The 108,500-nt window shown below is 37.9% G+C and overlaps 19 protein-coding genes, 2 long non-coding RNA genes and 2 other non-coding genes across 27 annotated transcripts; 16 read left to right on the top strand and 7 right to left on the bottom strand.

Annotated features, from left to right (window-relative positions):
- Positions 1-2,952: 2,952 nt before the first annotated feature.
- On the top strand, positions 2,953-8,636 carry LOC103960897 (triacylglycerol lipase 2). Its single transcript, XM_009373388.3, has 9 exons — positions 2,953-3,209; positions 3,298-3,423; positions 6,141-6,281; positions 6,375-6,485; positions 6,913-7,056; positions 7,168-7,208; positions 7,692-7,771; positions 7,885-7,980; positions 8,210-8,636. Exons 1-9 carry the CDS (start codon positions 3,021-3,023, stop codon positions 8,530-8,532), a joined length of 1,251 nt encoding a protein of 416 aa, XP_009371663.1. The 5' UTR covers positions 2,953-3,020; the 3' UTR covers positions 8,533-8,636.
- A 2,367-nt stretch (positions 8,637-11,003) lies between these two features.
- Positions 11,004-12,333, top strand: LOC103960896 (mavicyanin). Its single transcript, XM_009373387.2, has 2 exons — positions 11,004-11,232; positions 11,770-12,333. Exons 1-2 carry the CDS (start codon positions 11,067-11,069, stop codon positions 12,135-12,137), a joined length of 534 nt encoding a protein of 177 aa, XP_009371662.1. The 5' UTR covers positions 11,004-11,066; the 3' UTR covers positions 12,138-12,333.
- A 2,229-nt stretch (positions 12,334-14,562) lies between these two features.
- On the top strand, positions 14,563-29,504 carry LOC103960895 (uridine/cytidine kinase UKL1, chloroplastic). 2 transcript variants are annotated; one of them, XM_009373386.3, is made up of 14 exons: positions 14,563-14,810; positions 14,928-15,019; positions 15,145-15,214; positions 15,413-15,531; positions 15,773-15,869; positions 16,175-16,254; positions 16,421-16,615; positions 17,047-17,130; positions 17,217-17,277; positions 17,548-17,608; positions 17,702-17,795; positions 17,895-17,967; positions 28,976-29,058; positions 29,154-29,504. In XM_009373386.3, the coding sequence occupies exons 1-14, from the start codon at positions 14,639-14,641 to the stop codon at positions 29,208-29,210; spliced, it is 1,338 nt and encodes a 445-aa protein (XP_009371661.2). In that variant the 5' UTR covers positions 14,563-14,638; the 3' UTR covers positions 29,211-29,504. The 2 variants fall into 2 exon arrangements, with proteins under 2 accessions (XP_009371661.2, XP_009371659.2); XM_009373384.3 differs by lacking the exons at positions 28,976-29,058; positions 29,154-29,504 and adding exons at positions 18,644-18,726; positions 18,816-19,162.
- LOC103960983 (receptor-like protein EIX2) lies at positions 21,789-24,829 on the top strand. The gene has a single exon (XM_018650806.2). It carries the CDS (start codon positions 21,803-21,805, stop codon positions 24,776-24,778), a length of 2,976 nt encoding a protein of 991 aa, XP_018506322.2. The 5' UTR covers positions 21,789-21,802; the 3' UTR covers positions 24,779-24,829.
- A 1,871-nt stretch (positions 29,505-31,375) lies between the features above and the next one.
- On the top strand, positions 31,376-34,530 carry LOC103960992 (receptor-like protein EIX2). The gene has a single exon (XM_048578648.1). The coding sequence runs from the start codon at positions 31,389-31,391 to the stop codon at positions 34,359-34,361; it is 2,973 nt and encodes a 990-aa protein (XP_048434605.1). The 5' UTR covers positions 31,376-31,388; the 3' UTR covers positions 34,362-34,530.
- Positions 34,531-36,947: 2,417 nt separating this feature from the next.
- LOC103960990 (receptor-like protein EIX2) lies at positions 36,948-39,299 on the top strand. Its single transcript, XM_009373495.3, has one exon. The coding sequence runs from the start codon at positions 36,972-36,974 to the stop codon at positions 39,297-39,299; it is 2,328 nt and encodes a 775-aa protein (XP_009371770.3). The 5' UTR covers positions 36,948-36,971.
- A 479-nt stretch (positions 39,300-39,778) lies between these two features.
- LOC103960889 lies at positions 39,779-41,762 on the top strand. 2 transcript variants are annotated; one of them, XR_007256195.1, is made up of 6 exons: positions 39,779-40,112; positions 40,204-40,319; positions 40,568-40,583; positions 40,719-40,798; positions 41,454-41,558; positions 41,624-41,762. It is a non-coding gene; the product is annotated as an uncharacterized LOC103960889 (long non-coding RNA). The 2 variants fall into 2 exon arrangements; XR_001954316.2 differs by lacking the exon at positions 41,624-41,762 and having other exon boundaries at positions 39,786-40,112; positions 41,454-41,590.
- LOC103960894 (chloride channel protein CLC-b) lies at positions 41,175-44,617 on the bottom strand. 2 transcript variants are annotated; one of them, XM_018650816.2, is made up of 6 exons: positions 44,204-44,616; positions 43,900-44,100; positions 43,593-43,770; positions 42,950-43,482; positions 41,711-42,863; positions 41,175-41,535 (listed from the first exon to the last, which is right to left on the bottom strand). In XM_018650816.2, the coding sequence occupies exons 1-6, from the start codon at positions 44,392-44,394 to the stop codon at positions 41,428-41,430; spliced, it is 2,364 nt and encodes a 787-aa protein (XP_018506332.2). In that variant the 5' UTR covers positions 44,395-44,616; the 3' UTR covers positions 41,175-41,427. The 2 variants fall into 2 exon arrangements, with proteins under 2 accessions (XP_018506332.2, XP_048434773.1); XM_048578816.1 differs by having other exon boundaries at positions 41,175-42,863; positions 44,204-44,617.
- A 1,348-nt stretch (positions 44,618-45,965) lies between these two features.
- TRNAH-GUG lies at positions 45,966-46,037 on the top strand. The gene has a single exon. It is a non-coding gene; the product is annotated as a tRNA-His (tRNA).
- Positions 46,038-46,316: 279 nt separating this feature from the next.
- On the bottom strand, positions 46,317-48,562 carry LOC125475010. Its single transcript, XM_048579331.1, has 4 exons — positions 48,430-48,562; positions 47,160-47,218; positions 46,957-47,032; positions 46,317-46,824 (listed from the first exon to the last, which is right to left on the bottom strand). Exons 1-4 carry the CDS (start codon positions 48,560-48,562, stop codon positions 46,427-46,429), a joined length of 666 nt encoding a protein of 221 aa, XP_048435288.1. The 3' UTR covers positions 46,317-46,426.
- Positions 48,563-49,687: 1,125 nt separating this feature from the next.
- LOC103960892 (uncharacterized protein At4g15970) lies at positions 49,688-51,267 on the top strand. The gene is made up of 2 exons (XM_048578815.1): positions 49,688-49,804; positions 50,079-51,267. Exons 1-2 carry the CDS (start codon positions 49,691-49,693, stop codon positions 50,463-50,465), a joined length of 501 nt encoding a protein of 166 aa, XP_048434772.1. The 5' UTR covers positions 49,688-49,690; the 3' UTR covers positions 50,466-51,267.
- LOC125475009 (uncharacterized protein At4g15970-like) lies at positions 50,526-50,993 on the top strand. Its single transcript, XM_048579330.1, has one exon. The coding sequence runs from the start codon at positions 50,526-50,528 to the stop codon at positions 50,991-50,993; it is 468 nt and encodes a 155-aa protein (XP_048435287.1).
- Positions 51,268-51,415: 148 nt separating the features above from the next.
- LOC103960893 (30S ribosomal protein S21, chloroplastic) lies at positions 51,416-52,927 on the bottom strand. The gene is made up of 2 exons (XM_009373381.2): positions 52,470-52,927; positions 51,416-51,744 (listed from the first exon to the last, which is right to left on the bottom strand). The coding sequence occupies exons 1-2, from the start codon at positions 52,877-52,879 to the stop codon at positions 51,633-51,635; spliced, it is 522 nt and encodes a 173-aa protein (XP_009371656.2). The 5' UTR covers positions 52,880-52,927; the 3' UTR covers positions 51,416-51,632.
- A 4,532-nt stretch (positions 52,928-57,459) lies between these two features.
- Positions 57,460-59,986, top strand: LOC103960888 (F-box/kelch-repeat protein At3g27150). Its single transcript, XM_009373379.3, has 2 exons — positions 57,460-57,668; positions 58,303-59,986. The coding sequence occupies exon 2, from the start codon at positions 58,354-58,356 to the stop codon at positions 59,644-59,646; it is 1,293 nt and encodes a 430-aa protein (XP_009371654.2). The 5' UTR covers positions 57,460-57,668; positions 58,303-58,353; the 3' UTR covers positions 59,647-59,986.
- Positions 59,987-60,584: 598 nt separating this feature from the next.
- On the bottom strand, positions 60,585-62,783 carry LOC125474802 (60S ribosomal protein L17-2-like). Its single transcript, XM_048578814.1, has 7 exons — positions 62,666-62,783; positions 62,539-62,575; positions 62,388-62,428; positions 61,945-62,175; positions 61,744-61,846; positions 61,550-61,617; positions 60,585-60,877 (listed from the first exon to the last, which is right to left on the bottom strand). The coding sequence occupies exons 1-7, from the start codon at positions 62,666-62,668 to the stop codon at positions 60,809-60,811; spliced, it is 552 nt and encodes a 183-aa protein (XP_048434771.1). The 5' UTR covers positions 62,669-62,783; the 3' UTR covers positions 60,585-60,808.
- Positions 62,784-62,871: 88 nt separating this feature from the next.
- Positions 62,872-65,820, top strand: LOC103960886 (SWI/SNF complex component SNF12 homolog). Its single transcript, XM_009373376.3, has 3 exons — positions 62,872-63,021; positions 63,245-65,089; positions 65,394-65,820. The coding sequence occupies exons 2-3, from the start codon at positions 63,534-63,536 to the stop codon at positions 65,467-65,469; spliced, it is 1,632 nt and encodes a 543-aa protein (XP_009371651.2). The 5' UTR covers positions 62,872-63,021; positions 63,245-63,533; the 3' UTR covers positions 65,470-65,820.
- Positions 65,821-66,890: 1,070 nt separating this feature from the next.
- LOC103960988 (ATPase family AAA domain-containing protein FIGL1) lies at positions 66,891-71,054 on the top strand. The gene is made up of 13 exons (XM_048578647.1): positions 66,891-67,229; positions 67,573-67,714; positions 67,810-68,196; positions 68,394-68,638; positions 68,715-68,842; positions 68,939-69,057; positions 69,172-69,264; positions 69,500-69,601; positions 69,795-69,897; positions 70,053-70,136; positions 70,217-70,312; positions 70,399-70,526; positions 70,813-71,054. The coding sequence occupies exons 1-13, from the start codon at positions 66,934-66,936 to the stop codon at positions 70,912-70,914; spliced, it is 2,025 nt and encodes a 674-aa protein (XP_048434604.1). The 5' UTR covers positions 66,891-66,933; the 3' UTR covers positions 70,915-71,054.
- A 1,941-nt stretch (positions 71,055-72,995) lies between these two features.
- Positions 72,996-74,844, bottom strand: LOC125467873 (cytochrome P450 94B3-like). The gene has a single exon (XM_048578646.1). It carries the CDS (start codon positions 74,642-74,644, stop codon positions 73,115-73,117), a length of 1,530 nt encoding a protein of 509 aa, XP_048434603.1. The 5' UTR covers positions 74,645-74,844; the 3' UTR covers positions 72,996-73,114.
- A 10,762-nt stretch (positions 74,845-85,606) lies between these two features.
- On the top strand, positions 85,607-88,402 carry LOC103941835 (transcription and mRNA export factor ENY2-like). Its single transcript, XM_009352032.2, has 5 exons — positions 85,607-85,770; positions 85,997-86,084; positions 86,218-86,312; positions 87,018-87,094; positions 87,898-88,402. Exons 1-5 carry the CDS (start codon positions 85,616-85,618, stop codon positions 87,969-87,971), a joined length of 489 nt encoding a protein of 162 aa, XP_009350307.2. The 5' UTR covers positions 85,607-85,615; the 3' UTR covers positions 87,972-88,402.
- Positions 88,403-88,831: 429 nt separating this feature from the next.
- Positions 88,832-92,075, bottom strand: LOC103941834 (B2 protein-like). Of its 2 annotated transcripts, none has more exons than XM_009352029.3 (6): positions 91,950-92,075; positions 90,237-90,803; positions 89,721-89,821; positions 89,491-89,574; positions 89,279-89,389; positions 88,832-89,176 (listed from the first exon to the last, which is right to left on the bottom strand). In XM_009352029.3, the coding sequence occupies exons 2-6, from the start codon at positions 90,772-90,774 to the stop codon at positions 89,129-89,131; spliced, it is 882 nt and encodes a 293-aa protein (XP_009350304.2). In that variant the 5' UTR covers positions 90,775-90,803; positions 91,950-92,075; the 3' UTR covers positions 88,832-89,128. The 2 variants fall into 2 exon arrangements, with proteins under 2 accessions (XP_009350304.2, XP_009350306.2); XM_009352031.2 differs by lacking the exon at positions 91,950-92,075 and adding an exon at positions 91,803-91,943.
- A 2,299-nt stretch (positions 92,076-94,374) lies between these two features.
- Positions 94,375-96,402, top strand: LOC103941830. The gene is made up of 5 exons (XR_007256125.1): positions 94,375-94,899; positions 95,058-95,136; positions 95,223-95,430; positions 95,515-95,888; positions 96,076-96,402. It is a non-coding gene; the product is annotated as an uncharacterized LOC103941830 (long non-coding RNA).
- A 5,222-nt stretch (positions 96,403-101,624) lies between these two features.
- LOC103936774 (ribonucleoside-diphosphate reductase small chain) lies at positions 101,625-102,846 on the top strand. Its single transcript, XM_009346641.3, has one exon. It carries the CDS (start codon positions 101,722-101,724, stop codon positions 102,709-102,711), a length of 990 nt encoding a protein of 329 aa, XP_009344916.2. The 5' UTR covers positions 101,625-101,721; the 3' UTR covers positions 102,712-102,846.
- A 2,458-nt stretch (positions 102,847-105,304) lies between these two features.
- TRNAQ-CUG lies at positions 105,305-105,376 on the bottom strand. The gene has a single exon. It is a non-coding gene; the product is annotated as a tRNA-Gln (tRNA).
- Between the last annotated feature and the right edge of the window lie 3,124 nt (positions 105,377-108,500).

The raw sequence follows: 108,500 nt of genomic DNA, 5'->3' as shown, positions 1-108,500 counted from the left end.
CTTCACCAATATTGTCAATGTGAAAGCAAGAATTGTGTACCAAAAAAAGCCAACACTCCACAATGATGAAGGCACTAGCTCATTCCTTTTTGCTCATAATTCGCAACTGTTTGCAATTATTCAATTCTTTTTTCAGATAATAGGTTTGTGTTGCTGTTGGAGTTTTGCTGAGGCAATGAGGCATGGGCTCATCGAGGGTGGGGTGTTGGAATGCTCACTGCTCAACATGGTGCATTCAATTCTTTTTTTCAGATGATAGGTTTGTGTTGCTGTTGGAGTTTTGCTGAGGCAATGAGGCATGGGCTCATCGAGGGTGGGGTGTTGGAATGCTCACTGCTCAACATGGTACATTCAACGATGAAAAATATTTATATGACACGTTACACGAATATACTGTTATTATCACTTGACGTCTTATTGGGCAATGTAAGTTACTATTTTCAATTAAAGAGAAAGTCTTGGATTAGACTGCCTCATGCAGCAACTCACTCACAAAGATGTGGGATCTATGGGGTAGCTACTAGTATCAAAATTTGTTATTAAGATGCATGTGAGATTTATATTCATTAGCAACTACTAGATCCTCAACAATAAAAATGAGTTCACAAACGACATAATTGTGAGTTAAACAAGATAATATTTGAGCTTGAGATATTAGTCCGCAGTCAAGTTGGGTGCTACTCTCTCTCTCTCTTGCCCAAAGCAAAAAAAAATAAAAAAATAAAAAAACCTAACACCCCCTTGTCGCGGACTCCTACTTTTGAGTGGGGTCGGTGGCAACTCCTCTTACTTGCCAAACCCAGCTACTTCTTTCTCATCTCCTTTGCCTCCCTGCATTTCTATTTCATTTTGGCCCTTAATTTCTAGTATTCTCTGAGCTTTTGTCTCCACCTTCCTGAGTTTGTCTCAAATCTAACTTTTATGCCTCTCTCTTCCTTAGATGTTTCTTCCCGTTGGCAGTCTCCACCACCAACCTCTGCTACATGGTCCATCAGGTGTCTCTCTTCGGTTGCGTACTTTGGTGTTGGGTGGTTGTTAAATGCTATTAGTTTTATTTGGTAGAATTATGGCAACACTTTTGCATTGGTGGATTGCTCACCCTCATTTTATTAATCTAGTTTGTTCATGGGTTCTTCTTTTTGGTGGTGGTGGCGGACTTGGAATGGTGGCACATCTGATGTGATAGAGCATGGAGGCAATAGTCTTCTAAATCTAGTGTTTTATTGTTGTGGGTTTACTCTTATTTTTTTTTAGCTATGCTTGTATTCAAATTGTTTTTGAGTTAATCTTATACTAATTTTTTTAATTAATAAAAGTTATCTAGTTAAAAAAAAAAAATAGAACGAAGATAATATTTGATTGCAATTATTGTGATCAAATTATCTTGTTCTATTTTTTTTTTTTTTTAAAGAAATCCATGCTAATAAGATATAGTATAGAGAATGTATAGCCAACAGCCTTACCCCATGGAATGTGCTGAAAACATATAAAATGTTACACAACCTAGACAGCAACAAACAGCTTGGTGCTTCGGGGAATCTCCCATTTCTTTGACATACGATAACCTAATTAACCTAAGTTGGTCAACTCCAATGCGAACTCGTACTTGTTCTTGGATTGCAGTCGATTCTAAAGTTGCCCAAGCCACATGCACTCACATGAATTCCACGATGAAAACTTTGGTTTGAGTTGCATAACGACAACTCAAATGTATAAATTAGACAATACGTTGGTACTTATCATGTTTCAAGACGCACGATTTGATTGGACCTCCTTGAGATTACAGACAAATTAATCTTCCGGACAATTGCTTGCAGTGTCGGCTTCGTCTTGGGAAAATTTTAATAGGATAGGCTGGCCTCGTATGACAACTCTCACAAATAAATAAGACTATTTACATGGTGAGAGATTTTTTATACAAATAGAATAATAACTCCATTTGATCTAACGTTTGTCCTATACTTTTGAGATATGGCGGTTATATATGATGTAGTTATTAGACTTCACTTGATTTTAACCAAAAGACCGAGAAACATAAATGTAATTCTTAGACTTCCCTAACATGATCAACCGACATATTGTGAAATTGTGAAGGTAAGTATAATCAGTATTACCTCTTTTATCCATTTATGTTGGAGAAAATTATAAGTAGAGCAGCCTAATTATGTCATATGTACGTCAGCTTTACTTAACTCTATAGTTTCATGCAACTCTATTTCATCTTGCATTTTACGACTTAAGAAAACGACGATACAGATGACGTGACCAAGTTGTCCCACCAAAGACTTTCCTTTAGTCTTAAAATTTGCAGTTTTGGATGGGTCTAGTTAGGTACTCACATGGTCGTAAAGTGGAGCCCACATACTCTGTTTCCCAAAGAAAAAAAAAAGGAAACTAATGAAAATAACTTGAAAACTTTGAGTTTTAACGATAATGGCAAAATAAATAGTATCAGGATTGATTTTTTAGTGTAAAAATGTGATTTTTCGTTAAAATGAACAATATCAAGATCTTTTCGCTAAAGTTCCCAAGAAAAAAAATCATCCATCCTAATCTCCAGTTCAGAGCTCTCAGGTCTTGAAATAGCAACTGCAACATTCCAGCTAAAAATTCTTTATTTGCTTGCAGGGGTGGCTAATCTCAAATGCTATCTCTAAAGCTCAAGAATCAAGTTATCTGAGCTTTTGAAATTTAATTCAATGGCTAAAAACAGAGAAATTAGTAAAATTTTTTAAAAATTATAATAATATTTTACCGTTAAATTAAATTTCAAAGGTCTGAATCACTTGATCTATAGGTTTTGGAGAGAGATTCGGGGAGATGATCTATTTTCCGAAAAAGTCAGGTCCAGAAGGGATCCACAATGCCACATCACTGAAAAGATCGTGAAAAGCCCCTCACTTCACGCCAACAAAATATCTCACTCGTTTTCCCACTCGGTTCTGCGTCCCTTTTTCTTCAGCTATATAATGCCCTGAAAGCAGGCAACCAGGTTAAACGAAAGCTGTTTTATTTGAATTATGGCAGCAGTCTGGGCGAGCTTTTGCCTCCCAATATTGCTTTCAGCACTTGCACTGTCACCTCATCGAGCGTACGGCTCCGCTTGGGATTCACTATTTGGCCGCAAACAAGATGCTGCGGCCGCCCCGACCGTTGGTATATGCGCGTCGTCGGTGGTTGTGTACGGCTACCCATGCCAGGAGTTTAAAGTAAGACTTGAACGAATTAATTAAGCCAATATTGCAGATAATTAGTGACTTAACTTTAGTTAAATAAAATGGCTGCATTTTTGTTCAGGTGACAACTCAAGATGGCTACATACTGAGTCTGCAAAGGATTCCGGAAGGTCGTGGGAATGGCAGCGGCGGCGGCCGCGGCGGGATTAAGAAGCCACCGGTCTTAATTCAGCATGGTGTCCTTGTGGTAAGTTTTCTCAATACATCCTCATTAATTACACATGATTTTGTCCGGTTTACCGGGGTTTTATTTGCTTTAGTTTATGTCAAGAAAGTTTTATTTCAGCATCAAACGTTTTATTATTTTTATTCTGCTCATTTCAAGTTAAGCCAGCCTCGTTTAATAAACTAGTCAAGTCAAAAATAATTTAATACAACAAACATATTCTTACGGTACAATCTCTGGCTAATATCTTTGGTCATCACGTATTTACGACCCAAAGTTTGCTCCTGTTTACGTTTGATTATGCTGTCTGCGTCTTTGATAAAGAATCATTATGGCTTAAAGTTGACCTTTTCGTTCCACCTTCACAATTTCACATTATGAGAAATGGAATTGGATCCCATCCGGATCTTAGGATTCTCACTCTTAATCATTTATCGTGTATCGTGCAATTAGAAATTATTTGATTTTTTTTATTTACAATTAAACATAAATAATATTCAATGAAAATTAACCGTACGATATACGATGAATGATTATAATATGAGATCTCTAGGCTTCCTACAAAATGGATCCGAAAAGGATTCCTTTCCATGCGAAATGTACCAAAAGTTACTTTAGATCGCTTACGGCCAAAAGTCAAAAAGGGCAATTAAGGGAAAATGTAAGAGTGGTTAAGGTGTCATGTTATACAGGTAGACTTGGGGAAATTTTTTTATTGTGATGGAAACTCGGATGGTACATCATGTGTTTTAATATAAGTAGTAAAAAATTTTACCTTTTTAATTGTTAATGTTTTAACACACAAATTTCATCATTTATATAGTAATATGTGGTGTACCACTTCGTATGATGATCACAATGAAAATTTTTTCGTAGACTTGACTTAAGTCAGATGGTTAGAAATTTCTGCCAGTCCTTTACGTACGTTTCCGATAGTTCTTTTTGTCAAACATTTTTGATAATTTAAAGTCGTTTAAAATATTGCTTTATCATAAGAAAAAAACATGTGCGATGTATTGGCACGGTCTGTACATGTCGCTTATTAACTAGGACGTTTTGGTTGAATGAAGCCCTAAGTTATGCTAAATCTCCGGCTAAAAAAAAAAGCCAACAAGGCAATCTCATAAAGGTAGATAGTAGCAGAATGCTAGATTTACGCTCCTGGAAATGGCTCTGTCGTAACCAGTCTTAATTACTATCTTTAAGTACGTTTTTAATTAAAAAATAACAATTAACAATAATATAAATATATTAATCTTTCAACAAACACTAAGATAATTAATCACTTGCTAATATGTTCTTTAAAGGAGTGGATGAGATTATTTTCAGTTCTCTGCTTCCGAAGCAGATGAACCTGAAAATTCGGACCATTTAATTCAAAATTTTCTATTCTCGTTAACTTATTTTACTAGTCGCTTTAAACGCAAACTCACGCCTCTTCTCTTTCAGTTAAATGGTCTAGATAATCGGATCGCTCTGCTCTGAAAGCAGAGATCGATCTCATTCCAAAACAGTGAAAGCAGAGCAGACTAGAGTGGGTTGAAAGGAAAAGGATCCTTGCCGGATCCTTTTACTGAGGATCCTAGGGATCTTGTGACTGTGACCGTTTGTCGTACATCGTGTGATCAGTTTTCGTTAAGTATTATTTATATTTAATTTTATTTTATTGTACATCGTGCGGTTAGTTTTCGTTGAAACTAGACATCATGAATTTATTAAGATATTTGCACAAAACTTCCATGTAAGTAATAAGAGAACATGCCACGTAATAAGATTAATGTTTGGCGATACACTCATCGTCAATGGAGTGAGTCAATGACCATAAAATCAAATTTAAACTTAAGAAGGCTCTGAATTCTGATTATCAGATTCTTAACGAGAGAAGAGGATCCTCTTTGGATTCATTTTGTGGAGATTTTAAGGATTTCCACATATTAGTTGTTTATCATACATCATGCAGCCAATTTTCACATTTTAGTCGTTATCATACATCATGCAGTCAGTTTTCATCCGATATTATTTGTGTTTAATTTTAAATAAAAAAATTAAATTATTTTTAACCATACAATACATAATGAATGGTTAAGATATGAAAATTTTTAAAATCCTCACAAAATAAATCTAGATGGGATCCTTTTCCCTTATCAAGAGGCACAAGGGACCATCATCAGAAGAGAAGCTGTACAAAAAATCATGCACCGCCTCACGCATAATTCCAATGGTGCATATTTCAAGATTTCAATCATTGTTTCTCTCAATATTGACCCTCAACGTCGAGGTTAGGGTGTATCGTATGCACACTTAAAGTTAGACCGATTTTTATTAAACAGTTGACTAAGAAAAATTATGCGAGTTTTAGTACTATAAAAATGTTGTTCTTTCAACGGATACAAGTTGAAAAAACAGCTTATTTGCAAAACAAAGATAAAGCCGTGTACAATGGTCTTTTTTTTTCTTTTTTTTTTTTTCGACACTCGCAAAACGGGAAACCTTATTGATTTAGAGTCATCTATTTGAATTAACTCAAAAACTGTTTGGTATTATACTAAGATCTTTTGAGATAAAATATCAATATTTATTATCCTAAGTTGGTAAGAATTTGTCGTCTGTTTGAAGTCTTAGCACTCTCGAGTTCGAATCTCTCAACCTAAAACCTAAGATAGTTTACAATAGAATATCGTCTTTATAAAATATAGATTTCTTATTGGTAGGTTTCTATATTGTGTATGTGAATGTAGGATGGAGTCACCTGGCTCCTGAATTCTCCGGACAGGAATCTGCCATTGATTCTGGCAGACAACGGTTTCGACGTGTGGATTGCTAACACAAGAGGGACCAGGTTCAGCCGGCGACATACTTCCATGGATCCCGGCGATCCGGTTCGATCTTATATGCACTTTCTTTTTGAATTCAGGATGAAATATCAAGTTTTTTCTGGATTTTAATGAATTTGTGATTTGTGACAATGGCAGAAATTTTGGAATTGGTCTTGGGATGAATTGGTGGCTTTTGACCTACCAGCAGTGTTTGATTTCGTGTATGGCAAGGCAGGACAGAAGATCAATTATGTTGGCCATTCCCAGGTGAGAATCAATATATTTGTTCTGTATATGCACTTTTGGAGGGCGAACCTTAGAACAGCAAAAATGTTGCTCTTTTATGATCGAAAGATCATGAGTTCGAGTCCTAAAAATAACCTCTTTACTATGTAGATCATCCCCCAACCCTCACAAAATGAGAAGCCTTGTTAGCTTAAGGTCGCCCATATATATGCACCTTTGAGCCAAAAAAAAAAACTTTTGTAAAGACTACTATAACAGTATTTCAAGTTGATCACTCATCATCTTCTACCGGTGCACGTTTCTGCTTATTTTTTTATATTGAATAGTTTAATACAAAATTGAATGTGCAAAAATCACTTTCTTTCCATAAATTTACTCATCTTTTTATTTTCAAGACATTCCAACATTTTTTTATAAGAAGAAAAGCTTATGTTCATTTATTTGGCAGGGAACTTTAATTGTATTGGCATCGCTATCAGAAGGGAAACTGGTGGACCAGATGAAATCAGCAGCCTTGCTAAGCCCCATTGCTTATTTGAGCCACATGAACACTGCACTTGGTGTGGCTGCTGCCAAATCCTTTGTTGGTGAGGTACTTCAGTCGTTAATAATTGAGTCAATGATTTCCCATATTAATTCGCTAATACAATGTTTATGTCTAAATACATGTCACTAATTACTTAACTCTTGATTTCCCCAACAGATCACTACGCTTTTCGGTCTTGCGGAGTTCAATCCGAAAGGGTAAGAATGAGAAATTAACCATTCATTTGCGTGTTACATTATGAGCGTATGTATTATACTATACCTTAAGTGCATGGCCGTCGTTCATTTATATTAAGCTTTTTAGCCTAAAAGATTCATGAGATTATCATAACTTCTCACTTTAGTCTCTGACATTAAAAATTGATAAAAATTCACGTTCAATTGTCACGTGAATGACTATTTGACAAACTTTTAAGAGTAATTTTTGTTAAACCAACCCCTTCACTTAACGAGGATATTGACATGTTTTTTTACGGAATGACCAAAGTGATTTATGATGGACAAATTCAAGGATCACTTTTATCGATTTTCATTATTAGGGGCCAAAGTGAGAAATAAGGCTAATCTTAAGAATCATTTTAGCTAAAAGACCTTTATATTATACTCGTTAACTGATTGTATCAGGTAACGGTATTCGGGTACTATTGATTTGATATAATTTGAGGTTTGTCCTAATTGCAGGGACCCAGTGGCTCAATTTCTGCAAGTTCTGTGTGCTGATCCAGGGGTTGACTGCTATGACTTATTGCAAGCAGTTACTGGTATAATTAGTCTTTTCTCATTATCTCTGTAATTATTATTATTCCAACCTTTGCAGCTAGCAGAACTATAACACAATTATGCTAATCACCATCCTAAATTGATCTGATTTAAGGCAAAAACTGCTGTCTCAATTCTTCCACCGTCGATCTCTTCTTGGAGAATGAGCCTCAGTCAACATCCACCAAGAACATGGTGCACTTGGCTCAAAGTAAGTTGTTTTATCCATCAAAAACTCCTGTCTCAATTCTCGAACGTCATAAGTTGTGTAGATACATGATTGTATACAATCTATGATAAGACATTCTAAATAGTTAAGATTTGTGACATAAATTAAACGAGATTCTCGAACGTCATAAGTTATGTAGATATGTAATCGTATCCAATTGACAATAAGATATTTTAAGTAGTTATGACTTGTGACGTAAATTAACTTGCAGCTGTACGAGATGGGAAGTTGGCGAAGTACAACTACGGGATACCAGACTACAACTTGATGCATTATGGCGAATTTAACCCTCCAGTTTACAACCTCTCCAACATCCCCCATGACCTTCCTCTGTTCCTCAGCTACGGCGGCCAAGACGCGCTCTCTGATCCTCGCGACGTGGCGCGCTTGCTGGATAGTCTGAAACTTCATGATGTGGGGAAGCTCACTGTACAGTACATAGAGAATTATGCACATGCAGATTTCATCATGGGGTTGAATGCCAAGGACATTGTGTATAATCAAGTCACTGCGTTTTTCAATCAGCAACATTGATATTTCCACTAAGATTGAGGCCCAAAGGTTACCCAATGTACGTGGGTCATGAGCTTAAGTAAAACGTATCCAGAAATTTTGAATTAATTTAGTGCATATTTAGCAGAATTTCCCTTAATAACTGTTAATCAAACTAAAGAAAAGTCCTCGCCAAACAATTGTTAATGCCAAAGGCAAAAATAATTAGGAAAACTAATGAAAATGACTTGAAAACTTTGAGTTTTAACGATAATGACAAAATAAAGGGTAAAGTGAGTAGTATCAGGATTGGAAAAAAACTTGTGCGGGGCTTGTCTTGTCACTGGATTTTGCTGAGTGACACTACAATTCGATCAAAACTCACCGCATGACAATTCTACAATATAAAACTTTTATTACTTTTTTGTATTTAAAGCTCTCATAATTATTTTTTCTATTAATTAATACACACCATGAGATTAATCTAATGTTTTTTTTTCCTACTCGTGCCTTCCTTTCCTTTCTTCGTAAGAATATGATAAAAAAAAAATTGAGCCATTAAAATTTTCTTCCCAAGTCCTTTCAATTGCTGGGAAAAAGGAAAATGGAGATGGAAGTTTGTTCCTTTTTCCTTTGTTGTGTAATATTTTTCAAAATCTATTTTTCCTTTTTTACTTTTCACCTTCCTCAATGTATATATAAAAATATAGTTTTCTTCAGGTAAGTGATTCTAACTCACCTTGTATCAATAGTCGGTTTTGGTCACTGGGTTTCCAACATTTACAATCTTAATCACTTTAGTAAGTTTTGTGTTTAAAATATCAAATTGTTCATTATTATTTATAATATTGTTAAAAATATATAATTAAATTTTAAATGCACGAACAACTCTTGTAAAAATACAGATTTTGTAAAATATGAAATATGTGTTGGATTTTTTATTTTTTCCATTTCATGATAGTGGGAGAAGATGACTTAATTGTTTTTTTTCCCATATTCATATGAAGAAAGGAAAGACAGAGTGGGGAAGAAGACAGTAGAGAAAATTTGGGAAGAAAAGAGAGAGAGGGAGAGAGGGGAAAAGGAAAAAAAAACCATTAAATTATTCTCATGGTGTATATTAATTAGTAAGAAAAAAATTTATAAGGACTTTAAATTTAAAAATAAAAGATTATATTTAGACTTACCATGTGGTGAATTTTGATTGGATTGTAATGCCACTCAGTAAAATTCAATGGCATGCCAAGCCTTACACAAGTTTTTATCCCAAGATTGACTTTTTAGTGTAAAAATGTGATTTTTTGTTAAAGTGAACAGTACCATGGATTTTTCGTTAAAACTTTCAAAATAATTAGGTGAGATAGCAGTTGAGTTCATGAGTTTTGTTTCTTCCGAACGGTGCCGCAAGTGAGTTTGAATATTTGTCCGATATTGCTTCTACAGAGGCTAAAATTGTTTTCTGATGGATGCATTTGGTGTCATAGAAATGTTCTATAGATAGATCCTGTCAATTAACTTGATCCAGCAACTATTCAGGGTCCAGCACCGACATCAGTAGCATTACCATGACTTGACTAAGCGAACGTTGTATCAGTAAACCAGATTGCCGCTCCTTACAGAAAAAAAAGGTGAATTAATTATGGTTGGCAAGGAATCCAGGATGAGAGATTAAAAGCGGATAGACAGTATAGAAATCACATGTTATTTGGTCTTCTTGAAGCACTTCCAAATATTTCCTGAAGAAACGATTGGATTTTCAATAAAAAATTTGACGCATTTCAAATAAAAACGCTTATAACCGAAAGTGGTTTTAGTAGAAATCATTTCAAATGAGCCAGGTCATTACTCATGATGACCGTCACAAGCTAGGGAATAGACTTTCTTTCATTTTGTATCTGTCAGCTTCTGACATTTGCGTATAAAAATTTGAGTTCTGACGGTCATGCCTTCTAGTGAATATGATCAACAACATATCTTTGTTTCAACTCCAAGCTTCCTTTATATCCACCGACTAGTTTTGCTTTGCGGACAAACCAAACTCTCTGAACTCTCAACATAATCTCACTTCACAAACCCAGCCCTGTTATGTCTGCAGAATTACACGAATACCTTATCTAGATTGCAGCACTACCGCCTGATTCCTGAGGCAATTTGGTAAATTGCTCTGCCCTCAATCAAATGTCCATCTTATGAAACTCATTAAACGTTACAAATAAACCACCATAGAGAGGTCAAGTGGTTAGGGAAAAATTCCAGACTCATATTTTACATGACACGTCTTAGGTTTGATTCATGACGTTTGTGAATCACACGATGGTGGTCAGAGAAGGCTAAAATGCCTTTGTGAGTAGTTCAAAATTCCGAAAGGGTGAACGTGACGAAACCCCCAGGTGATCCTCTTTTTTAAGAGAAAAAAAAATCAAACGTTACAAATAAATATTGGTTTATAACATATATTAAATAATTAATAATAAACAAATTTTTTCATTGAGTGTATATATAGTTCCTGAGGCATCGGAAAGCTCAGATGTGGAAGGAGCTAAGAGCAAATTAAGACTACAAAACATTGGAAGAGGATGGGGCGTACGAACACGGTTTTGTTGGTGTTGGTTTTTGCAGCTTTGCTCACAAAGGAAACCTTGGCATCACAACATCATGTTGGGGGCAGCCAAGGCTGGGAGCAATCCACAGAATTGAACTCATGGGCGTCCGCCCAGAAATTCAAGGTTGGTGACCAACTTGGTAAGTTACTTGTTACTTCGTCTCTAGACAAGACATCTGTATATGGTAATTAATGGATTCTCAATAAAGTATGGTCAAATCATCGATATTATTCGTAGATTAATAATGTTGTCAACCGTACGTATCGACGTGTTATCGATACAAAATCCGCTCTTTAACAACGGACAAACGTCATGCACAAAGTGTTAATATGTTTCTTATAGTACCTCTTCGTCTAAAACTGCTTCTATTACAAATAATTTTGCTCATAAACATTTTTATTATAGAAGTACTTTTTTTTATAAAAAAAATCACGTTGAAATATCATGAGAACTCCAAGTGCTTTTTTAACAAGAGATATTTGGAAGTGCTAACGCATACATGGAAAGTGTTTCTCGAAAAAAACACTTATATAACCCAAAAGCACTTTCACCTAAGCATAGAAAAACTCTTTTGGTCGTTAGAAAATGCTTTTTTAATCCTTCCAACATGAAATTCTAATTACATTATGCTCAGTGTTATACTGTGATAACCAATATAATTGATCTTTCCTGGCAGTTTTTAAGTACACCTCGGGGCTGCACAGTGTGGTGGAGCTACCAAACGAGAGCGCCTACAAGAGCTGCGACGCCGGCAGTGCCCTGGACACCAAGTCTAGCGGCAATGATGTGGTGAAACTGACCAAGGCCGGCACACGATATTTTGCTTGCGGCACTTCAGGCCACTGCGACCAAGGCATGAAGATGAAGATCACTACTGTCGACGGAAACGCACCTTCTTCACCGTCATCACCATCATCATCGTCTTCCGACGCTTCTCCTCCTGCTTCGACTTCTGCGGCAGCTTCTTCTTCTTTCCCGCATTCTGCCCCTTCATTGTTTGTGATTGCTGCATTATCTGCCACCCTTCTGCTTTCCGCGTTTTAAAACTTTGTTTCGGAGTATCTTGGGCCTATTGGGCCTGCTTATTACTACGATGGACGTGTGATTTCATCTTGGATTTTGGAGATAAATTACGGTCAGTGACGGATTTGTTTGTAATTACAGCAAATATTTTATGGTTTTATTTTTCGGTTGATTGAAATTTTAAAGAAGAGCATAATAAAGTGGCTGCGATGGGTTTTATTTTTGGAATCCATATGTACGTAGACATATTTAACCTTCAACTCTACTACAATTTACAACAAGGTTAGTCACAATTAGATATCGAACTTGTCGTTCATGCAAGTTAAATTCAAGTCAATCTCTAATAAATAAAAATAAATACCACTCAACAAAAGACTAATTGCTAGTTTTAAGTTTTCACTTTCAAGTTTTCGTCATGTTTTAGTTTTTAAAAATGATACGCATTCAATTATATCTAACAAAATAAACTAAAAAAAAAAAAAAAATTTATAACAGATTTCAAACGTGCCCTTAATCTATAGTTTTTGACAAAAAATACAAAAAGAAATGAAAAACCAATACCTCCCTTCACCTATATTGGTTATATAAAGAATGTAGCTCTTACCAATATTAGTTAAAGAAATCCTAGCAACCTTTGCATTTAAATTTTCATGATACGTGTCATTTTAATATATAAAAAATAAGACCTTTTAAGTCCTTTTAAATTATCAACGTCTAATAGGTCTTCAGGTTAATTTAAAAATGCTTGGAGTGTAAGTAAGGTTAGAGTTCAATAATTGCTTTTGTCGAACCCTAAGTCTAATATTCGGGTACTTAGGGAGTAAGGGCTCTTTATATATATATATATATATTTTTTTTTTTGCCAAATGATAAATTTTATTAGATTAGTCACCGATATAATTTAAATATATACAATCATGCGCGAGTTTAACTATTTTTCACCACTGTAGTGAAATGTCACTTGCAACTCTTTATATTTTTTTTAGGTGTGAGATTTGGTGGATCAAAATTAATGGCTGACAAAAACTCTAAGGGGGCGTTTGTTGCGCCGGACTATCTCGGATTGGATTAGCTTCAAGGACTAAGCTGGACTGGCTTAGACTAGACTAAACTGGACTAACTTAGTGAAGTGTTTGGTGCAGTATTGGACTAAGAAGCTGGATAATAACAAATTATAATATTATATTATTTAATATATAAATTATTAATATTTTATTATGATCTTATCTTTTTCTTCATTTTTTCCTACCATTTCCTCGTTAAATCAGATGAAGTTAGCACCGCCAAAAAATTCATCACCATCCCTGGACCGAGATCTTAGCTTTGAATACTCGAATCTGTCATGGATTTGAAGAAGCCCAAACAGGCCGAGACTTCCAGGCCATTTTCCGATCACATTCGACCACATTTTGGCCTCGATTCAGTTAAAATCGTAATCTTGTCACTCCCAGCTTCAATTTGGTATATTTTGTATGAAAGTTGGTTGTGAAATGGATCTGAAAGAGAGTCGGAAAGTTAATGATTGATCTAGGTGACCGGAGATGACGAGGAGTTTGTCAAGAGTGGTCGTTGAGCATGACGAGGACGAGAAAGAGAGGATAGTCTTAGCTAGTCCCATAGTTATTGGGGGGTCTCGCTAAGACCTCTTAGTGAAGGGTTTTGTCCATGCTAGTCCCCTTTAGTCTCATTAATGTTAGTCCCAGCATGGAACAAACACAGTATTGGACTAATAGCTAGTCCAGTGCAGTCCAGTCCAACTTAGTGAGGGCAAACAAACGCCCCCTAACGACGTCACGGTGGAAAGATTCACTAGGGTCAAGACTATATAAATAAACGGCCAGGATCCCCGGTCACACAACGCAAAACTTCAGATGAACGCTTCAAACGAGGGGCCAGTGCGCATAAGACTTTTGACTACTTAAGAGATGTCTACAAGAGCTTGATAATTTAAACTTGATACCTACTTTGTCGGAGAAAAGGAATTTTATCCCCAATAAAAGGGCAACCACGTGCCTATCCAAGACCAGAAAAATAAAAATAATAATTTTCGCAAAATCAGAAAAATTAAATAATATTTTCCAATAAACAAAAATATGAGAGATCTCGTGAGCTGGTGCGGCTCTCCAATAAACAAAAAATGTGAGAGAGATCCCATGAGTTGGTGAGTCTTCTTAACTGTAGCCATAGATATGGTGAAATTTCCCCATAGATTTTTCGGGCTTGAAAGAGTTTCATAAATGTGACTTGCCATCGGTTGTTTATTTATTTATTTTTTATTTATTATTATTAATATGAAAAACAATATTTTCATTTATAAAAAATAATCATAAAAATGAAAATGAAAGCGCGAATCTTGTGCGCCCGGACAAATCGTGACGAAACGGCAGAGTCTCCTCTATCCAGCTGAAACTCTAAACATAATTTTTCACTTAAACTGCAGTGTCGTGTCGTGTCGTTCTTTACCAAAATTCACTCCGAAACCCGAAACCAGAGATCGAGAGCGAGAGAGGGAGTGGAAAACCATGCCGGAGGACGCGACGGCGATTGACTATGTGATGGAGAAAGCCTCTGGTCCCCACTTCTCGGGGCTCCGGCTCGACGGCATCCTCTCCTCTCCGTCGCCTTCCTCGTCTCCGGCCGCCGCCTCCAACCTCGCAGCCGACCCCAACGCCCCCAAGCAGCCATTCGTCATCGGTACTCTCACCCCCTCGCTCTTCGTTTTAATTTCAATTTGCATTTCGTTGATCCGCTGCGATTCAGTCTCCGCTGCAACTGCATTTCAATTTCGTTGGCGTTACGGTGATTGATTAGGTGTTTCGGGAGGTACGGCTTCCGGTAAGACGACGGTGTGCGACATGATCATCCAGCAGCTTCACGATCATCGTGTCGTACTTGTCAATCAGGTTAGGGCTTGGTGAAGCTCCTTCTCTTTGCTTACTTTCTCTGCATACACGATTTTCTGTTCTTAGTTGATTAAGCTATATAATTAGTATAATTCTTTGATTAGTTTGATTTGGACATTTTGTAGGATTCATTTTATCGAGGTTTGACACCCGAGGAATCGGAACGAGTGCATGAGTATAATTTTGATCACCCTGGTAATCAATTTACTGTTGAAATTCAAATTCACTTTCGTGTTGTTGATTTTAGCTAAGGAACTAGGTTGTGTGCTATGCTATACTGTGCATATCTGACAGTTACGTAGTGGCAGATCATGTTTTGTTTGGGTTCTTTTCTATGTCTATAGGAACATTATTCATATAGTTTACTGATTATCTATTGGTATGTTTTTTAAGATGCTTTTGACACCGAACAACTCTTGGATTGCGTTCAAAAGCTAAAGAACGGGCAATCTGTCCAAGTTCCGATATATGATTTTAAGATACACAGACGAAGTTCTGATAGTTTCCGGCAGGTACTCAAATCATTTAGGTGTTTTCCTCCCTTTTCTTCCTTACGAGTATATAGCTATTTTTGCATGTAATAGCTTACTTGATTACGCTATACTATTTATTGTTTATTATTAATATTCTTCTTCTTATGTTACTTCTATTAGGGTTTTTATTGCTACTGTTATTGCTCTTCTCAAGGACAATTTTGATTCGTAATTGTCGTTTCTCTTCCCTTTTTGGGCATTTGGTTTACTGTTTTGTCAGGTGAATGCTTCTGATGTAATAATCCTGGAAGGAATTCTGGTGTTCCATGACCAACGTGTCCGCAATCTAATGAACATTAAGATTTTTGTCGATACAGGTCTGATCTCTTTTGTGTAATTCTTGTCGTTTTCATATTATTTATTGTCCAATAACGGTTCTTTATGGTCATCACATCTTTTAGATTTCCTTAGTTTTGTTTTGCATGGCATGTTAGTTTGAGCGTTACTTGCGGACTTGATTTGGAAATTTGAGCGTTTCTTGCGGTCTTGATATGGAGTTTTCCTCTTATTGGCCAGTCTCTGTATGTGTGTGAGGAGGAGGTCTTAACCTTTTTTTGGTTATGCTGTCTCTCTCTCTCTCTCTCTTTCAATATTTATCTTACTTTTTACCATATGTTAATAGATGCTGATGTGAGGCTTGCTCGTAGAATAAGACGAGACACAGTTGAGAGGGGCAGAGACATTAACTCTGTTCTTGAAATGGTAAGACCCAATTTGAGCTTGGCTTATTTTTCTTTACAGGAGTTGGGATAATTTTTTTGTAGAGCTGGGTAAGACGAGAGTGGCTTTCTTATAGTTTCTTTAGTAACTCTGCTGAGATTGTATCATTTCCATTCCTAAAATCACAGAGGCATTTTGTATTGTGCAGTATGCTAAGTTCGTCAAACCTGCTTTTGATGATTTTATTCACCCATCAAAGAAGTATGCTGATGTGATCATTCCCCGTGGGGGTGATAATCATGTTGCCATTGATTTGATTGTGCAACATATTCGCACAAAGCTTGGTCAGCATGATCTCTGCAAAATATATCCTAATGTGTACGTTATTCAGTCAACATTTCAGGTATGCAATATGTGTTCATGTGATTTGTTTTCATATAGACATATTGTTCACCTTCTGTCTTATGCGGGAATTAGGAATTTGGCATTTGGCTTTGATTGTTGATTCCACAACTCATCAGTACAAATGATTTGCCAAATTCAGTTACATGACTCTTGTTTTTAGTTTAGTTGAGTATGGGTCTTGTTTTTATAACTCAGAAACTTTTTAAACTGCATTTTCTGAGCACGTTTTGTGTTCTTCTCAAGTATTTTAATTTTCAGCTCTGAAAAGCAAATCAGATTTCTTGGTTGACTGAACCAAGTAGTTTGAGCATATAATTTGCATTATGATGGACTTGTAACCTTAAAGCTTTTCCCAACAGTCGGCACTTGGATGACTATTTGCTCACTTTCTTCTCTTTAGTCTTTAATCTAGTTGTTCTCATTTTTCAGATTAGAGGTATGCATACACTGATTCGAGACCGAGAAATATCGAAGCATGATTTTGTGTTTTATTCAGATCGGCTAATACGTCTGGTAATTTATATTCCATGCCTAATTTAAATTTCATACATCTACAAGAGTTGTGCTTATATTTTCTTATACTCTGATGTGGCCTCCAGGTTGTGGAGCACGGCCTTGGCCATTTGCCATTCACAGAGAAGCAAGTAGTAACTCCAACAGGTGTGCTGATTACATGTCTACAATTTCATCTTTCCTTACCCATACTAGTTTCATAACTTGATTGTGACATGTTCGGTTCGGCATGGGGATAATATTGGATTTCCTTTAGGGGCTAGGGTGTATTTTGAATTTTTTATATATGCTATTTTGAGTATATGGATAAATCTTGCACAAACATGGATTCATATTTAATTTGCATCATCGGAACTATAGCCTGAAAATGAGGAATATTTTGCATGTCTTTGAAAATTTGCTTCTATTATATACCAGCATCAGTATATACCGGGGTGGATTTCTGCAAGAAACTGTGTGGGGTTTCAATTGTTCGAAGGTGAGCTTTAAATCAGGTATTGAATTTTAGAAGTTTTATTTATCCGGCAGTCCTTTGCCTATGCCGACAACCTTTCCTTGTTTATTATGTCAGTGGTGAGAGCATGGAAAATGCATTACGTGCATGCTGCAAAGGAATAAAGATTGGAAAGATTCTGATTCACCGTGATGGAGACAATGGAAAGCAGGTACCTTGTTTTTAAAGGAGAAAATTTGACCAATAGCTATCTCCTCCCTCTCAAACCTTATAAAAATTGTGTATAACCGAGCTATTCCAACTTAAACAGCTTATTTACGAGAAACTTCCAATGGATATTTCAGAACGTCATGTCCTGCTTCTAGATCCAGTCCTTGCTACAGGTAATCCCATTTATCTCTCATAAGCTTGGTTGTCCTTCTTTGGTACCTGCATATACGCAGGAAATGCAGTTGGTAGTGTTGCAAGAAAAATTTCATCTCTAGTTTTTTATTCTCATTGTTATACACAGCAGTGGTAGAAAGATATCATTTGTGTATGTCTAATGCCATTCCCATTGAAAGAGCATGTTGTGAGACAGTGTTCTGTCTGAATATTCAGTTGGTGTGGCATGTTAGCTTCTGCTAGCTTAAAACTGTAGTCTGGTTTTTGTTTGTTTTTTAATTTTTGGGGCATGGGAGTCTTTGTTATGTGGTACGCTGAAGAATTTGTGTATATAATGAGGCTCAATCAGTCTATTGCTCTTGAAAGTATGGTCAAATCTCACATTGCTCCCGAAGTCACGACGCCCCACTTTTCCCCTTGTCCGATGGTTTGTGTCTCACTTTGACACAGAACAATAGTGACAGGAGCAAGGCAGTTCATTGTGACTTGTGGGGGCCAATGCGGGATTTGCCCATACTTTTAGGGGCCACTACTCTAAACATTTCAAATTACAAGCAACAGTAAATAGGCATCCATAATTCATCAAATTTACAAGCCATTCTGCTAGAGGTCATTCTTCAAATTTTTGAACTTGCTGGTGACTGAGTAGTAACGATCAACCTTAATGGCTTGTAGGTAACTCTGCTAACCAGGCGATTGAACTACTCATACAGAAAGGAGTTCCTGAAGCCCATATTATTTTCTTAAACCTTATTTCTGTGAGTTTTTTCTTGATGCTGGTTGATTACGCGTATACAAATAACAACACACATTGACTTAAATACCCTACTATTTTCATCTGCCTTAGGCCCCTGAAGGAATCCATTGTGTTTCCAAACGGTTTCCATCTTTGAAGATTGTGACTTCGGAGATTGATGTTGCGCTGAATGAAGAGTTCCGTGTCATACCAGGACTGGGTGAATTTGGTGATCGATACTTTGGCACCGATGATTAAGTGCATACTTATAGATTGCCATCGTATAATATTGGGCTGCGGCCTTGGAATAGATCGTTGTTTCCGAATTTGTTTCCATTTGGAAACCTGCAGGTGTGTATTGGCGTTGTGTCCAAATTCTATAAATGGTTGAATTGTTTCAACTTTCAACCCATGAGCTAACTGATGGTGGAATTTATAAAAATTACTGTGTGATGTTAGTTTCTTGGTCCTCATGCTATTTGTCAATTTTGGAAGTTTATTATGAAATACAGGAGCTTTTTCTTGCATTTGATCGCGTCTAATTGTTTTTTGAACGAAAGGACCTATTAATTTTTTTTTTTTTTGGTTTAATTTGATCGCGTCTAATTGTTTCTTTGAACAAAGGGACCTATTAATCTTTTTTTCTTAAAATTGTTAAAAATTATCAACTAATAACTTCGTCATGGCAATCTACTATTTTGGGAACTAAAAAAACTCACAGAAGCATTTTAGTTTTTTCAGGTCACCATCGTGTGACTCATCAATATTGGGAATCAATTCAAGATGTGTCGTGTGGAAAAATGACCTATTAATTGATAATTTGGGTATTGTCTGATATCGTTTGGATATTTCTTTTGGGGGACTGGGAATGCAGCTGTAATAGTATCTCAAGTCAAATACACACTAACATACTTTTTAATTTTGTTCATATGACAGTGCTTGATTGATTTCGGATATCATCACATTGGCAATCCCGTTGTAGGGATTGCCCTTATTGAGAGAATTTACCTTATTACCAGTTACAAGAATCTCTCATTAATATCGTCTTGATTGAAATTGCCAATTCCAACTTATAAGTCATTGTCATTGACCCCGCAAAACTTAAATTCCACAGTGGGAAATCAAAACTTCCAACGCCTCAGAATCATTGACTTGGAAGTCTCTGCACAATTCTACTATTTGTATAAGAAGGGAGAAAGGATAGCCAGACAAGTATGATTGTGACCCCATTTGAACCCTGAAGTGTTACTTGCAAACTGACCCTTATGCGAGCATGTAATGACCATTTATATGTTTTTTGTAGAAAGCATTTCACGTGCTTTTTCTAGAATTTTCATTTGCATTTTTACTAAGAATTGGTTCTAAAAATATTTTCACCGAAAACACTTTCCATCATTTTAAAATAACTTCCCAACGAGCCCTTATATGATACCTATGTACTATTGTCGTTGCATCTGGTGTCAATAAAACAAGCAACGTGAACAAAACTTGCCCATGTTTTTATGTATTTGCCACGAAACGAAACAATAACAGCATACCCATGTAATGCAAATACTTCTAGACACACTAAGGGTCGGGACCACTGAGTTGGAAGTCTAGCGACTGTGAAGGGCCAGCCACAGACAATCGGTCGGCCGCCCATTTTCCATGAACACTCATTCTCCTTAAAAAAAATGACATTGTTATAGTTTTTCACACTTTAAATATTGCAGACATCTTGAGACCTGCAAAGCATATCTCATTGCATGCTCACATAAGAAGTATGCTCAGACTGAAGACTGAATTTTTATTACTTTGAAACTGAATATTTATTACATAAGTTCTCACACATAAAAGATAACATCATCAACAATTTTTACTACCTTTGTTTTTTTTTTTTTTTTTTTCTGTCTTCATTCTCTTGTTTATGTCACTTAATATTTATTACTTTATTGAATGCAAACGCAAATGTTGGGAAAAAAAACTTAGAGTACACAACTCTAGCACAAGTGTTGGAGAGACAACACAAGTAAACAAATTACTTGTATTACACAAACAAAATATTACAACACTCTCAAATGACACTCTTAAGAAGCTATGATACTCACTCACTTTCTAGAGACAAACTCTAGAGCACTCACACTCTTACAAGACTACTTACAAGGCTTCCCACTCTCTTACTTAGCTCTTCTTAATTGATTGGTTGCTTGTTGATTTGTTGATACAAATGGTGTGGATGCCTTCTCCTTTTATAGGCATGGATGGAACCTTGGAGAAGCATGGACACACCATGCTAGAGATATCTAGATAATTCCACTAACTTCCTAAGTTAGAATTATCTACACTAAACTTGCATGTTGGCAGAAACCTCACCATTCTTCTAGACTCTTCCACCAACTTAAGAAACAACATTCTAGTCATTTCTACAAAGTACTACTTTAACTTGGATAATCTAGCTAACCAACCTTAGTGAATGTTCTAGAATTCTTTATTCTAGATTTGTGCAGGTCCTTTAATGAGATGGAGTTGATTTCTTTAACAGCAAATGCAAATGCTAGAAAAAAATAAAAGATTGAAAGGTAGAAAATGACATTGTGAATATTATTTCCCATATATTAGAGAAAAACAATTTGAAGATTGCGAGGTCCCAAAGCTACAAATTAGTATATAAGCTTCTTACATTGGTTTTAGTGTTACCGGTTACAACCGATTCGGTGGAGAGAGCGTTTTCGTCCCTTTGTCCGACAATTCCTGACTTTCGCTACTGCCAACGAGCCTTTATTTGATACGTATGTACCATTATTGTTGCATCCGATGTCAATAAAACAAGTTATGTGAACAAAACTTACACATGTTTTCATGTATTTGCCACGAAACGAAACATTAACAGCATACCCATGTAATACAAATACTTCTGAACACATTAATGGTCGGGACCACTGACTTGGAAGTCTAGCGACTGTGAAAGGCCAGCCACATACCATCGGCCGGCTGCCCATTTTCCATGAAGACTCATTCTCCTTAGAAAAAATGACATTGTTATACTTTTTCACACTTTAAATACTGCAGATATCTTGAGACCTGCAAAGCATATCTCATTGCATGCTCACATAAGAAGTATGGTTCCCAGAAGTGCTTCCATCCAACTTTTTTCACTTATTATACTGTCAGGTTTCCTCTTCTTTGAAACTACTAAACTTGGTTTCTGCAGTGCTGATCGTAACGTGGGATGCAAGGAAACTGAGAGGAAAGCCCTTCTCGAGCTCAAAGCCGGTCTCACAAATCCTTCAGGCCGGCTTTCATCTTGGGTGGGAGAAGATTGTTGCAATTGGAGCGGTGTAGGCTGCAACAACGTAACTGGACGCGTGACCACGCTCAATCTCCACAACGAATTTTCAGATGGCGAGGATGGAACATTGCTTGCATTTGGCGGTGAGATCAACCTTTCTTTGCTTGTTTTGAAAGATTTGATCCACTTGGATTTGAGCATGAATAACTTTGAAGGTGTTCGAATTCCAAACTTCATCGGATCACTAGAGAAATTGGAATACCTCAATCTCTCTAGTGCATCTTTCGGTGGAGTCATTCCCCAAAGTTTTGGAAACCTTTCGAGATTGCTTTCTCTAGACCTCAGCTATTATCTTTTTGAACCCATAGCGAATGATCTTCGATGGCTTCCAACTCTTTCTTCCTTAAAGTACCTAAACCTCGGAGGAGTAGACCTTAGCAAGGCTAAATCACGTTGGCTTCCCACTGTCAATATGCTACCTTCGCTCGTTGAATTGCATTTGCCCTCTTGTGGACTTTCCATCCTTCCTCTCACCCTTCCTTCCATGAATTTCGCATCCCTTTCAGTTCTCGATCTTTCAAACAACAATTTCAACTCCACATTACCTCCCTGGTTGTTCAATCTGACTAACCTAGTCACCCTTGAAATGCACTCAACCAATCTCCACGGAGCACTTCCAGAAACATTTGGTAGTTTGACATCTCTTCGGACGCTTGATTTGTCGGAAAACTCAAACATTGAAGGACCTTTGCCAAGAAGCTTAGGAATGCTGTGCAACTTGCAGACGGTGAATCTTCCCATCAACAAATTTACTGGCGAGATTATTGATTTCGTTGATAGGTTGTCTGCATGCATAAACAACAGCTTAGAGAGGCTGGATTTGGGATATAATAGCCTGACAGGAAGACTGCCGGATTCTTTGGGAAATCTTAAAACCTTAAGATTCCTCAAATTGTGGTTTAATTCATTTGAAGGCTCAATCCCAAAATCTATTGGCAAGCTGAAATCTTTGGAAGAGTTCTACATTTCAAATAATCAAATGAGTGGGAGCATCCCTGAAGGTCTTGGGCAGCTCTCGTCGCTGACTGCACTAGATATCTCGGAAAACACATGGGAAGGTTCGATTACAGAAGCTCATTTCATGAAACTTGGAAGCCTTACAGATGTTTCAATATATAACAATAACCCAAACATTTCCTTAGTTTTCGACATTAGTTCCGATTGGATACCTCCCTTTAAGCTGAGATACTTGAACATTAGGTCATGCCAACTAGGTCCTAAATTTCCTACATGGCTTAGAAATCAAACTGAGCTGGTCACTTTGGTACTCAACAATGCTAGGATTTCGGATACCATACCGGAGTGGTTTTGGCAGTTGGATTTCCAATTAGATAAACAAGATGTCGCTTATAATCAGCTAAGCGGCAGGGTGCCCAACTCATTACGATTTATCAGTCCTGGCATCGTTGATTTGAGTACAAACCGCTTCGAGGGCCCCCTCCCACTCTGGTCATCTAACATTACCATGTTGTATCTTAGAGATAATCTGTTTTCTGGGCCAATTCCTCGTGACATTAGTGAAGTAATGCCCTCTCTGACGGATCTAGACATTTCTCGGAACTCTTTGAATGGAAGCATTCCCCTGTCCATGGGTAATCTAAGCCAATTAACAACCATGGTTATCTCAAATAACCTGTTGTCTGGTGAGATTCCTAACTTTTGGGACAGTATACCATCATTGTACATCCTAGATGTGTCGAATAACAGTCTTTCAGGTTCAATCCCACCATCCTTAACTTCTCTAACTTTACTGAGATTCTTGATACTCTCTAGCAACCACCTTTCGGGCAAACTTCCTTCCATGAAAAACTTCACTGACATGAGGAGTCTTGATCTTGGTGAGAACAATTTCTCTGGAGCTATTCCAGCTTCCATAGGAGAAAGCATGCCCTCTTTGTTGATTTTGCGTCTGAGGCTCAACTGGTTTAGCGGAAGCATCCCTTCGCAGTTATGTGGTCTTTCCAATCTCCACATATTGGACCTCTCACACAACAATATCTCCGGAAATGTTCCTTGCTGCATAGGTAACTTAACTGGCTTCAGATCCGATCTCACAAATAAAGATACAGAAGATTATCTTTACCAGGGAAGATTGAAGGTAGTGGCAAAAGGAAGGGTCCTCGAATATAACTCCATCCTTTACCTTGTCAATAGTGTTGATCTCTCGGACAACAACTTGTCAGGAGAGATGCCTGTGGGGCTAACAAGCCTTACAAGGTTAGGCACCTTGAATCTGTCCATGAATCATTTGACAGGAAATATCCCAGCCAAGATCGGAGACTTGGAGCAGATAGAAACTCTGGACCTATCGAGCAACAAACTTTCGGGTCCAATTCCACAGAGCATGGTTTCTTTAACATTTTTGAATCATCTCAACTTGTCATACAACAACTTGTCCGGGAAAATCCCAACAAGCAATCAGTTTGAAACCTTCAATGCATCCATTTATGAAGGAAATGCCGGTCTTTGTGGGCATCCATTACCAAATTGCCAAGGCGATGAAGAAACACCTCAGGTTCCAGGTGGAGATGACGAGGATGATGACAGTAAGCTCGATAAGCTGTGGCTCCTACTCAGCATTGTGATAGGATTCTGTTTCGGGTTCTGGGGTGTTTGCGGGACTCTGGTCATCAAGAAGTCTTGGAGGTATGCGTATTTCAACTTCGCTAACAAGGTGTATGCATATGTATTAGCCATTCTGAAGAAAAGATCTTTGAAACTGTCAAATGTGAAAGCATATATATGAATGCAAATAAGACCTGAAAATTGGTTGTTCTCATTACTATTTTGGAAATAAAGATGCATGAATATCTTATATGATTCGAGAAATTTTATTCTTCTTTCTTGTGATTATATTCATGCTGCGAACTTTTATTTCTCTGTAAAAAGAAAGTCTAGAGTGTTTTTGCAACATCTGATTGTTTTTGTTTGATGATTTCGCGAGACAATCTACCGATTAATTAAATATTGAAGGCAAACTAGTGAAAATTTTAATTATAATTATGTTCTCTTCTAGAAAGACAATAAAGGACAACTATTCTCACCCAATACTCACGCCTAGGCCTGATTTTTGGTTAGATCGGATCGGTATACATGTTTCCAATTCCAATTCCAATCCAAAAAGTTTCGGGAATGCATATCATTTCTAATTTCAGAATCAAAATTTCGAAATGTCATAAACTTATGTCGAATTGGGTATTTTTGGAATCAGATTTGTTTCGCAATTTCAAAATTATGGGACTTCTATGACTTCATCTACTGTTCTCCATCAAGATAAAAAAAATATGTCATCTCCTTGGCTCTCTCTACACAATACAAAATTGTATAGTTCTCAAATTCTCATTTTTTATGTAATATATTCTATAGGGAGTTGTAATTGACAAAATAGTTACATATCTGAGTACATGTAGAATAAATCGAAAGTTAAAAAGTACTATGTAACAAAGTTATGCAAGTTTCAGAATTTGAGATCAAATTTAGAATATAAAATACGTTCCAATTCTTATCCAATTTTTTTCTGAATTTCAAAATTTTGAACTTGAATCGAGCAGAATTTTTGTAATATTTTAGCTCAAATCGGTCAGATTTGGATATTCCTATCCAAGTTGAACCCCTACTCACGCCAAAACCAAAACCCTTGAAACTTGTAAATAAAAAAAAGGGTTAATTACAAAAAACTACCTCAAGTATGGGTCAAATGACACTTTCATACCTCATCTTTTAAAATTGACAATGTCATACCTCATCTTACGAATTTGTGTCAATGTTATACCTTCCGTTAGTTTGACCGTTTATTCTCAGTTAAATGCTGACGTGGCTTGATCTGGGACCCATTTTTATTAAAAATTAATAAAAAAATTATTAAAAACAAAAAAAATCATTTAATATTATTTAAATATTAAAATAATAAAATAATTATTTAAAAAAAAAAAAAAAAAAAAAAACCAACGTCAATTCTCCCTTCCCCCCCTCTCTCTCCCTTCTCCCCATCTTCATCTTCTTCCCCTTTCTGCAACTCCAACCCAGAAAAACAGAAGAGAAAAAAAAAAAAAAAAAAACCAATTTGTTTTCCTTGCTCCTCACCCCCTCTTCTCCCCACACCCACGCACCCAACCTCCCCACCTTCGCACCCCAACCTTGCACCCACTATCTACAACCCCTAAAAAAAAAAAAAAAAAAAAAAAAACCCAGAAAAAAAAAAACCCATTCTCCTGGGCGAGGAGAAAATGGGCGGCGGGGGTCCCGGGGGGGGGGGGGGAGGGGGGGAGAGGGGGGGTGGGGGAATGGGTGTGGAGAGGAGAGGGTGGGTGTGAGGGGGGCGAACTGGGTTGCTGCTGTTTTTTTTTTTTTTTTTTTTTTCTTCTTCCCTCTTCTTCTTCTGCAGGAACGAACTGGGGACTTTTTTTTTTTTTTTTTTTTTTTCTTCTTCTTCTTCTTCTTCTTCCCTCTTCTTCTTCTTCTGCAGGGACGAACTGGGGACTTTTTTTTTTTTTTTTTTTTTTTTTTTCTTCTCTCTTCTTCCCTCTTCTTCTTCTTTTTCTTCTTCTTCTGCAGGGGGACGAACTGGGCTTCTTTTTTTTTTTTTTTTTTTTTCTTCTCTCTTCTTCTGCTTCCCTCTTCTTCTTCTTCTTCTTCTTCTTCTGCGGGTTAGGTTGGGGGGGGGGTGGGAGTGGACGGGTTTGCTGCTGTTTTTTTTTTTTTTTTTTTTTTTTTTCTCTTCTTCTTCTTCTTCTTTCTCCTTCTTCTTTTCTGGGTTGTTGGGTTGCAGGAAGATGATGGGGAAGAGAGAGGGGGAGATGCACGAAAGGAGAGGGAAGATAATGGTTGTTTGTTTTTTATTTTTTTATGTACTTTTTTATTATTATTTTAATATTTAAATAATATTAAATGATTTTTTTTGTTTTTAATAATTTTTTTATTAATTTTTTAATAAAAATGGGTCCCAGATCAAGCCACGTCAGCATTTAACTGAGAAATAAACGGCCAAGCTAACGGAAGGTATAACATTGACACAAATTCGTAAGATGAGGTATGACATTGTCAATTTTAAAAGATGAGGTATGAAAGTGTCATTTAACCCATACTTGAGGTAGTTTTTTGTACTTAACCCTAAAAAAAAACTCTTCCCACTCATCACTCACACCAAAACCAAAATACTCGTTTCATTCAAACAACCCGACTTACTCCCTCCAAACCCTCAAAACCCAAACTCCATATGAAACCATTATTTTGAATATTTACTTGTGTTGTACGTTGGGAGAAATTTTGATTCGAGAAAATTTTCCACATACCAGGACAGGAAAGTTTATTGAAATTTCGGTGTCCATAAGCGGAAAATAAGCAGCAAGTTTCGGTCAGGACTAACAGAGTAAAATAAAAATATGTTCTCTAAACCGGACTTCCACACAAGCTTCCGGCCTTGTCTACCGAACGCAGCTTTTACATTTGACAGCTGACTGCTGCAAACAACTGGTGTTACTTCAATACTTTTCCTGTTAATCTCTCTAACATAGAAAAATTCTTAAATTTTAAGCTAGAAGACATGATATGTGTACGTTAAGGGATAGCACTGACTTGGGAAGTCTTTGGACGATCGTACTAGTGTCGATTCTCATAGAATTAAGGATAGCCTCGACGGCACGGTTGTTATAGGTGACCCGATTATATGACGAGATTCTTACTTACAACCGGGTATGAATTTCCATTACTCTATGGCACTTACGTGGATATATCTCCTAAGATGTAGAAGTTATTGGCCTTGGTTTTGAGTGGTGAGGTGCACCATTGACTTGTAAGTCTTTTGTTTTTGTTTTCTTATCAGAGGCTTGGGAAATTTTCGTAACAGCAACATTATGGTCTACGATTCCATGTCCAAATCTTTCACCCCTAAGTGTTTCCACGACGGCACATAATTTGGAACAACTAAAAGAGGAGAAAATCTCCTTTTTATACATCCCATTTCATGCAGAAACAGCAGCTTAGAGAGGCTGGGTTTGGGATATAACAACCTGACAGGAAAACTGCCGGATTCTTTGGGAAATCTTAAAACCTTAAGAATCCTCAAATTGGGGTTTAATTCATTTCAGGGCTCAATCCCAAAATCTATTGGCAAGCTGAAATCTTTGGAGGAGTTGTACATTTCAAAAAATCAAAGGAGTGGGAGCATCCTTGAAGGTCTTGGGCAGCTTTCGTCGCTGACTGCACTAGATATCTCGGAAAACACATGGGAAGGTTCGATTACAGAAGCTCATTTCATGAAACTTGGAAGCCTTACAGATGTTTCAATATATAACAATAACCCAAACATTTCCTTAGTTTTCAACATTAGTTCCGATTGGATACCTCCCTTTAAGCTGAGATACTTGAACATTAGGTCATGCCAACTAGGTCCTAAATTTCCTACATGGCTCAGAAATCAGACTGAGCTGGTCACTTTGGTACTCAACAATGCTAGGATTTCAGCTGTGAAAGCTTTTAGAAGACGCTGTCAACTGTGAAAGCTTGTTTAAGCAAATAAAGATGTTTAATATTTTCCTTTTCCTTGATGAATTTGTAAGCGTGGTTTCAATGTCCTTTATGTCTTGCTTGTAAGTCAAGACACAAATTCTACAATATTACTCTACAAATCTCTATTTGTATCTTAAATTATTGCAGTGCTTCCACTTTGATTCTTCAATTTTAATTTATCTGAAAGTGACTTTCGTTACAAAAGTTAACAGAATAACACGTGATCACTTTCTAAAGGACATTTCGATAGCTCGTGTACTTGATAAAAATGCCCTTAATATGTTAGAATTTGACCACTTTTGTCCAAGAGTAGGCATTTATGCTAGAAAACGAACAAAATTTATCAAATTTAGGAGCCATTCTGCTAGAGGGCATTCTTCAAATTTTTGAACTTGCTGGTGACTGAGTAGTAACGATCAACCTTAATGGCTTGTAGGTAACTCTGCCAACCAGGCGATTGAACTACTCATACAGAAAGGAGTTCCTGAAGCCCATATTATTTTCTTAAACCTTATCTCTGTGAGTTTTTTCTGGATGCTGGTTGATTACGCGTATTTGTGTACAAATAACAACACACATTGACTTAAATACCCTGCTATTTTCATCTGCCTTAGGCCCCTGAAGGAATCCATTGTATGTCCATCTTTGAAGATTGTGACCTCGGAGATTGATGTTGCGCTGAATGAAGAGTTCCGTGTCATACCAGGACTGGGTGAATTTGGTGATCAATACTTTGGCACCGATGATTAAGTGCATACTTATAGATTGGGATCGTATAATATTGGGCTGCGGCCTTGGAATAGATCGTTGTTTCCGAATTTGTTTCCATTTCGAAACCTGCAGGTGTGTTTTGGCGTTGTGTCCAAATTCTATAAATGGTTCGGCTGCTTTATCTTGAATTGCTTCAACTTTCAACCCATGAGCTAACTGATGGTGGAATTTATAAAAATTACTGTGTGATGTTAGTTTCTTGGTCCTTATGCTATTTGTCAATTTTGGAAGTTTATTAAGAAATACATGAGCTTTTTCTTGCATTTGATCGCGTCTAATAGGTTATTTGAACAGAGGGACCTATAAATTTTTTTTTTTTGTTTAATTTGATCGCGTCTAATTGTTTCTTTGAACAAAGGGACCTATTAATCTTTTTTTTCTTAAAATTGTTAAAAATTATCAACTAGTAAATTCGCCACGGCAATCTACTCTTTCGGGAACTAGAAAGACTCACAGATATATTTTAGTTTTTTCTGGTCATCATCGTGTGACTCATCAATACTAGCAATCAATTCAAGATGTGCCATGTAGAAAAATGACCTATTAATTGATAATTTGCGTATTGTCTGATATCGTTTGGATATTTCTTTTGGGGGATTGGGAATTCAACTGTAACAGTATCCCAAGTCAAGTACACACTAATATACTTTTTAATTTTGTTCATATGACAATGCTTGATTGATTTCGGATATCATCACATTGGCAATCCCGTTGTAGGGATTGCCCTTATCAAGAGAATTTGCCTTATTACCGGTTGCATACAAGAATCTCTCCTTAAATCGTATCGATGAAATTGTCAATTCCAACTTATAAGTCATTGTCATTGACCCCGCAAAACTTAAATTCCACAGTGGGAAATCAAAACTTCCAACGCTTCAGAACCATTGACTTGGAAGTCTCTACACAATTCTACTTTTCGTATCAAAAGGGAGAAAGGATAGCCAGACAAGTACGATTGTGACCCCATTTGACCCCTGAAGTGTTACTTGCAAACAGACCCTTATGCGAGCATGTAATGACCAGTTATATGCTTTTTGTAGAAAGCACTTCACGTGTCTTTTCTAGAATTTTCAATTGCATTCTCACTAAGAATTGGTTCTAAAAATATTTTCACTAAAAGCAGTTTCCATCATTTTAAAATCACTTCCCAACGAGCTCTTATACGATACCTATGTACTGATGGGCAAAAAAAAAACTTAGAGTACACAACTCTAACACAAGTGTTGGAGAGACAATACAAGTAAACAAATTACTTGTATTACACAAACAAATATTACAACACTCTCAAAGGACACTCTTAAGAACAATGACACTCACTCACTTTCTAGAGACAAACTCTAGAGCACTCACACTCTTACAAGACTACTTACAAGGCTTCCCACTCTCTTACTTAGCTCTTCTTAATTGATTGGTTGCTTGTTGATTTGTTGATACAAATGGTGTGGATGCCTTCTCCTTTTATAGGCATGGATGGAACCTTGGAAAAGCATGGACACACCATGCTAGAGATATCTAGATAATTCCACTAACTTCCTAAGCTAGAATTATCTACACTAATCTTGCATGTTGGTGGAAACCACACCATTCTTCTAGACTCTTCCACCAACTTAAGAAACAACATTCTAGTCATTTCTACAAAGTACTACTTTAACTTGGATAATCTAGCTAACCAACCTTAGTGAATGTTCTAGAATTCTTTATTCTAGATTTGTGTAGGTCCTTTAATGAGATGGGGTTGATTTCTTTAACATGTACTATTATCGTTGCATCCGGTGTCAATAGAACAAGTTAAGTGAACAAAACTTACGCATGTTTTTATGTATTTGCCTCGAAATGAAACATATAACAGCATACCCATGTAATGCAAATACCTGTAGACACGCTAAGGGTCGGGACCACTGACTTGGAAGTCTAGCGACTGTGAAAGGCCAGCCACAGACAATCGGCCGGCTGCCCATTTTCCACGAAGACTCATTCTCCTTAGAAAAAATGACATTGTTATACTTTTTCACACTTTAAATATTGGAGATATCTTGAGACCTGCAAAGCATATCTCATTGCATGCTCACATAAGAAATATGGTTCCCAGAAGTGCTTCCGTCCAACTTTTTTCACTTATTATACTGTCAGGTTTCCTCTTCTTTGAAACCACTAAACTTGGTTCCTGCAGTGCTGATCGTAACGTGGGATGCAAGGAAACTGAGAGGAAAGCCCTTCTCGAGCTCAAAGCCGGTCTCACAGATCCTTCAGGCCGGCTTTCGTCTTGGGTGGGAGAAGATTGCTGCAATTGGAGCGGTGTGGGCTGCAACAACGTAACTGGACGTGTGACCATGCTCAATCTACGCAACGAATTTTCAGACGGCGAGGATGGAACATTGCTTGCATTTGGCGGTGAGATCAACCCTTCTTTGCTTGTTTTGAAAGATTTGATCCACTTGGATTTGAGCATGAATAACTTTGAAGGTGTTCGAATTCCAAACTTCATCGGATCACTAGAGAAATTGGAATACCTCAATCTCTCTAGTGCATCTTTCGGTGGAGTCATTCCCCGAAGTTTTGGAAACCTTTCGAGATTGCTTTCTCTAGACCTCAGCTATTATCTTTTTGAACCCATAGCGAATAATCTTCGATGGCTTCCAACTCTTTTTTCCTTAAAGTACCTAAACCTCGGAGGAGTAGACCTTAGCAAGGCTAAATCACGTTGGCTTCCCACTGTCAATATGCTACCTTCGCTCGTTGAATTGCATTTGCCCTCTTGTGGACTTTCCATCCTTCCTCTCACCCTTCCTTCCATGAATTTCGCATCCCTTTCAATTCTCGATCTTTCAAACAACAATTTCAACTCCACATTACCTCCCTGGTTGTTCAATCTGACTAACCTAGTCACCCTTGAAATGCACTCAACCAATCTCCACGGAGCACTTCCAGAAACATTTGGTAGTTTGACATCTCTTCGGACGCTTGATTTGTCAGAAAACTCAAACATTGAAGGACCTTTGCCAAGAAGCTTGGGAATGCTGTGCAACTTGCAGACGGTGAATCTTCCCAGTAACAACATTACGGGCGACATTACTGATTTCGTTGATAGGTTGTCTGCATGCATAAACAACAGCTTAGAGAGGCTGGATTTGGGATATAACAACTTGACAGGAAGACTGCCGGATTCTTTGGGAAATCTTAAAACCTTAAGATTCCTCAAATTGTGGTTTAATTCATTTGAAGGCTCAATCCCAAAATCTATTGGCAAGCTGAAATCTTTGGAGGAGTTCTACATTTCAAATAATCAAATGAGTGGGAGCATCCCTGAAGGTCTTGGGCAGCTCTCGTCGCTGACTGCACTAGATATCTCGGAAAACACATGGGAAGGTTCGATTACAGAAGCTCATTTCATGAAACTTGGAAGCCTTACAGATGTTTCAATATATAACAATAACCCAAACATTTCCTTAGTTTTCGACATTAGTTCCGATTGGATACCTCCCTTTAAGCTGAGATACTTGAACATTAGGTCATGCCAACTAGGTCCTAAATTTCCTACATGGCTCAGAAATCAGACTGAGCTGGTCACTTTGGTACTCAACAATGCTAGGATTTCGGATACCATACCGAAGTGGTTTTGGCAGTTGGATTTCCAATTAGATAAACTAGATGTCTCTTATAATCAGCTAAGCGGCAGGGTGCCCAACTCATTACGATTTATCAGTCCTGGCACCGTTGATTTGAGTACAAACCGCTTCGAGGGCCCCCTCCCACTCTGGTCATCAAACATTACCATGTTGTATATTAGAGATAATCTGTTTTCTGGGCCAATTCCTCGTGACATTAGTGAAGTAATGCCATCTCTGACGGATCTAGACATTTCTCAGAACTCTTTGAATGGAAGCATTCCCCTGTCCATGGGTAATCTAAGCCAATTAACAACCATGGTTATCTCAAATAACCTGTTGTCTGGTGAGATTCCTAACTTTTGGGACAGTATACCATCATTGTACATCCTAGATATGTCGAATAACAGTCTTTCAGGTTCAATCCCACCATCCTTAACTTCTCTAACTTTACTCAAACACTTGATACTCTCTAGCAACCACCTTTTGGGCAAACTTCCTTCCATGAAAAACTTCACTGACATGACGATGCTTGATCTTGGTGAGAACAATTTCTCTGGAGCTATTCCAGCTTCCATTGGAGAAAGCATGCCCTCTTTGTTGATTTTGTGTCTGAGGCTCAACTGGTTTAGCGGAAGCATCCCTTCGCAGTTATGTGGTCTTTCCAATCTCCACATATTGGACCTCTCACACAACAATATCTCCGGAAATGTTCCCCGCTGCATAGGTAACTTAACTGGCCTCAGATCCAATCTCACAAATAAGGATACAAAAGGTCTTCTTTACAATGAAAGATTTAAGGTAGTGACAAAAGGAAGGGTCCTCGAATATAGCTTCATCCTTTACCTTGTCACTAGTGTTGATCTCTCGGACAACAACTTGTCAGGAGAGATACCTGTGGGGCTAGCAAGCCTTACAAGGTTAGGCACCTTGAATCTGTCCATGAATCATTTGACAGGAAATATCCCAGCAGAGATCGGAAACTTGGAGTGGATAGAAACTCTTGACCTATCAAGCAACAAACTTTCGGGTCCAATTCCACAGACCATGGTTTCTTTAACATTTTTGAATCATCTCAACTTGTCATACAACAACTTGTCCGGGAAAATCCCAACAAGCAACCAGTTTGGAACCTTCATTGATCCATCCATTTATGAAGGCAATGCCGGTCTCTGTGGGCATCCATTACCAACCGATTGCCAAGGCGACAAGGAAATACCCCCGGTTCCAAGTGCAGATGGGGAAGATGATGACAGTAAGTCTGATAGGCTATGGTTCATCATCAGCGTGGTGATAGGTTTCTGTTTCGGGTTCTGGGGAGTTTTCGGGACTTTGGCTGTCAAGAAGTCTTGGAGATATGCCTACTTTTGCTTCGTTGACAAGGTGAAGTATGCTGTGCTTGATTTTTTCTCAGCCATTGCTACTTATCTGCAGAAAAGATCATAGATTTTAGAAGAAGCTGTCAACTGTGAAAGCTTATTTAAGCAAATAAAGATGTTTAATATTTTCCTTTTCCTTTATGAATTTGTAAGCGTGGTTTCAATGTCCTTTATGTTTTGCTTGTAAGTCAAGACACATATTCTACAATATTACTCTACAAATCTCTATTTGTATCTTAAATTATTACGGTGCTTCCACTTGGATTTTCAATTTTAATTTATTTAAAAGTTACTTTCATTACAAAAGTTGACGAGATAACACGTGATCACTTTCTAAAAGATATTTCGATATCTTGTGTACTTGATAAAAATGCCCTTAATATATTAGAATTTGACCACTTTTGTCTAAGAGTAGGTCTTTATGCTAGAAAACGAACAAAATTAACCAAACCCAAATTTGATTGATTCAAAGAACGAATCTACACGTTATGGACTAATTTGCTACTAAAAAACGTTTGACGACCAAAATTGAACAACCACTAAAACTCCGGAAAAATTTTGTAATTAGCGGCTTTTCCCGTTTTATTACCGTTGAGATCTTCCTACCAAAATCCCTCATCTACATTTGCTTTTTGTCTATTATCCGTCCCGCCACAGAGCAGCGGCGGAACAACATGCCTCTCTGCTTCCTCTCCGTCCGTCCTCCTCCCCCTCGTCTCATCGCCTGCCACGTGTCTCCAGTAGCAGTGCGCCCTTGGCCGTCTGCTTCAGCACCACAAGTACCAGCAGCACTACCTTCTCTCTCACTAAGCGCTAGCTCAACTCCGCCGCCGCTATAAATTTTCAAAATTACACTGAGAATGAGACACTGCCCCTCTGCAGCTGCTGCTTTTGTGCGTGAAGAGCACCAGGAAAGAATCAGAAAACCACAAATTCTGAGGAGTAGGAATTCAAAGCCCTGAAAATGACGACTTACAGAGGAGATTTGGTTTCCTATCTTCTCCGATTAGGAGGAATATTGCAAGGGAAAACACGATCGTCTTTTGCTTTTGATTTTTTTGCAAAAATTAGTAATGTATTTGTTGTGGTATGTCAAAACTGCCATTGGACCTAATGAGCCCGGCCCATTAGGTACTACACCCTAATGCTCAATCATGAAAAATGATCCCGACCAAAGATTTGATGGTGACCTTTTATGGGAAAATCATTTTCCCAGTTGCTTCTTACCTTGGAGATGTCACTTTTATGTTTCATTGTACATATTCTTTTGGGTCAACAATCCAAGGGCAATTGGCCCTCTCATCACGTATGATTATCATATTAACTAGTTATAATACATAAAAGATAACATCATCAACAATTTTTACCTTTGTTTATGTCTTTGTGTCTTCATTCTCTTGTTTATGTCTTTGTGTCTTCGTTCTCTTGTTTATGCCACTTAATTTTTATTACTTTATTGAATGCAATTGCTAAAAAAAAAACAAAAGATTGAAAGGTAGAAAATGACATTGTGAATATTATTTCCCATATATTAGAGAAAAACAATTTGAAGATTGGGAGGTCCCAAAGCTACAAATTAGTATGTAAGCTACTTACATTGGTTTTAGTGTTACCGGTTACAACCGATTCGGTGGAGAGAGCGTTTTCGCCCCTTTGTCCGACAATTCCTGACTTCGCCACTGCCAATGAGCCCTTATTTGATACGTATGTACCATTATCGTTGCATCCGATGTCAATAAAACAAGTTATGTGAACAAAACTTACACATGTTTTTATGTATTTGCCACGAAACGAAACAATAACAGCATACCCCAGGTAATACAAATACTCCTAGACACACTAAGGGTCGAGACCACTGACTTGGAAGTCCAGCGACTGTGAAAGGCCAACTACAGACAATCGGCCGGCTGCCCATTTTCCACGAAGACTCATTCTCCTTAGAAAAAATGACATTGTTATACTTTTTCACACTTTAAATATTGCAGATATCTTGAGACCTACAAAGCATATCTCATTGCATGCTAACATAAGAAGTATGGTTCCCAGAAGTGCTTCCATCCAACTTTTTTCACTTTTTATACTGTCAGGTTTCCTCTTCTTTGAAACCACTAAACTTGGTTCCTGCAGTGCTGATCATAACGTGGGATGCAAGGAAACTGAGAGGAAAGCCCTTCTCGAGCTCAAAGCCGGTCTTACAGATCCTTCAGGCCGGCTTTCGTCTTGGGTGGGAGAAGATTGCTGCAATTGGAGTGGTGTAGGTTGCAACAACGTAACTGGACGCGTAACCACGCTCAATCTACGCAACGGATTTTCAGACGGCGAGGATGGAACATTGCTTGCATTTGGCGGTGAGATCAACCCTTCTTTGCTTGTTTTGAAAGATTTGATTCACTTGGATTTGAGCATGAATAACTTTGAAGGTGTTCGAATTCCAAACTTCATCGGATCACTAGAGAAATTGGAATACCTCAATCTCTCTAGTGCATCTTTCGGCGAAGTCATTCCCCAAAGTTTTGGAAACCTTTCGAGATTGCTTTCTCTAGACCTCAGCTATTATCTTTTCGAACCGATAGCGAATGATCTTCGATGGCTTCCAACTCTTTATTCCTTAAAGTACCTAAACCTCGGAGGAGTAGACCTTAGCAAGGCTAAACCACGTTGGCTTCCCACTGTCAATATGCTACCTTCGCTCGTTGAATTGCATCTGTCCTCTTGTAGACTTTCCGTTCTTCCTCTCACCCTTCCTTCCATGAATTTCGCATCCCTTTTGATTCTCGATCTCTCAAACAATGATTTCAACTCCACATTACCTCCCTGGTTGTTCAATCTGACTAAACTAGTCACCCTTGAAATGCACTCAACCAATCTCCACGGAGCACTTCCAGAAACATTTGGTAGTTTGACATCTCTTCGGACGCTTGATTTGTCGGAAAACTCAAACATTGTAGGACCGTTGCCAAGAAGCTTGGGAATGCTATGCAACTTGCAGACGGTGAATCTTCCCACCAACAAATTTACTGGCGAGATTACTGATTTCGTTGATAGTTTGTCTGCATGCAGAAACAGCAGCTTAGAGAGGCTGGATTTGGGATATAACAACCTGACAGGAAATCTGCCGGATTCTTTGGGAAATCTTAAAACCTTAAGAATCCTCAAATTGTGGTTTAATTCATTTCAGGGCTCAATCCCAAAATCTATTGGCAAGCTGAAATCTTTGGAGGAGTTCTACATTTCAAATAATCAAATGAGTGGGAGCATCCCTGAAGGTCTTGGGCAGCTCTCATCGCTGACTGCACTAGATATCTCGGAAAACACATGGGAAGGTTCGATTACCGAAGCTCATTTCATGAAACTTGGAAGCCTTACAGATGTTTCAATATATAACAATAACCCAAACATTTCCTTAGTTTTCGACATTAGTTCCGATTGGATACCTCCCTTTAAGCTGAGATACTTGAACATTAGGTCATGCCAACTAGGTCCTAAATTTCCTACATGGCTCAGAAATCAGACCGAGCTGGTCACTCTGGTACTCAACAATGCTAGGATTTCGGATACCATACCGGAGTGGTTTTGGCAGTTGGATTTCCAATTAGATAAACTAGATGTCGCTTATAATCAGCTAAGCGGCAGGGTGCCTAACTCATTACGATTTATCAGTCCTGGCACCGTTGATTTGAGTACAAACCGCTTCGAGGGCCCCCTCCCACTCTGGTCATCAAACATTACCATGTTGTATCTTAGAGATAATCTGTTTTCTGGGCCAATTCCTCGTGACATTAGTGAAGTAATGCCCTCTCTGACGGATCTAGACATTTCTCAGAACTCTTTGAATGGAAGCATTCCCCTGTCCATGGGTAATCTAAGCCAATTATCAACCATGGTTATCTCAAATAACCTGTTGTCTGGTGAGATTCCTAACTTTTGGGATAGTATACCATCATTGTACATCCTAGATGTGTCGAATAACAGTCTTTCAGGTTCAATCCCACCATCCTTAACTTCTCTAACTATACTGAGATTCTTGATACTCTCTAGCAACCACCTTTCGGGCAAACTTCCTTCCATGAAAAACTTCACTGACATGAAGAGTCTTGATCTTGGTGAGAACAATTTCTCTGGAGCTATTCCAGCTTCCATTGGAGAAAGCATGCCCTCTTTGTTGATTTTGCGTCTGAGGCTCAACTGGTTTAGCGGAAGCATCCCTTCGCAGTTATGTGGTCTTTCCAATCTCCACATATTGGACCTCTCACACAACAATATCTCTGGAAATGTTCCCCGCTGCATAGGTAACTTAACTGGCTTCAGATCCGATCTCACAAATAAGGATACAGAAGATTATCTTTACCAGGGAAAATTGAAGGTAGTGGCAAAAGGAAGGTTCCTCGAATATAACTCCATCCTTTACCTTTTCAATAGTGTTGATCTCTCAGACAACAACTTGTCAGGAGAGATGCCTGTGGGGCTAACAAGCCTTACAAGGTTAGGCACCTTGAATCTGTCCATGAATCATTTGACAGGAAATATCCCAGCGAAGATCGGAGACTTGGAGCAGATAGAAACTCTGGACCTATCGAGCAACAAACTTTCGGGTCCAATTCCACAGAGCATGGTTTTTTTAACATTTTTGAGTCATCTCAACTTGTCGTACAACAACTTATCCGGGAAAATCCCAACAAGCAACCAGTTTGAAACCTTCGATGCATCCATTTATGAAGGCAATGCCGGTCTCTGCGGGCTTCCATTACCAACCGATTGCCAAGGCGACAAGGAAACACCTCCGGTTCCAAGTGCAGATGGGGAGGATGATGACAGTAAGTCTGATAGGCTATGGTTCATCTTCAGCGTGGTGATAGGTTTCTGTTTCGGGTTCTGGGGAGTTTTTGGGACTTTGGCCGTCAAGAAGTCTTGGAGATATGCCTACTTTTGCTTCGTTGACAAGGTGAAGTATGCTGTGCTTGATTTTTTCTCAGCCATTGCTACTTATCTGCAGAAAAGATCATAGATTTTAGAAGAAGCTTTCAACTGTGAAAGCTTATTTAAGCAAATAAAGATGTTTAATATTTTCCTTTTCCTTTATGAATTTGTAAGCGTGGTTTCAATGTCCTTTATGTTTTGCTTGTAAGTCAAGACACATATTCCACAATATTACTCTACATATCTCTATTTGTATCTTAAATTATTGTTGTGCTTCCACTTTGATCCTTCAATTTTAATTTATCTAAAAGTTTCTTTCGTTACAAAAGTTGACAGAATAACACGTGATCACTTTCTAAAAGATATTTCGATAGCTCGTGTACTTGATAAAAATGCCCTTAATATGTTAGAATTTGACCACTTTTGTCTAAGAGTAGGCATTTATGCTAGAAAACGAAAAAAAGTAACCAAACCCAAATTTGGTTGATTCAAAGAACGAATCTACACGTTATGGACTAATTTGCTACAAAAAAAAACGTTTGACGACCAAAATTGAACAACCACTAAAACGCCGGGAAAATTTTGTAATTAGCAGCTTTTCCAGTTTTGTTACCGTTGAGATCTTCCTACCAAAATCCTTCATCAACATTGCTTTGTCTATTATCCGTTACCGCCACAGAGCAGCGGCGGAACAACATGCCCCTCTGCTTCCTCTCCGTCCGTCCTCCTCCCCCTCGTCTCATCACCTGCAACGCGTCCCCTGTAGCAGTGCGCCCTTAGCCTTAGCCGTCTGCTTCAGCACCGCCACAAGTACCAGCAGCACTACCTTCTCACTCTCCCTAAGCGCTAGATCAACTCCGCCGCCGCTAACCTGCACCCTCCACTGCCCTTACTTCGAATCGTAACTCTCAGCTGAAATCCCCCTTAATTTATTTTCTCATATTATTGTTCGATTTAATTTGAATTTTATTTTCTGCTGGGTGTATAATCAGGTGCTCCGGGTGTACGCACGAGTCCAATCTCCACCGTCCGGTTATCGTCGACGAGGCGACGGAGTTCTTCAAGACAGTTGGAGTCTCAGATTTCACTTTTGACAGTTGCAAAATTGGTATTACTTTACTACTTTCCCCCCACAAATTCGTAAAGTTTAGGCCTTTTTTTTAATTTTTAATTTAAGTAAAAAGAATGATCTTTCTGGTATTAATTAGGGTTTTGATCCTGATATTATTTGGGTTTGGTGTTAGTGGGGATGGCGGTCCCAATCCTAATGACTTTATATTTGATCTTTTAATCCTTGGATTAGTGTTAAATTTTATATTTTTAGTTTAATTTGAATTTTCTTTTCTGTTTTTGCAGCTAATCATCCAAAGAGGTATGAAGTTATTGCTATGATATTTTATGAATCAGATTAATTATTCTCTGCTCTCTGATCGTTCCATCCCGTCTTGCTTTACTTTGATTGTCACCATTTCTTCCTCTACCTAACTAGGGATTAATGTTTCAACAGGATTGCAAGGATTTGTTGTCTAGCAAGGCATGGCACTTGGAAAAAGCCCTTGGCTATAATTTTATTCCTGCAACCCCGAGGTGTTTTTCAGTTTCTTTTCTTTTGACTCCCGTCTTGTTACGTTAATTGGATTGAAATTCAGGATTGTTTATATTTTTGATATATTATCAAGATTCCTTCAAACACTACCTTCGTTCTGGTTCTTATCCAGGCATGCTTCTAAAAATATCCAAGCTGTTTGATTCATAGCATATATTATACTTTTAATTTGGTGTTTGTTCATTTCCCATGATTGCGGCATTGAGGTTTTAGCCGTGTAAGAAAAATAGAACAGGAAGAAAGAAGAAGAAACGCTTGTAAAGAATTCTGAAACTAGGATTTTGCAGTGACTTTCAGTGATGACCGCTTGAAATTTTTTTGGGGTTATTAGAAGAAGACGAGTGGGAGAATCTAGCAGAGAGACTGTAACAAAACCAATTCTTCTGTGTTGTCTGCCCTTTTGTAGAAAGGGATTTTGTTCACCGTCGGCTGAAACATGTGTAAAATGAATAGCTACAAATGAATGAAATTGCACTCTGTTGTATATCTACCTAGCTCCTTTTGAATTGGATGAAAAGAATAAATAATTGAATAGGAAACTTCAAAAGATAAGAGTGCATTGTCTTCCATCAGGAAAGCTGCTAGTTCGTTGGTTGAGGCGAAGACATTTTCAGTTCCCCTTCTCTCTGCCTGCAGATTTTGCGAGATGTGGAAATGCATTCAAAATGTTGTAGGCTATTAAATCCTGCCTGGTTAAGATCCCAACCACTGGAGGCACCTACAAATGGAGCAAACGTCGAGGTTAGTGATTTGGCCTTTACAAAAACTATAGTGTACCATCTTGAATAACTATGCTCAATGGACAGAATAAATATGCTCGTGCGGAAGTAGACTGTAACTCTCGTTAACAAGTGCATGGTGTTTTGTAAAATGAGAATGGTTGATAAACTCACCCGAGATGCTTCATAATTTGGCACAACGAGCAAATGGCGAAGTCCCACTTGCCTGAAAAGCACCATAGCTTTTGCCACTGACATGCCTTCCATCACTGTGTATGGTGTTCTATTGGTGAGTGGATGCAGATCTACATACATCTCCATTTCATCACTTTTCACAGCCACCTCCTCGATCTTCCCTTCCCTCTCGGCCAACTCAACCGAGGTAAATTTCTCTCTAACTTCCCACTCCTCTGTTCTTCTTTTCTCTCTTAGGAACCATTTCTTTTTCAGCACCTGAAGAAGGTGAGCTCGAAGAATTAGTCCATGTACTTCTGTTGCCCCAACAGCCAATCCCATTGGTGGCACCACTCCTTCATCTACAACAGGGAAACCATTGTGTGTGGTGTTTCTCAGGACCTCCACAATACGATCCACCTTTTCAATTCCACGGAGTGTTACTACTGGTGGCTTCGCATCAGCAAGCTCACCTACAGTCAGATTTCTCATCCACTGTTCTGGATGTGCCTCCAAGAAAGGCAAACCCTTTAAGTGCAGTATAATCTCATAGATGCTCGGATTGAAACTGTCTCCAACTGTTTTGGCAATTAGAAGGACAAGCATTGTTATGGGTAGTAAGAGGAGGTTATTGGTGAGCTCAAGAAATATGACACATAACGAAACAGTCATCCTCATTGACCCTGCCATTAGGGAAGCTGCACCAAGAACAGCGAAAAGCCCCTGGTCAATGCTCGTATATGATTGCATGGCAATTCCAAGCAGACGGCCATAAGCTGAGCCCATAAGGATGATGGGGAGGAACAGTCCAGACGGCACAGCAATTCCAAAGGTAAACAATCCTAAGATGCAATATAATACGAAGAAGATTAGGAGGGATAAAGGATGATACTCAGCAGAAGTGTTTGTCGAAAAGATGTTTCGAACTGCATCATCATTAGTGGCAAGGAGAAGAGTAGCTAGGTCATTGTAGTGGCCATCTGGGCAGTTGAACTTTTTGTAGTTTCCAGATCCTTCATTGGTGGGACAGGCAGACTCCGAAAGAGAGGAGTCACAGGGTGTGCATTCGACAAGGAAAGGGAGACCGTATAGGCATCCAGAAGTAAAGAGTGATACAGTGAGACTGAGGAGGAGCTTGTGAACTTTCCCCTTCCTGCCAGAAGAGTAAATCAAGAAGCAATTAGTATCGAATTGACATCGTGTTGTGTCAGTTTTCGCATTTGGTTTAGGGTTGCTTACTGATTTATGAGGTTGTATAGTCTGAGAATCTTGTGGAGAAGATAGTTGTACAGGCTTCCCAAAACTCCACCAATAATGCCAATTACAGCTACGGGGATGATATCCCACGCATTGTACGTCACAGTAACAGTGCTTACGTCGAACATGATAAGCCCTCCTTTCCCGAAAAGCCCACATTCCCCAGAATTGCATATTTCGATAAAAGCTCTAAGCACCACCACCACAATAGCTGTGCTGAAGAAAGTTCTCCAGAGAAGAGCACTCCTCCACCATGTCGCCACCTCTTCAAGGGCAAACAGTACACCACCCACAGGAGCTCGGAAAGCTGCACATACCCCAGAGGCAGCGCCACAGGTAATGAGATCTCGGCGGTCACGGTCATTATTGAAGTAGCGGAGCCAACGCCATTTAATACGGTAATTGTCAGGTCCCCCTTGACCTAATAACGAAGCAATGCAGCTTCCAATGTGCACAAGAGGTCCTTCTTTTCCAAGATCTAGGCCTGCAGAAACAGCCCCAATGCTTCCGAATATCTGCAGGATGAAAGTTTTTCGTGCCACTTAGCTTAATAAATTATGACATACTTTCCTAAGAGTAATCTGATAGAGAAGAAACAATGTTCGATTTGCAAAAGAAAATCCACCTTGACAATCATTGTTGTCGCACCAAACATATTCGGTGTGTCAACTCCGTTGAGATACGCTTTGATTTCAGGTATACCGGGTCCAGCTGCAGTCGGAGCAAAACACACGCAGAGAACAGAAGCAATTGCGGTCAGTAGAAGATTGGCCCCAGCTATAAAGATGAACCCCATCAGGTACCTACACCACACAATTCCCATATTGTTTATGCAATCACAGGCATTTCAATGGACTATATATGATATCTGGATTGTAGTAGCTGAATACAACATTGAAAGTTCGGTAGAAATACAGAGGAATACAACAAACCTCTCTTTCTCTATGAAACTAACGGCGGCAAGAAGCTTGTAGCCGGCAATATTCTCAACAGCGAGGTTAATGAGGGTGGCAATTATACCAGTTAGGAGTCCAACAAGGCAGGCAAGGATCCATTTCAAAAATATATACTGCAAGACTTGGACTTTGGATCTGCTTCTCCAATCATGCTTGAACAGATCGTTCTCGTTGATCCTGCATCAAACCAACTTCAATTCAATGTGATGAAGATCAACACAATAAGGATTCAGGTGTTTCTTTTCGATGAAACTAGAAATGGATCGTTTAAAGTCGTTACTCGTAGTCCAAGCTCTCGATATGTGAGACTTTGGCTCCGACCATAGCCAGTGGAGTGGAAGAAAGTGTTCGGCTTCTCTTGAGGAGTGGTTGCTGGAGAGAAATGCTCTCTGGATCTCTTTCTTCCGCACCGGTTTCTTGCATGGTTTGCGGAATCGTAGCTTCTGCATGGTGGTTCGAGTGTTCCGCCATCGAGCTCGTGGAAGCTGCAGAGTGAGAGAAACAGAAACAGAAAGCTCACAAACTCTCTGTCTGAGGTGGTACAGCTACTCTTATTGGCTACGAATGTTATATTGGCCAGAAGCTGAGAACGACCGGTATCAGGCCATCGATATTATCTTAGAAAACTAATGAAAAAGATTTGAAAATTGTGATTCTAATGAAAATGACAAAATAAAGGGTAAAGTGAATAGTATCAGGATTGACTTTTTAATGTAAAAATATGATTTTTCGTTAAAATATACAGTACCGGAGTTTTTCATTAAAGTTCTCAATAATTAAATATACAAGACACTTGTTCGATTTTTGTACGTACATGCCAACATTGGCAATGTGGGATTGGACGTTTGGAAATGAATGATTTGAGACAATCTCATAATTTTCTATCAATTGTGTTATCAATGATAATCCATATGATCATCATCCTCTTGCATGTTGGTTAATGATGAACGCGTATTGCATATTGGCTTCATAATAGTTTTAGGGTGGAACTTTAAACTTAATTTTTGGAATCAAAGTAGGTTGTTTACGTATAAATTTCAACAATCACATGTGTTTTATATTATCTAATTTGTGTTGTCTACGTGTTTAGTTTGAAAATTTCTCTCATGCGAGGTGCGTGTTAAGAATAAATTGCACGTTGATGGAGATAAGACCTTGCATGTCCTTATGAGATATTAATAATTTTTCGGGTTGATATCGACCCTATTGATTTTAAATACATGATAGCTACGCATTAAACATGACTTATCTTCTAGGCGAAGTATGATAATTAATTTACATATGTATCATCCATATCCTGATCTGAAACTGCTAAAATCTGCAACTAGAAAGATCGCCAAAAAATGTGTGATCCCCATGGGCAGATTACACGTGTCAAAATATGAACCCCCAGATCGCACAGATAAACGGTAGATTTCAAATGTGACCTTTGGGGTGATTGAAAAGGCAGTTTATACGTTTCAATTATTAAAATATGGGATTTGGATTTTGTTTTGTATAGTTGTCGAACCGCATTCGAATCTGGAATTTGGAATTTGGTTTTCTTCATGTTTGAATTCGATGAAAATGGACCGGCTGCAATGGTGCGGGGATACGCAAGTTGACACGTGTAGTAATCCAACTCCATCCGTTTTCTGAAAGGAAGACGGATAAAATCATGGCCAACATCGTATCCTAATTCAATAATTTAAGGTTATAAGTGGTAAACTTATTTTGAACTAAGATGCAATGTTGGTGTTGATATAAAAGTTCTATAGTCCATTGCTTTTTTAGGTGCTTGATATTCCGTACAATTTCATATATTGGATTTAGCTACAATACTTACACATATTTAACATAATCAATATCTTGTCGGTCAGATAGTGATTTCATTAAATACATATATTCACATTAATTATATTTATTAGATAATGATTGTATTAAATACATAAAAGTATTGTATTTATATCAAATTACCAACTAAGATTCACAATGGCTGGTTGACCGAGGCCCAATTAGGATTTTGTTCATATAGTGCAATTGTGGTCAAAATTCAACAACTTGTGGCTGTAGTTTAGTGGTAAGAATTCCACGTTGTGGCCGTGGAGACCTGGGCTCGAATCCCAGCAGCCACACCACTAAGTTTTTATTTTTTGTATATAAAATAGTTCAGGTATAAACTCTTCAAGTGCACTAGAGAAGTCCGCTCAAACCCTAACTTATAATACTCAAGGTTATCCACTTTGCGAGAATCATGAAAGAACGTTTATTGTACACAAATTGTATCTTCTGATACATATAATTACACACACATCCGAAGTTCAACGTTTATGTGTGTGTAAAATTCCATCCGAAGTTCAACGTTCTGCTTTTAATAATTGAAGAATGGCAAACCGAATCATCAAGCCCCTTAATCTCCCAAACGTTGGAGAAGGAAAAACAAAAACTTTTAGCCCATTTATTTTTATGTAATGAGCATCATATAATACACACACACACGCATACATATATTATACGATGCTGATCACATAATGGTGCATTGGGTATCAGGATCATAAAACGGGTGGACCTGCATTGGCGGAGGAGGCTGCGGAAATCTAATCGCTGGCACAGTTGCCTGTGTATCGTAGTAATTAGGGTAGTGCTGAGGATGATGATGGTAGGGAATCGTTGTTTCATAGCTTCCATTGTGCCCATAATATCCGTAATCATGATTATTATGGTAATAAGCCCCATAATCTTGTCCATTTGTGTAATTAGCAACAGGTTTAGCTTCGTAGAACTGATGCTTATATCCTGAATCAACTCTGAGCAATTCTGCATGCTTCCCTGATTTTCCTAATAACTTGAGAAGCATGTTCGGTTCAATTGTACCCGAAACATATGCAATTCCGGCTTGTGCATCGATGGTGTAAGACACTCCTTAATTATGATCAAATCAAAATTAATTAAACTATAAAGAATTCAAGAACAATGAGATTAACAATAATAATTCATAAGAACTATAGGATATATACATATATATATATATATATATTTTTTTTTTGCACGTACCCTTGATTTTGTTCAAAACTTTGGTCATGGTCTTATGCCATCCGGGGGTACCGGTATCCAGTTTCAACTCGAATCTCTGCAAAATCATAATCCAAAGTTGAAATATAATCGCCTCATTTGGGCAAAATTAATAAAGAAAATGAAATCACATGGAAAATAAACCGAGGGAGATAGCTGGCTAGGGTTTGCTAAACGTCACTAACCATGAAACCAGAATTGATTGTTTCAGCCATGATCAGAAAAGGCACAGATTGACAGGTTTCTGCATAAGAGTACTTGAAAGATTGTGCTGTGCTGTGTCTCGGATCTGCTTCTCGATCGAAAATGGGTTAACCGTAAACTGTATATTACTTGGTACTCAAGGAAGTTCTTGGAAGTTTTTGCTTCACTTACAACACAAAAGCAATACTACTGCTGGGTGGTTTATACAGAGGTGGTTTGTTTGGTATTCTTGTAAACAATTAAATGGGTTACTAATAACCAATCAAACAGATTTCAACCGTAATCAAATTATTAAGGTAATTAAGGTTTTACGGTATATATTCTTTCTTCTTATCTTATACTTCACGCCATTCAAGCAGAGGATCTCTCAGAGGACAATATTCCATTTCGAGGACCCTTTTTTCATGAAGAGTGAAAAATCTTTAGGAGATTTCATGGCCAAAAATTCTGTGGACCAAACCATTTTGCTCATGAAAATTAACGTAGTGTTCATATACCTTATCCATAATTTTGAAATTACTTAACGAAAGTAACTTTAAAACTAAAATGAAATTAATTGAAAAAAAAATATATTTATTTTAGTTCCTTACCCAAAAAACTTATTTTAGTTATTTTAAAATTATATTGAACTGTTATATAGCTTATTATGGTGTTTATAATCTTTTATTAGTTCAATGAAAAAATAATTTATTAGATTATATTAAGGTTAATAGCTTATAAATGGATTAGATTTTAGTAGGAAAGTGAATTATTATTTAGTTAACTAATATATAGCAATATGAATAATCAATAATATGTGGTTGAAATGTTTTTTTTCCCCTTTAATTTAAGACATAATTTTAAGGGTCCATACCAGATTCTATGCATCATTTTTTTCTAATTGAAATTATATGTATCTTAAATATTTTAGATTCTTGTAATGGAAAAATTCGAAAAGGATCTCCTGTTTTTCAAATTTGAATTTCAGTCCATTGATCATTGAGAAATATGAAAGGCTTGAGGTTAATAATAACGCTTGTATGCCAAAATTTAAGTAAATTATGTAGATTTTACATAAAAATATATTTTTTTTTAACAAATAATATTATCTACATGCTAACAATAATATGGTTATTACAAGGCTTTGATCCTGATCATAGAGTCTCTGTATTGGCTAGACTCAGACCCATAACCAGAACCAGAACTGCCATCTCCAAGTTTGTATTGATTGTCAACAGGCCGTGGAGATGTTTTCACACCTGATCACATTACCAGTACTACTATTACCGGCGGAGTTGGAGAAGTGGTGACGACGGTGTCCCGAATCAGAATGCACCCTGAGCAGCTGTGCATGTTTACTGCTTTTGCAAAACGCGTCAGCCACCGTCTCCACCGCATATGCCATTCCAGCTTCTGCATACATACATTCATTCATTCAAGTCATAAAAAAAATAAACAATATTAGTAAAATTAATTAGATAACAAGCAAGTTTCTTACTATTATCAAGGTTTTAAAAGGGCGGCGGCCAGGCTAGGCTTAGGTGGACTAATCAGATTTAAATAAATTTATTTATATTATATAAATAAATGTCTGCTTATGCTAAAAAAAATACATAATTTCATTGGGATAGGTAAATAGTATGACTGACTTTCCAGAAAATGAGACGAAACCTGCTTTATCAATATGAGAAACATGCACTCAAAAATACCTCCTAAACCCCCTGCCAAGTGATCGAGTAACTACAAATAGAATGACATATAAATTGTGAAGTATTAGAACGTAATGAAAACACAAAGAAAAAGTATACAATGTGTATTCCTCTAAGCATTCAACAAATTTTTTACAATTTATTGAAAAAATAAAATGTAAAATGAAAATTATCTATTTTCTGTCTGAGTGGAAATTGCGGCCCAGGCGGGTACCAAGGTGGGTCTAGGTAGGCGCCTAAGCAAGTTTAGGCGTCATTTCTTAATTTTCAAATACCTAGGCATTAATCGGGATGGTGGCCAACCGCCTAGCCCTAGGCGGAAATTTTTAGAATAGTCCTATTTATCGAGTTAATAGTTTGACTAAAGTCCATTGGATCAAAAATTTGACTAAACCGAATAACAATTCGTTTGACACCAAAAAACGAGAAAAGAAAATATAAGGTTAGAATATCGCATCCTAGTTAATTTGGCTAAAATATATATTTTTTTTCTTTCTAAAATTAGCGTTTGAACCTCCCTTATCATAATTTAAGTTGTATTACAAATAAAAAAAAAATACCACTTTGCATAGAAAAAAAATAAAGATAGAAAGTGAAAATTTTGTGTGTTGAACAATGAACCTAAAATGTAGGGATCGATTTTCCATTCAAGGTCGATATATTAATTATTATGCCCATCTATTCTTAGACCAAGATTTGCAATGGATTCTACGTAATCTTCCACATCACTATCATGATTTACCCTAAACCATCTAATGTTTTCTGATAATTCAATCTCAATTTCGAAAAATCGAGTCATATCATCGAGAGAGAGAGAGAGAGAGATGAAAAAATTTCTAATAGCCTTTTCACTGGTGCTCATCCTGTGGCTGCTTTTGCATAATTCTTCTAAACCAATTGGAAACACCTACCAAGTATCGCTTCTCAAATCTCAACAGGTATGTATGTTTTCTTATCAATTAATTTTCTGTTTCATCAATCTGCATTTACGTCCAAAAGGGCGATCTCAAGCCAATAAGACTACCTGCTTTACATTCAAATTAATATATATATATATATATATATTTTTTTTTTGTTCTTTGCAACGGTCTCGTAGCTGAAGTGATTTCCCCTTCCCAATATTGTTTGTACATAATCCGTGTTTTCCTTTTAGTGTCAGAGTGTTTTATTTTTGAAACCGTAAATTTAACGAGTATGTACAACTGGAACTAGGAAAGCAAAGAGCTGGTGGAAGTTCTGAGGAGAGCATCGATGCCAGATAGAACAATCATACTGACGATTGTTGAGGAAGCATGGACTGGTTCTGGCTCCGTCCTCGATCTCTTCCTCGAGAGCTTTCGGGTTGGCCAAGGGACGAAAGGGCTCTTGAATCACTTGCTCATTGCCACTGTTGGTAAGGGAGCTTTTGAGTACTGCAAGTCCGTGCATCCCCATTGCTACAAGCTTGCGCCACTACGATTGTCGAAACTTGCTGCTGGAAAGCAAGTTCTCGGTCACGGTCGGGAGGGAATCGACCTGCTACATAGAGTAATTCAACTGGGATACAATCTGATATTCACAGTAAGCTTTCTTGTTCCTTGTGTGGTGGTGATGGGTTGAAAATAACTGTATCAGGCAGATTTTAACTGAAATCTAACTTTGCTGCAGGAGGCAGATGTTATGTGGTTCAGAAATCCGGTTACAGAATTTGACTCTCAAAAGGAAGTCACAATTCCTTGTGACGTCGATTCGGAAAACGCAGGCAACGAACAGGATAGGGGAATCTTTTTTCTGAAATCAGATGTTATATCACTCGAATTCTTCGAGTACTTGAACTTGGTCGGGATTCTGTACCCGAGTATTCCTCTTGGATCTCCCTGTGAGATTGTAACACGAGAGGAGATTACCAAAATGCTTGGAATGCGAGTGCAGATTATCGACACAGCTTATTTTGGTGGGTTTTGTCAGCCGCTTAAGGACTACAGTGAGGTTTATACAATGCAAGCAAACTGCTGTGAAAATATCGAAAGTAAAGTCCACGATCTCAAGCTTGTCCTAGATGATTGGCGCAGTATCACAGGTCGTTCAGCAAATAATAGTTCGGGGAAATCGCCTTCATGGAGAGCCCCAAACAGATGCATTCAATAAGAATTTGCAAATACCTGCTTTGCTGCGTTCAGTTTACTTAACAGAGAATTATCGACGATCAAAATTCTGAACTCTTTTCGCAATAACAATGGTAAAAGGGGAAGCAGGGAACAATCATTACCTAGTATTTCACCTAATGATCAATGTCTTTGTACTGAAACTTTGCCGTAACAAAATCAGAGAAGCCTTATGTGCACCTAAAGTAGCCCTAAAAATATAAATACAAAAAAAGGCTAGCATTGAACCCTTTGAAACTTTCAAGTGCTCCATAAACGCCTTCACGTTGCATACCAAGCACTTCGGAAATATTTTATCCAAGTGTTGTATTCAAAGTACATATGCTTATGTTGTTCATCAAGCTTTCAATAGTTCTAATATTGCAAATTGGACATAGCAGGAGTAAAGAGGGCAACAAAATTAGGTAGACAAAAGCATTGGATATTTCACATTAAGTATCCTTATACAGAAGCAAGAATGAAAGTTTTTTACTTGATAAAATTAAGATATGGGATCGGTTTAGATTGGAGTCAATCGAAGAACAACTGAACTGAATGCAACTCTTATACAACTTACATGGACCATAGCCTCTCTAAATCAAGCGTAGATATTCCTACAAATCAAAGGCCGGGTAGAATGTGGTCAGTAGGGTATGTCTCCTTGAGGAAGATCCCAGTTATCTCCGTCATCATCGCTCTTCTTGGCTTCAGGGACTTCTGGCTTCTGCTGAAAGGGCCTCGAGAAGGGTCGCCGGCTGATGAAAAACAATAAAAATGGAATTCAATGATCAGATCCAACGGGGAGTACTAACCAAAAGAATTCATTTTAGTCTGTGATTTTCAAGTCATAGTTTTACAGATAGAACAACCAGTTCATAGGCATTAGGAATCCCACTCTAATGATGCACTCTAATTACAAAACGAATTTCACATTTTTTTTCTTTTTGGCAAGGTGATACTCTAAACTAGTCTAATCCACGTGAAGTGGAATTCAAACTCGGGTGAATTGGCAGCCACACCGCCTTTGACAACGGCCCAACAATTACAAAAGTATATGCTTTATCTTAATTCACATTCAAGCATTTGGTCTCATCCACAAGACAAAAAAGGGCGACCCCTATCCAACAAAGCTCCCCGCTTTGCGAGGGTCGAGGGGGAACGTCTATCTTACGCAGCCACTAGACTACATTGCATAAAGTTCAAATTTTTATCTTTCTCGATTTCAAAGGTTGAACATTCCTTCTTAATTCACATTCGATTATGCAACTCAACTACAATGCATAAAGTTCAAACCCTTCTCTGTCTCAATTTCAAATGTCGAACATTTCTATCTTAATTCGCATTCAATTACTTAACCACGCAACCGAAAAATCACAAAACATAAAAATAAACAACTTTACTAATTACTTTGTTTCTCCTAAATCCTCAATTTCTGAAGCAACCAACAAAAGAAATGAAAAGCAACAATTAGGACACGTACCTTCTCTTGTTTCGCTTCGCGGCGTCGCGGGTCCGGCGCTTCTTCTCATCCTGCTTGTTCTCAAAGTACCTCCTCCTCTTAACCTCCTGAATAACGCCGGCCTTCATGACCTCCCGCCGAAACCTGCCGAGCAGCCGCTCCTCGGGCTCGTTGTCGTCGACAATCACCTGCACATTGTACGCCGACTTGAAGAAGAGGACGTTGGCGTAAGCCAGAGAAGGGCAAATCACAGACTCTATCGACGAAGAAGAAGAAGCAGAGTGGGCCCCTTGGGCAGCCAGTGGAACCAGCCGGTCTCTGGGCTTCTGGGTCTGTAAAATGGAGAGCTGGGTCGGTGGGAGTTTGGGTTGCGGTGCCTTTGAGGGGCTGAGGAGGGAGAACAAGTTGCAGAGTGCGGATGAGGCAGCCATGGATGGTGACTTTGGTGATTGGTGTGAAGAGACTTCTCGACCTTTCTGATTTTTGCTATTTATCCCTATCTCCTTTTTCCGGAGGGAAGATAGGATTGGGCCCACTCAGATACAATGTGTTTGATGGACTTCAAATTTGGGCCGTTGGATATAGCCGATCAATTCGGAGTCAGTTGAACGGCCCAGCTAGATATACTTCTCAAATTACATGGATAAATACTAAATAGAATGATTTTTTTTTTTTTTAGTACATCGATATTTTTACATTAGAGAGGGAGAAGTTCGGTTAAGTCATACAATGAACAACCTCATTTGGTATCGAATTCATCATCCACGAGATTCGAACCTAAGACCTCTCACTTCTAAATAAAAAAAAATATCACAAGACCGTAGTACTGAGTGACTAAATAGAATGAGTTTTATGGGTTTATTATTGTTAAGAAGATTCAATTATTTTCTTTGGAAATATATTTACTAGTCAAATTTGAGTTGTAAGTGAGAGGTCTTAAGTTCGAATCTCGTGGATGACGAATTCGATACCAAATTAAGTTACCCGTTGTGTAGCTTAGTCAAACTCCCTATCTCCCCTTAGTGTAAAATATATCGTTGTACTGAAAAAAAAAAATTTTGAATTTATAGCTTGAGATTTGCAGACTAATTATAATACAGCAGAAATGCTAGTGGAACCATTACACAGTGTGTTTTAACTTTTCAAGTTTCCGAAGTTAAATCATTAACATCCTCAAACATCCACATCGTAAGTTACTTACAAATATATCAACAGAATATCGCCGTATATATGCAATTGAAGTATTGATAGTATCACTAGTATGAGAATACATCGATAATTAATAACATATCGATATACTAATCAATATTAATTAAGTTGATCGAATCAGTCATATGATCCTACGGTCTGACCAAAATTTATAATGAAGAAATACTTATAGAGGCAAGTTGATATTGATGCTTAACTTGTCATTTTCTAGTGATTGTCGTGCATGGAGGGATTGTGGAGGCCACGTTAGTAAGTAATTGTGCTCATTCTCACAAAGCACCACAGTCTGACGGGGTTGCATTTCAAAAAGGCATCCTCAATGTATATATGAGTGGTGCTATTTACTCAATGTTTTTTTTTACCTTTTATGCACTTTCTGTTTAATTTCTTTCATTTGATCTTTTTCAATTCATTTTATCTAATGGTTGAAATTAAAAAGTATGTGAAAAGTCAAAAACAGATGTGCAAATAACATCATCCTATATGTGTTATATATGTATATATGCTACTGAGCTCAATGCTTAGGCATCTCTGTATTTTGTGATGCAACAATGCAAGATGCACCAATGATCAAATATCAACTCAAATCCAAGCCAAAGCATTCCCAATTTCTCTTTCTATTTACTTTTCAGGGTTTGTGACTTTTATGTAGATTGTGAGAGATGTCTTGGCGTGATTGTCACATTTTACTATAGTCTTAACGATCCACTTTATAGATATGTTTACTTACTAAGAATAGATATGCAATGTATAAGTATCATTCACGTTTAATAACACGCAAAAAATAAAATACTAGAAAAATTCCACATTGAGATTATGCGTGACATACTTGAAAATCCAAGTATAAGATCACTAAACGAGTGTTGTCTATTGTATGCCTGAACAATTTTATGACTTATTTCATTCTTAAAAAGTAAATATGTTCAAAATATTATCCATATCATTCTTTTATACTATAAAACATAAATTAATAACACATTTCGATACTTTTGTGTTGTATTTGAAGCAATTCATGCCACGTCCATCCCCAATTCTTGGAGAGATTTTTTAATGTGATCAAAACACGGGATGGTACACCACATGTCGCTATATAAATGATGGGATATGTGTGCTAAAAAGTTAATGACTTAAAATAAAATTTTCAACCACTTATATAGAAACACGTGGTGTACCACCTGTGTTCCGGTCATAGTGAAAATTTTATCCAATTCTTGGTAAATATAATACTCTTTTTATTGTTTCATTTTATTAATGTCTTGTGCAATAGAAAATACATGTTTGCTAAATTTATAAAATAATATTTGGTTCTCAAGGATGAGTAGGAGTTTCTACTCAAAATTGTTCATTGCAAATTCATAGAATTTCGTGTTTATAATCCAAATTATTCATATTATAAATTACTCTATATAAAGATTGTCTTTGCAAAACACCAACTAAAACTAAGGTCGTTTAGTCATCATACAGATAAAAACAAATGAATGAAATTTGTAAAAGTATTATGAATCGTCTAAACAACCTTAATTTTAATTCATTTTTTTTCGAATAGATGGTCTTTACAAAGTGATTAATAATATAAATGGTTATGATCATAAGTACAAAGCTCTGTGGTTCAAACACGAAGAATTTTGAGTAAGAATTTCTGCTCATCCTTAAATCTACTTAAAAGATGAATTAGTGTGCATTAATCGAAACTGGTTTGCTTTTTCGTACTAAACCAAGGGGCTGAAACCTGGTTAAGTGAGAGAGGATCCTCTTTGTGAGGAGCCCGGAGATCCTCCAATCACATCTGTTCATTGTACATCATGCGGTCAGTTTTTGTCAAGTACTGTTTATATTTAATTTTAAATAAAAAAATTTATAATAATTTCTAACCGTCCGATATACGATGAACGGATGTGATTGGAGTATCATCACAAAGAGGATCCGGTGAGGATCCTCCTGATGGATAAGCTCTTCTCTGCCGCAGCCAATGCCATGCTTTGCTTTTTCTCATAGTTAATTTGGAACTTTAAATGTTAGGAAACCCATGCGATCATGACTCTGAAACTTGATTAGAATACTAACTAGAAAATTATATTAGGGACGATTGGCAAATCCATGACTGACAGACCGGCACTAACCTTAATTTGAATAAAGAGTGGATTAGCAGAAAGAAAAGAACGCTTAAGAGAGAAAACATTAATAATTAGTTATGAGTAATGCCAGAGAGATTAAATTTCTAGATAAATTTTTGAAAACTAAAAGACATAGAAGTTGATGATTGATTTCATTTTACTTCTTACACACTCTTTGATAATTTTTGTCCGTTGTTCTTCTTCAATTCATCTGATCCGACGGCCGAAAATTAAAAAAGTGTTTGAGAACTAAAATGGGATGTGTGGATATCATATCCCTTGATTTATTACTTACGCGTTGATAAACATATTTATTCTTATTAGTGACACATCATTTAGTTTGCAAATTAAGTCTCTCTAGCATTACCCATTAGTTAATATCCAAGTGGACATGCACTTTTACAGAGTCCTTTACTTATAAGAGATTTGTTAGTGGTCAGGAACACGGCTCGATACATTAACTCTTATAACGTAAGTTGTTGTATACTTTACAAAAAAAATTCCAACTACTTGTATTATGAAACTTTATGTACCAAACTGTATTCCCGACACGCTTAAAATTTATCTTTACCTATGAGGCCTGGCATCTGCTCACCAACTGGTGGCCATTAAACTAATCAGATGGGAAATTGGTAATTAGCTTTATCGATGCGATATTCTTGATCGGTACAATCCGACTAGGAAGATGCAATGGTCCTAGAAATAGCTATACTAATTCCAATGTTCTTCATCTGTTGGCTAATTGCAAATCTTAATTATTAATATTTGGTTTTTGAAGTTGTTCATTGATCTCAACCAACTTCTAAGTGGAGTGGTAATTGTCGCTATTTGATTTGAGAAAGTAGTTCAAATTCACATGAATGCGAGAGCTATACAAACATTTATACATATATATATATATAAGAAATTGTTATTAACACGTCAAAAATCTTATTTGACACTTCAAATTTTCTATAATTAGAAAGAAAAATACATTTGTGAGGAGTGTAAAATGAGATTTTTTTTAGTGTTAATAACAGTTCCTCCCTATAATTGAGATTCTATGAACACCATTGATCTGGTATAGACAAAAGAGGCGACTGCTTAGAACTCCACATTGAAGAAGTGAGCATAAAATTAGATATCTCATGCTTAAATCGCATATTTTGATCAAATCTCCACAATATATTCGAATTAAAATCCCTTTTTTGTATGATAGAATAAGTATTTAAATATATGAACTTTTGGAATCAAATTTTTTCCTCAAGTAACTACTTCGTATTGGATTGATTAATAAGCGTATCACATACACCACATCAACAACTCACAATTGAAAATGTCGAACATGTTACATAAATATTACTTTTGTCCAAATACGAGAATGAGCATTTTTTGTTCTCATCATCCCCCCACAAACGAACATTGGAGTTACATTTTCGTGATCGAGCGTCTTCCCATGCTACCTACGACGAAATTCTCTCTTATATAGAGTTCAAAATTCAAGGCAATCCTTGAAGGTAAAATTGACTTTTTCAATATAATTGTCACAACGCTCTGCCGGATGATACTAACTCATATATTATAACACGCTGATTAATAAGACGCATAGGCATGCATGTCCTTAACATAATAGTATATTCCCAATCTTGAAAAGGAGAAACGACTCCGGCTGGCATTCCTACTCACCCAGTATAGAAAAGCACCATCAACAAATGTCTCTCTCTCTCTCTCTAAGAAATATGCTTCTTCAACTCTTGTTCCACTGATCTCACCATCCATATTCTTCTCTGTGCCTTATGGCCTCCCTCCTTCCATTCTTTCTCTCTCCTCTGATTCTTCTCTCTCCTCCATTGCTGCTTCAATCTCCTGGTTTTCTTCTACCCCTCACAAAGTTTGAGCCTTAGAGACTCATTCATTGGTACAACTCCTTCCCTACTATTTTATTCTATTTAAATTTTCATTGGCTATCACCTCTCTGCAGTTATATCTTCTGTTTTTATGCATCCCAATTTTATTAAGAAGCTTTTTTTTTTTGGATATATGTTACTATTTATTTGTTGTTTTCTGTTTATTAATTGGATATTGATCAAAATATTCATCTGGGTTATATATTTGAAATATTATTTGAGGATGGCCAGTTATCTTCTTAGTTTGTCATATTAATTACCTCTGCACAAGTAGTGTTTGATCTATTTTTGATGTGGGTAAACAAACCTTCGGGAAGTGATGTTTCCACTCTCGTTTCCTTGTTATGTACTCTTTCATTTATTTTTCTGGTCGTATGATTGAATATATCAAAAGAGAATAAGAGTGAGAAAATCACAAGGAGTAATTTATTTGTTCGTAAGTCAGCTTTGTTTCAAGTAAATTCTTCAGCTTTTTGGCCTCAGAGAATCAGATTCTCCTTAAGAAAATTACTATCAAGACAATTGTTTCTGCTGATCATTTCTTCTGAGTTCTATTGCTTTCTTATTTATTTATGTGTTGATGATGTGATTAGTGCATATGGAAAACTAATTTCTGATGATAATTTTTCGGAATTTGTTCTTCAGTTTTCTGAGATCGCCGACTATTCAAAGGTTTGAAGGTAGGGTTTCTGATCAATGTCCAGAGAAATATTAATGGAGGGTGCTGAAGAAGATGAAGAAAGCAGGAAGTTATTTAGGGATGAATGTAATAATAATCTTTGTAAGAAGTGGGTGTTTGCTAGTAAGGCTGGAGAAAAGGTTGGAAATCGAGGCCTGAGCCGCCGTGGATTTAAATATTCACGGCAGCTTAGGCTCGAAGTTGATGGTTCTGGTTCCTTTGGAACTGTGCCATGTAAACCGCAGGATGCAGATTATACAATTCCTCCCCTCATTGACGAGGTGGAGGCTTTGATTTTAGCCAGGGTGCCGAGATCAGAGTACCGGAAGTTTTGTACCATAAACAAGCGCTTTTTCGCACTGTTGAAGAGTGGCGAGCTCTACAAGATCAGGGCCGAACTCGGGATCAAAGAGCCCTCTGTGTTTGTGTCGCAATACGGTGAGAATACATGGCGGGAATTTGACAGGCAGTTCAGGTTTTGCAGGAAGCTCCCAATCCTACCGTCTGATTCGTGCTTCATGTCAAGCGATAGGGAGTCTCTTTGCATTGGGACTCATCTGCTGGTATCCGGCAGAGAGATAGAGGGTGTTGTCGTTTGGAGGTATGACATGGAAGCAAACCAATGGGGCAGGGGTCCCGGCATGATCAGTCCAAGGTGTATGTTTGCTTCTGCAACATGTGGATCCTACGGATATGTGGCCGGCGGGATGGGATTAGCAAGTGATTGGAAAGCCATGGATTCTGCTGAGAGATTCAATCCCAGGACGAAATCATGGGAGCCCCTTCCGAATATGAAGCGAGAAAGGATGAGTTGCTCCGGCTGTTTCTTGGACAACAAGTTTTATGTGATTGGAGGGAAAGATTGGCATGGAAGAGATCTTTTCTGTGCTGAAGCCTTTGATGTTGAGAAACACACATGGGAACTCATCCCGGACATGCTAGAAGCTGACTGGACAGCTCTAAGCAACCCGTCTCCGCCTCTTATTGCAGTGGTGGCCAACCAGCTGTACTCTCTTGAAACTTCCACAAACGAGCTCAAGGTGTATCTGAAGCAAAGAAAGGCATGGAAGAAGTTGGGAGTTGTTCCGGTGAGAGCTGATGCTACTTCTGGATGGGGCGTGGCATTTAAGGCGCTCGGGGACGAGCTACTTGTCGTCCAATCTTCATCAGATGCAAATGCAGGAGGCCCTGCCCTCATATACACTTGCTGCCCCGATCCATCTGCTGAAGAATTGCAGTGGCAAGCTCTTGAGCACGGCCACAGCCGCCCTACTCGCTTCATTGTTAATTGTTCCGTCATGGCTGCTTGAATATGGTTAACTTAAACCCTAAAAGGTGTGACTTCCACATAGCTAGCCTCTTGGTGTGGTGTATAAAAATAAAAACATTGGATCGAACTCTTCTTTGGTGTTAAGGACCTAAGGTAATAGCTATGAATAGTCATCTAACTCTGAAAAAATGACTATGATTTGACCGGGTTATTCTATTCCACCTCTTAGAAGGCTTGCGCGAGTACAAGCCAGTGTGTTTGATTTTCCACTTGATTTTCCAGTGTGTTTGTTGTATTAGTATTAATGTGCGTGAGCCTCCCAAGTCCAAACCTTGAGACATAAAACTTGGCATATCAATGGAGCTTTCTGAGTTTTTCTTTTCTTCTATCTCCTGCATAACATGCGCATGAGCGTGCCTAGCCACCAAGGACGAGTTTAGAATAACTATTTTGTAGTGTCAGTAACACTTTTCGTACCGCAAATAGGATGAGAACTAATATAAGCCCAGTACTTGCCGTTTAACAATAGACAAAGGTTCAAAGATAATCCAACAACATTCCTACACCTACCATACAAGAATGGTCACCAATTTGCCCGTGTACGAACAAATTGGTGACCACAAAAGTAGCATTAAGGCATCAGTATCACAAAAAAGAACATAGCATCCTATAATGTTTTCCTATAATGTTTAATTTGCAGTAGAATCCGAGAGTGATGAAAAGCATATTGACTTCGAAGCACAAACAACGAATTAAAACAAGAACCAGAATAAGCTTTTAAAAGCATGATAGAAAGAGGTGACAAAACACGAAAGCAAACTCTAGAAACCTTCACCTTAGCATTAGCGTAGAGGCAACGGGGAGGCTTTAGAGATAATGTGAGTTTAAAAATCACAAGATAGAGTGAGAGAGAACTAACGTCATCGAGCTTAACTTGCGTAAAACATAAAACCAAACTATTAGCTTCAAAATATGGAATCACCACAAATTTCCACTTGAAATTAGTTATGCTTGAAAGCAAAAAGGCTTAAAGTCTCGTCCAGACACTGAAAAGCACAACTGCTGAACAAAAATTCCGTGATAGATTTCTCAACTACAAATAAAAGATATCTGAAAACAGAGATATTCTGGGAAAGATATAGAGTGGATGATCTACGATACGAATGAAGACCATAAACTCTTTAAACTACAGATAACAGATCTCAAGAGGAAGCACCGCTCTGCAGTGCTTGACCTTTCCTCGACTTCCTGGGAGCCAACTGAGTATCAGGCTGCAAAAAAGGCGCAATGAGCAGAAAATTCATATTTGACAAACAATTCAGTAGCATCATCCAACAACTATGACGGGAAAGTCGATTGACAATCAATTCCTAGGAAACGATACCAAATTGTGATTCTTTTCAATCTGAATAAGACTTCAGTCAATCAGCTCAAAGTTTGCAGCATCAGCTGCATGCCTTGTTAGTTATTACCAGCACAGATGCATGTCCCAAAAAAAAGGGGGTCCTGTTCATTTGTCTATCGTTGACTAACAGAAGGCTTTATTGTTGATGCATAACGGTAAAGACTCAGTCAGCTTTGATATATTTGAAATGTGGAAAGGTTTCAACCAATGACCTACTGTTTCCTTTCAGAGTTAGGGTGTCCATATCTTGTGCCACCAATTTGTGAGTTCAAATTCAGTATACTAAGAAGCATGACAAGATTTCATTCACAAACGCATTATTGCAGCACGTCAAAATGATAAGATGATAGAAAAAAACCTCAGCTTAAATACTTTTCGAAAAAATTCACCTTCAAGAAACTAACTGCACAACGCACATATCTAGATAATGCCACACAATGCATATGTTCGATTTATAGGCTGGACTGCACTAATCTCAAATTTTGTTTTCCTTTTAAAATTGACACTTAAGTAATTGGAGAATGAAGCTTTAGATTACCTCTTTCTTTACTGCCTCTTCTTTCTCTGACAAAATCAACTCGATATGGCAGGGAGATGACATATAAGCTGTAAAAAGATATTATTAAAACAATGACCAAATAAAATTTAAGTTCAACCACACAAAAAATGTAATCCCTTCCCACCATCAAAATGGAATGAAAAAAGAGTAGAGAGATAGAAAAGCAAACTCACGATTTATTCTCCCATGAGCACGATATGTGCGGCGTCTCTGTTTCTGAGCCTGGTTGACCTGGATGTGAGAGACGTACAGCGAATCCACATCAAGCCCCTTCACCTACATAACACGAAAACACCTCAGTTTGAACTCAATGCTAAAATATAAAACATCGAGCAAAGAGGCAAAAGCAAGGCCAACAAAGGAGAAGCATTTACCTCAGCATTGCTCTCAGCATTCTTGAGCAAATCAAGAATGAAATTAGCAGACTTAACGGGCCAACGCCCCTGACCATTGGACTGGCGGTTCTTCGCCTGCGCAGTTCGGCCAACACCGCGGCAAAAGCGGCGGAAGGGAATGGCTTGCTTGTGGGCTAAAACATCTTCCAAGTACCTTTTGGCCTTTGCCAAATGCATCTTCCTGATGGCATGGGCAGTCTCTCTCGTGTTCTAAAACATATTAACAAATCCAAATTACAGCAATCGAATCGAACCCGTCTACGCATAACACAAGCAAATTTCGCCGCTACTCGTAAGCGAAAATTAATCTCAAATGCCAACAAAAAATCCCAGATAAACAGATTCTTTAACCATAAATTCTAAAAACACAGCAAATTTGGAAACCAAAATTTCAAAAAAATAAAAATAAAATAAAAAAGTACCTTGAAATGAACTCTTAGACCCTCACCCTGGGCCTTGCAGGCTGAGGTAAAATGCATCAAATAATTATTAATAAACCAAAAATTAATACGAATGCGAATAAATTCGGATTTAGAACATACAATTGAGTAAATTAAAAAAAATATTGCTTACACTTGGTGGGATTATTGGGCTCCCTCGAGTACTTCACCTACATAATACAAGTTCGAAAATTTATCAAAATTAATTAATAAAGTCGCAATTTTTACAACAAAAACGAGTATTTTAGAGAGAGATCTACCATTGCAGTTGATCGGCGGCGGAAGGAGGAGTCTGGGCAGTCAGAGGTGAATTGGAGCGAAGAAGGAAGAGTTCTTAGGGTTTAACAATATAAAGCGCGGACTTGTTAAAACGCCTGGGCTGGGCTTTTGGGGATGTTGGGCTAAGGCCCATTTATGTCTATTCGCTCGCCGTCTGTTCAACTTGAGAAGAAAGGGTAGGAGAAGTAAAAAGAGAACGAAATCAAAAGAACACAGCGTCAATGTTGCTGCAGCTCACACTCGTCCGGTGTCATCGTTGTCGGGTGGAGGAAAGCAAACCAGCTTTTGCTCTACTCTAAAAGCTCCGGACTGCTTCTGCTTCTGCTTCTGCTTCTATGTAAGTGCTTCTCAATCTCTTCGTTCCCTTAGGTCTCTCTTGATCTCCTTATGAATTTCTCAGTATTCTCGACTGCCAATTCTCGTTCAGAATTTCAAAATCGCTGTAGTTTTGATTTGTTTGTGTCAAATTCTGTATCTTTTGATTGGTATTTTGCTCCTTTGGTTATGGATTTCGTTACTGTATGCCAACATTTGGGTCTCATTGCCGTTTCTTGAATTAGGGTTTTGTTAAACCAAAAGTTTGCCTCCTCGAAATTTGTGCATTTCGTGGATTTGGGTCATCTTCCTTTTGGTGTGTTGCTCGGAAATGGTTCTTAGAGGTTTGAATTTGAGCGGGTTTCGGTTTCGGTTTCGCGCATGATCTTTTGGTGGGTTTTAAGATCTTGTGGAAATGGCTTATGGATGTATGGTAATTTTTGTGGGTTTTTGATGTTGGGACGGATTTTTGAGGTTATGCGTGGAGAAATAATATTTTGCTGGTTTTGGATATTTATCTAGTTAGAGTCAGCTATGTCTATGAACAATAATAATCCACCTAAGAGTCTCGGAGCCTCTTCATCGCCCTTTGGCAATATCGGTATGGGAGGTCAATCTATGTCTGCAAATCCCGCATTTCAACAATCACAAGCCCAAACACAGATTGGGGCTGGTTACCAAGGTCAGTTTCAGTTCTCCCAAGCACAGGCTATTGCCCAGGCTTCAAAAGCCCATGCACATGCCCAAGCTCAAGTGGCTAACGCCCAATTCCAAGCTCAGTTGCAAGCTCAGGCGATGGCCCTTAACCAGAACCAAGCAGTTGGCATTGCGAATTTGGGGTCGTCTTCACCCTCCTTTTCCACACCTGGGAATGGCAGTGCCAAGCGCTACCCCCAAAAACCACCAGTACGCCCTTCTGGTGTTTCTCCCACACACATGATGTCACCTATGAGAACCATGGAACTCAACCCTGCTGCTCGTAAAAAGAAGCAGAAGCTTCCTGATAAACTGCTACAAGACAAAATAGCCACCATTCTGCCTGAATCTGCTCTCTACACCCAGCTTCTCGAGTTTGAGGCTCGTGTTGATGCTGCCCTTGCAAGAAAGAAAGTCGACATCCAAGAGGCCCTTAAAAGCCCGCCTTGCATTCAGAAAACGATGCGGATTTATGTTTTTAACACTTTTGCTAACCAGGTTCGCTCGATTCCACAGAAGCCAAATGCTGATCCCCCTACTTGGACACTTAAAATAGTTGGGAGGATCTTGGAAGATGGGGTTGATCCTGACCAGCCTGGAATGGTCCAGAAATCAAATCCCTTTTATCCAAAGTTCTCATCTTTCTTCAAGAGAGTAACAATTTCTTTGGATCAGAGACTATATCCTGAGAATCATATCATTTTGTGGGAAAATGCTCGATCACCTGCAATTCATGAGGGCTTCGAGGTGAAGAGAAAAGGTGACAAAGAATTTACTGTGAACATACGGTTGGAAATGAATTATGCGCCTGAGAAGTATAAGCTTTCTCAACCGTTGATGGAAGTTCTTGGTATTGAGGTTGAAACCCGACCTAGGATTATAGCTTCAATCTGGCACTATGTGAAGGCTAGGAAATTGCAGAACCAGCATGACCCTTCTTTCTTTAACTGTGATCCACCACTTCAGAAAGTATTTGGGGAGGAAAGGATGAAATTCACCATGGTATCGCAGAAGATATCTCAGCATTTGTTCCCCCCACAACCTATACATTTGGAGCATAAGATAAAGCTTTCAGGAAATAGTCCAGCTGGAACTGCATGTTATGATGTGTTGGTTGACGTTCCTTTTCCAATTCAAAGGGAACTGTCTGCTCTTTTGGCCAACTCCGAGAAGAACAAAGAGATTGATACCTGTGATGAAGCAATATGTGCAGCTATAAGAAAAATCCATGAGCATCGTCGCAGGCGAGCCTTTTTCCTTGGGTTTAGTCAATCTCCTGTGGAATTTATCAATGCACTGATTGAATCTCAAAACAAAGATTTAAAGCTTGTAGCTGGAGTAGCAAGCCGTAGTGCTGAAAAAGAGAGGCGATCAGATTTCTTCCACCAACCATGGTAAACACATCGCTTTTTAGCTTAATTGATTTTTCCACTTTTACCTGCATTTCAAGGCTTTACCATCGCTACTTTTATGAAAGTCTGCTGATCATGATTTACTTGATGGCAACCAAATTATTTGTTTACTTTCATATCCCCTTCTCTTGCTGGTTATGTTTCAATTGCTGTGCTTGATTGTTCCGGATGGAATTCCATTTATTTTGTTGGATGATGCATTAGTTGATTCGCTTTGACATTTAGTTACATATATGGTTTAGGGCGACGACCTACTTATTGAATCTTGTGTTGGTGATTGTAACAGGGTCGAAGATGCTGTTATCCGGTATCTGAATCGTAAGCCAGGTGCAGGAGGTGATGCTGCGCCTGGAAGCATATGATGTGAGGGGACTGTTGAGCTCTTGCCCGGGGTGTGTGCCACTGCCAGCCCCCTTTGTATTCTTATTTGTTAAGCAAATGTAGGAGGATATAGGATTGCCTTTTCTAGTGTAGGACGAGGAGGGAGGACAGACGCTGACGCTGCTCGCAGATTGTTGAACCATGGCAGAAAATATAGAGCTTGTTCTGTTTGTTGTAACCATTAAATTTTGCCATGTACTTGCTGTGCTGCTGAACTGCTGATTTAGGGTTAATGTACAAACATGTTGACAGTTTTATTTATCATCTATGCTCTCAATTTGTAACGTACAAATGATGTTTTATCCTTTGGAATCCTCCCCCTCTCTTTTCTTTTTCTTGAGGCTATATGTTCTTGCAAGCTTTCGTTTATTGGATATTTCTTTTGGAAAATTCTTTCTCAAGCATGCATAAGTCTGCGTGATCATTTCAATCCGCTCGCTCACACACCTAGATGACCGCCATGCCTTTCACCACCACCACCACCACCACCAACTCAGCCCCAATCCTTGGCTTCCACATCAAACCTGTCTCGACAGCCGACCGGTGAAAAATAATAGCTTCTACATGTTAAAAATACGTATTTTGGCTTCCACATCAAACCTGTCTCGACGGGCGGCCGGTGAAAAATAATAGCTTCTACCTGTTAAAAATAGGTCTAGAATACGTTAATTTTATGTGCATTATTGAAAATATATTTGAAAATAACGTGTATTAAACATGAAAAGTACTTTCATACATGTATAATACGTGTATTGTATTTAGAGTTTTGAAAAATATGTAAATTAACGAATCATCAAAACATGTAAAGATAGTGAAAATTTATATACAACATGTATTATACTTGCAAGTTACAAAAGTTCAGAGCGGTAATTTGCGAGGAAATTAGCCAAGTATAAAAGTTCATGGCCTAATTAACTAAAATGAAAGCTTATGAAGAAAATTAACAACGCTTACAAGTTTGGAAAAAAAATTAATAAATACCTCATATATAAAACACAAATTATCCATAAATTCAGTGATCATGCTTACAAGTTACAAGAAATACGCCATTCATAAACTCTAACCCGATTGGCAAACGTGTTTCACACGGAAAAATTTGCGAGGAAAATGATCCTCGCCAGATTATTTTCTTAAGGATCTGGAAATCCTGTGATTATGATCGTTCATCATATATCGTGCAATTATAAATCATTTTAAATTTAAAATTTAAAATTAAATTTAAATAGTAACTAATGCAACGCACGATATACATGGGTAACAATCACGGGCCATATCCTTTTCCAATTTGCGAATACCGAGAACAATAAAAAGTCAATTCTACCCCCTCCATGACGAAATAAGTAAGGGCATCTTTGACCTTTCAGGCGCGATCGATTCCTGCTCTAAGTTGTCACTCACAGTCAGTCATAGACTGACAGTCGAGCAAAGTGAAAGGAAAAGGGAAAATGGCGGGAAAGGAGGAAGCGAAGGGGCGGCAAGGAGCGACCGGCGGCGAACAGGTCTGCTGGAGAAAGCAAGTGGACGATAACCTAAACAGGCTCCATTCTCTTTCCTTCGGAGCCGAGCTCGCCCTCAAGAGGCACGACTTCTCCTCCGCTCAGATCCTCGGCCTTCGTCTCCTCGGCTTTCTCGACTCCCAATCTCACTCTCCGCTCGACCACGCCTTCATCCGCCCCATCCGCCGAGAAACCGTCGCCAAACTCCACACTGCCCGCCGCGCCCTCATTCCTCTTTCCGATCGGTGCGCCTCTCTTTCTCTGTCTGAGCTTGATTTTCATTTGAACCGAAGCTTCGAGCACACTAGAACTTCGCATTTCTTGTGTGCGTCTTAATTTACCTGTTATTGTATTTTTCATTGGTTGAGACGCTGTGAAATTGCTAGAGGTTAAACATTATGTGAATTTCTTGAAGATTTTTGGAGAAGTTAAATTTTGAATTGTAACTCAAATGATCGTGTAATTTTTGCTAAATGCCAATTAGGTTTTGAATTGATCAATCCTACATTGGAATTTGATCAGAAGTAGATTAGTAACTGTAATTTTTCTACACAAGTAGATTCAGATTTTTTACCGTATGCTGTACAGCAAAGTCTTTGAGCAAGCAAAGAAGGCGCCCGGCCATGTTTTCAGCACAAATGGCGATATTGACATTGAGAAGATTAAGCAGTCAAAGTACTTTCAGGCTCTTCTTCAGCAGTCTAATAACAGAAGGCCTGCAAATGATATGGTATCGTTGCCTTTGATCTCACTTGTTGAAAACATTCCTTAACTTTGTGATTTATTACAATTGGGCTTGGTAACCAACAGTTCTGTCTGCCCTAGGGAGATCGATTGGAGAGGCAGGACAAGTTGACTAGCAAGTTATCGAAACCTATGACACAAACAAAGTTGACATCGTTGTACAAACACAACTCGATAGTGGAAAGTAATGGCAATTCCAAGGATTCTTGGGCCTGTAGAAGTAACAGTTCCGAGGACTGCATTGTTGTAGAAAAGCTTCACACTTACCAAAACCATAATGGCAGTCTTAGTGCCTCATCTTTTCAAAAAGTTGAAGAGGAAGGAGCTTATGGGAATACCTTTAGGGCTAAACGTGCACACAAGGAATTTACTAGCCCCATCATTGATACAGCAAAGTCGCCATCAGCCAACGAAGATGCTAAAGCTGATGGTTCTGGAAATAGCTTTGTTACTGCTAAAGCCAAATTGGTATCTATCTTATTTCTGACAACCCTTCCTCTTATTACTGTTGTTTACAATAAGGTTTTGTAACCTTTAGTAAATCATTTTGTAGTTAACCTGATCATACTGGAGGTCCTATTGCCGTTCTTTGAAGATTTTCCTCCTTTTGTTTACACATTTTGGACATGTGGAAATTTTGATGGGTTTGTTTCTTTGTTGGCTAGGAAATGGATGTGAGGCAAAGAAGAGGATTAGCGCCAGCAGGATCACCAAATTCTTGTATCTCCCCTCAAAGCGATAACAATGCTGCTAATAGGGGTTATGGTATGAGATCATATGGCTATTTACGTCGCGTTGCCCGTGGTAATTTTGTTCCCCCTATTAAATCTAATGAGGGAAATGTTGGGAATGTGACTTCACGAGTCGCTGGAAAGTCAGATGATGCATTAGGTGACTCAACTAAGAGATGGTGGGTGGTACAACTTTGATATTGATTGTGTGAAATATGTATGCGTATCCCAATGTCTTTAATGTTTTCATTTAAGTTTGGAATTGCTCTGTGGTCCTGATGGAGAGCTCCCAGAAAAATTAAGGAACTTGGAACCTCGTCTTCTTGAACATGTTAGTAATGAGATTATGGACAAGGATCCGAATGTTCGATGGAATGATATTGGTAATGTGTGATGCTTTAAACTTTCTCTACATTTACAATTTTTCACACACGTATCTGATTCTGTTCTGATTTTCTCTGTTGTATGGCAATGTTTAGCTGGTTTGGAGCATGCTAAGAAATGTGTAACCGAGATGGTCATATGGCCTCTACTACGTCCTGACATTTTTAAAGGTTGCCGTTCCCCTGGGAAAGGCCTTCTTCTCTTTGGTCCACCAGTAAGTGTTGAATGGTTTATTTTGGGGGAGGGGGGGGGGGGTGTGGGTGGATGGGGGGTGGGGTGGTGTTGGGGGTCTGATCAATGAGCTATCTTAACCCTTGACCTGGTTTAGGGAACTGGAAAAACAATGATCGGGAAAGCCATAGCTGGAGAAGCAAAAGCAACCTTTTTCTACATATCTGCCAGTTCATTAACAAGCAAATGGGTATGCGGTATTTGTATTTGCTTTTTGTTCTGTGATGGTTCACTGGCATATGTTTTCTGATTTCTTTTTTCTTCCTTCTTCTTTCTTTTCTAAGATGTCTAACTAATTTTTGGAAACTTTTTGGATATATGACAAAAGATAATTATAATCATTATACTTGGTAATTTTGATTTTGCCCATGATTATAGATGCTTGAAATGCTGTTATATTTGAACTATTTAACTGTTGACTGCAGATTGGAGAGGGCGAAAAGCTAGTGCGAGCACTGTTTGGAGTTGCAAGTTGTCGTCAGCCTGCTGTAATTTTTGTTGATGAAATTGATTCACTTCTCTCACAGGTAAGGTTTGCTCTAGCTCTTAACTAAACTTGGAATGAAATAAGCTGTTTTTATGCATGCAATACACTTCTCTCAGGGTGTTGCACTTTGTTTCACTGAATGACCATTTCTATCTCTTATCATATCAATCATGTTGCCTTCTTTCTGGATGTATTTAGCTGATACTAATTCTACTAATTCTGTATGACTGCAGCGTAAGTCAGAAGGTGAGCATGAATCAAGTAGACGACTCAAAACACAGTTCCTTATTGAGATGGAAGGCTTTGACAGTGGCAGTGAGCAAATTCTTCTTATAGGTGATTGTTGAACCCCTAATCCCTCATCTCAATCATCTCTAGCTAGAATGCTGTTAAAGAATTTTATCATGTCGAGTTTAGAGTTCATTCTTAGTTTCACAAGTTAAATGGGGAAAATTTCACTGCATTTTCACAAAATGGATACAATCTTCTAGGAGCAACGAATCGACCCCAAGAACTTGATGAAGCAGCGAGGAGGCGACTTACCAAGAGGCTTTACATTCCCCTGCCTTCATCAGGTACCAAGTTACAACTTGCAACATGTTTAATTTAACTAAAAATGTCAATTAACGGCTACCCAACTATTACTGTATTGAAGAAGCAAGATCTTGGATCATACGGAATCTCTTAGAAAAAGATGGGCTGTTCAAACTTTCAAGGGAGGACATTGATAGCATATGCAATTTGACCGAAGGTAACCAATGCATACATTTGAGGCCCAAATCCATCGTCTTCTCTATTGTACTTCCACTGTCTGTAGCTTCTCGTTTTCTTTCGCAGGGTACTCAGGATCAGACATGAAAAACTTGGTGAAGGATGCCTCAATGGGTCCACTAAGAGAAGCTCTGAAACAAGGCATCGAAATAACAAAGCTGAAAAAAGAGGATATGCGTCCGGTAACTGTTCAGGTTAGAATTTCAAACTCCTCGCAGATCAGTATATTTGTTGTTTACCTTTACATTTTTCACCTGCATAGTAGTTTAAAACATGAGGGCAAGCCTTTGGCCAACGGAAATGTTGCTCTTTTGTGACCAAAAGGTTATGGGTTCAAGTCATGAAAACAGCCTCTTTGCAAAGTAAGGGTAGGGCTGCGCACGATAGATGTTCCCCCAGACCCTTGCAAAAAGAGAGCCTTGTTGGCTTGGGGTCGCCAATTTAGTAGTTAAAAACATGTTTTTGTTTTGTTTGATGCAGGACTTTGAGAGTGCATTGCAAGAAGTGAGGCCTTCTGTTTCGGTGAACGAGCTTGGCACGTATGAGGAATGGAACAAACAGTTTGGAAGCTTGTCACTGTAAGAATCTGGCTGTATATTTTCTGAAACAAATTCTAATTAGGTTAAGTAGAAATATGTTGCTACCAACTGAATGAGATTCTCACTTTCCCTAAAAAATAAGTATAAAAATAGAAAGATGAGTATACTATTATATCGATGAAACGAGCACGGTGCTTGGTGCTTGCTGATTGTTTTTATGCTAACTGCTCGATCGACTATTGTTTAAAGAGGAGCACGTTTGTTCTCTTCCTTTGTGCAAAAGATCTTGACCTGTGAATTTCTATCCTAATTTTTTTTTTTTTACAAACGATAACATTAGTGGTTTAAATTGTTAAATGTTAGAAGAGAGGGATATCAGTGGCGATCAAACCCGCACCAAAGTACGTAGCTAGGCATTATTGATTTCTATTACTACGGTAAAGCGTCATCTGTTTTTTAAATCTTTCTTCAAAGATCATGTCTACCAATAATCACCCACTCTGAACCATATGACCCTTGGCTTACAGGTTTAGGGTTTCTTTATAAAATCATATCCGCCTATTTTCTTCACTCCAAATGAATATCTTAGTGATTTTCAACTTGTCTACTTTTTTGCAATGATAATTTATGAACAATGTTCTAAAAGATAAACAATTCAAATTGTTAAAATACATTACGAAAAGATTCCATATAAATGCGTGTCAAAAATTTTGTAAAAAAAATGGTGTCATGTATCCAACCCATGTTATATATTTTAAACTCTTATTGTCTATTTGAGTGGCACATGATTTTTGCACTTAGTAGTTTCCAAAACTTATTCGCGTTGTCGTTTTTGTTCTTGTGGATTTTTATTGCATTTTTGTTTCTATAGTTTCGTTCCTCAGTCAACTCAGTTGATGTTTTCATCCACATTTGTGAGCATATCTAAAAGAGTAAATTGTAGCAATAGTTCTTCAATTTTAATCAAATTGGAGCAATGATTCCTTAACTAAAAATCTATTATTATTGGTCCATCAACTCATCAAAATATGTAGATATGGTCATTTTCGTCAACTTCGTTATAATTTTGTCAAAATGAGTTATGTTGGAATGACCATTGCTATAAATGGGTTAAAGTTGATGGATTATTTCTCCAGTTGGATTAAAGTTGAAGGACCAATGGTATTGAATTTTTAGTTGAGGGTACTGAATTTTTAATTGAAGGACCATAGTTGCACGTTTTGATGAGTTGAGAAATCAATGTTAATGGATTTTTAGTCGATGAACAATTACTCCAATTGAGTTGAAGTTGAGATCATTACTACAATTTATTCTCTAAAATTCAACTTGGAAGGAATTTTGTGTACTAAAACAATGAATTGATGGAAAAAATGCAAGAAAACAAATTGAGTACTACTAGGCTCATCCCATTATCTTATTTCCCCACCCACCTTATAATTTGACATACTATAAAAAGTTAAAAAGTGAAAATGTTATTTCTTCGCCCACCGTTATTCCTAATATCCTCTAATTTATATCAAAACTCATTCTATTTTAATTTATCAAAATGTCATCACCCTAACTGCACCACCCCCTCAAAACGTCACCCACCCTCATCAGCAACCAAAACCTTTTAACACCTACTTGGTGGCATCTCCTTTGGGAAGAGAGAAAAACGGGAGAAGGGAGTAGAGAGAGAAACGGGAAGGGAGGAAGAGAGAAATGACAACGGAGGAAGAGAGAGAAGCACGGGAGAGAGAAAGGACGAAGACCCCCTTTCTTTGTCAGCGATGGTTGATTTGCAATTTTGATGGAAAATAGGTGGACAGCAGTGGGGTGGGGGCTGGGTTATGGAGTGGTGGTGGGTGATCAGGAGTTTTCTCAGTTTAAGAGAGAGATAGAGTGGTGGGGAGAGAGAGAAACGGAGTGGGGACAGGAGATAGAACAATGGGGTGAGTTTATCACCGCTCAACGAATTATATTAACGAAAGTGAAAATGGGTAAATCTATCGGGACAATAGGTGAAATTATGTCCAACGTCTGATGATCGTGATTTACAAACCAAAACGAGACACGTGCAGTAGAGTTTTTATATTTATTTATGGAACGTGCAGTAGAGTTTACTATATGCATTATGTACATAAATAAATAAACAACATCCTTTTGACAAAAAATAAACAACATCCTTGTGTTACATTTGAGGCATAACCGCATGTTACGCGGTCCAATAAATCTTAAATACTCAGAACCATTGACTCCTAATTTTAATATTGTCGGTCCCCTCTCTTGCGGATTAGAACTTTCAACCCGCCGGCCATGTGAGCCGTCAGTCGCGGCACGAAAACCGGCTCGCCGGAACCAACCGGCTTGATCTCAAACCGTCTGAGAATCGAAGCCACCACATATTTCATCTGAATAAAAGCCATATCCTTCCCCAGACAAACCCTCGGACCTGCCTGGAAAATAGGCAATTTGTAAGGACATACTTTTTTCAGAGCTGATCTCTCCTTGTCCGGTTCAAGAAACCACCGGTCCGGCTTGAATTCCAACCGGTCCTTCCCCCACAGCGCTTCCATTCTTCCCATCCCGTAGGGAAAATAGGTCACTCTGTCGCCGGCCTGGACTCGGGTCCCGTCGGGCAACAAGTCATCAACTACGGCATGCTTCGAGTCCCAAGCAACCGGTGGATAAAGCCTCATGGTCTCGTAAAGGCATGCCTTCAACAAGCTCAACTCCAACGACTCGAAATCCGACATCTTTTCTCCGGCGGATTCGATCTCTTTCACCACATCTTCCTCCACACCCGGTTGGCGGGAAAGCAACCAGAAGAGCCATGTCATTGCCGCTGAAGTTGTGTCCCTCCCCGCCATGATAAAGCTTATCACCATGTCCCTCGTCACCTCCTCCTCGTGCCCCGCCGTTATTAGCCGAGTTAGAAGGTCTTCGTGAGCTCCGCTATCCCTCTCAGCTTCTTCAATCTCCTTCTTCCTCCTCTCGATTATGTCCTTAAAGTAGGCATGAACTTCTTCAATCGCGACTCTTAGTTTTTGCTCCGAACCAACTCCAAGCCACCTCTTTATCTTCCAAATTATGGACACGGGAGCTGCTCCGCGCCTTGCGCAAATCTCCGACGCCGTGTCAAAAGCCCCTGCGAGCGGCGGATTGGCCACAGAGGGATCCAAGCAGCACCGCTCACCACCCAAAAACACCTTACAAATCACATTGAAAGCAAATCTCCTTAGCAACTCCTGCAAGTCCACCACTTGGGCCGCCGTCGCCAGCGACTCCATCAGCGGCAGTAGACCCTTTTCCACTTCTTCCTCCAACGTTTTCACCATGTATTCACGCAGAGACTTGGTGCTGAACTCATGACTTGCTAACTTGCGCTGGGTGCGCCAAAGCTCGCCGTCCACATTGAATATACCATATCCCAAAAAATCCCCAAGAATTTCAGTGAAGGGTTTTCCTTTTGGAAAGTTGTTGAAGTTGGTCTTGAGCATGTACTCCACATTATCCGGGTTGGCCGTGACTACTGTCCGCCGTGCGCCGAGGCGGTGGACGACAATGGTGTTGGTGGTTGATTCTGCAAGGAGGTCGGTGTACCAATCCAAGAGGCGGCTGCGGTTGTTGTAGAAGGAAATGAAGCACCCGATGACGGGATAGCTCGCCGGACCTTGGCACGAAAACTCATAGACTCGCCGGAATCTCGAAAGAAAGACGTGCAAAACATAGAGAATCATTGCTAAGAAAACAAAGAATGTAGGATGTGTGAAGAGCGACATGGGTATTCCCATCTCAAACGTGAACTCAATGAACTCGGACTAAGCAAAAACTAGCTTCCAGCAACCGCATGTTTATAAGGGTTTGAATTCGTTAATTTATTTTTATTTTGTTTAATTTTGTTTTCTTCGGTCACAGTGTGAAATGCACATGTTTATATTCAATAATTTTTTATGCATGTTAATAATAAAGTGCACAGTCGTCGGTGCAATGCTTGTACTACCAATGATGAAGGAATTATATTATTCCAATTTCTAGGTTGTTTTACTAAACAAACAATTCTTCAACTAATCATTTGTTCACGGTTTATAACTTTCGAACCAAAAAAATAAATAAATAAAATCCTCTCCCTCGTACGGATAATACTTGATGAGGCTCACTGATAAGCGAAAATGATCATCGTCGGATTCTTTTTTCTGAGGATCTTAGAGATTCTATGATTGTGACCGTTCATCGTACATTGTGTAGTCAGAAATTATTTTAGATTTAAAATTTAAAATTAAATATAAATAGTATTTAACGAAAACTGACCGCACGAAATACGATGAACGGTCACGATCACATGATCCTCAGGAAAAGGGGATCCTTTTCCACTGATAAGTACTCGCCTTATTTATTTTGTCCAATCCTATTTTAACACATGTTTTATTGGTCTAAAAAATAATGGACATGCTATCAATTTTGGATGGTGCTATCACACATTCATTTTTACTTCCAACACACATTTTGTTAATTTTTATCATTTGCTCTTCTTTAATTCAATTGATCTAACAGTCAAAAATTGAAAAAGAGTGTGCAGGAAGTAAAAAGGGGTGCATGAATAGCACACCCCTTAATTTTTCTTGAGCTTCAAAAAGTAAAGAACATGTGTAATTTTTTTATTGGACCAATTAAAAAAGTGAGTACATATATAGGTAATGCCTGGAAACTAAATTCGGTTACCACCTATGGAACCATCTCTCTAATAAAGGTAGGGTTCGCCATCTTATATGAGTCTCATCTCTATTAGAAAGCTAATACAAATGATAATACAATTATGTGGCAAGATTAGCATTTTTTGACTAAATTTGTTACACTAAATGATGTGAAAGTTGATGATTAATTATGGGAAATGCTAAGGAGACCAAAATTCTAAACCAAATGATGTGAATGTTGATATTGATGATTAGATTATTACTTAAGTACTTAATGTGCTTATTTCATATTGGTGACGCATCATTTAATTTGTAAATTTGGTTTAAAACTTTAGTCTCCCTAGCATTATCCTTGAATTATTACTTAAGTGTTGATAGTGTTGACATATTTACTTCTTATTAGTGATACTTATTTAGTTTGTAAATTTAATCTAAAATTTTAGCTCTCTAACATTACTGAACTTATATACTCAGTAGCAAATACACTTTATAACTAAGATCAAGTGTTTGATGTAGTTTGTCTGGCGTCCAAACTCATACGACGCACGAACAGATGCAAGATTAACAAACTTGTATTTAATTTGTGTCATAAGATTTTGCATAAGCCTTCCATTTTTGTAATCAGATACTAGCACCGAAGACACTTCACACTTAATCCTACTCAAATCAAATCACTAGCTAGTGCTCGATTTACCTCCACTAAGGCCATTATTGAGCCGAATGTGACGTGTTTCTCCACATCCAACAGAGTCAAGGTGCCCGTATTTGTTGAGAATAGTTATTCACACATTTTTGTTAATTTTTTACTATTCATCTTTTCAATTTATTCGATCTAACAGTCAAAAATTAAGAAGAACATGTAAACAATAGCGTATGAGTAACAATTTATGCACTCTTAAGAAGAAATGTTCCAAACTAATAACAAAGTACTACATAGAATTCAAACATATGATAGCATAATATCATTTTAAAAAGACAATAGTGTCTCCATAAGCATATGTAAGCTATTTTTCTGAGAAATGAATCATCTCCGGATCTCTTCCTCCTAATTCATCAAATCGGAAAATTCGTGCCGTTGAAATTTAATCCAACAGTTACAAACAAAGGCCCATTTTAAAAGTTGTAGTAATTTCAGACGTTGGATCAAATTTCACCGATACGAATTACTTGATTTAATGGATTAGGATCCCCTTCCATTTCCCTGGTGGAGGAATTCGGAGAACAAATTACAATGCATATATGTTTTGATTACATCAGACGGCAGATCACCAAAACCGTGTGCACGTTTTTGTGCATTGAAAAGGCAGATTAGCTGCGTAATTGTACATATAAAAACATCGAAACCAGTTGCATGTCTGCGTCTTGCAGTCAAATCTACATCTGCCTCTCCCCAATAAGACGTGTGTTACTGTCCGGGTCTAAACAGATTCAGACACGTGTCTTTAGATATGGACGGTTCAGATTATATGCTCTCATCCTCCACACATTCGGAATAATCCTTTTGTTTGTTTCCCTTGTAGCCGACAAGACTTTTGAGAGCTCTGGCTGGGTCTCCCTGCTTTCATTCGCTTAGACACTTGTAGTAAAGCTATCGCCTATACGGCCTCTGGTCCATGGATGGAAAGCCACTCGTCTAAGATAACGTCACTTGACGATGAATACGTTTTATATAAGTTTTTTTGAATAAAATCTGGAGTGTAATTATGATACGTCCACTCACTTGTATAGTATGGTATAGTTTGTGACTTACGGCCGAGTAAATTTGGGGTGTAACCAGGAAATACACTCTCTCATCATGTGACAAAACGGAATAAAAGAAATACTAATGAAGGGGTACACCTCAGGTTATATCTGTTGAATGATATCACATTAATAAGAAGAGAGATTTTGCATGAAGTTCTAAATAAATTTGGACTCTCCATATTGCCAATTGTTTTATGGTGGAACTTCAACTTCCTTCATGATATCAGAACATGTTGTCTCACGTGTAAAGTCAAATGGTCACACGTGCTCCACGTTACTCCGATGTGTTGTCCACATATTAGACTTGAAAAATACTTGTTAGGCTTGAAAATTCTCAACACGCCAGGGCAGGCGTGTTGAGAATGAATCTCATATTGATGAGAGGAGGAAACTTGCATAGGCTTATTATATTTCCCATATTGACAATTGATTTTATGGTGGAATCTCAACTTCTTTCATATCCAAGAAGAACTCTAAGTCTATGTCCATCTATTTAGATGAGAGCTACTCACATCATACAACTCTTATTAGCACCAAGAAAAGCTCTAAGTCTATGTCCATCTATTTAGAGGAGAGCAACTCACATCATACACATCTTATTAGCACCAATAAGCACCAATAAGAGCGCTATATCTATGTCCATCTATTTAAAGGAGAGCAACTCACATCATACACGTCTTATTAGCACCAATAAGAGCTCTAAATCTATGTCCCTCTATTTAAAGGAGAGCAACTCACATCACACACGTTCTATTAGCACATGTGGCTGCAGTATCCATTGAAGTCTAAAGATAGCTCATGCAATTTATATAATAATTGGTTCATTTCAGAGCATCTACAATTTTACAGGTTATTAATGGAGTATGATTCTCTCTCCTTCAAATCTCTTTTCTCCCTCCCATCCTCTCTCAACTTCCTCATTTTATTTCTATCTTTATAAAAAAAAAAACAAAAAAGACAACACAAAATGTTGAAATGCCTTAATCGTAACCTTTCAAATAAAAGAGAATCATGAGAGAAATTTACACCGTTGATTAATACGGCAGACAGACCCCGGTGCCATAGAGGAAAGTAAATGACCAAAAGCAAAATGCTGATGTGAGGGAAGAGGACAGGCATGACAACTGAAAGTGAAGCTGATGGAAATTTGGAATTGATGGTTTGATGGAGAAATGAGCTATTAGTACTAGGATTAGTGCTGGGGGAATGATTAGTGATTGATTAATCAAAAGGATTAGTGATAAACTCATGATATCCCCCTTTGATCTTTAATAATTAACACCGACTCCACGCTTGTCCTGTCGTTGTTCTCGTCCCTTTTTGCCGCTAAGTACATGTAGTTATGTTAAGTAATATTTTGATTAATCAAAGATAATCACACAAACCCCGTAAAGTCTAAACATCAAAAGCTTGCTAAACACATTTTATTACTTCACACGTTGAAAGCCCCAGATTGAGGTAAACCCCGATTCAATCAGTTAGTTAGTTTCTTCAGTTTGTTGTACCTGGTCTATAAACTTTGAGACCAACTCGAACAGTCCGACCAGTGATCAAGCCCGTATCGTTGAAATGACATAAATGAATTAAAGGGCAAACATATTTTGGTCTCGACATTTATAACTCTATCACCTGGACTAAACTAGTCTATTTCTCAATAGAGTTATAAACAACGAGACAAAACTTTTACAAACGCAACCTTTTAATCCATTTATGTCATCTTCTGGTATGGGCTATTTCAGACGGTATGCATCCTTTTACAGAAAATGATTTTCAGGACTAGAGATCAATGGTGCATATGAGCTCCCTAGTTGAGAAAATATTATCATGGTAGAGGTAAGTACAACGGGGTGACTAGATATTAATGGTGCATATGAGCTCACTTGCGCATTCCTCTTCGACGCCAGCGACTGAGATGACACATACCTTCTCCAAAGATGAGCAGAACGGGGTTTGAAAACTAAACCTTCCTTCTTCAGCATAAAACGAGATGGTGCAATGCAATACGTGTTGTGAGTTAGATATTAGTTAAAGTATAAATAGTAGTTTGTTGTCCCACATTGATGAAGTGCATATGTAATACCAATTATAACTCATATATATACTCCACTTTGGAGATTAATGAATATATAAGAAATTCACAAATATTGTCATATATATTTTTGGTATTTACCATGTTTAGTTTAATATGGCAACAGAACAACTTGCTCTTGGTGACCTGTGTGCTTTAATTTTGTGCCCACCTTTGTCGTGATTTCTTTAAAAATAAAATAATATATATATATATAAATAAATTTAAAAAAAAAAAAAAAAAAGTGAATAGTGTCGTGCTACAGTACAATGCTTGCACAGTGCCGTGAACAGTGATATGCTACAGTGTTGTGAACAGTGATCTGCTATGTTGGTGGAACAAATATATGGATAATTAACACTGGGGCCATTGATCATGTGACTAGTGACTCTAGAGTGTTTGATGAGTTATGTGACTATGTTCGTGATCCGTATATTACTATTACAAATGGAGCACCTTCCCCTGTGAATGGTGAATGCACTATCTTTCTTACTCCGACCTTATCACTGGTGCATGCTTTACTTGTTCTTAATGTTAAGTGCAATCTTTTGTCGGTGAGAAAACTACTTGATACCTTATATTGTTCTGCTCACTTCTACCCTACGTATTGTTATTTTCGAGACATTCAAACTCAGAAGATAATTGGTCGTGGTAAAAGAATAGTGGGTTTGTACATCTTGACTATGGAGGATACTGTTGTTTCCGGTTCAAATAATCATCAAGTTTTAAGTGCTAAAGTGGATGACAGACATCAAATTTGGTTGTGGCATTGATGATTGAGACATCCATCATTCAGTTAAATGATTCTAAAGCTACTTTGTCATTTGATTTAATACATTTTGATGTGTGGTGTTCGGTGAAGGTTACTTCTAATGGATTTAGTTGGTTTATTACTATTATTGATGATTGTATTCAATTAACTTGGGTGTTCTTGATGAAAAATAAGAGTGATGTTCCTTTGCTTCTTCAAGAATTTTGTGCAATGATGTCTATTCAGTTTCATACCAAAGTTAAGGTCTTCAGGTCTGATAACGGAGGAGAATATGTGAATCACACTTTGGCATGCTTTTTTCGTGATTAGGGTATTATTCACCAGACGACTACTCTGATTACACCCCCAACAATATGGTGTGTTCAAACGGAAGAATCGTCAAATAATGGAGGTTGCTCGCTCTTTGAAGTTGGATAAATGTGTTCGTAATCATTTATGAGGTCATGCTGTTTTGGCTGCTGTGTATTTGATAAATCGTGTTCCAAGTAGGGTTCTTGATTTTCAGACACTGCTTAATGTGCTACAAAAACATGTTTCTCTTGTTTCTGTATCAAAACTTCCTCCAAAGGTGTTTGGGTGTATTGCGTATGTGCATGTCTATCTCATCAGTGGAGTAAGCTTGATGCATGTGCTCTTCGATGTGTATTTATTGGGTATGCTAACAATCAGAAAAGCTGTAAGTGTTATCATCGTCCGACTCAGAAAACTTATATTACCATGGATGTCACCTTTCACGAGAAAGTTTCGTATTTTATGAAGTCATCTTCTAACTCTCTACTTCATAAGGAGAATGAGAGTTAAGTGCAGATTTGAAAAGATGGTATGGATGATGTGTTATAGGCATAGTTGGGGGCATAATCTATTATATTGCGTGATACTGATTAGTCGACTATAGATAGTGATCGGTTACCTATCATTCCTGAAACTATTTCTACTGACGACAGATCAAATGTGCCCAACGAGTTGCCTATTAGTATGTCTGATGAATTACATTCTGATGATCGATTGCATGCTACTTGTATGTCTAACGAGTTGCTTAATGATGGTTCGTCCAATAATGATTCTTCTAATAGTTTGGTACAAGATGGTGACATACATGAGGTAAATTCTGACGATTGTTCTACTTATCAGTTGCCTCCACGAGCTAATCATGGAAAACCTAAAGTACAATATGAGCCTGATCTGCATGCAAAGGCCAAATATCCTATTAATAATTATATGTCTACTCATCGTTTGTCCAAACCATATGCATCTTACATATGTCAGCTATCTAGTGTATTAATTCCAACAAAATTGCACAATGCTTTGTTTGACCCTAAGTGGGTGAATGCCATGAGAGTTGAGATGGAAACTTTGGAAAAGAATTCTACTTAGGATTTGGTAGAAAGTTGTTGGATGTAGATTAGTGTTCACTATTAAGCACAAAGTAGATTATTCTATTGACCGGTATAAAGCCAAATTAGTTGCTAAGGGTTATACTCAAACCTATATGGTGGACTATTAGGAGACTTTTGCTCCTATTGCCAAACTTAATAATGTGTGTGTTCTTCTATCCTTAGCAGCAAACCAGGATTGGCCTTTGTTGCAGTTTGATGTTAAGAATGATTTCCTTCATGGTGATCTTAAGAAGGAAGTTTATATAGATCTCCCACCTGGTATCGAAACATCTCTTGGAAAAGGTGTTGTATGCAAGTTGCGAAAGGCTTTGTATGGTTTGAAACAATCTCCTAGAGCGTGGTTTGGAAGGTTTACAAGTTCAATGAAGAAGTTTGGGTATGTCCTGAGTCATTCATGTCATACTTTGTTTATAAAACGACAAAATGGTAAGCTAACTGCATTGATTATTTATGTTGATGACATGATAGTGACTGGTGATGATTAGAATGAGATACAACGCCTTCAAAAGTACCTAGCTACTGAATTTGAGATGAAAGAATTGGGTGAATTGAAGTATTTTCTTGGAATCGAGGTTGCACGATCCAAGCATGGTATTTTTCTGGTCTCAACGGAAGTATGTTCTTGATTTGTTAGCTGAAATAGGTATGTTAGATTGCAAACTTGTTGATACTCCAACTGAGCAGAATCATCGTCTGGGCTTATTTTTGGATCAAGATCTTACTCATAAGGAACGGTATCAAAGGCTTATGAGGAGATTAATTTATTTGTCTCATACTCGCCCTAACATTGTTTATGCAGTTAGCGTGGTAAGTCAGTTTATGCACTCACCTAGTGAAACTCATATGGATACAATAATCTGTATTTTGAGCTACTTGAAGATGGCTCTTGGCAAAGGCTTGGTTTTCTCCAAGAATGGTCATTTGAATGCCAAAGGGTATACAAATGCAGATTAAGCAGGTTTTATCACTGATCAGTGATCTACATCTGGATACTTTGTGTTTGTGGGTGGTAATCTATTTACTTGGAGAAGCAAAAAATAAAAAGTGGTGGCTAAGTCAAGTGCTAAAGCTGAGTTTCGTGGTATGTCTCATGGTATATGTGAGTTGTTGTGGTTGAAAAAAATGTTGAGAGATCTTGGATTTAAACCAAGGGTGCTATGAAACTCCATTGTGATAACAAGGCTGCTATTGAGATTGCTCATAATCCAGTGCAACATGATCGAACAAAACATGTGGAGATTGATTGACATTTCATCAAGGAAAAATTGGATGCTAGAATTATTATATTTCCGTTTATGGGATCTGAAGATCAACTCGTTGATGTACTTACTAAGGCTGTGTCTAATAGTGTGTTTTCCAACTCGCTTGACAAGTTGGGCATGCGTGACATCTTTGCTCTAACTTGAGAGAAAGTGTTGCAAGTTAGATATTAGTTAAAGTGTAAATAGTAGTCTGTTGTCCCACATTGATGAAGTGCATATGTAATATCAATCGTAACTCCTATATATACTCCACTTTGAAGATTAATGAATATATAAAAAATTCACAAATATTATCATATATATTTTTGGTATTTACCATGTTTAGTTTAATTATACGAATGCCTACTGGGTGCGCCAAAGCTCACCGAGCACAATTAATGAATATACCCAAAAAATCCTCAAGAATTTCAGTGAAGGATTTGCCTTTTTGAAAGTTGTTGAAGCCGGTCTTGAGCATGTACTCCACATCTTCCGGGTAGACTGTGACTACGTTCCGCGGTGCGCCGAAGCCGGCCACGACGATGGCGTTGGTGGTTGATTCTGCAAGGAGGTCAGTGTACCAATCCAAGATGCGGTTGCGGTTGTTGTAGAAGGAAATGAAGCACCCGATGACGGGATAGCTTGGTGGACCTTGGCACGAAAACTCATAGACTCGCAGGAATCTCGAAAAAAGCACATGCAAAACATAGAGAATCATTGCAAAGAAAACAAAAAAATGGATGCGTGAAAAGTGATATGAATATTCCCCATCTTAGACATGAACTCAGACTAAGCAAAAAGTAGCTTCCGGCAACCGCAATGTTTTACAAGGGTTTGAATTGGTTAATTATTTATTAATTTATATAGTTTAATTTTGTTTTCTTCGGTCATGGTGTGAAATGCACATATGTATATTCAATTATTTTACGCATCTTAATAATAAAGTGCACAAAATCCTCTCCCTCATTCACCCTCTATAATTAAGACCAAGTGTTTGATGTAGTTTTGTCCAGTGTATGAACTTATGCAAATACAAACAGATACGACTTATGAACCAATATAACATATGAACAGAATTGATAGTTCATTCGCTAGTGCCAGTTTTACCTCTGCTAAGGCGATATTCAATGTGACGTGTTTTTGCACATTAAAAAGAATCAACCGTAGAGTCTTGAGAAGAAACGTTTTAGATCAATAATACAATATTATTTAGAATTTAAGGGAATTGTTATTGGTACTCCAAAAATCTCATTCTACACTTCAAACTTTCTATATTTGGAAAGAAAAATACACTTGTGAGGAAGGTGGAATGAAAATTTTAAAGTGCCAATAACACTTCCCAAATTTAAACACATAATATTATAATATCATTTTAAAACGATAATAGCGTTTCAAGAGGCATATGCAAGCCATTTCCCTCGTGTAGAAGTTAGGAGCACAAAATATAATTTCTATATGTTTTGATTACATCGGATGGACAATCACCAAAAGTGTTCACGTTTTGGTGCATTGAAAAATCTGATTAGCCGCGTAATTAAAGGTGTCGACAAAGTGCGCACATATATTTATGTACAGCGAAAACCAGCCGTGCAGGATTTATGTACAGCGAAACCAGCTGCATGCCCGCATGGCTGCATCTTGTAACCAAAATGACACCTGCCTCTCCCCAATAAGACGTGTGTTAATGTGCTCTCATCCTCCATGCATTAGGAATAGAAATCATGTTTCTCTTGTAGCTGACAAAATTTTTTAAGAGCGTTGGTCTACAGATGGACAGCCACTCAGACTATAGTGTTTTGGTTCAATATTGTATTGTTACGTTTAAATACGCACATGATAATGCGTTATTATACATAGACTTTATGTGATAGTAAAATGTTTCATGTACGTCTTTTGAGCAAAATTTTGGAGTGTAACTATTAAAATATCCCCTTATTAGTATGAGACTTATTATTAGCACTTCAAAAATCTCATTTGGCACTCCAAACTTTCTATAATTAGAAAGAAAAATACACTTGTGAGGAGTGTAGAATGAGATTTTTAGAATGCTAATAACAGTTCCGATTAGTATTTATTTCATCTTTTGGAGTGTAACGTTAATTTTGTGTTGTAACGTGATGACTTATAGTATTGTATAGCTTACGTTTTATGACCGAGTAAAATTTGGGGTGTAACCAGGATATACTCTCCCATGACAAGACAAAACGGAATGGTGATGAGGGGTTACACCTCACGATACATCCAAGAAGAGCTCTAAATTCATCTATTTCGAGAAGAGCAACTCGCATTACATGTCGGATTATTAGCACATGTAGTCACAATAACAACGTACCAAATCATATAGGTTCTTCTTTGAGAGACCCTATCCATTAAAGTCCAAGATAGGTCGGGCAATTTATATGGGGCAGTGTTATTCGTATACCCCTTTTACCTCCTACATGCCTTTATTAATTTCCATCCATTGATCTTTTTATATTCATTCGATTCAATGATTGAAAATTGAGAGGGTTTGTGAGAGATAAAAATGTGTGCGGGTAGCACCACCCTTTTATATATTAATTGGTTCATTTTAGAACGAGAAAATTGTAGCAATGATCCCTTAACTCTAATCTCATTGGAGTAATGGTCCCTCAACTAAAAATTCATGACCATTGATCCCTTAACTCATCAAAACGTATAATTAGGGTTATTTTCATCAACTCTATCAGCATTCAACTCATGTTAGAATGACCAAACACAAAGATTCGGAGAAGACATAGATTCAACTTTTTTTTTTTTTTTTTTTAATCCAGACATAGATTCAACTTAACCAATCTTGGCTTAGGTGGTAATACTGTGAAATATACCAATATGGGCATGGCGATGTGTATGATTGGGCCTAGCCCAATAGTTCGTTCACCATCATCAATTATCCTGATCAATCAATCAATCAATCTACTTTCCTCCTTCAAGTCACAGAGTGTTCGACGGTGGAGATCTTCTCCGTCTCCGTTTGCCAAAACCATGTCAGTCCCCTACCCTGACCTTAGCTAGGGTTTTCCTTACATTCATGGGGGGGTGAAAAAAATCCCGGGAAAAAAAAATTAATGAATGAAAATTTTTAGCAAGCTCAGTTGGGTTTGTATAAGATTTATTTCTTTTGGGGGTTTTTTAATTTGTGTTTTGCAGAGTGTGTGTTAAAAAGATTGGATTTTTAATTTGTACTTGTGCGTATTTTGTTGGAAAATTAAGGTGGAAATCTGTGAATCGTCCGCCGACGCCGGATGCTGCAGAAAATCAAGAAAAAGAACCTACCCTTCAAGAGCTTATCAACATCGAGGTGTAGTGTTTTATTTTAATTTAATTTAATTTATTGTTACTGTTTTTATTTTTGGAACTGTGGGGTTGATTTTACTGAGCTGACTTAAGATTTTTCCGGTTTCTGGTTCGAATTTGCTGCCTGATTTTTACAGTTGATTGAGAGCGGTGAAAAGGAGAGGTTGATGGAGCTTCTGAGGGAAAGGCTGATAGAGTGTGGATGGAAGGATGAAATGAAAGCTCTTTGCAGGTATTTATGGGACCAATTCATCAGTTACACTGTATGGAGTCAGTAAACAGTAAAGTTTCATTATTTGATGAGTAATTTCGAGGTTGATGCGGGTTAGGAGAGTTGACCTCTCTAATCTTCCCGCCCTCTTGTACTCAATTCGAATTCAATTCACCCTCCCTTCAGACTAGAGTTGTTTAGAATATATAATCGTCTTGTCATAGTAACCTGATGGTGTGGGACGATTGGAAATCTTTTAAAATGCGCCCTCGCTGGATTTGTGATGCCTCAAAAGTATGACAGTTGTTAAAAATTCAACGAACCAAGTTTCGATGTTGATCAATTTAGGCAACACTTGGGAGAAGATTGATTTGAGGTCATGTTGGTATCTACTCTACAAGACAACTGGTTTTTGCTGATTTCCACATCTTCCTCTTGGAGGTTGCAGCATGGTCCTAGGGGCTCGATGGTTGTGTAAGCTGAATCTTGTCCTTGGGATTACAGCAACCTCGATTGTATGGGAACTGTAGGGACTAAATGGCTGACTAAGATGGCTTCAGTCATGAACTATTTGATAACGTGTACATTGAATCATCCATTACGTTTCTTTATTTCAATATCGTTCTGTGTATTTAACATAATGTTTTCGTACAGCCAACCAAGTGTTGACATATCAAGGTTGCTAATTGAGCATGTTTTAACCCATGTATATCTTTTTCATGTTAGGGCGTTTATAAAGAAAAAGGGGAGGAACAATGTTACGGTTGATGACCTTGTACATGTAATCACCCCAAAGGGCAGAGGTAACTCTTTCTGTCGTGCATCGTATTCTTTTGATTGTTTTAAACTCTCAATGTTGTATGAAAGGCCTTGTTTTTCTGTGGAAAACTTGCACATCTTATTTTACCAATTTTCGTATGGCATACTGTGTTTGGTGTGCGTAATGCAAAGGTAGCATTGAGAGTACAATAGTTGATGGTGTCTTTGTGGGAGCGGGGTAGCATGATGGATGGTGTGGGAGGAGTTGGACATCTCTGTAAAAATGTGCTGGTGGTGTCCGTGAGGGATTAAGGATTGTTTAGATGACGGTGTCTTTGAGCATACGTAATGAAGTCGGGTGGGCATGTGGGTCGGAGTGATAGTCTTGTATTAAGTAGAATAGGTGGTTTAGGAAGCTACCAGAGCCAGGGAAGGTGGTTTTCCGGCCCTTGCGGTCATGGTGTATCTGTTTTCTTGTGGTGCTGATCATTATGGTCATCAAAACCCCTTCACTCTAGGTCGAGCGAGGTTTTTTTTTTTGGTGTTACTAATACTACACTTATCCTCTGTAGTAAACTTGATTGATTCCTTCACAATCTTATCCTCTGTAAGTGAGACTGCGATTTACTCGGAAAAATGAAATGAAACTGAGCGTACGTATATTTACAATCAAGAAAAGTAGTCTTAGAATTAAAAGAGATTCAAGTTACCTTGATCTCGATTGACCTTGACATACTTTCATCCAATTTCATGTTAACGAGATGTTGATCCCCCGTTTGCCAGTTAGTACTCACTTCTTTGTGTCTTCGAATTAGTTGATCTCACTGTTTAAATTTGCTATACGCAGCCTCCGTCCCCGATTCTGTGAAGGCGGAACTTTTGCAAAGAATTCGTACATTTCTCATGTCAGCAGCTATTTGATGCACAGTGTGGTTCCTGGTTGTGACAATATTATGATGATGATGATGATGATGATGATGATGATGATGATGTTGTTGTTGTTCTTGTTGATGATGATGATGATGATGATGATGATGATGATGACGATGATGGTGATGGTGATGATGATGATGTTGATGATGATGAAGCAGCTTTTGCTGAATGAAACTCCACTAGTGAACAGCTTGGAGGGTGGAGGGAGGCAACTGTTTTTTTTTTAATTTTTAATGGGATTAAAGCGAACGCATGAGAATTGTTTCATTTCTGTAAAGATTCTGCAATCATTTATGCCAGTGATGGGGGAGAGAATGATCCGGATGTGTGGCGCGCTGCAAGTAGCTTTATGGATACTAAATAAATGCTTTGGTACCGGAAATGGGAACGCTTATTAGCAATCTAAATATTTTATTTTACATTGTGTAATTTTCTTACTAATTATAGAAAGTTTGGAGTGCGAAATGAGATTTTTGGAGTGTCAATAACAATTTCTAGAAATTAGTAAGTACATATTTTGCATTTGTGCATGTGGAAAGACTAATTTAGTATCAAATTTTTTAATTCATGTATTTGAAATTAGGATTTGGAATGATTTTCTTCATCACGTACCCCTTCATGGTAGTAAAGAACCCAAAAAACACCTTGTCTGTTGAATTTCAGCCAGAATAAAATTAATAGCACATCCACTTAGTACTCCGGTTTAGAGATTCCGCTTCACTTGTAAGTGAAAAGGTCTTAAGATTTGATTCTCGTTAAAGTAATTTGAATTATATTATTATTAGTTCATTATGAAACTAAACTTACCCTTCCGCTTAGTTAATATAGCGACAACATCACAGCAGTCGTTTCGCTTTTACATCGACCTGACTTTGTGTTTTCATCATTATCAAAGCTTTCAAATGTTGTACAACTTAAAACAAGCAGCTTCACGAGACACGTTCGCTTATTCAGCAGCGCTCACTCACAGTAACACTGTATAACTGTTACCATACAACTCCAGACGATAAAGAAAATTGGAAAGAAAAATGAAAAACCAGATTTAACCCCAAAGCTTGCGCTCCATGGAAAATCTGTTGAAAGCACACAAGCTGGAATGCACCATAAAAACCTACTACATCAGCATATTGCTGCCAACATTTAGCTTATGCTGCAGAGCCCGCTTGTTCGCATAGGTCCAATAGATTCAGGGTCTGCAAAATAGTCAAAACTCATCAAATGGGTTTACATGAAGTCACTACAATTAAACCGAACGGAGTAGAAAATGCAACCAATGGCTTAGATGCCATGCATACCTCAGGAACTGACAGCTCAAGACGGAACTTGGGACCATCATAGTGGTGCAAGACAGGCCTGAAGGAATCTTCTTCCAAAGCCTTGCAGATTTTTCTCACACGGATCCTTACCTAATAATCGAGTATAACAGAGGGAGAGTCTCCATCAAAAAATTGGATACGTGCAAAATATTGAAGGACCAGAACTTTCAACTATATCATTTCAAATTTACCTGAGCAGGAAACCTAGATTCGCCTTTACACTTCTTGTCTTCCCAAGCAGTTGGATCAATGTTTGAACCACCAAAGCTCGCTGCCTACACAAAACCAATTGAAAGAGGAAACAATAAGCTAATATCATAATGACCTATCGTAGTCCACGTCTGCATACTTTCTATACTACAAAGAATATTGCAGTCAAGTCAAAACATATGAATATAATATGCTAAGTTTGAGAACAAACCTCGAAAATGCCATGCAGCTGGTGTGTTGTATAATTGTAGAGGAACAATGGCAACCCTGGTGTTATTGCCCGAACAGAATCTCTATACCTTGGAGGTAAACCTACCATATAGATATAATGATTGATACACATGAGAATTACTTGGAGTGTCAAAAAAAGGAATAAAAAATATATAATTCAAAAGCATAATCTGCATTTGTTAACTCAGGAATTAAGTTGCACGGCTAGAGGTATACATACTAAAATCACAACACTATTCCGTCCAATGTATCATACTCCTATAATTTTTATGAGTGCAGATCCCTATGGATACTCATACTCATAATAAGCACCGGTCCAAACTCAAGGACCCTTTATATGAACTAGTATCTCAGTAAAGATGCATCATGCAGGGAATGCCAGGTAAAAGTCAGCCATTTAAACCTGGACCTTCACTTGTAGACCGCAATTTAAGCTTAAAAAAGTGTAAAACGCTAAAACAGATTTTGAAGGGAGCTGAGAATTAGTCAAACTTACCAAATAGTTGTCGCTTCAAATCTTCCTGCATTGTGTCATTGTTACATACAAAGATGTAACCTCCAAGCACCTCATTTCTTGGGAGCGTCTCAGTAGCCGGCAAGGTCTTGAACCTTTTCTCAACTGTATTTGCAGATTCGTTGTTGTTATTGTTGCTGTTGTTGATTTCTTTGTTGTTATACTTGTTACCAGTCATGTTTCCCGCAATGCTTGCATTGTTCTTCTGGTAAACTGCATTCATGTTGTACATGCCATTCCTGAAGGAACTTTTGCACATATTCTCATTTACTTTAGAATCCAAGCTCAGCATGTTAAAGTATTGGCTTTCAAACTTGTTATCTTCCTGGAATCCAAATTTATCCCTTGCCCTTTGTTCAACTGGGCCCTTTGAAAGATCAAGGTTATTCATACGCTCGCCTTTTACCCTTGTCTGCTCAGCCAATTTTGAAGCGGCCATTAACCATTTGTTATCTTCTGCGACTTTTGACTGCCCTCGAAGCTCATCACCCAACTGCCAAAAGCTGCTCAAGCTCTCCATCTTGCAAACTCTACTCAGATCGACAGGTCCTGTAAAACAGACAAGAAAAAGATATTAATTGAGAAACTAGAAAGCTAAAAGATCGGCTTGAGAACAGAAAACTGGTTAAACTCAAAACGTTAAAACATATAGAAATACGTATAATAAGGAAATGCTTATCTAAACAAATTGCACAAAGGCAGTAATAACTATCCAAATGCCAAAAGGAACTTTGGTTAAACACCATTGATGGCTGATTCCACAAATTAAGCAAGGACAAGTACACAAAGTTCACAATTGGGTCGCAGCCATATACAGAATATAACCATATACAAGTCTCTGAATCTGAATCTGCATAACCACAGAATTGGAAAGACTGCACACATTTAACACCACATCAACCCGAAGTTCAGTTTTCTCCAATGAAAATAATTTTATGAAAGAACATTTATTCATGCCTTGTATATTAGGAAAATAAAGTCTTTCCAACAGCTAAGTTCAGAATTTACCCGAATCACGATAGTTTTAAAAATGGAATGCATTAAAATATTAAATCCTAAAATCACATAAAAAGGTTTTTTTGGTTTCCTATGTATTACTCATTGGGTTTGCACAAACACAGATCCACTACAAATATGGGATGGGAATCCATTTCTCAGCATTTTTTCCAAAATTGTAACACTATTCTTCTCAAAATTTGAAGAAAAATAAACAAAAAGCTCGAAAATGAAGCTTTTCGAATTTTGCGCTACAGACATCCACGAGAAAAAATTAACCTATAATAAGAACCCAGAAAACTGAGGTGGTTAAACTTTTTTCCAGCTAAAAAGTCAACCAAATTACAGAAAAATAAATAAAATTATTCCAAAGCGTGAAAAAACTGAACTAATCAGCTAACAAAACACAAAAATTCCTAAAATCAACCTATAAACACCAAAATCAAAATCAAAGATCCAGACGCGCATTTGAGATTAAAAGCAAGAAAAATAGCAAAACAAAAGAAATTGAGGAGTACCAGATGCAATTAGCCAAATGTAGCAAGTAATTACCAATTAAACAGAGAGATTTAGCAGATAAAATCTTCCATTATTAGGTTTAAAGAGGAAATGGAGGCTGGCTCTGATTTGCTGGAGTGAGAGTGAATTTTCAACTGGTTAGAAGAACCCTAGATTTGGGGATCAGAGGGAAGGCCTTACCTTTTATCTTTGCCCTGTGAAGCAGGAAACGCGACAGAGGAGGATGGCAGCTAGATTTTTACCGTTATATATATGTTTCAGTTTACCGAAAGTGCCCTCGGGTGTTTTCTTAATTACATTTCTTGCCAATTGGGATTTTGAATCTACGCGAGTCGTGAGCGTCACGAATCACGATTCATGGGATGTATCGGTTACGTGGAAAGGTTCACATGATTTTTCAAGCTAAAATTACATTTGCATAACATGAAAAAAAAATGTTAGTATCAATTACTTTATTAAAAATATAACAAAAAAATCAACCAGTTACTTCATCACGGTAGTCTATTCTTCTAGAGGTCGGAAAAATTCATATAGGTTTTCAAATTTTCAACCTCACCATCATGTTATTCAGCGCATGAAACGCAAATACTTATTCACTAAATGGAGAAATAATAGCTTGTAGATACTTGAAGTACAATTATAAGATAGTTAACATATGTGATAAGAGATACATAGATGATGAATTACGACTCTAATATGTGAGTTTAACTCTATGATGTTCAAAAACTAGATGGTTAGAGTATAAAAGCCGCAGTAGCGAATAATGTGACAATCATGTCTAAACGAATTGCAACATGTACTAGCAACACTACATTATTAGGATAAAATGTTACTTAAATTTGATCGATTGTAAAGTTTTTATTCAATATGTGAATTTGTGGAGCTTTTTGGAGTTTTTGGTTCACGTTTTTGGTCAAATTATCAACTAGCTTTTCTTGTAACGATATTTCTCATCCTAAGATCGATAGTAATATCAAGTTCAAAACTCGTATGCTCAAAATACCATCAAACTGTTAACCTAGTGGTAGTTCTCGCGCATATATATATGAAAGAGGTTGGAAATTAAAATCAGTAACCCTTAAAATGAGGGAAGCACACAAGTCGGCCGGTATGCTGGACAAATAGCATGTGATGAGTCCAATGAGGCAAAAAAGTGACAAAAGCAGGCGGGGTCAGTGCAGGGCCGTCGTCCTTTGTCGCCACCTCCCTGCTCCCACTTTCACGTCTTTTAAGTACTTAAAAGCCAACATGCTCGTCCAATTTCGAAATTAGATTTCTTCTTAATGCAAATTTTAGAATTCTTTAATTACATTTGTTCATCATATATTATACAATTTGAAATTATTGTAATTTTTTATTATTTAAAATTAAATATAAACAACATTTTACAAAAACTGACTGTACGATGTATAATAAACGAATATGATTAAAAGATATCCGGAATCCTCACAAAGAAGATCTGACGAGGATCCTCTCTCATTTAGATTCTACCACTTTTTGCAATATTCTGGTTCTATGTGTCGGCAAATACCCATGTTACGTTCTATGACTATAATTATGAATCTATCCCTTAAATAAGTAAGTGTGTTTGTTGTCACATACGAAGTTTTATGTTTAAATCTCTCGCTTTTGATATTGTCTGTACCCGGACAAAAAAAAAAAAAGAAGTAACCACGTGCTCGTAGACCTTAACCATGAACAACAAATCCCCCGGTTGTTTGTTGAGCTGCAGACCAAGCTTGCTTAAATATCATCAACTTGTAAGTTGTAACAATCTTTTATATAATGTCTCATAGTTGGTGGGGTTGGTTGCCATGTAACGCGTGAGTATTGTCAAATATTAAGAGTATTTGTCATTGCACATGCTATTTGGGCTACCATCGCTCCTCAATATTGCTTATAAAAAAATATATAATAATAACAATGAAAAAGGTTTGAAAACTTTGAGTTTTAATGATAAAGATAAAATAAAGGGTAAAGTGAATAGTACCATGATTGACTTTTTAGTGTAAAAATGTAATTTTTCGTTTAAGTAAACATTATCGGAAGCTTTTTGTTAAAATTCCCTTAAAAAAAAAAAAAAAAAAAAAAAGCGAAATCAACATTAGATATTATTAAGTCATGCTCACCCAAATCTCTCATGTTTTGGGCCTTTTCTTGGTTCACGAGCATTGTAAGGGACCGGCCCATCAAATGGTTGATTTTGGGCTGAAGTTCATAATGGACTTGGATTCTGGTTGCCCTTTTTGCACTGACGTCAAGAGACGGGAATGCAAATAGAAAACATTGCCTGGGAAAGTCTTACGGTCTGGCGGTCGTTGAAACTTAAAGCTTGTTTAGAAATACTTGTAAAATATTTGAAAGTGTTTTTGATAAAAATAGGTTAGAACTCATCCTTAATGAGACTTTTAACGAAAGACCCACGGTACTGTTCACTTTAATGAAAAATCACATTTTTACACTAAAAAGTCAATCCTAGTATTATTCACTTTACCATTTCTTTTGTCCTTATTGTTAAAACTCAAAGTTTCAGCCCTTTTCATTAATTTTCCTTAATAAAAATGCAAGAAAATTTTAAAAACAAGAACCCTCTCGTTGCCTATGTTGATATATATCTCCATCTTTCTAATTTATTAAGGGAATTGCTATTAACACTCCAAAAATCTCATTTTACACTCCTCATAAGTGTATTTTTCTTTCTAATTATAGAAGTTTAGAATGCCAAATGAAATTTTTGGAGTACTAATAACAATTCCCTTTATCAATCCTCTTAATAAAATTGCAAGTAAAATAAAAAAATATATATAAAAAAATAAATAAAAACATATTGTAGTCATAACTTTTAACCCGTGGAGCTCAAAAAATATAAAAAAATGTAAATAGGTTCAAACCTTTCCGACCGGGCCGTGACAGGCAGTCCGGTCCGATTTTCCTTCGCTCAAAAAAGGAGCGGACTCACTTCACTGTACTCCTCTCCTTAAACCCTACTCTCCGTACGGAACACGCAAAAACCCTAGCAAATTTCCATTGCCATGGATTTGCAGCACAGCGACTTTGATCGCATCCTCTACTTCGAACACGCCGCAAGATCTCCTAAGCCACCTACACTAAGAATCATATCGATGCCGATGTTCGTATAGATCTCCACCTAATTTATCGCTCGCCTTCTTCATTTTCCGTCTTTTTTTTGAGCTGATCAATTTGGTGGATTTCGAGCTTTTTTTTTTTTTTTTTTTTTTTTAAGAAAAGAAGTTCAATTTTGATCTGGGCTTTTTGTATTAATTGCAGAACTTGAAGAGGTGGGCTGGTGCTCTGCTAGAGCTTTCCCAGTTTCAGAATGTTTTGGAATCAAAGAAGATGACTCTAGGTGCCAACTTTTTTTTGGATTAATTATTTTAGATGTTGGAATTCTCCATGCAGTAATTTGAAATTTGGAACTGTTTTTTCATTTAGTAATTTGAGAGTTTCGAGTTTGCGAATGCGGGTTTGTGTGCTATTTCGAAGCTGGAGGAGGCATTGTTGATTAATCCTAGGAAACATGATGCTCTCATTGTGTCTGGGAAATGCTCAAACTGCTCGCGCATTTTCTGCTCCGGACCAGAATGAAGCAAGGGTTTATTTCGAAAAGGCGTCTCAGTGCTTCCAGAAGGCACTAAATGAGGTACTTCCCCTGAAAAATTTCAAAGAGACTGGTATTGTTTTTCAAGTTTTGATGTGTAGTGAGTATTTTATGTTCTTTTTGCAGGAGTCGGGAAATGATCTGTATCGCAAGTCTTTCGAAGTGGCTGCTAAGATGCACTGCTCTCTAACTTGGTCTCCTTGCTTGGTTTTGTTTCTGAAATTCTGTGTTGGCATCCATTTTGCGGTAGCCAGACACGCATAGAAATTTCAATTGTTGGTTTCTTGAGAAGTCGGTTGCTCTTGATTATAATATTTCTAGAACTGAAACTGTTTTATCTGTTCTATCAGCTTATGAATGTGAGACTTAAATCACAAAGTTACTAATTACTGTGTTTATAGGGGCCGCAACTGTACTCGGATTTGCGCAAGCATGGTTTAGGTCAATTGGGGATGGAGGCTGCTGCTGGAGCCGGACCTTCTACTTCAACTGGTGGGAAGGTGATTTTTCAGTCTCATGGTTCTCTTTTCTGATACCTTTGTTCTTTTATGTTCGTGTTTTATTTACTAAAAGATATTAAGCTTTGCCAACGATTTACAGCAGGGTCCTTGTATCATTTGTTTTTTTTTATTTATACTTTATCTGTTGACGGATTGTTACTTTGTCTCCCTCTCCCTTGCTCTGCAGACTCAAAGAAAAACAAGAACAGCGATCTCAAGTATGACGTATGTGGTTGGATAATCCTTGCTGTTGGAATTTTTGCTTGGCTCAGATAAGCGAAATCCCATGCGCCTCCTCCTCCGCTTCCGCAGTGAGCATAGCAGGAACTGGTCATAACTTTTGGTACTTTAGAAGATAGTTTGGAGATCAATCAAATCATTAATCAGAAGGTGGAGCTAAACCATCCATAACTAGTTTAACTTTTACCGTAGCGATGACAGTGTGACTGATAAAATAGTTTAACGATATTGAAGATTTATCAAGGGAGATATAGTTGACGATTTCACAGCTAGTTTTTGTGGATGCCGGGTTTGTGTTTGCAGATTCAATTCCTTGGTTTCAAATGCCGATCATGACTACGATTATCTTATGTTGGATCAGTAGACAATTAGCAGAAAGAACTAACATATTCGAAACGTGAAATACTGCAGATTCAACAGAAAGTGGTTTCTTAATTACAACAAATCAAGTTTATCAATCTAACAATTACATTAAAACAACTTCATGAATCTAAAATTTACATCTAAACAAGTTCATGAATCTAACATTTACATCTAAACAAGTTCATGAATCTAACAATTACATAAAAAAGGTTGTAACTTTAAGATGAAAACGTACATCAGGGAAGGAATTTAACAGTGGTTTCTTCACATGAGGTGAAAACTATTTACCCAATTCTTAAAGTGATTGCTCCAAGAAAACCTGCTTCAGTGGTAGTCACCATAAGCATGAGGCATGCTCTGAGCAACATTGGAAACATACGCATCAGTGAAAACATCTTCAACTGGCTCTTGCTTCGCCCGCGCCCGCGCCCACCACCGGAACTTCATTAAGCGCGGGAATGTCTCCAAACTTGACCACGTTGATCATAAACCCTTCTTCAAAAGTGGGCAGCATTATTCCATCGGGCATCCCCACCAAATCTTGCCACATAAGCAACCTTGGAAGAACATGCTGCCGGAAAATCAGTGAGTATTCGGTGCTGTTCCTCTGGTAATCATCGATCACCTCGTCAATCGGAGGGAAAATTGTGACCCGGGTCTTCCGATTAAACCCCACCAGCTGCGCATCAATGCGGCAAAGATTGTGTTTGCACCTAAAATATGCACATTTGGGCCGTTCGGGCTACATATGGCATTTGGAGGATTATTGTGCAAAAAGGCTAACTTGGAAGACATTTGGCTGCATCAAGTGGGATGGTTTGATATTAAAATAATGTTTTTCCCTCCCTTTTGTTTGCGTGGTGGAGGTGTGCCAAGAGCTTTATTTAATCAAGACAATTACATGCTTTCCCATTACAAGTGGATTAGAAGACACACAGACATTCTGGCAGATGATACATGGTGAAAGAGGCCAACTTGCTTCTTTTAATTATTAGTTTATTGCAAGTGGTGGAGACATGTGGTGGAAATGCAAGTTGTCATTTTTAATAATATTTCACATGCAAGCTGGTAGAGAAGTTTCTTTCGAACAAGTTCATTGTTCTTTGCAAAGGGGATTTCTCAAATCTCTATATAAAGAAGCAGAAGCACAAGGATTATGGACATTCAAACAATCAAACAAACAAACATACAACTTGCCTCTCAGTCAAGCAAACACGTCTAGACTCTACACCCTTTTAGCCATAGATTCCCCTTAGAAAGACAACTTTAGAAGCTCTACTGCTTTCCCCTAGTTTGGTAGTATCAATTCCCTTTAGGAAACCAACCTTGCTTATATTTCTTGCTTATATTTCCATTTCCCAGTACGCATAAATCTTGCAAACATACAGAGAATGCAAGAGGTTAAATCTTGTCCGACTTCCTTGTGTTTGTACTTACATTTTGTAGATCTATTGTTTAATGCATGTTCTATCATGTTTTAACTCACTTTCAACTGCTTTCTGCTTTAATACCCATTTATGATCGAATCTGGCTAAGTTAGGAAACTTGAACTCTCGAAGTGTTTAACTGTAACAAATCAAGTGGTCAAAAGGGCTTTGGACTCCCTTCATCTAAACATATAAAATCACAAGTAAAAGAACTTAACATAGACTTAACATATCTACGACAATCCTTTGATAAACAAGAAGTTTGAGTAACTTGAGGTGCAAGTAACCACTCAAAACATACTCGTTCTACATCTGCTATATTGAGATAACAGTGGCATGCCTAACTCTTTGTTAGTTTTGATTGCGAACCTCAATGCCAACATTAAAGGCCCTACAAAGGCACATTTCAAACTAACTATTGACTTATCTTGAAGCACACCAAGCAGCAAAAACTCACCAACACATTCACCCAAAATGCCAACCTTCTAGGGAGCTGTGTGAGGGGCCATCCACCTTTTGCCTCAAACAGATTAAGTATCCTTTGGACCTTAGCAAATCGGTGACGAAACCAAAAGATTCGGAACTAGGCCAGAGCGGTTCAACCTCCGTGTTGTAATTCACAACCGTACTCGGAACAGGGCTTGGTGATTGAACACACAAAATAGAGATCGTCAATGGCAGATCCGCTGTGGGTTCATGAAAGGAGTCACTGGCCATGAAGAACAAATTGAAAAACTCGTCGATTGCGTAAACGATCACCAACTCATTGTCCAGAATGGCATTAGGATTGATACCCAAATCGTTGATCGACAAATAACTATGGAAATTTGGGGAGGCGGTGACTATGAGGGATTAATTGGCGAGTAAAGTCGGGATCTTTGTATTGAGTGAAAGGTACTTGAGGGTGTTGACAAAGATTCTTTGTGGGGAGATGTGGTAGAGGAGAAGGGGAAGAGAGGGTTGGCCCAAGAGCATAAAGGCGGTGTCCGGCGGAGTGAAGATGATGGCAGTGGGGGACTCAAATTTGATGGAGTTGGAGACGAGTTGGAAGGTGAAGGACATGGAGAGGAAGCTGGAGTTCGAGATAACATTGGGGGTGTTCAAGAGGGTCCCAAAGGTTGCGAGGGCGGAGGAAGTAAAGAGGGAAATGAGGGCAAGGAAGATCAAGAGAGGGACAAAGGTCGCCATCAGAGAGTACCAAAGCAAAAAGCTTTGGGTTTTAGAATCTTGAGTTTTCAGAGAGAGTCTGTTTGTTGGAATTTTGAGCAAAGAGGAGATGATGCGAGTGTTGAAGGATTCAGTTAAAAACGGTGGGAAATCAATAATGGAGGTGGTTAGTTTGTTTAGACAGCTAGAGCGACTAAACGCACCGTTTTGGAGTGTTTGCTAAATCTGAAATTAAGCCCAACAACATCTTTGTCACATGAGGTAAAAACCCTAAATCGAACTTGACAGAAAAGTCCAGTTTAGGTCCAGACGTAGACATAGATTCTAAGCCCAATCCTCTTGGCCTTTGTTTACTATTTTTCATTGGCATTTCAGAAGAGTTCACAAATAAGTTTCTCAAAACTCCATTTATACTTAAAGCGCCGCTTTGAAGAAAAGATTTGGATACAACTGTTATTTCACTAAAGTTTGATTATTGAAATGTTTCTAACTAAAATTTATAGCTATGAATGTGCTATGAAAATGAAATCGAGACATTCCACGTCGAGAATGTGCTATGAAAATGAAATCGAGACATTCCAAACTACTATAGTTTTCAAGGAGGAGAATCTGAACTCCTATTCAAGGAGGCGGGTGCATAACCCTACAAACTGTCTTATACACAAATATATGCATATAATATATATATATATGAAAATATAGAATATAGCATATTTGAGGGTGGTTTCGGTTTCTCCATACTCATCTTCATATTCAAACCTGTCCAAACGTGTGGGTATCTGTATGTACATGTTCTTGCGGCTCGGATGAGTATTCTTGTTTGTATCGCTACGCTTTTAAACACTTTATTTTTCCTATTAACAAAACATCCCCCTTTTTTTTTGCTCTTCTGGTACTGGTACAAAAATTGATGCTATTTTTACATTGTTTACCTTAGTTGCTTGGGGGTTTCGTAAAGTATTTTTAGTGTTTACTAGAAAGCCTTCTTACACCTTATTATCGAGAGTTTTTACTGACAGTAGTACCTCTGAGGAGGGCTTTAACAGTACTTCTGCTTAGAGAAAATGGGCCTAGTAACGAAAATAAAAAGCCTACAAGATTGACTCATTACAGAAAGGATTACCCGCCTATCGTGCTAATAAGAAAAAAGAGGGCCTTATTAGTTATTCAAGTAATCAAGGTTAGTAAAGCGGGAAGAAATTAAGGTCTACCTGAAGAGCGACATCTATTTTTCATATCACAGTGTCGAGAGACCCATTCTCGATAGAGGAGAGTAGGACAGAAAACATGACCATACAAGATATTGAAAGGCTGGAATGGATAGGTAAGAGGCAGACTAATTGCACCTACCAGGCACATGACTTATTGGCTTAAGAAGCAAGCCAAAAAAGAAGGGATTTTCTTACAGAAGTACTATCCATATTAGTAATGGGTATATATCTATTTGAAGGAAGGTACTCGTGTACATGAATCAAAGTGATTAGAAAAGAACTGAGCTTTCCAACGAACACGGCTTTATTCAATACATTTTTTTTTCCTAACTCTCTTGAGTTTTTGGCTTATTTATGGATCTCCCTATGCCCAATGTCAACGTAGGCCCCGAGATAGTTGAGGACATGGGGACTGAAAGACTTGGTGGATGAGCAAGAGGAGCCCAATTTAAAACGTCTTCGATACGAACTACAATAGTACACCGATGCGAGTCGGGAATGCCCATGCCTTGCTGTAGATTCACTCGAGGAAGCCGAGAATCTCGTGGGCGAGATCTTTTTCAAATTAAGAACCTGCATGGAAGGAATATTACAACCGTATAATTGTGTGCTTCCCACATAATACCGTATGCAAGGGCATACTGAAGCGTGCATGCAGATTACATATATAGTTGTTCAAGTGTGTGTTTACATATTTGATTACGTGTTATTATCGAGTCACGTAAGATTTACCATGACTGTGTCAATTATTAACCAGTTTATATAAGAAATGTAAATTATAGCTCAAATCACACAACCATCACTAATAGTCTAAAATTGTAAACAGTAAATTTAATACAAAGTTAATTGGTGATGACTTCACATTTTGTATTATTTGGGGGGACCAAGTTACTCGATAAGGACCAAACATGGTAAAAGTTTTTGGAGGCAATCAATAAAATTTCATTTAATTTGTATAGATTTGGGAGCCAAATGCATTTTTTAAGTCCTTCATTTCCAAATTCCAAAAACTGGCGCCAAAAAAGATTCCCGCTACAATATTAAAACTTTGAAAAATATCCAGGCAAGGCTTCCCTGGCAAGCTTCTTTCCCTTCAGCTGCCTTCTCAAATGACCGTTGTGCCCCTCTCCACACCATTCCTCAACCAGTAGCCCATCCAGTGGCCGCGAATGCAAAACACAGAAACCGGAACGCGCGCCTACTAAACTGCCTGAATTTCCCAAAGTACCCTCGTTTTCGGTTCATTCTCCCGCAAGCTTCTCGTAAATTTGAAATCACCCGCTCCCAAAACCCCCAATTCAAAATATTCATAAACCCTCCGCCCTCTCTATATATATTCGGTCCAATCCCACCGAATTAATCCAACCCTAAGGCGCAGAATTCGAAAATCCCCCAAAATTCTCCGTTCGAATTTCATCACAAAAGATGCCTGCCTTCCCAGAAGAGCCGCTGCTAGCTCCGAACCCGGATCGCTTCTGTATGTTTCCGATCCAGTACCCAGAAATATGGGAAATGTACAAGAAGGCCGAGGCCTCCTTCTGGACCGCCGAGGAGGTCGACCTATGCCAGGACATCCGCCAGTGGGAAGCCCTATCCGACGGCGAGAGGCACTTCGTCTCGCACATTCTCGCCTTCTTCGCTGCCTCCGACGGCATTGTCCTTGAAAATCTCGCTGGGAGGTTTATGAAGGAGGTCCAGGTCGCCGAGGCCCGCGCCTTCTACGGGTTCCAGATCGCCATTGAGAACATCCACTCCGAGATGTACAGCCTCCTTCTCGAGACGTACATCAAGGACTCCGACGAGAAGCACCGCCTCTTCCACGCGATCGACACCATCCCTTGCGTCGCGAAGAAGGCCCAGTGGGCCCTGAGATGGATCGACGGCTCCGAGTCTTTCGCGGAGCGAATCGTAGCCTTTGCCTGCGTGGAGGGGATTTTCTTCTCGGGGAGTTTCTGCGCGATATTTTGGCTTAAAAAGCGCGGTTTAATGCCGGGACTGACTTTCTCCAACGAGCTGATCTCGCGAGACGAGGGCTTGCACTGCGACTTCGCGTGTTTGCTGTATTCACTGCTGAGGAAGAAGCTGAGCGAGGATCGGGTGATGTCGATCGTACGGAACGCGGTGGAGATCGAGAGAGAGTTCGTGTGCGACGCGCTGCCGTGTGCGCTGGTGGGGATGAACGGCGATCTGATGGGCACGTACATCGAGTTCGTGGCGGATCGGCTGCTGGGCTCGTTGGGATACGGCAAGATGTACAATGTCCAGAACCCCTTCGACTGGATGGAGCTGATCAGCCTGCAGGGGAAGACCAACTTCTTTGAGAAGCGCGTCGGCGAGTATCAGAAGGCGTCGGTGATGAACAGCATCAACGGCAACGGTGGCTCCCATGAGTTCAAGATTGACGAGGATTTCTGAATGTCTGATTGATTGATGGATGTCGCCTCTGCAATATCTTTGTGTTTTAGTACAATTTTAAAATTGGATAAGTTTGTTCGTTAATTTCTCGTTGTATGTTTTCGAAGAATAAATGGAAGATGAAGCCTTTATTACTAGGGGTGGTTCGGTATGGGATACCAAACCGAAAGTAGTATTCCGAATCCCAAACCGAAATCTTTTGGGACGGGAATTTGAAGACCAATCCTAAACCAAAATTTCGGGAATCCCAAAATATTTTCGGGATTTCGGGACAAATCGGGAATTCCAAATTAAAATATGAAATTATGAATTATTCTTCAAATATATAATTTAAGAACACATTCATGAACTAGGAATGTCATTTCATTCACACTACCATTTAATCAAATATTGGCATGCTTGATTGTTTTTATCAGAGTCAAAATTTAAATTAATTAAACCCTTTTGACAATCTGTTAAGAGACAAAAGAATCAAACCTTCTAAAATCATTAGTCATGACAGCAGCAATAATAAAATCCAAATGAATATCAAACAGAACATGAAAAATATGCAAGGTGTAAGGCATTCCAGGTTGCAGAGCATGAATTAGAAACTACTAGCATCAATTATAAAAGAATAATATATAATATATATGTATAAATTAATAATATATAATTTCGGTTTGGTATGGGATTCCCGAAATATTGAGAAGCCAATCCCAAATCCCATACCAAAATTTCGGGATCGGTTCGGGATAGCATCCCGAAAATTTCGGGAATTTCGGTTTGGGAAATTTTTGGTTTGGGATCGGGATTTTTTCGGTTCGGTTTGGGATTTTCGGGATTTTTTTCCACCCCTATTTATTACCATAATCTCATTTAATTTTTGCCCTAATTTAATGTTTGAATTGTGAACAAAACTTATTATTTTTTTAATCGTGTTTTTATATTGAGAAATTTTTTATTATGATGGGAATATGAGTGATACATTATGTGTTTTTATATAAATGGTAAAAAATTGTATTTTTTAAGTCATTAAATTTTTAGTACACATATTCTAATGACAGGTGGAGTATCACTTTGTGTTCTAGTTACACTGAAAATCTCTTTTTTTATATCAACCTCATTGTTTGCTCCAAATGGAGTGCAGCTACTCGTTTTTCGTTAACTATGATAAATTTCTTGTTTCTTGACTTTTGTTCATCGTGACTACATATTGTTCTTAGGTAAATTTATGTGTCATTTTTTTAGGATGCGAATATAATGTGCTGTTTTTAATACTCGGGAACTTCTGTTATCGATGCGAAAACTGTGTAAGTTTAGCCGGTGGGGATTCTAGTAAGTAGTAATTTAGTAAGCCTTGTGGTCGTATACGATGCGTTATTGAAGAAAGACAAGGTTCTACTATAAAATCAATTGAAAATATCGAAAGTAATTTAACTTATTTATAAGTACATACAAAATTCATCATCTCATAAATATAGATTCATTCTCAACAGTTACCTAAGATATTGGGTTGAAAGCCCAAATCTTTCCTTTAAAATGTGGGTAAGCTTCTGGTATTTATGTAATATGTTGCTGTAAGTACTCGTCTACAAAATGGCAGGGAAGAGATGGCCTGCGACAAAGCTGAGGTTGGAGCAGATGAATTTACTGAAAGGACGAGAACAATTACAGGAGCAGGTAATATCTATCCTAATATGACAACTATAATTAATGTTAAGGGTTTATGTTTCTAAAGCACCATAAGTAAATTTTATTTAGGAAAACTAATGAAAATGGTTTGAAAATTTTGAATTTTAACGATAAAGACAAAATAAATGGTAAAGTAAATAGTAAAAGTTTGACTTTTAATGTAAAAATATGGTTTTTCGTTAAAGTGAACAGTACCGCGGACTTTTCGTTAAAACTCTCATTTTATTTTTCAGCAACTTTTGACGCTAAAGCGCACACGCAAATTTCCCATTGATGATCAATCTGCAATCCTCGAGAAGGTATGTAACGTATGCTGGCTGTTTATAATCTCTTCGCTACCGTTGGATCAAAAATTTGGAACCTATGTGATCGAATGGTTGGTTTTATCTAACTGGATTAGAGAATAGGATGGTGAATGCGAACGCCTTCTTGAAATTCTAATGTATGGTGTTTTGTTCTTATAGCTACATCAACAGATGGAACATACCAATTTTGACAGTGCTGCATCGATCTGTTTTGTCATTAGAGCAAATTCAGGAGATTGTTCGAAGGTGGGCGTCAGCCTTTATTTAACGTTAGATAGAGTGGAATATGTATCAATGATGCAATGTAGTTGTTACTTTGTTTTTGTTTTTCAAACTGCTTGTTAATCACATATAGAATGCATATTATTGAGTAACTTTGTTTTTCTTTCACCCTCATCCCCTCTATTGTGAAAAAAAAAAAAAAAAACGTCTGGAAAGTTTGATGGAACTGGCTAATCACGTAGATGGTCAAATCAACCTCATAAAAACACAAATCTCTGTATTTTAGTTTCATCCTACACGTATGAAAACCGTACTAAAGAGACGCCAAATTATAGATAAAAAAAAAAAAAAAAAAAAAAAAAAAACAAACAAGAGGAAATGAACCAAAACAAAGGTCCCACCGAGATTTGAACTCGGGTTACTGGATTCAGAGTCCAATGTCCTGACCACTAGACCATGGGACCAAGTTGGTAAAAGTTGGACTTATTAGTTATATAAACCTAGCAAACTAAAGGGCCGTAGCCATTCACTGGCCGTTCACATGACAGGTATTTGAATATTAAAGGTCGGTTGAAATCTCAGGTCACCCATGGAGATGGCCGAGTTGGTCTAAGCGCCAGATTAAGGTTCTGTTCTGAAAGGGCGTGGTTCAAATCCCACTCTCCACATTTGGTATGTAAATAAGAACAAAAAATAACAAAAATACTCTCAAGTTAATAAAATGGGCCAAAAGGATGTGACAAGAGCAAGGGTATTTTTATTATTTTCACCTTATTTAATGGAGATTTTTTTACAGTATGACCAAAATGATTGATGGTGAACAAACTATGCGATCAATTCTACCGCTTTTAAATTTCAGAAACCAAGGTGAATTGTCATGCCAATCTTAGGAAAGTCTTTCTGTTTTTGTGATTTGAATAGTATATAGTTTCTAATAGACTAGCCTTCATGCATGCGTTCACGCGTGTACATAAGACATTTTTTGATTCACGGGGTGTCATGCGCGACTTATACGTTTTAAATGTATTTATATGAGTGAATTGATAAAAAGAAAGTCAAATATTTGAAGTAAATGAATAATCTTAGATAATGCTATAAAAAAAACCATTCACAAACCAATCTGTTAACTCTAAAAATTACAAAACCTACGTGGCGCGCATGCCGAGTAACTAATAAGCTAACTACGTCCTTCGGTTGAATGCGGGGCGTGCCAACTCGTCCGCCGAGCTTGGCCGAGGAGTAAAATTTGATGATGTCGTGTTGAGCGCGCTGCTGACTTCTATATCTTGCGATTGCGACCGAGGAAGGAACGCTCTCGGTCTCTGGGTTCTATAGCCTGAAGACAAGGCTACTAATTCTACGGAGTTCACAAATCGTCGGAGCTTGATTCGGTCATTGTGATTATATTCGTAAGAGTATAAGCACGCCGAATCGAGACCAAACTATATGGGCACAGGTACTCAAATGTGATGTATGTCTTGATGGTAAACGTAGTTCGGCCGTCGGAATGCCGAACCCTGAAACTTACTTGCAAGTATTCAATCATAAAATCACTCGGCGTCCAATGCGCCGAGCAATGCAATTCGTAACACCCAACTATGCCGGAAAGGCTAGTGAGATGACCACTACCAACAAGGGCTCGAAAACCCTTCTCGGCCGAGATTTAGATAGATAATCGGTCGACCTCGACGCAGTGCTGTTTATCCAAATTGAAGGTGTTTCTCGGTCGGCTGATTCTGCGGTAGCAGTGCTGTTTATCCAAACTGAAGATGCTCGCCGGGTGCTTCCACAGTGCTGTTTATCCAAACTGAAGGTGTGTCGGCAGGAAAAGAAAAGGAAAAATCTCAAGGTGTTTGAGAGGTTTTGCGCAGGGCAATTGTATGCTCATTTTTGAAGGGGCTTTTCTATTGCGTGATTTCTTGTATTTATAGCACCTCATTCCTTGAGACCAATTCGCATTTTGATTTGGATTGGGAGTCCTTGTCCCATTTCACCTCTAACTCGAACAAACCTACTCCTACTGGGATTCTGAATTTTCCTTCCTTTTGAGGCTTTATTCCTTGCCGGTCGAGAATCCTGGTCGCACCAGGACTTCCTTGCCCTTTTCTACTTATCCGGACTACTTAGGATAGGATTTGGCCGACCCAGCCAACTGGCCCGGGATTTATTATTCGGCCCATAGTATTTGTTATCACCTTGGGCCGAGCACATCCTACTACTCGGCCCAGCAGTAATATTTTGGACCCAAACACAATCAAAACAGCTGAATTCACATAATAAAATCTGTCTTTCAATTTCCATCTACATCCTATTGAATTTGCAGTAATAATAGAAAAAATAATATATAATAAACAACTGATTGAATTACATTATTGTTAGTCCATTGTAAGGCTAAGCCCACTCCTCCCCCTTAGTGTAGATAATATTATTTGTTCAAAAAAAAAAAAAAAAGCAATCATTTGACAACTAATTTAATCACATTATTATGCGCGTGTGAAAGACTTTTCTTATAACCGGTATTACACGCCTCTTAAGATGATTTGAAAGTGTTTAAAAATAGAGAAAATAATATTTAATGAATAATTTATTGAATCACATTATTACTAACTTATTGAGACACTAATTTAAAAAAAAAAAGAATGAATAAAAAAATTATACAAAAAGAATTAATTATTATAAAAAACACTGTTAAAATGATGAAAATACTCATTCATTATTTTGGGTTGCTTTTATTTTTTTTTTTGTTTTGGAAGTATTTTTGTCCAAATTTTTTTGATGAAGCTTGTGACCTCAAAATGGGTTGTTGGCTTTATGTAAAGATTATTCACAATTTCAAACCCAACCCTAAAAATATATATTTTTTATTCCTACTAAATTATTATTAATTAAAAAAAGGTTAGACCTTATTACCAACTTGTGGTTATTGACAAATGGGTCTTATTAGGCTTAAAATGTCATAGTCTCATGTTTACAAACTAGTCAATTGTCTAATTTGAATACCAATCAATTGATCACATTAAAATTAATCAATTTTGGGTGACACTTGAATATGTGCAAGTTATATACTTAAAACATAAGTGGAGAACGACTTTATACTTGTACTTTAGATAAAATATTAATAAATAAAACATTTAATGTAATTGAGTAGAGCTAACAGCAGGTGCCCGTGTTACAACCTCACTAAAAAAATTTTGTTTATTAGTTAGGGAGGGCATCCAAGATTTTATTTTATTAGTTGGGGAGAGGGTTCCATCGGGACTCATTATCATGATAATATATTTTAAAGGGCAAGATTGTCTCTGAGATTTTGGGAACCTTGTGCAAAATTTATAAAAGGGCATCTCCTTAAGATAGTATTAAAGAAAATAAAACAATGAACTGATGTTAGAAAACAATCACTTAAATCAAAATAAACTTTAGCACTCACTGATTGCAAGTTTACAAATGTCATTAATTTTAAATAAAAAAAACTACAAACATAACCTTCACTAGATAATCAAAATCAATTCAATCTTAAACAACCAAACATGAAAAAAAAACTTCAAAACTCTAACTTTAAAGTTCACTTGAATATATAACCTTATTATA

The sequence above is a fragment of a genome, unplaced genomic scaffold (assembly GCF_019419815.1).
Source record: "Pyrus x bretschneideri cultivar Hongxiangsu unplaced genomic scaffold, Pyrus_bretschneideri_v1 Contig13, whole genome shotgun sequence".
NCBI lineage: Eukaryota > Viridiplantae > Streptophyta > Magnoliopsida > Rosales > Rosaceae > Pyrus > Pyrus x bretschneideri.
This window is presented reverse-complemented; position numbering and strand designations above follow the sequence as displayed.

What these genes read in the sequence shown, in the direction of transcription:
- LOC103960897 (XM_009373388.3), top strand. Translation starts at nt 3,021, where the DNA reads ATGGCAGCAGTCTGGGCGAGCTTTTGCCTCCCAATATTGCTTTCAGCA. An exon ending in GCGGAGTTCAATCCGAAAGG is followed by an intron (nt 7,209 to 7,691) that starts GTAAGAATGAGA and finishes TCCTAATTGCAG; the next exon opens with GGACCCAGTGGCTCAATTTC. An exon ending in CTTATTGCAAGCAGTTACTG is followed by an intron (nt 7,772 to 7,884) that starts GTATAATTAGTC and finishes ATCTGATTTAAG; the next exon opens with GCAAAAACTGCTGTCTCAAT.
- LOC103960896 (XM_009373387.2), top strand. Translation starts at nt 11,067, where the DNA reads ATGGGGCGTACGAACACGGTTTTGTTGGTGTTGGTTTTTGCAGCTTTG. An exon ending in CAAGGTTGGTGACCAACTTG is followed by an intron (nt 11,233 to 11,769) that starts GTAAGTTACTTG and finishes CTTTCCTGGCAG; the next exon opens with TTTTTAAGTACACCTCGGGG.
- LOC103960895 (XM_009373384.3), top strand. Translation starts at nt 14,639, where the DNA reads ATGCCGGAGGACGCGACGGCGATTGACTATGTGATGGAGAAAGCCTCT. An exon ending in GGGGTTTCAATTGTTCGAAG is followed by an intron (nt 17,609 to 17,701) that starts GTGAGCTTTAAA and finishes TTATTATGTCAG; the next exon opens with TGGTGAGAGCATGGAAAATG. An exon ending in TTTTCTTAAACCTTATTTCT is followed by an intron (nt 18,727 to 18,815) that starts GTGAGTTTTTTC and finishes CATCTGCCTTAG; the next exon opens with GCCCCTGAAGGAATCCATTG.
- LOC103960983 (XM_018650806.2), top strand. Translation starts at nt 21,803, where the DNA reads ATGGTTCCCAGAAGTGCTTCCATCCAACTTTTTTCACTTATTATACTG.
- LOC103960992 (XM_048578648.1), top strand. Translation starts at nt 31,389, where the DNA reads ATGGTTCCCAGAAGTGCTTCCGTCCAACTTTTTTCACTTATTATACTG.
- LOC103960990 (XM_009373495.3), top strand. Translation starts at nt 36,972, where the DNA reads ATGCTACCTTCGCTCGTTGAATTGCATCTGTCCTCTTGTAGACTTTCC.
- LOC103960894 (XM_048578816.1), bottom strand. Translation starts at nt 44,394, where the DNA reads ATGGCGGAACACTCGAACCACCATGCAGAAGCTACGATTCCGCAAACC. An exon ending in AGTTTCATAGAGAAAGAGAG is followed by an intron (nt 43,771 to 43,899) that starts GTTTGTTGTATT and finishes TGTGTGGTGTAG; the next exon opens with GTACCTGATGGGGTTCATCT. An exon ending in CGACAACAATGATTGTCAAG is followed by an intron (nt 43,483 to 43,592) that starts GTGGATTTTCTT and finishes TTCATCCTGCAG; the next exon opens with ATATTCGGAAGCATTGGGGC.
- LOC125475010 (XM_048579331.1), bottom strand. Translation starts at nt 48,562, where the DNA reads ATGGCATATGCGGTGGAGACGGTGGCTGACGCGTTTTGCAAAAGCAGT. An exon ending in CGCCGGTAATAGTAGTACTG is followed by an intron (nt 47,219 to 48,429) that starts GTAATGTGATCA and finishes ACTCTTATGCAG; the next exon opens with AAACCTGTCAATCTGTGCCT. An exon ending in AGTTTTGAACAAAATCAAGG is followed by an intron (nt 46,825 to 46,956) that starts GTACGTGCAAAA and finishes ATCATAATTAAG; the next exon opens with GAGTGTCTTACACCATCGAT.
- LOC103960892 (XM_048578815.1), top strand. Translation starts at nt 49,691, where the DNA reads ATGAAAAAATTTCTAATAGCCTTTTCACTGGTGCTCATCCTGTGGCTG. An exon ending in CGCTTCTCAAATCTCAACAG is followed by an intron (nt 49,805 to 50,078) that starts GTATGTATGTTT and finishes AACTGGAACTAG; the next exon opens with GAAAGCAAAGAGCTGGTGGA.
- LOC125475009 (XM_048579330.1), top strand. Translation starts at nt 50,526, where the DNA reads ATGTGGTTCAGAAATCCGGTTACAGAATTTGACTCTCAAAAGGAAGTC.
- LOC103960893 (XM_009373381.2), bottom strand. Translation starts at nt 52,879, where the DNA reads ATGGCTGCCTCATCCGCACTCTGCAACTTGTTCTCCCTCCTCAGCCCC. An exon ending in GCGAAGCGAAACAAGAGAAG is followed by an intron (nt 51,745 to 52,469) that starts GTACGTGTCCTA and finishes GTTTTTCATCAG; the next exon opens with CCGGCGACCCTTCTCGAGGC.
- LOC103960888 (XM_009373379.3), top strand. Translation starts at nt 58,354, where the DNA reads ATGTCCAGAGAAATATTAATGGAGGGTGCTGAAGAAGATGAAGAAAGC.
- LOC125474802 (XM_048578814.1), bottom strand. An exon ending in GCCCAATAATCCCACCAAGT is followed by an intron (nt 62,429 to 62,538) that starts GTAAGCAATATT and finishes ATTTTACCTCAG; the next exon opens with CCTGCAAGGCCCAGGGTGAG. An exon ending in GTCTAAGAGTTCATTTCAAG is followed by an intron (nt 62,176 to 62,387) that starts GTACTTTTTTAT and finishes AATATGTTTTAG; the next exon opens with AACACGAGAGAGACTGCCCA.
- LOC103960886 (XM_009373376.3), top strand. Translation starts at nt 63,534, where the DNA reads ATGTCTATGAACAATAATAATCCACCTAAGAGTCTCGGAGCCTCTTCA. An exon ending in GATTTCTTCCACCAACCATG is followed by an intron (nt 65,090 to 65,393) that starts GTAAACACATCG and finishes TGATTGTAACAG; the next exon opens with GGTCGAAGATGCTGTTATCC.
- LOC103960988 (XM_048578647.1), top strand. Translation starts at nt 66,934, where the DNA reads ATGGCGGGAAAGGAGGAAGCGAAGGGGCGGCAAGGAGCGACCGGCGGC. An exon ending in CATTCCCCTGCCTTCATCAG is followed by an intron (nt 70,137 to 70,216) that starts GTACCAAGTTAC and finishes ACTGTATTGAAG; the next exon opens with AAGCAAGATCTTGGATCATA. An exon ending in TGCGTCCGGTAACTGTTCAG is followed by an intron (nt 70,527 to 70,812) that starts GTTAGAATTTCA and finishes TGTTTGATGCAG; the next exon opens with GACTTTGAGAGTGCATTGCA.
- LOC125467873 (XM_048578646.1), bottom strand. Translation starts at nt 74,644, where the DNA reads ATGGGAATACCCATGTCGCTCTTCACACATCCTACATTCTTTGTTTTC.
- LOC103941835 (XM_009352032.2), top strand. Translation starts at nt 85,616, where the DNA reads ATGGGCATGGCGATGTGTATGATTGGGCCTAGCCCAATAGTTCGTTCA. An exon ending in TCTCCGTTTGCCAAAACCAT is followed by an intron (nt 85,771 to 85,996) that starts GTCAGTCCCCTA and finishes TGGAAAATTAAG; the next exon opens with GTGGAAATCTGTGAATCGTC. An exon ending in AAGAGCTTATCAACATCGAG is followed by an intron (nt 86,085 to 86,217) that starts GTGTAGTGTTTT and finishes TGATTTTTACAG; the next exon opens with TTGATTGAGAGCGGTGAAAA.
- LOC103941834 (XM_009352029.3), bottom strand. Translation starts at nt 90,774, where the DNA reads ATGGAGAGCTTGAGCAGCTTTTGGCAGTTGGGTGATGAGCTTCGAGGG. An exon ending in AATCTAGGTTTCCTGCTCAG is followed by an intron (nt 89,390 to 89,490) that starts GTAAATTTGAAA and finishes CTCGATTATTAG; the next exon opens with GTAAGGATCCGTGTGAGAAA. An exon ending in TTGAGCTGTCAGTTCCTGAG is followed by an intron (nt 89,177 to 89,278) that starts GTATGCATGGCA and finishes ACTATTTTGCAG; the next exon opens with ACCCTGAATCTATTGGACCT.
- LOC103936774 (XM_009346641.3), top strand. Translation starts at nt 101,722, where the DNA reads ATGCCTGCCTTCCCAGAAGAGCCGCTGCTAGCTCCGAACCCGGATCGC.